Source organism: Eptesicus fuscus, chromosome 16 (assembly GCF_027574615.1).
Source record: "Eptesicus fuscus isolate TK198812 chromosome 16, DD_ASM_mEF_20220401, whole genome shotgun sequence".
Taxonomy (NCBI): Eukaryota; Metazoa; Chordata; class Mammalia; order Chiroptera; family Vespertilionidae; genus Eptesicus; species Eptesicus fuscus.
In genome coordinates, this window is record NC_072488.1 from 55,254,595 (window position 1) to 55,366,991 (window position 112,397).

The window sequence follows — 112,397 nt, forward strand, 5'->3', positions numbered from 1 at the left end:
AATGGCCACGAGGTTGGTACTGTTGTCTCATTTTGCAGATGAGGACTCGGAGGCTGAGAGGGGGGAAGCCACTCGCCTACCATCACATGGTGGATGAGTGGCCGGCAGGATTCAAACCCAGACCTGCCTCCTGCTGAAGCCAGAGCTCCTGGGCACGAGGCCCTGCTGCCCTCTGCAGTCTAGAGGTCTGGGCTTTCTCTTTTTTTCCGACAACCCTATGTGGACAGGGTTGCAAGGAATGAGAGAGGTAGATGTGAAACACTCTCTCTTTTGAGGAAGAAAAACCAATCCCAGTGCCCATAGCCCAACTGGGGTCCGGAAGTCCTTGAGGCTGGGGCAACCGACAGCCTCTGGCCTCTCAGTCTCCTGGCTTCTGCCTATGCCAGTGATGGGCAACCTTTTGAGCTTGGTGTGTCCAACTTCGCAAAAAAACTGAGCATAACTCGGGCAGTATGTCACTTTGAGGAAAAAACTAACTCCAAGACTCTAGTTGCAAATGTTTCACCCTCGGGAGCAGCAAATGTTTCATCCTCGGCATGCGGCCGCGTGTCATCAGAAATGGCTACGCGTGTCAGTGCTGACACGCGTGTCATAGGTTCGCCATCACTGGTGCTTATACAGCTCAGTGGGCCCAACGGACAAGGTCTTGTTAGCCATGTCTACGGGAGTCAGATGGTGGGTTTGCCAACTCCTGGGAGCCCAGTGGGGTCCAAGGAAGGCAGCACAACACCCAGCCCAGCAGGGAGAACATTGCCCTGGAGGGACCCACTTGCTGTTGCTTTCAGCTCAATTCTGCTCCTCCCTGTCCCAAATACTTAGAGCACGTCTTTCAAAAGATAAAAATAAGCCTCCTGTGTCCTGCAGGACCAAGCTGGCTACGATGATGGGTGGGAAGGAGTTTGGGATAGCCTGCCCTGTTCCTTGCGTGCAAAAGCTGCTTGTTACCATCAAGAGCTGCATCTTACCGCACTTGAAATACACTTAACAACTCATCAGCACTCTTGTTTGTTGTTGGTTTAAGTTTCCGGAGCTCTGTCACCCCTGGATTTATACACCCTGTGATTTTGCGAAGGTGGCGCCTGGCTTTGGCTCCTTGCACGAGAGGCTGTGAGCAGCAGCAGGGGCCGAGGAGGCCAGGACCACACCCAGGGCCCGTCCTGGGCACTTTTCCAAGCCCCACCACTTACTGCTTCATGAAGCGAATCCGGGCTCTCCTCCGCTGGCCTATGGGAAGAAACCAACAACATCAGTCAGCAGGGACTGTGGGGGACTGTGGCCGCTGACACCCAGCCCCTAGAGCAAGAGGGGTGATGAGGACAGCTCACACCTCAGACCCTGCCCTGGGGCCAGGCTCGGCTTCAGCTGCATGTGTTTTAACCCCTTTGTGCTCACAGTAAACCTGGGAGTCGGGTAGTACTCTTATCATCTCCATTTGCCTACGAGGAAACTGAGGCACGGAGCAGTAGGTTATTGAGTCACTTGCCCAAAGTCACGCAGCTAGTAAGTGGCAAACCAGAATTCAGATTCAGCTCCTTTGTGCATCCTTAAACACGCCTCTTTGCCCTTCACAGCAGGTCAGAATGAGGGGCTGTACAGACAGGTGGTCTCGAACGAGAGCATGTGTATTTGGGAGACACGCAAGGTGTCCCATTGGGATGAAGGAAGGAAACATGACCAAGACTATTTACAAGTTTACCTTAACCTGTATTACTTTAGAACCACATTTAATAACACATACAATGTATTAAACAAATAACTACAGTTAACTAAAGTTAGTGTTTGTTATTTTTAAAATTTTTTACCAATGAGGTCCTTGATCAAAAAAGTTTGCTTGGCGATGGGGGAAAAAAAGAAAAGGAAAGAAAAGAAAGATTTAAAACAAGTTTGCAACCACTGAACTTCAATGGAGTTCTTAGAACTGGGTACATGGATCCCTTTGTGGGTGGCAAATGTGCGCACAAACGTGCCCAGGACACACTCCTCCAGGGAAATTGTCATCACGTGCTCAAAGGAGTCCGTGACCTATAAAAGAGCCACCACTCTAGCCCGTACGCCTGCAGGCCACCCTCCCATTTTATAGAACCCAGAGAGGGTGGGTGATGTGCTCCAGGTGGCACAGCTGGGCTGGGGCTCTGGGCTCCATGGCAGCTGTGCGGCCTCCCCTGCAGCGGTGGGGGCGGGGAGGGGCATAGGAGATGATTCTATCTCAGAATGGCCGAGAGCAGCAGCCATCTCCGAGTTCCCCTTCAGCCTCACAGACGGGCAGGATTTCTAGCTTCTGGAACATAACCCAAACCCCACTTCAGTCTCTTCCGTGTGCTTCCATCCCCACGGCCCACAGGCGCTCCCGCTCACTAAGCACATACCCAGCTGGGCACGGTGGGCGGCACTTCACCAACAGCAGCCCTGGCAGGGAGGGAGCATTGCCCTTGCATGCCTCTGGGAGGCTCAGAGAGGCCAGGGAATGCACCCAAGGCCACTAAGTCAGGGAGTGGCTGGGCTGGATCCAAACCCAGGGAGTTCTGACTCCAGGGACAGGTGGTCTCTGAGCCCTCCGCTTGGTCAGGCCCAGAATCACCTGTGGAGCTACCTCGGGCTCACATCTGCCTTGCTCCCCTAGAGAAGGAAGGCCCCTCAGGTACACCTCCAACGCACAAAGGGCTGGCCACGACGGCCCAAGAGGGGACAACTTACAGTACAGGTGAATGGCCACACCCAGGGACACCAGCAGAATCACGGCGCCCGTCACCAGCAGGCCGAGGGTCAGGGGGCCACAAGGCGGGCCTGGGAGACACACAAACACAAAGAGGGAAAATTAACTGAAAGCCCGCCGGCCAGAGAATACCACTGTCTGTATATTTTCTTCTGGACTTTTTTCCCTAGGCACTTAAACCACATTGAGATAATTTTATATGTAATTATGTTTTAATTTGCCTTCCGGAAGGGTCGTCACAACCCAATGGGCCACAGCCATCTCCCCAAACGTGACTCCAGGGAAAGCTGGTGCTCCCACTGCAGTGAAAGCCAGTGGGCAGGGAGCCAGCAGCCAGAGCCACCTCAGCGACAGGGCAGGCAGCCCGGCTTCCTCCCTCACCAGGGTCTCCCGAGGTCTGATCTCCCCACACTTCACCTGAGGCAGCGGCTTAGAAATGGACCCCCAGGCCCTCCCAGTGTCTCTCAAAGGATAGCCCTAAGCCTTAGGAAGCCGGTCCCACCATGAGGGCCACGAGGCTTTCATTCATGATACTAGAGGCCCAATGCACGAAATTTGTGCAAGGGGCTCGGCCCCTACCACCACGGCTTCCTCCGGTCTAATTAGCATATTATGCTTTTATTATTATAGATAAGCCTTGAGGCCTGTCTGGGTGCCCTACCAAGCGAAATGCCTTGTGAATAATATCTCATTTACTCCTCCTTTAGCCAGGTAAACATCCCCATTTCACAGGTGAGGAAACGGAGGTTCAGAGAGGTCACCCAGTACAGGCAGTGGTGGGCAGGGATTCCAATCGAGGCCTGGCTGACTTACCGCTAGGTACACTGCTCCAAGGCGTTCTCCCCTCCCCGCAATGCAACCACCACCTACCACCCACACCCTCCACTCCACGTGGCCACCTGTTTGTTCTAAAGAACCTGCTGATGTTGGATTTGCACTTTGCCCAGGATTTACTGAGGATTAATATTAGAACTGATGCAAGACACCTGAAGACCTTTCATCCATCATTTATAAAAGTCTCACTGAATTCGCTATCATTCAGCAGTCCTGACACGAGGATGAACAAAGCATGTTTCTTCTAGAATTTAAGCCCAGCTGAAGGCTCTGATGCCTGGGCTTGTGTCTTTCTGTCACTGTGGTGTGGCGTGTGTTTGTGGGGTACTGGTGGTGCCATGTTGCTTGGGGTTTTCTGATGCTCTTCTTACTGTGACCTAACAGAACAGCTCCCCCTCCCATCCCCCAGATCCTGTTAGGGGCCTCTCCCAGGCTCCTGGGACTTTACATGCATTTAAGGCAAAGCACCCCCAGCCGCACAAGGCCACTGGGGTGGCTGCTGTGGTTTGCTCTCTGGGTTGGAGCAGATGGCATTTTCCGTTTGTCACCATTAACTTTTGGGGAACAGAGATCAGTATTTTTCCAGAAACACATTTGGCTTATGAGTTCAAGAAAAGTGTGTGTGTGTGTGTGTGTGTGTGTGTGTGCAAATTGTATGTACACGTGCATGTGTGCATGTGTGTGCTCCAGCTTTGGTGTCTGGTGCTCACAGGACAGAGTGGCAAGCTTGTTCGCTCATTAACAAACATATCAAGCACATACGGTGTGGTAGGTCCGAAGCTAGGCATCAAAAGTGGGAAAGTTTAACGTTCTGTTCCTTTGGGTGGGGTTTTTATTTGTTAGCTAACACCTTTATTGAGGTATAATTCACATATTATAAAGTTCACCTGTTTCATGTGTATAATTTCTTTTTTTTTTTTTTGTAAATTCACAGAAATGTGCAACCATGACCACAATCTAATTTTAGGACATTTTTGTCCCCCCAAAAGGAAATCCTGTACCTATTGGCAGTCCCTCCCCAGCCTTCCCCCAGTCACCCAGCCTCAGGCACCCACTAGTCTATTTTGTCTCCATGGAATGTCACATTCTGGACTTTTTCATATGAGATCATATGATATATGGTCGTTTGTAACTAGCTACTTCCACTGCATAACCTTTTTAAGATTCATCCATGTTGTTGCATGTATCAGTACTTAATTCTTGATTATGACCAAATACTATTCCATTGTATGGCTAGTCCACATGGCGTAAATCCACATCATGGTGGGCATTTGAGTTGTTTACCCTTCTCGGCTAGTATGAATAGTGCTGCTGGGGAAATTTGTGTGCAAGTTTTGAGTGGACATGCCTTCCATTAAGTTCCGTCCTGTGACGACTGGTGAGTGTGTCCCCACCAGACTGTGAGCTCCTGGAGGACACAGCTTCCCTCCTGACCCAGCGCAGGGCCAGGGAGACAGGCCAAGACTGTGGGCTTGGGAAGGGCTTTTCTCTGTGGAGAGAAGGAAGGAAGGAAGGGAGGGAGGGAGGGAGGGAGGGAGGGAGGGAGGGAAGAAAGGCAGGGAGAGAATGAAGGGAGGGAGGGAGAAGAAGAGAGGAAGGGAGGAAGGGAGGGAGGGAGGAAGGAAGGAAGGAAGGAAGGAAGGAAGGAAGGAAGGAAGGAAGGAAGGAAAGAAAGCGGTGAGTGACAATGCTGCGCTTCTGAGAGTCCAGGGGGATGGGGGAACTCACCCTTTTGAGTCACCGGGCTTGGGGGCCGGCACCTTATCTTCTTAGGGGTGGACTTGGTGGTGGTCTTGGCAGTGGTGGGAAGGACATCAACTACAGAAAGCAAGCAAGACCCAGACCTTAGCCAGGTGAGCAGCAGGCGGATTGAGAGACAAGACCTAACACTGAACCTCTTACCTCCGGTACTGAAGTCCTTGTGACCATTCCCTGGGCTGCTACAGAGCTTGAGGGTCACAGAACAATTAAGCATTTGAATGCTCTTCCAACTCTCAGACCTATCTGTGGGCCTAGGGACAGGGGTCAGCTCGGTGTCCTGGAGAGAGGGGGGCTCTGGAGCTACACAGACCCGAACAGAACCCAGCACCCCTGATCAACCTGTGTAACCCGGGGCAAGTCGATCGCTCTTCTGTGCCTCAGTGTCCCATCTGCTGAAATAAAGGTGGTCTCCACCTCCTGCTTGGGGTTGTTGTGAGATTTAAAGGGGCCGTGTGTCCAGCTGAGTGTGCACTAGACGCGGCTCTGCCCAGCTGGAGCCCTGGCTCCACTTGAGCCGAAGCCGGAGTCCCCGAGCCCTGCTGGTCCCTAAGTGGGGGACCTTGCAGTATCTGCATGCAGGTGGAATTTGTTGGGGGTTCCTTTCCTTCTCACGTGTCTTTAATAATCACATACTCTCAGAGAGGAAGGGAGAGCGAGATAGAAACATCACTGATGAGAGAGAATCATTGATCGCTGCCTCCTATATACCCCATAATGGGGATCTAGCCCACAACCAGGCATGTGCCCTGATCGGGAACTGAACTGTGACCTCCTGGTTCGTAGGTGGACACTCAACCCTTGAGCCACGCCAGCTGGGCCAAAGGGATCTTTAGTCTCAACCTTTCATTTCAAAGGCAGCACCAACGAAATTAAGGGGAGGACCGGCCTCCGGGGCCCTCAGTGGAAAGTGCTGGGCTGGACCCCAAACCTCTCTCCTGTCTCCCTGGTGGGTCACTCCTCTGTTTTTGTTCTAATTCAGTGTCACACGCTCAAGTGTGAGGGTAAAATAGGACAAGTACACGAGCAGAGGGAGCCGCCAAGGCACTGAGGCGCCGAGGAATGGCGTGAGCACCGGGTGCCACCGCATCCAGCCTTCGCCTTTGTGGGATGAGGAAAGACATTTCGCTGAAACGATTTTCTATGAAACGAGAGGAGCGGGAAGGGGGCGACCCATGAACTTAAACTCTGGTCAAGGGGACGGGGTGGCAGCCAACAAATCGGTCACTTTGGGGCTGGCTTCTTGCATATAAAAGTGGGCCCTTCGGACCCTCCCGACCCTGTGCCTCCGCGGGGAGGTGGAGAGGACGTGCCCTGCCTGCTCCACGAACTTACCAGAAGAGCCAGCTAAATAGAATGAACACTTGCCAAGCTCTCCCGCGAGCGAGTGGCAGTGCCCAGCACTGCAGCTTGAGCTCACTGAACCCCACAGCTTTGGAGATGGGCACGATTGTCCCCATCTTACCCCCGGGGAAGCCCAGGCACAGAGAGCTGAAGCCACTCGCCCCAAGTCCGAGAGAGTACACAGCAGAGCCGGGAGCTGAGTCCAAAGGCTCCCTTTCCAGGCCCTCGCTGCGCCACCCTGTGCAAATGTTTGTGCACAAAGAAGTGAAGCTCACCGGGTTGACCCGAGGCCCTGGTCACCAGCCTGCGGGGGACACTAGCTTGGCAGGAACAACCCCATCGGCTCCAGTGGCCCGGGAGCGTGCGAGGGGCTGGCCCCTGCGAGGGTCACCACGCTTTGCTATGCCCTCATCCTCGCGGCCCTGGCATGCCCATTCCCCTTACTTCACACCCAGGAGGCGCAGGGGGCGCTCAGCGGCCGGTGGCGAGCCTGCTGGGGGCGGCCCTGCAGGACTCAGTGCCTTGGGCGGCCCGGCCGGTGCCCTGGGTCTGCTGGGGGTTTGTTAATTTCTTGTCCAGAACAGGTTCCCTTAATTCCTCCTGATCCGCCAGCCCCTGCCCAGTTCAATCTCCCCCTTTCCTCCTCTTTGAAAGGGACAGGCTTTTTGACCCCATGGTGCGTGTAAGGGGCCCGAATCCTTTCTCTACCCACCCCCCATCCCCGCTTCCTCCTTCAAGACACCCTGACTTTCTGGCGGGAGGGTGGGCTCGGCTCTGGCCCTCCTGCCCCGGGAGATGCTATGGTACCTACTTCCAGGGAAGCCCCGCCATCCCTGGGAGCGGGGTGGCGGGTGGTGGCGGAGGGGGGATGTGTGTGTGTGGGGGGGCTTTGGAAACGTCAAAAACAAGAGTGCGTGGGTGGCGGTGGGGAGCTTCTGAAAGCCACTTGTGCTGTTTCACCATCCACCTTTCTCAGCCCCTCACATCGCATGAATGGAAAGATGTGTCTTACAAGGGCAATAACAATAAACCAAACCGAAACCCCCAGCCCCCCAAAGCCGATTTTCAATACAGGAATCAGTTAGCGGCCCCCAAGGCATGCTCAGCTGCTGCCCAGAGACCTCACTGCCTCCCACCTCCTGATCCAAGGCCCGCGGCTGGCGAGATGCCACGGGGCATCGCTCTGTTTTCTGCCTTCCTCACTGTGCTGCCGTCCCCCGCTGTCCCTGCTCAGGCCGTGCTGAGTGGTCGAATCCCTGGGGGCCCCCTTGTTACTCTCAGTGCCCCCCTGTGGAAGAAGGACAGTAGGAGCCTTTCAGGGGCTGGCTCTGGCACGGGCTAACCTGAGGAGGGGCTTCAGTCAGGCATGGGCCTGGGAGAATTTCTGCCCTGATTCCTGGGCACCTCTGGTGGCTTTAATCGTCACTGCGATAGGACAGCCGCCTGCCACATGCACACGGCCAGTCTGACCCGAGATGGGCTCTGCATGTAAAACGCACGTTGAATGCTTAGCAGGGAAGGGGAAGATAAAATATTTCAGTCTTGCCCTAGCTGGTTCGGCTCAGTGGATAGAGAGTCAGCCTGCGAACTGAAGGGTCCCGGGTTCGATTCCGGTCAAGGGCACATGCCCAGGTGGTGGTGATCATGCAGGAGGCAGCCGATCAGTGATTCTCTCTCATCATTGATGTTCCTATCTTTCTCTCTCCCTCTCCCTTCCTCTCTGAAATAAATAAAAATATATTAAAAAATAAATAAAACATTTAAGTCAATTTTATATGGATTACATTTTGAAATGATATTGTTCATAAATCGGGTTAAATAAAACATCATTTAAATTCATTTCATGTGTTTCTTTTTACCTTTTTAAAGCATGGCTATCAGAAATTTTAAAATTTCATCTGTGGCTCACAGTATATTTCTACTGGATGTGCTGACTTAACTCATGAGGACTGCAGCGTCTAAGGACTGGAAGCTGGAGGGGGTCGTTCGTGGAGGCCATAACAACCCCATGACACAGATGAGAAAACTGAGGCCCATCGAGGGGAATGGAGCCACCCGCCCGAAGGCACACAGTGGATTTGCGGCAGAATTTGCAGCTGAGCTTGGGGTCCAGTTTCTTCATTCCCTGCATCTCTGGGTGTGGGTTTGAGCCAGAGGCCCACATGCAGAATGCGAGGGCACCCGCCCCCCCCCCCATCCCCCCTGCCTGTGTGCACACTGGAGGGAGGTTCCGAGGCCATGGTTAGGCCTGGGACTCAGCCCGCTCCAGCCACAGCGGCAGAGGGCCTGGTGTGGCTGAAGGACAGCATCGCTCTGTCCTCATAGGAAGCAGCGATGCTTCTAAGCATCCCATTTTCAATGGGAATCGTAATAGTACCAACCTCCCAGGATGTCTGGCAGCATCAAGCGAGATAATGACATAAACATTCGCATGTGCTTGACCCTGGGTCAGTCTCAGAATATATTTTCTGTTACTGTTAGCTGTAGCGCGATTGCTCAGGGCCATCATCCCTCCCGTAGAGCTGGGCTTGCTGAGTGGGGCGGCCCCCATGCCTGGCACACAGTAGGCACTCAATGCTGTTGACAACACTGAGCCAGGGTCTTACCCACAGTCAGTTGAGTTCCCTTGCCGAAGGTCAGCTCGGGGGTCCCGATGGTCATGCAGAAGTAGACACCGCTGTCTGCAGGCTGCACCCTTCCGAGAGTGAGAACGGACTTGGTTGCCACCTGACTCACATTTAGCCTCTCCTGCTCCACATCCTTGCCATACACAGTTTTCGTAGGATCCGCGACGGCCAGGAACTCATAGTGATTGTCCGTGCTTGGGGGCTGGTGCTGTCTCAGCCAGTAGATGCGCGTGCTTTGGGAGGTTTTGGCTTCACAGGCTAGGCTCACCACTGTGTTGGTCTGAGCCACCTTCTCCCCAGGGGTCTGCTGGAGTGCAGAGCTGCCGTGGAGAGCTGTAAGAAGCAGAGACCATCAGCTCATTTTCCTGGCCTCAGAGTCACCCCGAATCGAGTATCTAAGGAAAAGCCGTGGAAGAACCAGCCCAGTTGCAGAATCTGGAGGCAGTTGTAAATTAACCGGTGGTTCCTGGACTCAGGAGCTCGAACACCCCACCCCCTAGGAGACCATCTGCAAGGCGGGTGTTCACTCTGTCCAGCTTTACAAAGGGGGCAGGGGAGAGCTGCCATTTGCTGACTGCGAGCTTATAAACCTGGCTCTTTGCATAATTATCTCAATCGAGCCTCAAACTTACTTCGGGATTTTTATCTCCATTACACAGATGAGGAAACCATGGCATGAAGTTACTTGTTCAAAACCCTGCTGACAGCTAGTAAGTGACCTGGTATTCAAACTCAAAGATTTGCCCTGGCCAGGCGGCTCATTTGGTTGGAGTGTCGTCCCATGCTACAATAGGTTGCCAGTTCAATTCCCAGTCAAGGCACATACCTAGGTTGCAGGTTTGATCCCCAGTCCGGGTACATACAGGAGGCAACTGAGCAATTGATGTTTTTCTCTCACCTCTCTCTCTCTCTCTCTCTCTCTCTCTCTCTCTCTCTCTCTCTCTCTCTCTCTCTCAATATATCCTCTGGTGAGGATTTAAAAAAACAACAGAAAAACTCCAAGATTCAAGTCACACGTGTGGTCTCTTTCACCTTGCCCTGCTGCAACTCACTGTATTAGACCTTCAACAGGCTCCTAGTAGCAGAAGGAGACCCCGGCAAGCTGGGAGAGGCGCTCAGAATCACAGTGGAGCACAGGGCAGGGCTGGCCAGCCTGAGAGGGCCAGCCACAGCGTCTGGACATGGATGACAACCAGCAGTGGCACTCACTCCTCCATGGGGGGCTAATGACCATCACTCCCCAACCCAGCCATCAATAGCTCCCTGGATCCCCTTCCTGAGTGGAAGGACAGACCCCAGAAGCAGGGCTGGGAGTTCACTGTAATCGCAGACAGGAAGCACTGCAAGCAGGGGATTTTTCACGGAAAACTGGAGCAGAACTCCCAGCCCTGGCTCTGAACCCAGCCTGCACCCCGCACCAGTGGTGGGACCTCAGGCAAGACATGGAGCCTGTCTCTTCTCTTTAAAAAGAGGGCAGCTTGGCCAGCCTGTGTGGCTTGGTGGTTGAGCATTGACCCAGGAACCGAGAGATCATGGTTCAATTCCTGGTCAGGGCACTTGGCCGGCAGCTGGCTCAATCCCCAGTGGGGGACGTGCAGGAGGCAGCCAATTGATGTCTCTCTCTCATCAATGTTTCTGTCTCTCTCTCTAAAAATCAATTAAAACATATTAAAAACAAACAAACAAACAAACAAACAAACAAACAAACAAATAAATAAATAGAGCGCGGCGTAAGGCCATTGATTTGACTGCCTCTGAGAGTTAAAGTGTCCCAGAAAGCTGCCGAAACTGGTTTGGCTCAATGGATAGAGCGTCGGTCTGCGGACTGAAAGGTCCCAGGTTCAATTCCGGTCAAGGGCATGTACATTGGCTGCGGGCACATCCCTGGTAGGGGGTGTGCAGGAGGCAGCTGGTCGATGATTCTCTCTCATCGATGTTTCTAGCTCTCTATCCCTCTCCCTTCCTCTCTGTAAAAAATCAATAAAATATATATTAAAAAAAAAATAAAGTGTCCCAGAAAGCAAACTGTAAAGTACTGTACATGGTAAATCACTGTCCATGTGTCCAGGGGTTGTCACTGGCAGCAAGTGAAGTTTTAGCGAGGAGGGTTAGAGTGGGTCTTTTGCAGTGAAGTCCAGCAAACTGGATCTGACTTAGTGAGCCTTCCATTTCAGCTGTGGGGTGGAGGGAGAGTGGGCAGTGTCCCAGAAGCACTGAGGCACAGGCCTGGGTGAGCAGAAGAGGCCAGAGAATGGGGTGTGTGTGCGTGCGTGCGCGCCCGCCCAAGAGGAGCTGGCTTATGAGGTGGTGGCCCGTATTCACAATCCTACCTATACTTGTTCTCGGGCTCCATGGCCCCAGCCTTTCCTAATGCTGTCGAAATGCACGTAAACTCTTTGACTCCACTCACAGGCCGCTCTGAGCTTCCGCTTGCATCAAGAACGACATGATGGCACCTGGGGCTTGAGCGGAGGCTGGGTCTCTGCTTTTCTCCCCAAATACCCTCCTGCCTTGTCAGCAGAGTAGAGGTCCTGTCCCATTCTGGGTCGCTGACTTTTTGGGGGAGATAAGAATAAAAAATGCCAATATTTACTGAACCGTGCCAAGCACAGTGCAGGAATGACCTCATTTAATCCTTGCCAAATCCTGTTTCCCAGCCGTTGTATACGTGAGGAAACGGAGGCTCAGGAAGCGTAAAGACATGTTCAAGGTCACACAGCCTGTAGGTGGTGGGTTCAGATTCAAACCCTGGTCTGCAACTCCAGAACCTGAGTTTTTTGACACTCACTGAACTGAGAAAACCTGCAGTTCCAGGATCGTGGTCATGTGCTCGTGTGCACATAGTGGGGCCACAACTACACAGACTCAAAGACCTTCCAAGAAAGACCAGAAGTGACTCCTCAGGGGTACAGAGGTCAGAAGGGGTGCCAGGCTGTTCGTGTCCCTTCCCCCTCCTGCGCGCAGACACGCAGACTTCCTGGTTGAGACACACCCTGGTCTCTCTCTGGTGACCACTTGCTTTTCAGCCCCTGGGGCTGACCATCCAGCCATGGCCGAACCCCTAACCTATGTGCCGGACACCTAGCCAGGCCTTGCCACATGTGTGGTCTCATTGGTGCTTTTCTTCCTCTCAGTAACCCGTTCTCAGAGGAACCTGCTGCTTCTAAAACGATGGGCAATAACGCAGTAGCTTAGAATGGCCTGGATTGGCTTCTACTTCAGACGCTGTTGAGCTCACTGGGCCAGAGCCGGGCGGGCAGGCCTTGTCACCCCTGGAGGGATGTCCGGCTTTGGGCTTTGGGGCAAGGCAGCAGATCGACCACAGGTTAGTGGGCAGTTTGCGGGGCGGAGGGGCTTTTTCTAAAAGGTAGTGTGACTGGGCTGAGCCAAAGGGACAGTGGAGACTCCCCGCTCCATCCACATCTGGGTTTCCAACCCTAATACTGCCGGGTGCTGGAGTCACACTGCACACCCAGCCCTGGGACTATAGGGAACAGGGGCCCAGAAAAATACCCGGCCACACCTGCCGGAGAACTGGCAACAGCCTGCCATTGGGCAGGTTGTACTACATAAACTTGCCCGGAAGTAATGAAGATGTGTCTACAGAACCTGGGCCAAGTGTGGGTCACCCAAACCAGGCCTGGGCCTCTGGCACCTCCTGGGACCACATCACCGCCTTGTCCCTGAACAAGGGCATTTCCCCTTCCTCTCTGGACATCCTTACTCTTTCCTTCTTCTTCCTTCCTATCTCCGTCCTTCCTTTCCCCCTCTTCCTCCTTCTCTTCCTCCCCTCTTCCTGTCTCCCCTTCTCCTAGCTCCAGGCTTTTGGGTAGAGGTGGGTCCGCCCTGGGGCTCCCCAGGTCCCTGGGAGAAGAGCTCCCGGAGGACTTTCCTTTCAACCCTCAGGGATGGTGCCGGCCGAGCTGCCCCTGGGTGTCCCACAGCCGGGACTCGGGACTCTGCACCTACCAGGACAGCCTTCCTCAACTCCCTGGCTCAGGCTCTGCTGGGACCAGCGCAGACACCCCTCCCCCGCTCCCAGGCCCCGCGCCCCCCAGTCTCCCCACCTTACCTGCCAGCTGTGCTGCGAGGAGGAGCAGCCAGAGCCAAAGCCACATCTTGGCTCCTAGACACCCGGTCCCCGCGGGGCCCTGCGGAGACTGGCCTGGGGTGGGTGCAAGAGGTGGAGGCGAGCAGCGGGCGGGGCAGGGGAGGGGGGGCGGCTACAGGGAGGAGGCGGGACCTGGTGAGAGTCTGGTGTGAGGATGGCAAGGTCTCCACCCTCATCCTCTCCGCATTTCAAAGGTCTTCACTCCCTTTTCAAAAAGCACACTAGGACCCCCTGCTCTCAGGTAAGGGGGTGATACCACTGTCCCGGGTCGAGCCCTTGCACGTGTGTGGTCACCTCCATGACTCCACGTGACAGTTAAGGCAACTGAGGCTCGGAGAGCTCAGGGTGTTCAAGGTCCTCCAGGAGTGAGCGGTGGAGTGGAACCCCAACTCAGTCCCTTCTTTTCTTTTTGAGGAGCTATTGTGAGCCTCCTGGGTGCCCTCTGCTCAGCGGGACTGGAGTGACCAAGACCCAGGCCCCGCCCTCAAGGGCGCACACTTGTGGGGGACAAAGGCAAGTTCACTAACTGTGCCACACACTGTGAGGCTTGAGGAAGGTAAGCTGGGCTTCCAGAGGGGCCCCAACCCTGCCCTTCAGAGCCGTGATGAGCTGAGATTCTGGGGCTCCCCTATGGTTCCCACAGGTGCAATTACTGTTAAAAATAGCACTAAAGTGGGAGATTAGCAGATGGACAAAGATGCTGACATTGAAGCTGTGTGTGTGTGTGTGTGTGTGTGTGTGTGTGTGTGTGTGTGTGTGGCGTGCTCTCCTGCTCCGTGCATGCCCGGCAGCTGTCTGCCAGTGTGTCATCAGCCCATCAGGGACATTTGTCAGGGAGTCTTCCTGTTCAAATGGGAGTTACACAGAGGAATGGGGTTGGGCGGGGGCGGGGGGGAAAGGTGTTCCAAGGAGGATTACTGGGTGTATGAGGGCCTGCCTGGGTGAGGGAGCCTGGGGAGGACTGTGGGAGGCCACAAGATCAACCAGGACTATTCACGCAGGCCCTGTGGGTCACCCTAACAGCTTGGAGTTTATCTAAGAGGGGATGGTGCCACGGGAGGTCTAAAGCAGGCATATGTGTGACAGGGACACTGTCAGCGTCAGCGTCCAAAGCCAATCCCCTTCCCATCCCATCCTGCCAGCTCCTTGGTCCCCTGCTGGTGACAGGCACTGCTGAGCCAGGCGCGGAGTTCAAGGTCACTAAGGGAGAAGGAGCTTTATGCCCTTAGTGTGGGGCTGACCCTACAGCCCAGCCGAGGCCAGCATCTCCCTGGACATTTGCCTTGGACCCAGGGGCCGAGGCCTGAGCATACACAGGGCAGACTGCCCTGGGAGACCACCTACGAGTGAGCCATTTTCTTTTTAATTGAAATGATATTTACATAACACAAAATTAACCATTTTATTCTATTTCTATTTTTTTGTTGAATTTATTGGGATGACATTGGTAAATACAATTATATAGGCTTCAGATGTACAATTCTGTAATACATCATCTGTATACAGTTAACCATTTTAAAGTGTACAATTCAATGGTATTGAGCACATGCACAATGTCATACAACCACCACATCTATTTCCAAAACATTTCATCTCCACAAGGAAATCCCTGTGCCCATTACACAGTCACCTTGTATTGCCCCTAATCCTCTCCCCAAATCTTGGTCACATAATCATCATTTTGTTTCCATGGATTTATCTATTCTAGACATTTCATATAGGAGGAATCATATAATATGTGGCCTTTTCTGCCTGGTTTATTACTCTTTTTAAATATTTGTCCCACCTAAAAATTTATTTTCACAAATTTATTTGGTTTTTATATGAAATTAGTTTAAAAAATCATCAGCCTTAAGAAAAATGAGTATACTTAGTAAGTTGGTTTATTTATGAAAACAATATAGTCTCTCCCCCTTTGAGTGAAAACATTATTTAAAACATTTTTTAGAGTTCCATTGTCTTACTCAGTATAATATTTTTGAGGTTCATCCATGTTGTAGCATGTATGAGTACTTGGTTCTTTTATATAGCCGAGTAATATTCTGTTGTATGTATATTCAACATTTTGTTTATCCATTCATCTATTGTTTTTACTTTTTGTTTAACAGTTGGAAGAGTCATCCAACTGTTTTTCATAGCAGCTGCATCATTTTACATTTTCATTGACAATGTTTAAGGGTTTCAGTTTCCCCACATCCTCAACAACACTTGTCACACACACACACACACACACACACACACACACACAAATATATATATATATGCATATGTGTGTATATATGTATACATGCATACATGCACATCTATATTCATTTTAGTAGTTATAAAGTGATACCTCATTGTGGTTTTGATTTGCATTTCCCTAACGACTAATGATGTTAAACATCCTTTCATGTACTTGTTGGCTATTTGTATTTCTTCTTTGTATGTCCATTCAAATCCTTTATCCATTTTAAAAATTGGGTTGTCTTTTTATTGTTGAGTTATAAGACCTCTTTCTATATTCTGAATACTAGATCCTTCTCAGATATATGCTTTTCAAATATTTCCTCCTATGCTATTGGTTGTCTTTTCATTTTGTTGATAATGTCATTTAATGCACAATTTTTAAAAATTTTGATGAAGTCCAATTTATCTATTTTCTTTTGTTGTGTATGCTCTTGATGTCATATCTTAGAATCCATTGCAAAATTCAAAGTCATGAAGATTTACCCTGATGTTTTCTTCTAAGAGTTTTATAGTTTTAATTCTCATATTTCGGTTGTTGATCCGTTTGGGGTTCATTTTCATATGTGGTATGAAGTTTCATTCTTTTGCATGTGGATATCAAGTCCCGGCCTCATTTGTTGAAGAGATTATTCTTCCCCCATTGAATTGTCTTGGCACTCTAGTTGAAAATCAATTGATCATACCTGCATGGGCTTATGTCTAGACACTCAATTCTATTCCATTAATCTACATGTCTATTTTAATGCTAGCAGCACACTGTTTTTTATTAGTGTGATAATCAATTTTATGTCAACTTCACTTGGTGTGGCTATGAAATTGTTTCTGGAAGAAAGTAGCATTTGAATCTGTGGACTGAGTAAAGCAGATGGCCCTCTCTAATGTGGGTATTATCCAATCCTCCGAGGGCCTGAACAGAACAAAAAGGCAGCGGCAAGTCGGACTTGCCCTCCCTCTACCTGTGGGCCTGATCTGAGACATCGATCTTCTCTTGCCCTCCACACTCCTGGTACTCACACCTCTGGACTTGTACTGGAATTGACATCATCGGCCTTCTGGCTCTGAGGTCTTCGAAAGACACTACCAGCTTTTCTTGGTATCCAGGTTGCAGATAGCAGTTCATGGGACTTTTCAGTCTCCATAATTGCATGAGCCAACACCTTACAATAAATCTCTTATAAGTGTCTCCTATTAGTTCTGTTTCTCTGTTGAATGCTAATACAAGTAGCTTTGTAGTAAGTTTTAAAATCAGAAAGTGTGAGTTATCCAACTTTGTTCATCTTATTAAAATATTATTTTGTCCTAGCTGGTTTGGCTCAGTGGATAGAGCATTGGCCTAAGGACTGAAGGGTCCCCAGTTTGATCCCCGTGAAGGACATGTACCTCGGTTGCAGGCTCCATCCCAGCCCCAGTTGGGGTGCATGCAAGAGGCAACCAATTCATGTTTCTCTCTCTGTGTCTCTCCCCCTCCCTTCCACTTTCTCTAGAAGTCAATGAAAAAATGTTCTCAGGTGAGGATTACCAAAAGAAATACCGTTTTAACTACCTGGGACCCCTTATATTTTCATATGAATTTGAGAATCAGCTTTTCCATTTCTGCAGAAAAAGTTGTTGGAATTTTTATAGGGATTGCACTGAATTTGTAGATTGCTTTGGGTAGTATTGACATCTTAACAATACTAAGTTTTTAAATCCTTGAACACAGAATGTCTTTCCATTTATTAAAGTCCTCTTTAATTCCTTCAGCACTGTTTTTTGGTGTTCAACTTACAAGTCTCTCACTTTCTTGGTTAAATTTATTCTTTGGCATTTTATTATTTTCGATGCAGTTGTAAATGGAATTGTTTTCTCAATTTCCTTGTTAGCGTGTTCATTGCTAGTGTATGGAAACGAAAGTGATTTTCTGTGTTGATCTTGTACGAAGGTGGTTGGGAAGAGCAGTGGGTCAGGTCTCAAAGGATCTTGCTGGATCAATACCTTACTTGGGTCTTCCAGTACCGGGGTCTTGATTTTCTCATTTGATAAATGGAGATAAGATACCAGCTTTGCTTATCTCAGTGGACTTTCTACAGGGACAAAGGAAGCAGGACTTAATTAAAAATATATTTTTATTGATTTCAGAGAAGAAAGGAGAGGGTTTAGAGAGATAGAAACATCAATGATGACAGAATCATTGGTCGGCTGCCTCCTGCACTGCCCCCTACTGGGGATCAAGCCTGCAACCTAGGCATGTGCCCTTAGCTGGAATTGAACCTGGGACTCTTCAGTCTGCAGGCCGATGCTCTATCCACTGAGCCAAACCGGCGAGGGCAGGACTTATTTTTCAAATGTTTGTTTACTTGAACTCTGAGATGAAGCAAGGCATTCTCAGGGGGAACAGGAAACAGTGGGAGGGGGCATATTTTGTAGATTTATGGGGGCCTATGTTGATTGTCTCCATGTTTGGATAGTGAGGGGGAGCTATTGGCATTTAGTAGACGAGAACTAAGGATGCCAGATGTCCTACAACTGTGGGGTGACACCAAACAACGAACTGCCACAACCTGCAGGACTCTCAGAGTCCTTCCAGACCTGTGTTCAGGTGTGGTACCTCACTCCTCATGACCCAGGTCCATTTTATATATCAGCAAAGCCTCACTTACATCTTTCTTTCCTTCTTGTATCTCATTTGTATTTCATTCTTGACTTTAACTTAGGGCCTAGAACAATAACTGGAACTCAATGTGTTACCTAAACAAATAGGTAAATGTCTATTTTCCTCTTGGGATGTTTATTTATTTATTTTTATTAATTGGCAGAAACTTTGTCTATGAGGGCTATAACAGTCAGGGCCAAATCAGCAGACAAGCCATACCAGTAACTTAAACAGAGAAAAGTAAAGATAAAGAATGTGTAACTAATAAAAGGTGGTTAACTACCCAAAGGGGGTACAAGAAGACTCTAAGGCAGGGATCAGCAAGCTTTTTCTGTAAAGGACCAGGTAGCAAATATGTTAGACTTTGTGTAGTACCAGGCACAACCAAATATATTACGTAAGTAATTATGTAACAACACAGAAAACAAATGTTCACTTTTGTGTTGATAAAATTAAAAATAGAATAATTGAGTATAATCTTTGGAATAGGGTTCTTTATTAAGCAGAATGGGATCCATTTTGTTGGGATAACATTTTGCTTAGTTGGAGTTCACATGCGTAAACGATTCTTAGATGAAGGGCAGAGATATTTGGCCTGCAGGCTGCTTTTTGCCCACCCGTGACCTTTGATAGAGGGTGAACATAAAAGGGACAGAAATTTGGAAGGGGGCTCCCCACATGGCGGATTCAGACCGCTGCAGAGAACGCGGATGCCACAGGTGACACAGCCCACCACTGACAAAGAAACTTGTCAGAAGCTGTGGCAGGCAGCTGGATCTCACACACTCAGAGGCACAGGCTTGCCGCCCCAGAAAACTGGCAACTGTGGGAAAAGCAGTTCCCGCCTCCTGCTCCCAGTTTAAAACGTCCCTCCAGCGCCCTCTACTGGCAGAACAACATCAAGCCAACTGGCAAAGGAGATAAGCCAAGGTCCAATTTCACAAAACTGAGCAAGAAGTGGCTTGCAGCCCTCATGGGTTTGGCTCAGTGGATGGAGCAATGGCCTGCGGACTGAAGGGTCCCAGCGTTGGATTCCAGTCCAGGGCATGTACCTTGGTTTGTGAGCACATTCCCAGTAGGAGATGTGCAGGAGGAAGCTGATTGATGTTTCTAACTCTCTATCCCTCTCCCTTCCTCTCTGTAAAAAAATCAATAAAATATATTTTTTTAAAAAAAGAAGTGGTTTGTAGGTAAGAGACAATAATTTGATAACTGGCACAAGAGATTCTAATATAGAGTGTTGCAAATATTTTCCCAATACGTAGCTTGCCTTTAAAAACATTTCCTTTTCCTATTGAAAAGGTAATAAATAGTCTCATGTAGTAGAACATTTAAAATAAACACTGCCCAGCTGGTGTGGCTCAGCGGTTGAGTGTCGACCCGGGAACCAAGAGGTCATGGTTGGATTCCAGGTCAGGGCACATGCTCAGGTTTCGACCTAGATCCCTAGTAGTGGGTATTTCTCTCTACCCTTTTCCCTTTCTCTGCCCCCCCCCCCCAAAAAAAAATTATATTTAAAAAAAGAAATAAATGTACACCTTTCTTGTTGTTGTTACTCCTCACCCAAGGATATTTTTCCATTGATTTTTTTAGGGAGAGTGGGAGAGAGAGGGAAAGACAGAGAGAGAAACATCCATGTAAGAGAAACATATCGACTGGTTGCCTCCTGCACAAGCCCTGACCAGGGCCCAGCCAGGGAGGAGCCTGCAACCAATGTAGGTGCCCTTGACTGGAATCGAACCCGGGACCCTTTGGTCTGCAGGCCCGCACACTATCCACTAAGCCAAATGGGATGGGGCTAAATGTACACTTTGAAAAGTTAGTCTAGTCCTGGCCGGTGGGTGACTCAGTGGTTAGAACACAGGCCTGTGCACCCCAAGGGTCTTGGGTTCCATTCCCAGTCAAGGGCAAGTACCGGGGTTTCAGGTTCCATACCTGGCCCAGTAGGGGTGTGTGCGGGAGGCCACCAATTGATGTGTCTCTCTCACATGGATGTTTCTCTCTGTCTCTCTCCGCGCCTTCCACTCTCTCTAAAAAAATCAATGGAAAAATATCCTCGGGTGAGGATTAACAGCACAAAATAACAACAGCAAGGAAAACAAACAAGAAAACAACCATCAAAAACCCTCCTTTCCGCTACTAGTTCTACATTTTAGTGTTTACATTTATATCTTTAAACCACCTGGGTTTTGTATTTACACAGAGTATGAGTTGGGAATCTAAATTTGTTTTCTTGGTGGCTTCACTGTCATTTAATCCAGCCTTCCCAACGCATCCCGATCACTTAATATCGGAATAATGTTACTGAGGCCCTCTCAGCAGCAGCTGCCGAGGATGGCTTCGTCCCACAGGTCCCACAGGCCCCTCTCCTGCGAGCTCCCCTGGCCCCGGGGCCGCTTCCCCCTGCGGGACCGGCTTCCCTCGCTGGGGGCGCCCTGCTCTCCGTCGCTCTTCCCAGGTTCTCGCTTTTCTTCGCTCCCTGGCTCCGCCTCCGGCCTTCTCCCCTTCTCTCCGCAGGCCTCTCCCTCTGCACCTCGCTTCTTCTGCCGCCGCTTAGCCGGCTGCTCCTGGCCGAGGTCGCCTCCCTCCTCCTCCCTGGACCTTCTTCCCCGGCCTCGGTCCTGATCGCCGGCCTGATGCACGCGCGGGCGGCCCTCCCGGAGGCGGCGGGCAGCATCTCTGCCTCGTGCTGCGTGGGGGCCAGCGGTGCTGCCTCGCACAGGTGGGCTTGGAAGCCACGGGTTTTTGAAGAAATAGTGATTTTTCTGACCGTGGATTAGAGATTCCAGGCGTGGCGCGGAGCGATGGAAGTTGGACCATCGGGGTAACGGGCTGTCCACTGTCCTCAGCCTGTTGTAGGGACCCGGGAACCCGTGGGAGCTCCTGCAGGGGAGGCTCGGCTCCAGCATTGGGGGTTCGGGCGCAGTGCGGTCCCTCTCTCCGCACGCAGAGCCCTCTGTCACCTTCCCAAAGCGGATCTCTGGCTGTAACCCTCTGGCTCTCTGCTTCCTGATATAGTCTTCCAGTTCATGCTGAAAAGCGTCGTAAGTCGCCGAGTTTTCCATTCTGTGGACTATGGATGAATCTCTGTTGGGGAAGATGAAGGAAACTCTTTCTGTTAAATGTTTTGTTTTGCTATGAATGTATTTGCCATGAAAAGGTCAGGCTCTCAAATCTCTAGTGGAGATTATACTATGTTCATATATGTAAACACCATGTACACATTGATGCTGAAAATGTATATTTTTGACACAGACTGAAAAGAATAAAATAAATGGACTAAGAAAACGAGTCTTAAAACACTGTAAATTTAGGACCTAGATATATATAAGTGTATAAGATTTATCAGTGGTCATCCCTAGGGTTTGGGGATTATGGATAATTTTAGTTTTTCTTAATTATACTTTGTGATTTTTGTTGTTGTTGTTGCCATAAATACTATTACTTGTGTAATAAAAATGAGAGCTCAGCTTCTGTGACTCAGTGGTTGAGCATCAACCCATGAACCAAGAAATCCCTGGTTTGATCCCTGGTCAGGGCACATGCCCAGGTTGCCCGCTCGATCCCCAGTGGGAAGCATGCAGGAGGCAGCGGATTCATGTCTCCCGCTCATCGATGTTTCTATCTCTCTATTCCTTTCCCTTCCTCTCTTTTTAAAAAATCAGTAAAAATATATTTTTAACAAAATAAATAAATAAAAATAAGAAACTCAAGTCATTTTAAGAAAACAAAAATAGAATGTCAAGCAACTAAATTAAACTAAGAATCCCTCATAAATTCTATAAAAACAGAACTGGCTGGTCCCTGTGCTTATGTGCCAAGAAAGAAATAGGGGTCACCGGCATTCTCCCACATACACACACGTTATGTGTGTATGTATACATGCTATATATATCACTGTGTGTGTGTGTGTGTGTGTGTGTGTGTGTGTGTGTGTGTGTGTGTATATATATATATATAATGACAGGTGAAAGAACAGAGGAAGATGCCATTTATTGTGTTAAAATCTGGACTTATTACTTGTTTTACAAATGAGGAAACTGAGTTACAGAGTCTAAATAATACATTTAAGGTTACAACATTGAAGAGCCAAGATTTGAACTCAGGCAGAGGAGGTTCAGAACTTCCTTTAACCACTCTGATAGTGATACCAGCCTTACAGATGTGAGGACTAAAAGAGAGATTACAAATGCAGGGCTTGGAACAGTGCTGGGCACCGAGCAACTGGCCAGTGACTATTGGCTGTTAATATTCTCATCAGGACGCTGGGATGAGGGCCAGAAGCATTTAATGTGTTACTGGTGGTCTATTCTGAGAAATTGTCTCCATTTTCCTTCATTGTTTTTATCAGTCTTCCCATTTAATCAAAACAAATACGTATTTGTGCTAATTTTTTAAAAATTACAACAGCAATTGCAAAATCAGTTTCTTTGATTCCACCCTCTAGAGCAGTGGTTCTCAACCTTTCTAATGCCTCAACCCTTTAATACAGTTCCTCATGTTGTGGTGACCCCCAACCATAAAATTATTTTCGTTGCTACTTCGTAACTGTAATTTTGCTACTGTTATGAATCGTAATGTAAATATCTGTGTTTTCCGATGGTCTTAGGCGACCCTGCTAGCGGTTCTCAACCTGTGGGTCGCTACATAGGGTGCCGGCTGAGAGGTGGGGCTTTGGAGCCAGGGTCTGGCCTGTCTGATCCTAAAATGTTACTTGTCAGGAGGGAAACATCCTTCCCTAAATAGAACCTGAAGTTAGACTGAATTTGCCAGGAGAGTGGCTTAGTTTTTTGTTTTAAATATATTTTTATATTGATTTTAGAGAGGAATGGAGAGGGAGAGATGGAAACATCAATGATGAGAGGGAATCATTGATCTGCTGCCTCTTGTATGCCCTCTACAACACGGGCATGTGCTCTGACGGGGAATTAAACCATGACATCCTGGTTCACAGCTCAACACCTAACCACTGAGCCACACGGTCTGGGCAGTGTAGAGGGTGTTTTGATTCTGGGTTCTGGGGAGGTGAAATGGAATTTTAGAGAGGACTCAGGTCACTTCCTGAATATGGAAGGATGAGGAAGAGTGAAAAAGCAGACAGTGAATGATCTGTTAGTGCTAAATGGTGGCCAGGTGTCCAGAGTGCCGGCCAGAGAGCAAGGTGCCGGAATGCTAAGACAGGGCTCACCCACAGGTACAGGCTGGGGCTGGGTTTCAGCAAGTTTCCTCCTGGTCTGTGCGCCTTTGGGCAGATGTTGACTGGAGCCAGGCGAGTTGCTTACTCATGTGTCAACTTGCACAACTGTCTTATTCTCTCAGGGTCGTCTCAGCTTCCTCCTGTGCGGTGTGCCCTGTGGTGTGGAGTTGCAAGCTGGTGTGATATGTCATGTTCTCTGCCTACCTGCACGTGACACATGTTCAGTGAGCATGTACCCTGAGCCAGGTGCTATGCTTGGTACGGGGCACATATGTGAACTAAATAGAGGCATTCTCTGCTCTGGGGAAGCTTATAGTTTCGTGCAGTGATTTTCAACTTTTCATCCCATGGCACACATAAGCTAATTACTGAAATTTTGTGGCACACCAAAAAAAGGTATAATTTTGACTTATTCACATTGGATGGCCATTGTGTGTTGGCTGTTGCTGTTGCTTTAAAATATGTTTTATTGTTTTTAGAGAGAAGGGGGAGAGAAAGAAACATCCATCAGTTGCCTCTTGCATGCCCCCTACTGGGGATTGAGCCTCGAAACCTGGGCATGTGCCCTGACCCGGAATCAAACCTGCAGCCTCTTGGTGGTGCATGGGACGACACTCACCCAACTGAGCCACACCATCAGGGCTGTTGTCCTTTTTTAAATTTGACAGTCTAAGCGAAAAGTGGTCAGTGCCCCTGACTAAATAATCAGGTATTGCATGTTTTAAAACACAAGTTGAGAATAACAGGCACACAAGTTGAGAATAACAGGTCGAGTGTGATGGCCAAAGTACACCCCACTCAAATATATAAAACCACCATGGCAAGTGCTGGTAAAGAGAGGAGAGGTCCAGGCTGTTGCACAGGGAGGAGGATGGGGGAGGGGGAGGGGCAAAGGGAAGGGATGTTGGGCAGTGTTCCTGTCCACCCCACCCATGCCGGCCCTGCATAAATAGGGCTCAGGTGGGCAGAAAATCTACGTATCATCAAGTCTGGCCATTTTGCCTACTAAACACCCTGGAATTTACTCCCTGTCGTCCATCCTCTCTGCCGCTTCCCCTGTCCAAGCCCCATCTTCTCTCACCTGAGGCACAAGTCAGCCTTCATCCACTTGACCCACCTTTTGAGCCAAGCTCCAGGTAATAGCCAGAGGAATCTTTTTAAAGTCAACCTGATTATGTCTCCTCCAGCCAAACCACTCCAGTTTCTTATTGTTCTAGGATAGTTCTTACTAAGCCCCCAGGCCATCCGCATTTGGCCTCTACCTAAGTCCTCAGTCTCTTAGACCAACCACAACTGCTAACCCCACCCCCCACCCACCCCCACCCCTTTCGTTTTTCTAGCCTATTAAATCCACGCTCCTCCAGCCCTGGAACCTCAGCTCAGGTTGTTCCTGGTGTCTCTACCCACAAGCCCTTCCTCGTCAACTTCTACCCTTCAAGTGTCTTCTAGGTTGTCACTTCCCTGCCTGCTCCCTCAGCCTGTCCCATGCTTTCTCAGCTTTGTTTTCCTAGTTGGGATGCTCTGTGTTAAGAACATGGCCCACTATAGAGTAGGAAGCAAAATTTGCAAAAAAAAAAAAAAAAAAAATCCATCCAGTTGAAATCAAGTTCTCTAGGGCACTTCCTTCTGCTTAGGGCTCTCCTCCCAGAACCAGGGGATTCCAGTCCATCTTTCTCCAAGGGAACTTGTGGGAAGTTTGGGGAGCTTGCTCTTCCTGCAGGCTCCCCATCTCCGTTCAGACCAGACCACTGGAGGTCCCCGCTGTTCCCTTTCTTTTCCCACACCTCCAGGCAATGCCATCAGCAGGTCACGCTGCCTTACTTTCAAATGCATCCATAATTGGGTCACTTCTCTCCACCAAATTGCTCCTGCACTGGCCAGACCGCATCTCTGCCATTGCCTCTTAAAGGTCTCCAGTTCCTGCTCACCGAGTTCAGCAGCTCAATCGTCCTTTTCTTGTGATATAATCCTGGCTAATGTCTGCTCAAAACCTATCAGGCTTCCTCCCTCACTCAGAAGAATGCTCAAATCTGCAAAGCGCCCTCAAGGCCCAGAAACTGTTCTAAGGTCTTTGGTTCTTTTCTGACAATGTTCCTCTTGCTTCTCCCTTCCAGACACACAGGTCTCCCAGCTGGAAGGGAACATCCAGTCACATCCCGGCCTCACAGCCTTTGTACTTCTCCACCCTTGAGCCTGCAAAGCTGTTTACCTATTCATCCCCACTGGAGACTCCTCGCCTCCCTCTGCCTCCTCCCCCAACCCCTGGGACACCCCATGCCGCTTCCCTAAGTTAGTTTTTCTCCTTGGCGGCGCTTACCACCACCTAACAGTGCTTTGAGATGCTAAACTGCTGATTTTGATTCAGTGAGTCTGGAGCAGGGCCTGAGATTCTGCCTTTCTACCAAACTCTAAGATACCAAATTTTAAAATTGAGTCTGTTTTCACCCTGGCTGGGTAGCTCAGTTGACTAGACCATCACCTCAATATGCCACGATTGCCGGTTTGATCTCCATTCAGGGCACATCAAATAATGAATGCAGGAGTTAGTGGAATAACACAATGATGTCTCTCTCTGTCTCTCCCTCCCTTCCTCCTCCTCTCTTCCTAAAAATCAATTTTTTAAAAAATTGGTCTACTTTCTATTTTATCCCAGTAGAATAGAAGTTCCTCACCAAGCAGAGATTCCTCATTCACTGCTATATCCTCAACACATCAAATTTTGCTTAACACCAAGTAGATGCTTAATAAGTACTTGCTGAATGAATAAACAGGCAAAGAAAGGCCCTGACCTCCCCTCTATCTGTGCAGGTCCACTAGGAACCTCAGACCCAAGGAGTCCTACCTTCCGCAGCCATCCTCCCTCCCAAATAGCCCTCCGAATGCCACCAAACCTTAGAGCAAAAGAGAAACATGTCTGGTTGACCTCTTACCTGGAATCACCACTATGCCCTAGTTTATGAAAGACACTTCCACAAACAGATGGAACCCTCACCTCTTCAAGCCCACAAGTCTTTGGGGTTGTGTAAGTGGAAGTTCCGTGGGCCCCCAGAGAGCAGATGTTCACTGGCTAGAACCTCAGAAGGAAGTGAGGTACCCCGTTTCACGTGGAAGCTACACTCTGGGCTCCAGGAGAAGAATCCCAACTTCCTTCCGGCTCAGACTTCTCCACCCTGCCCTGGGAGCAGGGAAACAGGAGGGCACACCCTTTTCTTTGTCTCTGGATTTTGGATTTTAGCATAGTTCCAGGCTTTAGAGAGAAACAAATCCAATGAGTTTTAAAGTGATTTTGGGACAGTTAAGCTCATCACCCTTAAAACCCTTAGGACCGAGGACCCAGTGCACTCTCTCCCTCCAGGGAGTACACTGGAGCCTCCCCCCCCCCTCCCCTTACTATCCCCCTCCCGCTGTGCAGGGCACTTTACCATTAGTCTCCTCACTCCAAGCTCCTAGGGCCCTTCATGTGCCTCCATAACTTGTTTCCTAAGCCCATTTCTTCTAGGAATTACTTCTTCTACCTCTGTGATTTACCAAATAAATGTTCTCTTACAGTTTGGGTCTTGGCTCTGAATTCTTTCCTAGCCAGAACCCAAGATTGAGGTGTCTGAACCCAGGTTTGGTCTGACCCCACCTGTCAAACACCTGGTTCCGTTCCCACCGCCTACAACACATTTAATTATTAGGCCATCCAGAGAACCCCAGAAGGGAAGAAGGGAAAAGTTTTTCCCCCTAGGATTTTGGTGAACCAGCTGGGAAACTTCACTGGCTGGGTACTGCTGCTCTGGGGCTGCTGAGTGGTCCCGGGACCTCTGACAAGCACCTGCAGAAAGAATTCTTACCATGCCAGTCTCCTGGACCCGTCTGCGTGTGCAGTCTGGTGGAAGTGAGAATGGTGAGAGTTCTTTTTCTAAATTTAGATTAGCAGAGAATATTTGTTTTTCTCCTGTTAATGTGTTTTATGTTAATTTGATTATTAGACCAGCTGAAGAACCTAGAAGGGTAGAAGGAAACGTTTTCTTCCCCCACATAGACATCCTACTTCATTTGTCTTCTCACATTTATTTTATTTTAATTTTGTTTCCCCATATTTATTGAAAAGTCTTTCTTCCTCAGTGCTCTGAAGTGCTGCCTTTGTTATTAATCAAATGCCCATCTGTTCACGGTCCTGCTTCTGAGTTCTGTTGTAACTTTGGATCACATCCAATATCCCTCTGTCTTAATTACTAGTACTAGGGTTTAATAATAGGTCTTATTTATTTATTTATTTATTATTATTGATTTTAGAGAGGAAGAGAAGGGGAGAGAGAGACAGAAACATCAATGAGAGAAACCATTGATCAGTTGCCTTCTACACGCCCCTTATTAGGGATGGAGCCTTCAGTCTGCATGCCAACACTCTATCCACTGAGCAAACCGCTAGGGCTAATAATAGGTCTTTATAAAATAGTAAGAAGCTAGGAAAATTCCAGGACAAGTGTAACAGGGAAACTAGCAGTTTGCAGTAACCTAGTAAATCCTATCTTTCCTAAACCAGGGACACTTAAGGGTAGTTGTCCTCCCCAACCAGAGGGTAAATAGCTTAAATCACCCTAATCAAGGAGACAGATAAAAAAATACAATTAAGTGCCATTTGCTAACTACACCCAAAGACAGACAAATTAAGAAAATAAATCTCATTTCGGTACATCAGCATGAAGCTGATGACTATTCTATTGATTCTGCCCTAAACACCCAACCTTTAAAACACCTGAAAACGAAGTCCCAGTGCGCTCTCTCCCTCCAGGGAGCAAGTACTCCTGTGCCATTCCCTTCCACTCCCCTTCCCCCACAGACTTGTCTCCTAAACTCTAAGCCTTAGAGTCTAAGGGAAGCAGGAGAATAGAAACCAGGGGAGCAATGGGCAGTGGCGGCTGGTTCCAGGCTAACTCCCTGGACCTGTCTCCAAGGCCCTCTTTTCTCCGACTTCCCAGTGATCCAGAGCAGCCCAGCCTGGGCTCTCCTGCTGCTTCTGGTATGCCCTTCCTTGTTTCACAGTCCTAAGTATGATCTCACTGTGTTCAACAAATTCCTGCTTGCTTTTCTATACTTTGTCTCTTGATTGAAATCTTTCCCTCAAGAATCAAGGTCTTTGTGTGTCTCCCCAGTAATAGTCTTACTTACTAGATTGCCAGTTTATTATAACTCAGGAGCCTGCGCTGGTTTGGTTCAGTGGATAGAGCAGGCGTCCTCAGACTACAGCCCGCGGGCCACATGCGGGTATTTTTGCCATTTTGTTTTTTTACTTCAAAATAAGATATGTGCAGTGTGCATAGGAATTTGTTCATAGTTTTTTTTAAACTATAGTCCGGCCCTCCAACGGTCTGAGGGACAGTGAACTGGCCCCCTGTTTAAAAAGTATGAGGATCCCTGGGATAGAGTGCCGGCCCGTGGAATGAAGGGTCTTGTGTTCCATTCCAGTCAAGGGCACATACTTTGGTTGCAGGCTCTATCCCTGGCCCCAGTCAGGGTGCTTGTGGAAGGCAACCAATTGATGGAGCATTTATAAGCCAAAGATATACCTTTCTCACTTTGTTAATGACAATATGCAAAACAGTTGCGGGTGTGTGTACAAAAGGCTGTTGGCTTAGTTTGGCAATGCATCGAGTGTTCTGGATTATCAGACCTGGGCAGTAACTCCAAGACAGCTTTGAACTTAAAAAAAATTTTTTTTGTATCGATTTTTTAGAGAGAAGGGAGGAGAGACAAAAACATCCATGAGAAAGAAACATCAACATGGATGGGCTCTCCCCGCCCCCCACCGCACCCCTCCCTTCGCCAGGGATTGAGCCCTAAACCCAGGGATGTGCCCTGATCAGGAATCGAACCAGTGACCTTTCAGTTTTGAACTTTGTAATCTGACAACTTGGTTTTGAATTCCAGTTGTACACCTATAAGTTCTATATGGTAGATTTGTCAGAGAAGATGGCAGCAGTAATTCTCCCTCCTGTATCTACCCCTTGGGCAGTCCCCTCACATATTGTTGGGCTTGGCCTTATGACCTGCTTTGGCCAAAGGGGCAATAGCAAATGTGGTACAAGCTAGATTTGGAAAGTGCCTGTGTTTGTCCTCATGCAGCTTTTGGAACTCAGTCACCTTGTACAAGCCCCGCAGAATAATGAGAGATTTGTGGCATGTTCCCATCACCCAGCTGATGTTGAACTCCTCCTTCCACCCCCACCCCCAGATACTAGGCCCCGTGGACATCCAGCCCCTACTGAGTCAACCCAGAAAACTCACAAAATCGTGAAAAATAAATGTTTGCTGTTTTATTTTTATTTATTTTAAAATATATTTTTATTGATTTCAGATAGGAAGGGAGAGAGATAGAAACATCAAAGATGAGAGAGAATCATTGATTGGCTGTCTCCTGCACACCCCCCTACTGGGGATCGAGACCACAACCAGGCATGTGCCCTTGACCAGAATCGAACCTGGGACACAGGCCTGTGCTCTATCCACTGAGCCAAATGGGCTAGGGCAATGTTTGCTGTTTTAAAGTTGTTAGATGGTTTATGGGGCAGCCCAAGTGTACTTACACACTACATGACTTTAGGTGCATTTCTTAGTCGCTCTGAGTTTGTTTTCTCATCTGTAATATGGAGATATTATTATTATATATATAATGTTACAGTGGTGCCGGCACAGCATAAATACTCAACATAATAAAGACAAGCTCTGCAGGCTGGAATGGTTCTGCCCTCAGGCTGGGCACACTGCTTAGTATTCTGTGAGCAATCTAGATGCTGAGAAAGCATGTGAAAGAACTGGAAGGATGGGGGAGCAGTGGCCAAGGCAGGAAGTTGCCCGTTCCAAGTGATAGCACTAGTCACTTAGGCGGGAGGGAAGGGCAGAGACAGGCTCTTCCCTGCTCCCCCCCCCTCCCCCGCCCCACCATGCTCTCTCCCCTGGAAATGGTTGAGGCAGGGGCAGTCAATCATTGAGCTGGCTCCTCCAGGAGCATCCTAATATATAAAAACCCTGGGTCCGTCACATCTGCAACGAAAGGGAGGCTTGACCGTTTGCCAGGCTGTGCACGCAGCAGGCAAGAGGGCTGAACTGCTGACCTCTGAGAGAGAGAGAGAGAGAGAGAGAGAGAGAGAGAGAGAGAGACTAGGTAATCATAGAGGTGGGGCTGATTACACCCTGCTTCTCTCTCCCTCACCAGCAACCAAGCCACTCTCTCTCTCCCAGAGGTCAGCAGTTCAGCCCGCTCACCAGCAGCCTGGGGCAGCTGCTGATCAGCCCCACCTCTATGATCAGGCCTGCTGATAGGCCCGGAGATGCTGACTGGCATAGAAACTGACCAATCAGAACCAAATCTGGGTGAATTGTGAGGAGCCAATGGCTGTCTAGGAGGTGGAGTTTTTGATGCTGACTGGCATAGAAACTGACCAATCAGAACCTAGTCTGGGTGAACTGTGAAGGCAGAACCTAAGGTGGGGGCTGAGGAGGGGTTTTAGGGCAACAGCTATTTGGTGTAAGGTGTAAGAAAGTGATTTAATTTTTTAAAGACCGGTTTGGCAGTATAGTGCATATAGCTGGCTATCAGTCCAGATATAGGGATTATGTGTTTTTGTCTGCCAAGAGCATCTCCTCCTGCTGAAAAAGGCTTCCCCCCAATTTAAGCAATCCTATCCTATATATTCTATCTATACTACTAAAAGGGTAATATGCTAATTAGACTGGGTTGACCAGCCATCTTCCAGATGTCTGACTTCCTTCCGGATAAAGCCATGGTCGTGGGGGCTGAGGCAGAGGCAGTTAGGGGCAATCAGGCAAGCAGATAAAGAGGTTAGGGGCGATCAGGCAGGCAGCAGGGCAAGATAGGGGCGATCAGGCCAGCAGGGGGGCAAGGTAGGGGTGTCAAGGCTGGCAGGGGGGCAAGGTAGGGGCGATCAGGCCATCAGGCGAGTGGTTAGGAGCCAGTCGTCCAGGATTGTGAGGGATGTCCCAGATTGGAGAGGGTGCAGGCCGGGCTGAGGAAACCCCCTCTGTGCAACAATTTCGTGCACTGGGCCTCTAGTAGGTAAATAAAAGGACAACCCTCACAGGCAGGATGGATACCCAACTGTATCCTGGATTGCCTGGAGATGAGAATTCATAATAACAGCTGATGTTAGGTAGCCCTGGTTTTGGCAAGCACTGAACATTGTTGTTCATTTCATCTCCACAGCCACCATAAAGGAAACTGCATTGCTCTCTCCATCTTACATGGAGGGATGCTGAAGCTCAGAGATTACACTGGCGCCTAGTCCAGTCTCCTTCCAAGTCTGAAGTTTGAACCTGCCCCTTTAAGGAGCAGGGATAGAATCCAAGAGGTGTGGTGTATAGAGGCACCCTGCAGATAGGTGCTGGCTGGATTCCAGAGGGTCTAGGGATTTCCTGGAGGGACCATGGGTGAAGAAACAGGTTTACCACTGGCCTCTAAGGGAAGGAGAGAGTCACCGGCCTCAGAATATATGAGAGAATATTCAGAGAATGGTGGGCACAGACGTGTGTGTATGATTTAGAAGGCTAGGTAAGGTGGTGACCCAGAGAGGAGTAAGGCTGAGTAAGGCAGCAGCTCAGCAAAGGTAGGGAGACTGGTTACATGAAAGAGGATAGAGAGAGAGGGATAAAATGGGTTTAAATATGAATGAGCAAGGTATAGCAGATAAGGAATTTTTATAACTGTAGTGTGGCCTACCCCAAAGACCTTGCCTTTTATATACAAACTGCTGTTATTACTCTTCCAGAAGAAAATCATCACTGAATGGGAACAGATCATTGATACAGAACAACAAATGTAGAAATTAGAACTTTATTATAAACACTTATTATAAATGGATTTTGTATACTCTTTGAAACTTTTGAAACTATATGTAACCTATTACTTTAATGTATTTCATTTTTCATTATTCAATCTATAAAATACAAAGAGCTTCAAAACCCCCCCACAAAATATATATCTAGCAGAGGAAAAAAGTGTAAATTGATTTGAGAAAACTAATGAATATAAAAATACCCCCACCCCAAACTAAAACAAACCCAATTAAGAAATAGATTCTACGAAGCCTATTAATCCTCCAATTCAAAATAAATGACTTCCCAAGGGAAAAATATTTCCATCTTCATAGCAATTTGATGAATAAAAGCAACGCCACTCTAATTAAGGGAAATTACATTATATGTAAGAAAAATGTAATGAAGTTTCTAGAAAATGAAAAGTAATTTCCATGTTGGAGTTATTGTTGGAGTTATCAGGCATACTAAATACTTTAAAGATTTATTTATTTATTTAATTTATTTGAGAGAGAGAGGGAGAGAATGAGAGAAACATCAATTTGTTGTTCCACTTATTTGTGCATTCATTGGTTGCTTCTTGTATGTGCCCTGACCAGGGATTGAACCTGAAAGCTTGGCTTAGTGGGACCACACTCCAACTAACTGAGCTACCCGGCCAAGGCCTAAATACTCTGTTCACTTGGCCTTTGTTAGAAGTGAAAGTACCTGTTTCCATGAGAAAAGTGCTATGAACATGAACATCATAGAGCCAAGCTCCTCAATGATTTTTCAGTTTAACCTCAGGAGAATCAACTCAAGAGCTTCAAAATCCAAGGATAGACTGGTCCCAAAGCATTTCCTCCTCTGTCCTTTCTTTGCCTTGTTCCTTTTTCTCTTTTCTACGCTTACGATCCTCTTTCTTAGAGGCTACATCTCGTCTTTTTCTCTCCCTTTGATTCTTAAGCTTCTCTGTGCTGATCCTGACTGTTTCCACCTCGGTGCTGCTCTTTTGGATGCTCCTGTGTTTGTCTAAATCAGTTTCCTCACCATCTCTTTTCCTCTTATGCTCGGGCTGCTTCTCCTCTGATTTTTCTCTGCCTTCTGGGTGCCGTTTTCTCTTCTGGTGCATCCGTTCATGCCCGGGTTTATGGGCACTGGTACTGTTTTCTGAGAAGTGCTTGTAAACTCTAGATTCTACACAGTATGAGCTATAATTATACTCTTGATGACTAAGGTTCAGGGGTGCTGGTTTTTCTGAGAAACAGTCCCTGGTGAATTGACAGTATCTCATGCTGTCATGAGCTGGTAGCCACTGAGGTAACTGGTTTTCCACTGTTTGTGAAACACTGCATGACCTGGGGTGGGTCTGGATGGTTTCAGTTGGGAGTCTTTGATCAAACCTTCTATACCTGGGTCTGAAATCAACCTCTTCTTTGTCCCTACAGGTTTCCAAATAGTCCCCTCTCATCTGTCTGAAACAAGTCTTTGGTTCTAAGCCTCTGGCTCTCTGCACTTGGATATAATCTTCAAGTTCATCTTGAAAAGAGTCATATGTCTTCTTTGAATGCTTCATTAGGTTGACAACAAGGGATTTTCTGTAAAGAAGATAAAAGAAATTTATTTTTATTAGATTATTTTATTCTGAATATATCTTTGTTCTTGAAGAGAGCTTCAAAACAAAACAATACAAAGCATAGAAGTCCAAATTAAAACCTAACTCAGTATAAAAGTTAAATATCATGACTTTATATGCCAAAAAGGAACATCTGGATAGTCAAATATCTTCTAGGCTACTCACAAGAAACTTGATCTTTCTCAGAAGAGGGATGAGGGGGCAGAAAGGAGCTGACATATAAGATTTTGTTGTAGGGCTAAAAATGTAAGGTATGTAGAGATGTGTGATAGGAACACATGGTGGGTAGCCTGATCTAAATGTTCATATATTTTCTATAGTTCTATTAGTTTCTGTATATTGTTTTCTCCCAAACAAAATTAAATAAACACACATACTCACCTGACTAGAGTACTATAGGACTTAAAAATAAAAGGATGTTTATAAAATGGTTTGGGAATACTAGAAATTGGAAATTCAGCTAGGAGATAAAACTCTCAGATACAGGGCACGAGGGAAAATGAGAGAACAGAGTTCTGTCTCTTCTATGTAGGACTTGGATTTCATTCCGCTACTTCTGATTGGTGGGGAGGCATTCTAGGATGCCTTCTGGTTTGTTCTCTATCAGACTACTGGTGGGAGGGCTAAGGGAGGAAAAGGAGATGAAAGCTGAAAGGGAGTTAAATTGATGTACAGAAAAGTTTCAGAAAAAAGTTAGAGTACATATACTAGTTTTTATTTGCTTCTTTGATTTTTTTGGGGGGACGACGACAGTACTATTCCTGCCTCCCTTTCTTTACACTGCCTAAAATCCTGCCTAAGTACAAATGCAGCAGAGAATGTACTGATTATGAGATGATAACTCCTAGATATTTCTGGTGATACATTTTATCTCCAAAAATTAGCATAACCTGTGCAGCATTGAACAGTCCTCCCTTTAAAAGAAAAATAAGCCTAACATAGCACTCCAGAGTCACTAATGATATCTTATCTGGACATCTGAGATTAAAAAGGAAGTCTACATGAAGCCTAATTTGGTAAGTTAGAAAATTTAGCTACTATTCAACTTAAACAGTATAACAATTCTGAAGAGAATAAAACAATATAACAAATATTTGATTAAATATATACAAAAATCTGAACAGACACTTCAGAAAAGAATATATGCAATGGCCAAAAAACACATGAAAAGATATCATTAGCTGTCAAGTCAATGTCAAATAAAACCATAATGAGGTACCACCATGCACGTATTAGAATGACTGAAATGAAAAAGACTGACAATACCAGTGTTGGTGAGGATGCACAACAATTGGAATTCTCTTACATTGTTGGTGGGGATGTAAAATGGTAAAGCACTTCACAAACAGTTTGGCAGTTTCTGAAGAAATTAAACAGATACCTACCATAGGGGCTGGTTATTCTACTCCTAAATATTTACCCAAAAGAAAAGGAAATATATCTATACAAAGTCCTATATATACATGTATATTCAAAGCAGCTTTATTTGATTTGTAATAGCCTCAGAAAAGAAAACAACCAAATGCTGATCAACAGGTGAATGGATAAATCAAATAAACACTGGTAACTATAATAATAAAAGCATAATATGCTAATTAGACCAGACAGTCGAATGACCTTCTGGACGTCATTCCAGAAGAAGCTGCAGCGGCAGAGCCCGAGGCAGAGGCAGTTAGGGGCAATCAGGCAGGCAGGTGAGCAGTTAGCGGCAATCAGACAGGCAGGCAGAATGGTTAGGGGCGATCAGGCAGGCATGCAGAGTGGTTAGGGGTGATTAGGCAGGCAGGCAGAGGTGGTTAGGGGTGATCAGGCAGGCAGGCAGGCGAGCGGTTAGGAGCCAGCAGTCTCAGATTGTGAGAGGGATCCGGATTGCGAGAGGGTCCAGGCTGGGCTGAGGGACCTCCCTCCCCGTCACCCTCCATGCACGAATTTTGTGCACCGGGCCTCTAGTTTTCATATAATGGAATACTATCAGTGGTGAAAAGAAATAAACTATTGATACACTCAACAACATGGATGACTCTCAAAATAATTATGCTGAGTGAAAGAAGTATAACAAAAGAGTACTTAGATGATACCATTTACATAAAACATTAGAAAAAGCAAATTAAACTATAGTAACAGTGACTTTTTTTTTTAAACAGTGACTGCTTTGAGATTAAGCAGGAAGAGGTGGGAGGAAATGATTATAAAGGGCATTTTTTTTGGTATGGATATGTCTACCACCTTGATTGTGTTGGTAATTTTATGGGCATATACATCTGTCAAAACCCATCAAATTGTATACTTTAAATGTGTACAGCTTATTGTATATCAACTATACTTTAATGAAACTGTATTTAAAAAGCCACTAACAAGATTGAAAAGATGTCGATAATTATTGAAACTGAATTATGGGTGCATGAGTGTTCATACTAGTTTTTTCTACTTTCTGTTTGGAAAATTTTAATAATAAAAAGATTTTATACACAGTACAATATACAGATGATGAGTTATAGAATTGTACACCTGAAACCTATCATTTCATTAACCAATGTCACTCCAATAAATTCAATAAAAAAGAAAAAATAAGAAAAGGAAAAAAAAAGATTTTACTTCACACTCACTAGAATGACTAATCAAAATGACAAATCATCTAAATGACAAATGACATTAAGTTTATGGATGGAAACTTCATTCAATATTGGTGGGGATATAAAATGCTGTAGCTACTCTGGAAAACAGTTTAGGAGTTCCTCAAAATGTTAAAAATACAGTTACCATATAACCCAGCAATTTCACTCTTAAATATATACCCAAGAGAATTGAAAACCTATATCCACACAAAAACTTGTATACAAATGTTCATAGCAGCATTATTCATAACAACTAAAAAGTAGAAACAACTCAATGTCCATTAACTGATGAATGAATAAAATGTGGATATTCATACAATGGAATATTATTTATTAATAAAAATGAATGAAGTACTGACATATGGTACAAAATGTATGAACTTTGAAGACATGCTAAATAAAAGAAAGGAGTCATGGGAGACCACAGATGGTGCAGAGATCAATAAAGAGGTAAATGGAATCTTACCCTTATCAGGCTGAGAACTTGGTGGAGAAATCTGATCATATTCACCCATTAATTGCCTTCAGTTCTCTAGCATAAACTTTCCCCAAACAGTGAGACTGTGCAACAACTGGGGAGATAGAAAACACGATACAAAGATTAGAAAACTAATTTTTGTCCATAACTTCACTCCTAGTTACCTGGAAACAACCAAAATATTGTTTTAAAAATTAAAACATTCGAAGTTTAGAATTATATCATCAACAAAGATCATCTGAAAATTCACAAACTCCATCTTCAATTGCTTATTTTGCTTCCTGTAAATCCGAAAGTAAAGATCACTTTTTGAGCATATATTTTATCCTGGAAAATATTTAGTTTATTTTAGAACAAAGTTGACCCCCAAATTTACACCTCATAATTTTTAATATATTTAGTCTGAACTAAGAGTTTAAAAATAGTTTTGCTTGTTTTCAAATTGAAGGATCAGCTTCAGTAGAAATAATCCTATGATTTAGAAGCCCTATATTTTCAACCTACTATATATTGTGAAATCCTTTGTGATTCAAACTATAGTACTACTCCAGATATGCCTTTTACAAAAGGTACCTGTAAAAAGTTTAATTTTTGTTCAGTTAAGTGGTATTTATGACTAAAATAAAGGAAGGTAAGATAGATCATATTAAAATTTAAGATAGTACTTTTTTTGAAGATGGTATAGCAAAGGTGGAAATTTATTAAAGAACAAGTACAAACTCCCACGTGGGGAAGGGGAAAGAATCTCACAGCACAAACTCCCACATGGGGGTGGGGGAAAGAGTCCCTAAGATAGTACTTTTATTCTTTTTATTTTTGTTGATTTCAGAGAGGAAGGGAGGGAAAGGAAGAGATAGAAACATCAATGATGAGAGGGAATCATTGGTCAGCTGCCTCCTGCATGTGCCGCCCCCCCCCCCCCCCCCCCCCCCGCTGGGAATGGAGCCCACAACACAGGCATGCGCCTCTGACCAGAATCGAACCTGGGACCCTTGAGTCCACAGGCTGACGCTCCATCCACTGAGCCAAACCAGCCAGGGCTGTACTTTTAATTTTCAACTAGATATCCTTTCATGTACCATCTCAAATCTTAATTTCCTGAGTGCTTGGAAAACCATACTATTAGCTTTTTGCTCATTAGAACTTTGGTATAGAAACATTTAGTAAGCCTATGATGATAAATACGATAATTAACTAGAGGCCTAGTGCACAAAATTCATGCATGTGTAGGGTCCCTAGGCCTGGTCTGCGATCAGGGCCAATCGAGGTCTTCCTTCTGGCTGCTGGCTGGGGCCTGCCTTCGTTGTCACCCCCTTGTGGTCAGAGCACGTCATAGAGAGTGACTGAACTCCTGAGGGGACACTTTGCATATTAGCCTTTTATATATATATATAGATATTTTTACTTAGTCCAGAAAAAACTATTCTGAAGGAGAAGTTACTGGGTCACCAGTAGGAATCTGGACTTTATGGAAATTATCTGTAGTTCTAGTTTTGAGAGGCTGGTCTAAGAAATCCAGCCTTGGAATTTTTTTTTATAGAAGACATCTCAAGAAATAGTCTATTTTAAGATAGTCACTAATTAGAGTTATACCACTAATGTCATCTGAGAATCCCATGAAGGAACCACAAACCATCGTTACCCATGGTAGCCAACTGTCCTCTACATTTGGCACAAACATGACCATAAGCAAGGCTCACTAAGCAAGGATTAGACAAGCCACTCACGGCTATATTAACTTCTAGAATATTTGCTAAAAGTGTTTCTCACCACAATAAATAATCTATATAAAAATTACTACCTATATTTACACTTGAGGTCTATACTATCTAGAGTTCCTAACAGTTGAAATTTATTTATGGAAGTTTACTAGTTTATAAATACAATGCAAATCATGGAACACCAAAATATGTCCTATATGGCCATTTAAATAATTGTGTTGGAACCACAGAGAAATGTCTGATGTATTAACTGTGTATAGATGTAGAACTCTACCTACCTACATATCTACCTATTGATCTAAAATCCAATTTTAATATAAAAACTCAACATATAGAACAAAAATTTAAATATATACACATGTATTGACTATATGGAGGAGTTAGAGCTGTACTGTAATCCATTCACTCCCTTCCTTGGGAGGAGGAAGAGGGAAGAAGGCAGGTGATCTCTGGACCTTGGGTAAAGAGTCAAATGATATTTGCTAGGAGGAGGGGAACTTATATCTGAACTGCTCTCTGCAAGTTGTCCCTGGCTACAGATTACCTATAATAAATCCAGGATCCCTGAGGCATAATTTCCTGAAGACTGTCATATAAGCTAAAATGCAGATTCATAATTTTAACATTTCCACTGTGTGAGGTGACTCTCAGACACCTCATCTATTATTCTGGGTCAGAGATGCATGATCAATGTGGGAAAACATGGTCTGAGATGCCATCTTCCATGCATTAGACATTGCTGTTTCATTAAAGCCTCTTGATTGCCTGTACCTTTGAAGTAATTAGTAAACCTTGATACTAGGTAATATTACTGATTAATTTGAGTCTGATTTGATGGTCTCATCTTGTGTACTAGCTCAACACCCATAGGAAAAATCTGAAAAGATATACACTAAACTTAATGGAGTTTGGGAAATAGGGTTAGAAAAAGAGTATGGGAGAACATCAACATTTTGCTATCTGCACATCTGTATTGTTTAAAATTTGTTTTAATCCCACTTAAGGAAATGCTTGATTTTTGTTTTTTAAGAGAGGGGAAGGAAAGGGGAGAGGAGAGAGATTTGTTGCCTCCTGTACCCACCCCAAACAGGGATTGAACCCGCAACCAAGGAATGTGACTTGACTGGGAATTGAACCCACAACCTTTCAGTGTATAGGACAATGCTCCAACCGAGCCACACTGGCCAGGGCTGTTTAAATTTTTGCAAAGAACATATATTACTTTGTAATTAAAAATGCTATAATAAATTTATTTAAAGGTTCTACACGAAATCTTCAAACTAAGCTTACTTTACAATACCAGTGTATAGATTAAAAGATTTGCTTAAAAATATTATGTTCAAGAATTATAAATCAGAAAAATATTATAAAGGATTTAATGACTATTTAAAAATATTTCTCTATAAAATATTTCTCTATAATATATATTCCTCTAAATTATTTTTTAGTTGTTTAAAAGTATATAATGTAAATTACATTAGACTCTTAAGTCAGGCAAGGTAAAAAGTTTAGCTAAAAGGACTTTCAGAACTTCCCTTGAATCAGAATTAATATAATCAACTTGAACATGATGATGTGACATTAAAAATGTTTAATAACACCAGGTAAATATTGTAACAACTAAAACTAGCAAAGATGGAAAGTTTTCTGAAGACTAGTCACTTGGAAGCTCAGGATACCCTAAATTAGAACAACAATTTCCCTCACTATTCAACCCTTAATACCAGATTGCCTAATTCCTGAAAGTGAATGTTCTAAGCTGTGTGGACAGAAAAGAAGAGGTTCTATGGAAAGTAATCTCACAGGGTGATTGACCATGAATTCCTATCAGGGCAGGTCATGGTGGGTAGTCATGCTCCAGGCATACAACTTTTTAGTAAAAGGTTTATTTTTGTTTTAAACAAGCCCTGACCACTGTTTCTGTGCATGAAACGATGCATTGTTTCTAAGTCAGAGATTTTCAACCTGTGTGCCTCAAGAATTTTTTAAACATGCAATACTTGACTATTCAGACAGGGGCACTGACCTCTTTTCCCTCAGAATGTGAAGAAAAAAAAAAAAACAGCCAACACAACAATAGCCTTCGGGTGTGAATACCCTGTATCTCTCTCTTTTTATTTTTTTAAAGGAGAAGCCCCCTTAGAGGACCACTTTATTGATTTCAGAGAGGAAGAGGGATAGAAACATCAATGATGCGACAGAATCACTGACTGGCTGCCTCTTGCACACCCCATATTGGGAATTGAACCGTAACCTCTTGGTTCACAGGTTCATGCTCAACCACTGAGCCACGCCTTGAACCATAAATATATGTCATTTAACAGAGTTGTATCTTATTGGTTATGTTGCATAATACGGCTGCTTCTGATTGGCTAATTTTTGGTACCAGAAATTCTTACATACAAATATAGGCACCTGATTATTTATTTTTGTTAATTCTCACCTGAGGATATTTTCTCCATTGATTTTTCTTTTTTAAAAAAAATATTTTTATTGATTTCAGAGAGGAAGGGAGAGGGAGGGAGAGATAGAAACATCAATGATGACAGGGAATCACTGACTGGCTGACCCTGGCACGTCCCCCACTGGGGATCGAGCCCGCAACCCAGGCATGTGCCCTTGACCGGAATCGAACCCGGGACCTCTCAGTCCACAGGCCGACACTCTATCCACTGAGCCAAACCAGCTAGGGCTCCATTGATTTTTAGAGAGTGGAAGGGAGGTGGAGAGACAGAGAGAGAAATATCAATGTGAGAGAGACTGGGGCTCGGGACTCGAGGCTGCCACTGGGATACATGCCCTTGATTGGAATTGAACCCGTGACACTTCAGTCTGAGGGCCGATGCTCTAACCACTGAGAAACTGGCCAGGACTAGGCACCTGATTTTTTAAAAATCACTTGGTCAGACTCAGTGGTTGAGCGTCGACCTATGAACCAGTCAGGGCACATGCCTGAGTTGGCAGGCTCGATCCCCACTGGGGGACATGCAGGAGGCAGCCGATCAATGATTCTCTCTCATCACTAATGTTTCTCTTTCTTCCTCTCCCTTGCTCTCTGAAATAAAAAAAACCTTATTAGAAGAAAAAGTCACTTGGGAGCAAAAAGGGTTGTAAATCCATCAAAATTATACCTATGTTTTGTTAGATCAGCAAAAAGTATTTTTTTTTTTTTGGTGTCACAGAATTTTAATAATTAGTTTACTGTGTGCCATGAGAAGAAAAAAGGTTGAAAATTGCTGACCTAGGTCAATACATCTTTGCAATAACCACATCTCAAGGAAGCATATCACCTTAACTATCTTGTAATTCAGTCCCTGCTTTGCTCCTCCTGCCCCCGGCATGTAATTTTCCTTAGTTCCTTCCTTATTTCAAATGCATAAAAGAAATTACAAAACTTATTCTCTGTAGCATTTGAGATCTTGCTTCCTGGCATGTGTTACCAGTTTGGCTCAAATAAACTCATAAAAATTCTCTATAGGTTTGAACGTTTTCTTATCGACAGCTGACACTAAAATAAGAAACTTTGAGTCACCTTTTAACTCCTTCACTCACCAAGCTCTTACTTTGTCATTATCTCTTAAATAGTATCATATTCCCAAGCTCAAAATCTCAGCCATATATCTCCCTATCAAGTCCTGATTCATATCAATTCTAGCTTTATAAAGTTTTTATCAAATCTACCTCCTAATTTTTCTTTAAATTTTTTTATTGATTTCTATTAAAATTTTTTTTAGAGAGAGTGGGAGAGGAACATTGATATGAGAGAGACACATCAACTGGTTGCCACCCACATGCAGGGATCTAGCCTGCAATGGAGGCATGTGCACCTGCCCATAATCAAACCCAGGACCATTCAGTCCAAGGGACAATGCTCTAACCAGTGAGCCAAACTTGCTAGGGTTTATTGCTTTTTAGAGAGAAACATCCATTGGAGAGCAAAACATGCATCCACTGCCTCCTGCATGCCCCCTACCGGGAATGAAACCAGAAAACTTTCTGTGCACTGGACGATGCCCAACCAATTGAGCCATTTACCAGCTGGGCTATCTCTTCACTTTTTCAATTCCCATAACATGACTTAGTTCAAGTTCTCCATGCCTTTGGGCTTTATTAAACTTTTTCACTATTAATTTAATTTTGTCTTTAAGGTAGCATGGTGGGTACTGTGGGACACGATAGGGAAAAAGAGGTATTTATTGACTACTGTATACCAAACAAGGTAATAGATTATTCTTTCCATCTTTTACCTCTGCAAAATAACTGGAATTTCCCACATTTTGAAGATTAAGATATCAGGATACAAAGCGATTAAAATAGTTCATCACATGTGTTAAATGACAGAGCTGGATCTTAACCTTTTGCACTCGGATGTCGAGTGTGACTCGACACGGTTAGCATTAGAATAAAGGAATCGAGAAAAAAGCAAGCGAGTGCAAAGGGTTAAACTTTGGTTTATCTCGACTCTATTATACATGGTTGTCCCACTCGTTGAGAATTATAAATTAGGGAAGAAGACACTTCCTAATATCAAGGAATTTACAATTTTGTAAAATTATATGCAAAAAACTACAATGCAGGATAAAAACCTGTTAAGTGCTATAAAACGTAGGAAGAAGGTACAATGTCTTCTTGCTTAGGAGTTTGGGAAAGGATTTGTGGAGAATGGTCTTGAATTGATCCTTAGGAGATAGGCAAAATTTAAAGAAAAAATGAGTAAAGAAAAGGTATTCTGGAGGAAGGCATTAGGAAAGGCATATCCACTTTAGATAAACAAGATATGCAAAAGGCAGAGGACAGTGCTATAAAGGTAGAATGGGCCGATCATAATAGGCCTTATTTGGGCATTTACATTTAATTCTGCAGTCAATAGGGGAAGAAGAGACTCAAAATAGGGATATTGGTAAGGAGGGTACGTCAGGCAAGAGATTATTGGGCTGAACCTGAATTGTGGTAGTGAGAACAGAAAAGGGAAGAATTTAAGAGACATTCTGCAAGTTGAATCAAAGGAATTTTTGATAGCTGGGGAGAGAGCAGGTAGAAGAGTGGGGAAGCACGGACAATTCTAAGGCTTTCATCCCACTGAAGTCAGAGAATAAACGAAGAGGAAGATAAATTACTATTGCTGTTGTAATTATTCCCCAGGAGGGAAGTGGGAAGTGGAGTGGAAAAGCACAGTAGTAAAAAGATGAATGTGATTTTGGAATAAACTCAGATTCTATTAATATCTTTCACATCTGTCCTTCCTTTTCCTCTATGTCTCATTCCTCCATGTGTTCAATTCCTCTATGTGACACTGGGTTTAATTAACTTTCAGGTATTTAATGCACCATGAAATTCCTTACAAAATTACAAATTAACATAGTTGGGCACTTGAACTAATACATATGTGCCAAACTTCTGTGAACATGGTGGGCAACAGGGCCATTTGAGAAAAGATGGCATAGTAGCAAATTCTAGGTGTTAAAAAAAATCTTCCCTCAGAAAATTTTGATGCTACCTTTTTAAATTTTGTATTATTTTGCAAAGTGAATACTATTTACTCATTACAAAGGTTGTAGTATTCTACAGTTTGAAGAACACAGACGGTGATTATTGGTAGTAGTGAAATTATCACTTCCCCTAAACTGGACACTATTTTCATTACCATTGCATTTAGCTTAGTTTGTTGTTTTTTTTTTAGATCTCATATTATAGATTTCTATTGATCTTTGTAATTGCTAAAATCCTAGGACAATCTCCTAACAAAGTTTTTAAAGAAAAATAAGATACTGGCTAAGTAACAAGCAACACTATTTTCTCTTCTTGTCCATGTACTCTTGTCACTTATTTAAGGCTTTTATAAATATCTAAACTGAAAATATACTGAATCTTACTAGTGTTTTTGTTAACCCAGGATATTTTCCCCTTCATTTTTAGAGCACAGAAAGGGAAAAGCGGGGAGGGAGAGAGACACACGCTTTGATTGGTTGCCTCCTGCATCCAACAGGTTGGGGTCCGGGTCCAACCTGTAAACCAGGCACATGCTCTTGACTGGGATGGAACCTGAGACCCTTCTGTGCCCGGGCCCATGTTCTAACCAGCCAGGGCCTATAACATATCCAATACCTACCATTTGCTAAGTATCAGTTAACTGAACAGTTACTGAAATAAATTATATTGTTTTTTAAATCCTAGTGAATAGTCTCAACCCTAAATCAACAGACTTCATTACTCTCTGAATGCCATCTGATGGCCATTTTTTGGGCAAAGTTCAGTTTTATGAACAGCCAGTCTAGCACGCAACCAAGATGTGGAATGATTATCAACACTAAACTATAATCAGCTCACAATTTTAAAACTGTCAAGGACCCCAGAATTTGGTTAGAGTTCCTCAACCTCAACATTACTGACATTTGGGTAGGAGAATCCTTGGTTGTGTCTTTGTGTGTATGGTTACACTGTGCATTTTAGGATGCTTGCAGCATCCCCGGCCTATACCAAACAGAACCTGTAGCCCCTGCTCTCACTATGCTTCCTTGCCCAGTGGTAAAAACAAAACACGTCTCCAGTCATTGCCAAATGTCCTCTGCGGTGGAGTCTGGGGACAGGTTTACCCCTGGTTGAAAACCATCCAATTGGGCTAATCCAATTACCCCTTTCCAGATGACAAAACTCCAAAGAAAAGAAGTTTAGGACTGTGAAAGTTTAAAAGTTTGGTACTTACTCAGGGTCATACAGCTAGTGGAGAAACTAGCACTACAACCTATTACTAGCAAAGACTCCTATTTCACTATTCTCATTATAACATCCAGAAGTAGTATGAAAGGTTATTGCTAGCATTGTGTGAATTGATATAATTAAGTCTTTAGTAATTTTGCATATACTCAGTCATCTCACACACACACACACACACACACACACACACACACAATCAAAACAGAAATTGCAGTCAGGCAAAAAGCTCTTTTTTCAATAAGAAACTATTTCTAAATCTTCCTGTGATCTAGTTATGACAGCCAAATTGAACTATAGTCTTGACACCTATAAACTGCTTAGGCTTGTTGGTGATATGCAGGATGGTATGAAAACAAAGAATCCAGATTTTATTTTTTATCTCACTAGATACTAAATCTAATCTTCCAAATTGTCCTAAGTAAGATACTTAATAGAACACAATCTGGTTATTTCTAATTTTCATTTTTAGTGAATGAAATTTATATAAAGTGCTTACAAAATGTCTTAAAAAATTAGTATTTTAGCCCTGTCCCATGTGGCTGTTGGTAGGAGCATCCTCCCATACACTGAAAGGTCATGGGTTCAATTCCCAGTCAGGGCACATGCCTGGCTTTTAGGTTTGATCCCAGGCCCTGGTAGGTGTGGGAGGCAAGCCATCGCTATTTCTCTCAGATTGATGTGTGTTTTTTTTTCTCTCTCTCTCTCCCCCCATTTCCCTCTCTAAAAATCAATGACAATGTCTTTGGGTGAGGAATAAAAAAAAAAAAAAAGTATATTTTGCTACTTTTTTAGTCCTCCAAAGTGAAACGTGTAAAAGATTATGGAAAAGCACACAAAAATGGAATATGTCATGGAAGAGGGTAAAAACAAAATTATTTCTATGAGGCTATTATATTTACTGTTGTCCCTCTAGAAGAAGGGAATTATTCTAAGGTATTCTGGCTCCCACCATCTTTCACTGTGTAGACAAAAAGCAACATAAGGCAACACAGTAAATACTAAAAGTTAATTATTAAAATGAAGATGGCTAAATGTTTTACTGAGATCTTCTGCAGTAGGATCAAACTCCATCTTTACAGCCTTATCTCAGTTTGGAATAAGCTGTCAGCAGGTATAGACTTGTCAGAATTTAAACATCTCTTAGATGGAAACAAGAAAAAAATTGCCTTTCACTCCTGCCAGTGTGCTCGGTGGTTAGAACGTCTGCCTGCGCTCTGAAGGGTCTCAGGTTCAATTCCTGGGGTCCAGGACTGGTACCTGGGTTGCTTCCTCTCCCTGCCTCCGCTCTGCGCCTCTCTCCACCCTCCCCCCCACATCCAAGGGGTGAGGGAAGCAACCAATGGATGTCTCTCATATCCATGTTTGTTTTTTTTTCTCTTTCTCTACCATTCACTCCCTCTCTTCCACTCTCTCTAAAAAAGCAATGAAAAAAAAAAATTCTCAGGTGAAGATGAAAAAAAAGAAAAAGAAACAGCCTTTCATGTTATAGGAAATGTGTTGATGAGAATTGCCAAAACTTTTGGCAGGGTCACTCCTCCCAAACCCCTGCACCAAGAAACTTGCCCAAATTTTAACCACGGTCTCAGCAGCCTAAGGTGGGATTCCTGGGATGACCTAGTCCCTTTTGAGCTTGTTAGGAAAAGCCCACATTTACTGTTTGTTCCAGCCAACACCTGATGATAGGCTACTGATCTCTTTTAAAACATTTTTATTTTTTAACTTTATTTTTTGTGGTTGACACTAATACAGACGAGTTCAAAGGGCTGCTGATCTCTCTTTAAGAGTACTTACTAAAACGGGCTTTCAATTGTGAATCCTTCCTCTGGCCCTTGTAGATGTGTGTGTGTGTGTATCTCCTACAACTCAGGCTTGTCTTTCTCAAGGACCTGCAAGTCATTCCTCTGAAATGCAATAATCGGGAGACACAGGCCTGAGCCCCCCAGGGACGGAGGGAGGAAAGACTCCTGACTTCCTAACGCCAGCCAGCCAGCAGACACAGCTAACTGCACTCCCACTAACCACCCCTGTCCCTGTCACTGCCCTGCGCCTCCCGGAAGCCACCCCGCTCCCATTCCTGCCTCCTCCCTTTACGACGCCCAGCCGCGTCTGCGCAATCCGAGTGGATCAGCGCTTCCCCCGAGGCCGGGGTTACTGCAGCTTTCAGCGCCCACTAACGTCCGCCCCGGTCTTAGCGGACATTGGTAGGTACGGAGTAAAACTCCGATCCCTAGGCCTGTCTTAAGTCTTAGAAGCTTCTTTTATCAGGGGGTTACCCTAAAAAAGCCGAGGGAAACTCCGGCGTGACCCCGCACACACCTCGCCGCCGCCCCAGCCGGCTGGGCTCCGTGGAAGGAGCCTCCCTCGCGGCCCAAAGGCTCGCAGGTGGGGAGTCCGGTACCGGGCGCGGCCCTGGGCTGCAGGCTCCACCCCCCGGCCGGCCGGTCGGGGCCGCGCAGGAGGCAACGAATCGACACATCGATGTCTCTCTCCCTTCCCCCTTTCTCTAAAAATCACAGGCAGGAATGTCCTCGGGGGCGGAGGAACAAAAACACCTTCCCCCCCTTTTCCTTCTCCCGGGTCCCTACCACTTCGAGCTCCCATGCTGCTTCCTACGCCCCATCCCTAACTCCACTCCTTTCTACTTCCCAGTGCGGTCTGCTCCCCTCCAGGTCTCAGGCCTTGTATCTGAGGATCTGTCCCCTCCACCTTGGGCTTCCTCCTCGATGCGCCTTCCTCCCTGACACTCCGGGTCCACCGGCCTCTCCCTGGCCGCCTCTCTCACGCACACCTCGGCTTCCTCAGCTTGCGAGGCGCCCCTTCCCCTCCACACGCCGCTGGGGGCCCCGGCGCCCTCTCCGGGCGGCGGCGGCGGCGGGCGTGGAGAGCGGAAGGACTCGGGCCGCCGGGTCGGCCATTTTGGCCCCTCGGAGCGCGCCGGGCCTTCTCTGGGCCGCGGAGTCGCGGGGCTGAAGGCGGGGCCGCCCCCGCCGCCGGGGCGGGCACTCACCTTCTTGTGAGGCAGGGGCGGGCGTCTACTACTACTGTCCCCCTCCCCGCCAACGCCGCCGGCCGGGAGATAGGCCGAGGTGGAGGTGGCGGAGAGGCAGGGACAACCGCTGCCGCCACCGCCGCCTCCGCCGCCGAGCAGGCGGGGGAGGAGGAGGAGGCGGAGACCGGGGTTCCGGAGGGGAAGTCGCCGCCACCAGCGGCGGCTGACTGGCCGGCGCCGACGCCATGACGGAGGGGGCGCGCTACTGCGCCTGCGCCGGCGGCCCCGCCCACACAGCCCTCCGCCCCGCCTTCCGGCTGCCCCGCCCCTTCGCCCGCCTTTCTAGGGCTCAGCTCTAATTTCGCCCAACTCCCTTATTCCTTTGCAGACCCTCCGCCTTCCGGTTGCAGAGAAGCTCGCGGGGCCTCCAATAGTTCAGAGTGGATCTAAACCCACCTAAAACAAAAGAAAAGTCTGGAATCTACGGGTTCTACTCCAGAGCATCTGAAAACTAGATCATCTCCTGCTTAATCTTTCTTTCCTTTGCTGGGGCCGTTAGTACATAGAGTAGATATAACAAAACCCTTGGTCCTGATATGCTGTCACCATTGGTCCATAAATGATATCTCTCTCTCTCTCTCTCTCTCTCTCTCTCTCTCTCTCTCTCTCTCTCTTTCTCTCTCTCTCTCTCTCTCACTCCCTCCCTCTTTCCTTCCCTCTCTATCAAATATGTGTATGTAATTATGTATGTACATATACACATGTAAATCTCACCATCTTATTCCCCAACTCCCAAAGAAATCACTATCCTGTTTGTAGTCATCATTTCCTTACAAAGATATGTTTATCACAAATACATGTAGCTTTAAAAAGTTTAGATTATTTTTGAATTTCATAAGATTTATGTCTTTCCCTATGCAGTTCTGGGACTTGTTTCACTCAACATTTTGAGGTTCGTCAAGCTGTGGTATATGTGTTATTTGTTTCATTGCTGTTCAATATCCTACCCATTTCTTGATGGGCATGCCTCCTGGTGCACGGTGCAAGTTACTCTTGGGTATCCTTTCCTGTCACACTGCCATTGTCTAATTTCAGCTTCTCATCATCTTGTGTTACAACCAGGGCAGTAGCTGCCTAACAGACATCCCTCCTCTGACTTCACCAACTCCAATCTACTGCCCATATTGCTGCCAAAGGGTTCCATCTAGAAGTCATTACTGGCTCCCATTGTCTGTTGGGGAAGTCAAAAGTGAGTACTACCAGGCTTCTGTGCACTTCCCTGGTCTCATTTTCTTCCTGTTGCCTCCACTTCCCCACCGTGCTTTCACTTTATGATCCAGCAACCTTTACTGATTCCTGTAAATATCAAGCTATTGCACAAACTCAACTTATTGTATATGCTGCTCTCTCTTCCTGGAATGTCCTGTCCCTACTTTCTAATGAACTTCTCCTTCCCTCAGAAGTAAGTACTATCCTGAATGAAGCATTTCTCATTCCCATGCATTTCTTTAAACTTTTACTACATATGCGCAAGCACCTTTTCCTTGATCTTGTCCTTCACAGTGATTTTGAAATGGAGGGGAGGGAGAACTAGGGCAGATGAGGAAAAAAACCACACCTTATAGGATTTGTGTTGCTATGCAACGTAGCAGGGCCCTGTGTCCCCTTCCCCATTACCAGCCAAAAGACTGATAGCAGTGCTAACACCCCTTGCCTCTTTGACCTTGGACAAAGATGCTAGATGTCTTGGGAAGCAAGGGACACCCTGATACAGTGAAGAATCTTTGCCCATCCTGCACAACCTCAAAGATCCAGGTGCTTATTTCAGGAATCTGTTTTATATTCAATCATAGAGTAGCTTTTGTAAAAATTTAAAATTCACAACATTTCCCAGGAATGCAACTTCTTGTTAACTGAAGGAAGATTATACTTTTACTCATTCAGACCTTGACTAAACGTCATTCACCATTTCAGGAAACCATGTCACATACAACAATGCTCTGTGTGGAATTTGTGTCTCCAGCTTCAACCAGCTAGCAACTATCATAGTGATTCTACTTAGGAGCAAACATCTGACTTTATCATATTTTCTAGTGTAGTTGTACCCAAGCATATGCATAATGAGCACACTGACATATTTAATTTACAATGACTGTATCTTTTATTATAGGATAACTTTCATTATATTTCTCCTTATTAGGTTAGGTCTGTGTCTTAGTTCATTTGGGCGGCAATAACAAAATACCACAGACTGTGTAACTTATAAACAACAGAAATTTATTTCTCACAGTTCTGGAAGCTGGCTGTCCTAGATCAGGGTGCTAAGCAGGGTCTTGGTGAAGGCCCTTTTCTGGGGTGCAGACTTCTCATTGTGTCCTGACATGGTGGAAGAGAGGCAGAAATTATCATCCTTGTTTTACAGCTTCTATCTCAAAGTCCTAGTGGTATACTCAGCATTCAAAAGCAGATCTGACTCAGAAGCTAGTGCTTGAGAAGGACTGCACTCACAGAGATCCAGAGCACGCCTCCCAGAAATAGATGCATCCCAGAAACTAAAAACATTACATGGAAGATAAGCCACAGCCCTACATCTGCAAGGGTCTTCCGTTTCAACCTGAGAGAGAGTTGGTACTTAGTTCACTGGAGATTTTAGAATTGTCTCTCCAGTGTCATCACTCCTGGGTAAAGAAGCACAGGGCACGCTGAGATTTTCCTGGCAGTAAACACATGTTAAGGGAGATTTGATAGAAAGATAGAAATAGGGTTTTTATTTTCAAGGCTTGCCTCTCAGATAGCCTGCACCCAGCACCCAGCACACGTGCATTATCAGGTAATTTCCAGACCTCTATGCCCTGGTGGGGGTGCTGTGGGAACCCCAAGAAATGTTGGAGAAGAGAGATGCCCTCGGAGTCTAACTAGTACTGTTATGTGTAAGCCAAAGGGGTGGCTCGGTGTCTGCCATCCACCTTTAGCTTTCCAAAAGGCTGGGGGACAAGGGCCACCTCACTTGAGAAGGTGTAAGCCTGACTGATGAAGGGTCCCCGAGCAGGAGGCATTCTCCTGGACCCTTTCAGCTGTCTGCTTTGGATTGACAGAGGCATCTGGATGCTAAAAATACCTTACTGAACAAGTGCTCCCTATTCCAACTAAAGCTCAGCACGACAGCCATCAGGCCTGAGATTCCTCTTGCAAAAGAGCTTTCCAAGTTTTCCGACCCAATCCCCCAGCCACAGGACCCCATGGTCATCTTCCGCTCTGTCAGCTTTGCTGGGTGATGAGTGAGACCCTTCCCACATCACTGTCCTCTTGCCTGCCCCCTCCCTGCCTCCAGGAAAAGGGGCAGAGGGGGAGGTGAGGGCCCCGTGGCCAGAGGGGGTGGGGAAGGGGAGGTGGCCTGCCCATTTATAGGCTTGCTCTTTGGGATGCTGAAGGTGCTAAAATAGCAGCAAGGACAAGAGACTTGGCTCAGTGTTAGGTATCTGCCCCGCTGCCTGAAAGCCTGTGAGATGACAATAGGGAAAATGGAGAACGTGGAGGTCTTCACCTCTGAAGGCAAAGGCAGGGGTCTGAAGGCCACTAAGGAGTTCTGGGCTTCGGACGTCATCTTTGCCGAGCGGGCTTATTCTGCAGTGGTTTTCGACAGGTAAGAACTGTGGGGAGCTGCCTTCTTTTCTCCTGTTGGTTTGGCTAGTGCCAAACTCTAACATAGTTTGCTCTCAAAGTCATCGGGAAAGGGATATAAAATCCATGGGATCATTTGGAACCGAATGGCTTTTCTGACAGCTGTTTGCTGACATAACTTTTTCTGCAAAGACTCATTGCCAATGTGATTTGCTCTGGTCCCTAGGAGGGTTGTAAAAGTGAGCAAAGGCTTTGGGGCACTCTCTGACAACACCAGTGAACTGGGCTGAGTGGGTGTGCTGGCTGTGGTGAGGGTGGAGGGAAAGGAGTGGATACGTGGGTGTAGTGTTGTGGAAAACACTTTCTTACAGGAGGCTCCTAATTGGCGAGACTTTAAAAAGGAATTGTAGATACATAAGTAACACTGGAATGCATTTACCTTTGAAAAATTAGAAGCTCACAACAAAGCTGGAATCCCTTTTTACCTTTCCCACCCCTAACCCCAGTTTCCTCTATCTTTCCCCAGAGATAATCCCTGCAATGGTTTTAATGTGTTTCCTTCTAGAATGTTCTTGTATTATACATATTTCTGCATCTATCAAAATGTACAGCTGTAGTTTGTCTATTACTTTTTTTTACAGAAATGGTATCATTCTTAAGATGTCATTCTAGAACTTACTCTTTTCACTAAACATGTTTTTGATACTTATTCTCATGGGAACTATAAGTCTATAGATACGTCTTTTAAATCCACAAAGATCTACCTCTTTTACCCACATGTAGATATCTCCATATGGTATCTGGATTAACTGCTGTAAATATTCCACCTATAAACATGTGAAATTTTATTTATCCATTCCTCTATTGAAAGACATTTGTGGTTTCCCATAAAAATGAACATTTCTGAGATTAAAACTCTTGCCTATGTCCACGTGTGCATGTGTGATGACTCAGGATATATGGCCAGAGGAGGGATTGCTGTGCCCTCAGGTGTGCTGTTTTCAGTTCTAATAGGCTCTGCAAAGTGGCTCTGTTAGATTTACATTCCCACTTCCCCACACCCTGTTCACACCTGACTACACACTTTTAAAAGTCTTGTCCCCTATTGACAACTAGTTGGGCAATACCTCATACTTTTAAAGTTATAGTAAATCTTTATTTTAGCTCTGGCTGATGTAGCTCCGTTGATTGGGTTTCGGCCTGTACACTGAAAGGTTGCTGGTTTGATTCCTTGTCTGGGCACTTGCCTGGATTGTGGGCTTGATCCTCAGTAGGGGGCGTGCAGGAGGCTGCCGATTGATGTTTCACTCTCACATCAATGTTTCTTTCTCTTTCTCCCTCTCCCTTTCTCTCTTTGTAAATATATTTTAAAAATATTTATATAACCCCCCCCCACAAATCCCACCTACACAGTGATTAAACACGACAAACTTCTCTGAACCCAAAGTTGAGGTCACCTGCCTGACTTTTATGTGGTCTGAATCAGGATGGCCTCTGATAATCTAGGCTTTGTGGTTGGCTCACTGGACTGATCATTCTGAGAATGGACATTGCTTTTCAGACATAAGTTGATTACATTTGATTCTGGAGAAATTCTTCTTTCTTTCTGCATACCAAGACTTTCAGGGAAAAGGCAGTGAACATATGGGGCATATGCCTGACCACCATTTGAAGAATATAAGGGGGCTTAGGTGACAGTAATAGCTCTTCAGAGGGAGCTTGTCCTACTTCATTAATTTATGTGTGTGTGTGTGTGTGTGTGTGTGTGTGTGTGTGTGTGTGATGGAGGTGAGTACAGTTAAGGAGTCAATTGTATTCAGAATTAGATATAAAAATCTAGAAAAACAAAAACTCTGAACAATGATGTTGATGCTGTCATTTTGCCTTCTATAAACTGTCTATTATTTCCAAAAGGAAATAATAGACAGTTTCCCTTTCATGAACATTTGGATTTGAGTGAGTTTTCCTTCCAGTATAAAAGTAAAACTTAGGCCCAGGCGGCATGGCTCAGTGGTTGAGCGTCGACCTATGAATCAGGAGGTCATGGTTCAATTCCTGGTCAGAGCACATGCCCGGGTTGCTGGCTCAATCCCCAGTGTGGGGCATGCAGGAGACAGCCGATCAATGATTCTCTCTCATCATTGATGTTTCTCTCCCTCTCTAAAGTAAATAAAAAATATTTAAAAAAATATATCTTCACATTCTTAACATTGTTGTTTATTTCATTCCAGCTTATTTTACTTTTATTTATTTAAAAAATTGATTTTTAGAGAGAATGGAAGGGAGAGGGAGAGAGAGACAGAAACATTGATGACTGGCTGCCTCCTGTATGTCCTCCACTGGAGATTGAGCCTGCAACCCAGGCCTGTGCCCTGACCGGAATCAAATGGGTAACCTCTTGGAGCATGGGACGATGCTCAACCAACTGAGCTACACCTGCTGGGCTTCTTCCAGCATGTTTTAAAAGAGAGGCATTTGCTTTTACTACACAGCTGGAATCTTACTTTACAAAATGTTATGTTTCTTTATTCACTTAATAATTTAATTATATTCTGTATCACTAGACCAGGCGTCCTCAAACTACGGCCCACGGGCCACATTCGGGTGTTTTTTTACTTCAAAATAAGATATGTGCAGTGTGCATAGGAATTTGTTCACAGTTTTTTTAAAACTATAGTCTGGCCCTCCAACGGTCTGAGGGACAGTGAACTGGCCCCTGTTTAAAAAGTTTGAGGACCCCTGCACTAGACACTCTTCACAGACATGTATTTAATGGCTGCATGCTATCCTTCTCTCTCTCTTTTTAAAATATATTTTATTGATTTTTTACAGAGAGGAAGGGAGAGGTATAGAGAGTTAGAAACATCGATGATAGAGAAACATCAATCAGCTGCCTCCTGCACACTCCCTACTGGGTATGTGCCTGCAACCAAGGTACATGCCCTTGACTGGAATCGAACCTGGGAACCTTGAGTCCGCAGGCCGATGCTCTATCCAACTGGACAATTAGGCTGTTTACATGTTTTTGTTACTATAAATAACTAATCACTCATTTGAAGTAATAACTACAAAACCAACTTTGGTGGACATCACAGATAAACTGCTACATAAAATATTATCATTTACAATAGTAATAAGAATTAGAATGATTGTGGTAAATAATCTGTAAAATAATTTTTTAAAATCTAAAAGAGATACTTTAAAAAATGTTTTATTGATTTTTTACAGAGAGGAAGGGAGAGGAATAGAGAGTTAGAAACATCGATGAGAGAGAAACATTGATCAGTTGCCTCCTGCACACCTCCTGCTGGGGATGTGCCCACAACTAAGGTACATGCTCTTGACCGTAATCGAACCTGGGACCTTTCAGTCTGCAGGCTGATGCTCTATCCACTGAGCCAAACCGGTTAGGGCAAGAAATACTTTTTAAAGGTGATTTGCCCAACTTTATCCCTGCAAAGATGCGTGTAGACTCTTTGTTTGGGTATACCTGAGACAGCCTGGAGAGGTGCCAAAGGATAACCGTGTACATGCGGTCCTCCCTCTCTGTGAGACTCTGCTACTGTAGATGAGAAACCTGACTGAGGAGGTAGGACTGAGTCACCCACAAAAATTCTATAAAAGAGGCAGGCTCGAATCCATGTGTTAACCTAAAAATAAAAGGCCAAAAGTGAGCGGCAACATGCATCTATTTGAGATTAAATAAAAAGAAAAGAAAAAAATAATAGCTATTCAGGACACACTGGTTCAAGTGGAAACCCAAATAGTGTTCTGATCAGGAGACAAAAGCAATGGGCATGGATGAGTAATGGAAGGGGAACAATTACACTAATGGAAGGAAGGCATTTCTATTGGTGCAGATAAGCTAACATAGTGACACTAATTCTAAAAAATGTTTGTAATTTTCAGTCCAATAGTCATAATATCTGCTTTCTTGTTATCTTTGCAAACTTTTCTTTGGGATATAATGTTGCTATAGGCCCAATGTGAAAGCTATTTTGCCCTGTTTCAAAAGTTGTTTAAAAAAAACAATTTCTTTTTAAAGATATATTTTCATTGATTTCAGAGAGGAAGGGAGAAGGAGAGAGAGATAGAAGCATCAATGATGAGAGAAGGTCATTGATCGGCTGCCTCCTGCACACCTGCTACTGGGGATTGAACCCTGACCAGAAATGGAATTGTGACTTCCTGGTTCATAGTTTGACACCAAACTACTGAACCACACCAGCTGGGCCCATTTATATTATTTATTACACATGTTATTGCAAGCCAGGATTATTTAGTTCATTTTAAGTCAAATGGAATGAGAAGATAATTCTTTTTTTTTTTTTTTTTTTTTTTTTATTTTTTTTTTATTTTTTTTTAATTTCTTTATTGATTAAGGTGTCACATATTTGTCCTCATCCCCCCATTCCCATCCCACAACTCTCCCCACGCATGCCCCAATCCCCTGTTGAACTTAACCGTTGGATAGGCTTATATGCATGCATACAGGTCCTTTGGTTGAACTCTCCCCCTCCCCCCACCCTCCCCCTACCCTCCCGTATCCTCCCTCTGAGGCCCGATAGTCCGATCGATGCCTACTTGCTTCTGGTTCTGTTCTTGTTCCTCAGTCTATGTTGTTCATCATTTCCTCTAGATGAACGAGATCAAATGTCACTAGATATATACTAATAAGAACTGAATGTGAGACGAGCAATAATATTTATGCTGACAGGCAAATGAATCAATCTGTAGCGAGCTTCCCCCTGGACCAACAGTTCTTTTGAGACCCAATTTCGATGTCCAGTAGTTCCTTATGTGTACATGTCAGCACTGACCCCTCAGCTCTGGATGGTGGACAAATGGTGGTAATGGAGGTCCGACTCCCTCTGGTTTGGTCTCGGCCGATCCCAGGGGCACGGCGTCACCTGGACTAAGGGGCACGTGGCCTCACCCATATCCAAGGGGCGCGTGGTCTCACCCGGGCCTGGGACCCAGCCTCACCCGGATGGATCCAGGGGCGCACGGCCTCACCCGGACCCAGGATCTGGCTTCACCCGTACCCAAGGACACTTGGCCTCTCCCAGACCCAGGGGCACGTGGCCTCACCCGGGCTTAGTTGCACAAGGCCTCACCTGGATCCAGGGACACATGGTCTCTCCCGGACCCAGGGACGCTTGGCCTCTCCCAGACCCAGGGCCACTTGGGCTCACCCGGGCCTAGGTGCACGAGGCCTCATCCGGATCCAGGGACGCATGGTCTCACCCGGACCCAGGGACGCTTGGCCTCTCCCAGACCCAGGGGCACGTGGCCTCACCCGGGCCTAGGTTCACGAGGCCTCACACGGATCCAGGGACACATGGTAACACCCAGACCCAGGAACGTTTGGCCACTCCCAGACCAAGGGCCACTTGGGCTCACCCGGGCCTAGGTGCACGAGGCCTCATCCGGATCCAGGGACACATGGTCTCACCCGGACCCAGGGACGCTTGGCCTCTCCCAGACCCAGGGCCTCTTGGGCTCACCCGGGCCTAGGTGCACGAGGCCTCACCCGGAACCAGGGACACATGGTCTCACCCGGACCCAGGGACGCTTGGCCTCTCCCAGACCCAGGGCCACTTGGGCTCACCCGGGCCTAGGTGCACGAGGCCTCACCCGGATCCAGGGACACATGGTCTCACCCGGACCCAGGGACGCTTGGCCTCTCCCAGACCCAGGGCCACTTGGGCTCACCCGGGCCTAGGTGCACGAGGCCTCACCCGGATCCTGGGACACATGGTCTCACCCGGACCCAGGGATGCTTGGCCTCTCCCAGACCCAGGGCCACTTGGGCTCACCCGGGCCTAGGTGCACGAGGCCTCACCCGGATCCAGGGACACATGGTCTCACCCGGACCCAGGGACGCTTGGCCTCTCCCAGACCCAGGGCCACTTGGGCTCACCCGGGCCTAGGTGCACGAGGCCTCACCCGGATCCAGGGACACATGGTCTCACCCGGACCCAGGGACGCTTGGCCTCTCCCAGACCCAGGGCCACTTGGGCTCACCCGGGCCTAGGTGCACGAGGCCTCACCCGGATCCAGGGACACATGGTCTCACCCGGACCCAGGGACGCTTGGCCTCTCCCAGACCCAGGGCCACTTGGGCACACCCGGGCCTAGGTGCACGAGGCTTCACCCGGATCCAGGGACACATGGTCTCACCCGGACCCAGGGACGCTTGGCCTCTCCCAGACCCAGGGCCACTTGGGCTCACCCGGGTCTAGGTGCACGAGGCCACACCCGGATCCAGGGACACATGGTCTCACCCGGACCCAGGGACGCTTGGCCTCTCCCAGACCCAGGGCCTCTTGGGCTCACCCGGGCCTAGGCGCACGAGGCCTCATCCGGATCCAGGGACGCATGGTCTCACCCGGACCCAGGGACGCTTGGCCTCTCCCAGACCCAGGGCCACTTGGGCTCACCCGGGCCTAGGTGCACGAGGCCTCATCCGGATCCAGGGACACATGGTCTCACCCGGACCCAGGGACGCTTGGCCTCTCCCAGACCCAGGGCCTCTTGGGCTCACCCGGGCCTAGGTGCACGAGGCCTCATCCGGATCCAGGGACGCATGGTCTCACCCGGACCCAGGGACGCTTGGCCTCTCCCAGACCCAGGGCCACTTGGGCTCACCCGGGCCTAGGTGCACGAGGCCTCACCCGGATCCTGGGACACATGGTCTCACCCGGACCCAGGGACGCTTGGCCTCTCCCAGACCCAGGGCCACTTGGGCTCACCCGGGCCTAGGTGCACGAGGCCTCAGCCGGATCCAGGGACACATGGTCTCACCCGGACCCAGGGACGCTTGGCCTCTCCCAGACCCAGGGCCACTTGGGCTCACCCGGGCCTAGGTGCACGAGGCCTCACCCGGATCCAGGGACACATGGTCTCACCCGGACCCAGGGACGCTTGGCCTCTCCCCGACCCAGGGCCACTTGGGCTCACCCGGGCCTAGGTGCACGAGGCCTCATCCGGATCCAGGGACACATGGTCTCACCCGGACCCAGGGACGCTTGGCCTCTCCCAGACCCAGGGCCACTTGGGCTCACCCGGGCCTAGGTGCACTAGGCCTCATCCGGATCCAGGGACGCATGGTCTCACCCGGACCCAGGGACGCTTGGCCTCTCCCAGACCCAGGGCCACTTGGGCTCACCCGGGCCTAGGTGCACGAGGCCTCATCCGGATCCAGGGACACATGGTCTCACCCGTACCCAGGGACGCTTGGCCTCTCCCAGACCCAGTGCCACTTGGGCTCACCCGGGCCTAGGTGCACAAGGCATCACCCGGATCCAGGGACACATGGTCTCACCCGGACCCAGGGATGCTTGGCCTCTCCCAGACCCAGGGCCACTTGGGCTCACCCGGGCCTAGGTGCACGAGGCCTCACCCGGATCCAGGGACACATGGTCTCACCCGGACCCAGGGACGCTTGGCCTCTCCCCGACCCAGGGCCACTTGGGCTCACCCGGGCCTAGGTGCACGAGGCCTCATCCGGATCCAGGGACACATGGTCTCACCCGGACCCAGGGACGCTTGGCCTCTCCCCGACCCAGGGCCACTTGGGCTCACCCGGGCCTAGGTGCACTAGGCCTCATCCGGATCCAGGGACGCATGGTCTCACCCGGACCCAGGGACGCTTGGCCTCTCCCAGACCCAGGGCCACTTGGGCTCACCCGGGCCTAGGTGCACGAGGCCTCATCCGGATCCAGGGACACATGGTCTCACCCGTACCCAGGGACGCTTGGCCTCTCTCCGACCCAGGGCCACTTGGGCTCACCCGGGCCTAGGTGCACAAGGCATCACCCGGATCCAGGGACACATGGTCTCACCCGGACCCAGGGATGCTTGGCCTCTCCCAGACCCAGGGCCACTTGGGCTCACCCGGGCCTAGGTGCACGAGGCCTCATCCGGATCCAGGGACGCATGGTCTCGCCCGGACCCAGGGACGCTTGGCCTCTCCCAGACCCAGGGGCACGTGGCCTCACCCGGGCCTAGGTGCACGAGGCCTCACCCGGATCCAGGGACACATGGTCTCACTCGCACCCAGGGACGCTTGGCCTCTCCCAGACCCAGGGCCACTTGGGCTCACCCGGGCCTAGGTGCACGCAGCCTCACCCGGATCCAGGGACACATGGTCTCGCCTGGACCCAGGGGTGTGTGGGCTCTCCCAGACCCAGGGGCGCTTGGCCTCGCCCGGGCATGGGGTCCAGCGTCATCCGGGTCCAGGGGCACTTGGCCTCACCCGGACCCGGAGTCCGGCCTCACCTGGACCCAGGGGCATGTGGCCTCACCTAGACCCAGGGACGTGAGGCCTCACTTATACCCAGAGGCGTGTGACCACACCCGAGTCCAGAGGCGCGCAACCCCGCCCGCACCCGGGTCTCAGCGGGGCCCCGTCTTCCCGATCCCAATTCCTGCCGGTCAATCCCCCCTCAGCATTTCCCCTGACCATCCTTCCAGAGCTCCAGTATGGCTGCTGCAGAACTCGTCGGGCGGCGGCTCGGCGAAGTTCCGGTGCACCCGGTGCATGGCGGTGGGCCAGTCTGGCGTCGCTGCGTCGGCCCTTGGGTCTGCATAGGTGGCCGGTCGCCGAGCATGCGCACCTGGCCGCTTCCGGGGCGTTGAGATTCTTGACGGACTCAGAGGTCAGCAAGCGCGGAGTCTCCCACCCCATGTCTCATAGGGGCTCGTCTGTCCGTGCTTGGCTGCCAGTGGAGCCGTCCCCTCAGCCGGAGACCGCCGGGGGAACTGCGCCGAGCACGTTCTAGGCCGCTGTTGTATCGCCTGAGCCATAGTTCTTTTGTGTCGCCTGAGCTGTAGTTCTTAAAGTGTGGTCTTTGGGTCACCAGCATCAGCATCATCCCACATACCCCTCTTTTATTCTAGTTGTAGAGCATCTACTCAGCCAGCCCTATGGTGGTCTTGGATGGTGTCTGCTCTGCTCTCTTGTCGTAGTCTCAAAGTTGTTGTGGTAGGCAACAATCAGGCTTCCGCCCTATGCCTCCATCTTGGTCCTCCTTTGTATAGTTAAGTCTTGATTGTTGTTGGTGTCACTGGGGGGGCTCTCTTTGTCTATAAAGGAAGAGTTGCTGTGCAGGCGACACGTTTATGGGCCGGGTCTTGGTGCAGCAAAGCTTTGGCGCTCACTGAATATTCCCGTTGAATGTGTCCCTTATGCACGTGGTTGAAATCTGGTGTCATCTCCCACAGACCACTAGATGCCCTCGTTTCTGGGTCTCCAATGGGGTGTAGATCAGCTACTGCCTTAGGCACTCAGCAAGGATTACAGCAAAAACTGTAGTTTCTTCCTCCTGTCTGAGTGGCCCTGGAGCAGTCCGACTAGAACAGCAGATCATCTGGTCCGCTGCCAGAGGGCAGGCCACCCACATGCATAAGCCGTTGCTTGGGGCGCAGGTGTGCCTGCAAGACTTGCGGGGCAGGTCTTCAAAACATGCGGGGCGGGTCCCAGGGCGGGGCGGGGTCTCAGGGCGCCAACAGGCCATGGTGCGGCGAGCCTCGATGGCTGTGAGTCTGGTCCTTCTGCCTTCCATGTATCTAAGTCCCCTCGTTCCGCACTCCAGCGCAGCAAACACTGATTGCTGGGCGCACCTCTGCAAGAGTCCCGCCTCTCCCCGCAGGCATCTGGGTCTCCCGGGGTTCGCCAGAAGATGGGTTTCAGGGTGATGGAGAGCTAATCTCCCTTAGGTTTGGAACAAAAGCCCCTTTCCCCCGCCACCAGCCAGACCCACGCACCTCCACACCTCATCCCCTCCGATTTCGCTGGGTGCGAGGCAACAGAACAGCCTTTAACCTCCGCCGCCATCTTTTTCAAACTTCTCAATTTGTACTTCTTAATCCCTTCATTTCAGTCAACTCTACTGAAGTCTAGCGCCGCCGGGAGGTGCAGGGAAAGGGCGCCCGGGCCTCCGTCCGGTGCGCGGTGCGCGCGACCCGCGGAACCAGGCGCGCGAGGGCTGCGCGGCTGGGACGGGCGCTGGGCGGCCGCCGAGCTCCAGGCACCGCCATCACCGTGTTCCGGACGTCGCCGCCGCGGCGTCCCCCCAATTTATACTTTTTAATCCCTTGAATTCAGTCAACTCTACTGAAGTCTAGCGCCGCCGGGAGGTGCACGGAGAGGGCGCCCGGGCCTCCGTCCGGTGCGCGGTGCGCGCGTCCCGCGGAACCAGGCGCGCGAGGGCTGCGCGGCTGGGACGGGCGCTGGGCGGCCGCCGAGCTCCAGGCACCGCCATCACCGTGTTCCGGACGTCGCCGCCGCGGCGTCCCCCCAATTTATACTTTTTAATCCCTTGAATTCAGTCAACTCTACTGAAGTCTAGCGCCGCCGGGAGGTGCACGGAGAGGGCGCCCGGGCCTCCGTCCGGTGTGCGGGGCGCGCGGCCCGCGGGACCAGGCGCGCGGGGGCTGCGCGGCGGGGACGGGTGCTGGGAGGCCGCCGGGCTCCGGGCGCCGCCGCTGCGGCGGCGTCCCCAGCGTCCCGGGCCGGGCGGCCTGCGGGGGCGGCGGAGTTGCGAAAGTGAGTGAGTTTCCCAGGGTTTCGCCCGGAATGGGGTTCAGTGCAATCGGAGCCGGTGCTCAGCGCACTCCGGAGCCTTTATCTCCTTCCTGCCAGTGAACTCCGGCCAGGTCATCAGCCGCCCCCTCCTCTCCGGTTCCATCCTCCCCGCAGGCGCGTGTGCTCGTGTCTCCGCCCGTTTCTCCATACCTCAGGCTTTTACGGCTTCCCCGACTGTCCCCGTGGCCTTCTCCTTCCCCCCAGCTGTGGGCATTTCAGTCCGCCAGCTCTCCTGTGGTTCTGGACGATGTCCGTTCTGACCTCTAGTTGTATTTTTGAAATTGTTGTGCCCGGCTGCAGGTTAGGTGTTTAACCTATGCCGCCATCTTGGTTTCTCCGAAGATAATTCTTAAGAATGCAGGGAGTTCAGCAAGATTAGATCCTTATCTTTCCTCTGCTTGGTCTTGGAAGGACTCTTCTAGCCTTCTGAAGTAGAACCTCCATCTTTTCCAAACTGTAAAATCAATTAGTTGGTTAGCCCAGTTGACCAACAGACTAAGATTGGGCACAACTTTTCACAACATAAATAAAATTGAATCATCACTGTCACCATAGTTGTTATTATCTTCAAACAATACCCACAATCAGTAGATACATGGCCAAACTGGAATAGATTCAGAATTGAGCAGGTGAAGGAATTTGAAGCATGTTTTACAGTAACATCAGGGAACTACTCCTAATAGCTATCTACAAATAATGACTGTCACTTGGAAGAAAAAGCGTTCTGAATTTTTTTTTTTAGTTGATGGAAGAGTGAGAACCAGGCATCTTAAGCAGAAGTTAGAGTCATATTTCAGGTGAAAATGGGGTGGGGAGATGAGGTGGTTGGAAAACTAGTCAGACCTCAAGCCATTTAAGAATTAAATAGACTCTGGACACCCTTACCTTTAGACACACCACCTCACAATATGTCAAAATGTAGTTTTTGCTTATAACTTCTGAATTTTTTTTATAACTTTGCTTTTAAAATTGTTATTAATTTCCATTTTGCATTTTTTTGTTTTTGCCTTAATTTTTTGGGGGGAACCATTAAAAAGTATCAGTCCTAAACTTTTCCTTTTAGTGACTTGACATTGAGCCTCTATTTGCCTAATGAGTAGAATGAGCATGTTAGTTCTGTCTGGAGATGGAAAGTGCTATTTCCAAGGTTGTGCATTTCCTCGTGACAACTAGCAGAGATGATGTGTGCACAGAGTCAAACAATAGAGAGAAGTTGGGTCATGTGACTCTTAAGATCTCTTCCAGCCTGGGATACTATAGGTTGCATGATATCTTCTATATGCAAAGAATTCCAGTGCAACAGGAGAGGAGTGCTAGGCTAAAATAGGAATGGAGCTTGTTCTGATTATTATTTTATTTTAGCATCAAATACAAGAGATGGCACAGGAATGGTGCTTGTGAGCCGTTCTAGGAGCCAAAAATATTATTTGATTATTTTTTTTAAAAACAGTCCCAGGTGTCTTGAATGTAGAGGGTATCTAGCTTACAGATTCCTAACCTGTGTCCATGGATCCTTAGCTAGGGAAACACCTATGACTGGAAGATCAAAATTTTATGTGGATATGCATGCATGTCTTTTATTTTTGTGGAGAAAATCCATAGCTTTCATCACTTTCAAAATTACTTTGAACACATAAGAAGGTTGAGAACCATTGAATTTATTCAATCCTCTCTTACAGATGGGGAAACTAAGGCTTATGAGGTGAGGGGCCTTCCCCAGGTCACACAGGGGTGCCACATATGGCAGGACTAAGTCTTCAGGGACTTGTCCAGGCATCATCTCTCACTACTCATTCTCCACAAGTGGACCCAGAATTGCCTACTTAATTTTCTTTTATTCTTGTCAGTCCAATTAACAATATTTAATCTTAATAAAAGAAAGAGTACCCATTTATCAATTTCAGAAGGATCAAAATCTGGTTCTGGAGCCTGAAAATGGTTAGATCCAGAAAAACACACACACAAGAATATACATGCAATTACATAGGTAAAAAACACAAGAATATACATGCGATTACATAGCAAAAATAAAAAAAAGTGTTTATAGTAACAAACCAGTGTATTAGTTTCCTGCTATTGCTATAACAAATGTCCACAAATTTGGAATTTTAGTGGCATAAAAACAATTTTTAGTATCTTATAGTTCTGGAGGTCAGAGATCTAAAATGGGTCCACACGGTTAGGTTTCCTTGAGTTTTCGAGCTTCCACAGGGTGCCTGCTGTGATATTGTGTTGTGGGGTTGTGGGGAGAGACTTGTGGGACTGAGACGTTAATCTGTGGGACCCAATGCTATCTCTAGGTAGATACTCTAAGAACTGAGTTGAATTGTAAGATGCCCAGCTAGTGTTGGAGTATTGTTTGGATGGTGTAGAAACCACTCCCACACACATTGGAATTGGGTGCAGAATCAAATCTGCATTCCTAGGCTCTATTTTCAAAGCCAGCTGGCTTCTCCTCCCTTCTGCCACCTTCTTATAAGGACTCTTGTGATTACATTAGGTCCATCTCAATGATTCATTATCTCCCCAGCTTGAGGCCCCTACTCCTAATCACATTATCAAAGTCCCTTTTGCCAGATAAGGTAGCTTATTCCAAGTTTCCAGTGATTAGGATATTGACATTTTGTGGCAGCTAGCCAGCCTATCGTAGCCAATAATATTAATTTCCTGTTAATCCATTTTATTACAAAAGATATTAAGAAGAAAAAAATAAAGAAGGAGCAAGGACGGTGAATTTTTTTCTAAAGTTCTTTGGGCAAAAATGTTACTAGCTATTGAACGATTCTGTTTAAAGAGTAGAAAGTGGCCAGGAAATTATGTAAATGTGTATGTGTGTAGAGAACAACAAAGATGAGAACATGAAAAAAAGTAGAGTACTTTAAAAAGCAAGTACCATCAGCAGGTTTTTTTGTGAAAATCAGACGAGTTATGAGCTTCTTCAGGGCCTGTGAAGACAGCTGGGCTTTTAGCCAGTGCAGTTCTATGTGGGGCTGTGGGAACACTAGGATTAGCCGTGGCATATGCACAAACACTCGTGTGGCCTTTAATCTGGTAACAGCTGGTGGATGGGTGGTAGGGGAGAAGTGATGCTATAAATGGAAATAATTTAATAAAGGGGTTAGATAAATTCCTGAACAGTTAGTTCAGAAAATGAATGAATAACTGTTAAAGTTTTCAGATTATAACATTAAATGTTTGTGCTTGATGATGAGGATAACCACAGTAGATTAAGAACTATGCCCTTAATTTGGCACTTGTAGCTGTGAAGGTAAGACATGTTGATAATGTCACATGACCTGTTATGAACTGTATTGCTGAATTTTACTAAATAATCCTTAAATGCAGAAGTTTGGGAATAATTTCCTCTAGAACATAGATTAAATGAAATGCCAGTTTGTCCCCATAACATTGTTATCTTCCCTCAGTTGCATCTGAAGATGTGTTCTGAGCATGAGAAGTGGGGTTTGGCTCTGACCGGTGTTTCTAAATGGTTAGAGGATAAGCCTGCACACCAAAGGGCCTTCGGTTCTCAGTCAAGGGCACTACATGGGCTGTGGTTTGCTCCCTGCCCCTGGTTGCGGCACGTGTGGGAGGCAACTAGTAGATGTGTCTCTCTCCCCCTCTCTTTTTCCTTCCGCCCTTCTTCCCTCCCTTCCTCCCTCCTATTCACTTTTTTCTGAAAAAGCAATGAAAAAATATCCTCTGGTGAGGATTAAGAATACATAAATAAATAAGTACATAAATAAATAAGTGGGGTTTGGTTGCAGCTAGAGGGTGGGAAATGCATACAGGTTTGAGTGCATTGTGTGAACCTCATCATGTGACTTGTGGCAGAGAAAAGTTTAAGGATTCCCATTTTAATAAAAGAGATTTTAAAAATAAATAGGCAACTTCTCAGAACTAAAACAAATAACCCTAAATTTATATAGAACCACAAAAGACCTCTAACAATCAAAACAATCTTGAGGAAAAACAAAATTGGGAATATTATGTTCCCTGATTTCAAACTATACTAGAAGGCTATAATAATAAAAACAGTAAGGTATTGGCACACAAACAGACAACATTGATTAGGAAACATATTAGAGAAGTAAACCCTCGCTCCTATGGTCAATTAATTTACAAAATAGAAGCCAAGACTATACAATGAAGAAATGATAGTGTCTTCAATAAGTTGAAAAAACTAGTCAGATACATGCAAAAAATATGAAACTAGACCACTTTCCTACTTCGTATACAAGAATAAACTCAAAATGGATTAAAGACTTAAATGTAAGATGCAAAACCATAAACTCCTAGAGGAAAACTCTTTGACATTGCTCTGAGTAATATATATTTTTGGATATTTCTCCTTGGGCAAGGGTAACAAAAGCAAAAATGAACAAATGGGACTACATCAAACTGAAAAGCTCCTGGCTTGGCTGGTGTGGTTCAATGGTTGAATGTTGACCTATGAACCAAGAGGTCACAGTTGGATTCCTAGTCAGGGCACATGCCCAGGATTCAGGCTCTATCCCCAGTAGAGGGTGTGCAGGAGGCAGATGATTGATGATTCTCTCTCATCATTGATGTTTTCTTCTTTCTCTCCCTCTCCCTTCCTCTCTCTGAAATCAATAAAAACATTTAAAAAGAAAGCCCTGGCCGGTTTTGCTCAGTAGTTAGAATGTCAGCCTGCAGACTGAAGGGTCTTGGGTTCGATTCCAGTCAAGGGCAGGTACCTTGGTTGCAGGGTTGATCCCTGCCCCAGTCAGGGCTCATTCGTGACTCCCTCAATCAATGTTTTCCTCTCTCTCTCCCCCGCAATTCCACTCTCTCTAAAAATCAATGGAGCCTGATCAGCATGGCTCAGTAGTTGAGCGTTAACCCATTAAACAGAAGTTCAGGGTTCAATTCCCAGTCAGGGCACATGCCCAGGTTGGGGGCTCAAACCCCAGCAGGGTGCATGCAGGAGATAGCCAATCAATGATTCTCTCTCATCATTGATGTTTCTGTCTCTCCCTCTCCCTTCCCCTCTGAAATCAATAAAAATACATAGATAAAAAAAAAAACTCAATGGAAAAAATATCCTCAGGTGAGGATCAAGTACAAATAAAAAAATACATAAAAATAAATAAAAAGCTTATGTACAGTGAAGGAAACCATCAGCAAAACAAAAAGACAATCTACTGAATGAAAGAAGATATTTGCCAATGATACAGCTCTTAAGGGGTTAATATTCAAGTTATATAAAGGATTCATACAACTTAATACTAAAAACCCCCAAACAATTCAATTAAAAAATGGGCAAAGGACCTGAATAGACATTTCTCCAAAGAGGACATACAGATGGCCAATAGACATATGAAAAGATGCTCAATTAAAAACACAATGAGCTATTGTCTCACACTTGTAAGAATGGCTAACATCAATAAATCAACAAACAGCAAGTGTTGTCAAGGATGTGGAGAAAAGAGAACCCTAGTGCACTGTTGGTGGGATTGTAAATTGGTGCAGACACCGTGGAAGACAGTATGAGGTTCCTCAGAAAATTAAAAATAGAACTATCACGCCGAAACCGGTTTGTCTCAGTGGGTAGAGCGTCGGCCTGCAGACTCAAGGGTCCCAGGTTCGATTCCGGTCAAGGGCATGTACCCTGGTTGCGGGCACATCCCCAGCTGGGGGGTGTGCAAGAGGCAGCTGATCGATGTTTCTCTCTCATCGATGTTTCTCTCTCATCGATGTTTCTCTCTCATCGATGTTTCTAACTCTCTATCCCTCTCTCTTCCTCTCTGTAAAAAATCAATAAAATATATTTAAAAAAAAAATAGAACTACCACATAACACAGCCGTCCAACTTTTGGGTATTTACTCAAATAAATCCAAAACATTAATTGTAAAAGACATACACACTCCTATATTATTGTAGCGTTATTTACAATAGCCAAGATATGGAAGCAATATAAGTGTCCACTGATGGACAAATAGATTAGGAAGATATTACAATGGGATATTACTCAGTACTAAAAAATAATGAATTTTGCTATTTGTGACAACTTGGATGGACCTGAGGGTATTATGCTAAGTGAAAGAAGTCAACAAAGACAGACAAATACCATATAATTTCATTTACAGTTTGTGGAACTGTAAACAAAAAACAAAACCAACCAAATAAAAAAAAACAGAAACAAACTCATGGATACAGAGAACATTTTGATGGTTGCTAGATGGGAGGGGGGCTTGGGGACAGGTGACAAAGGGGAGGGGATTAAAAACAGTTATGGGGATTTAAGGTACAGAATGGAGAATATAGCCAATAATATTGCAATAACTATGTATGGTGTCAGATGGGTACTAGACTTCTCAGAGTGATCATTTCGTAAGGTATATAAATGTGTAATCACTATGTTGTACAACTGAAACTCATATAAGATTGTGTACCAACTGTAATTGAAAAATTAAAAAAAATTAAGCCCTAATTGGTTTGGCTCAGTGGATAGAGTGTCAGCCTGGGGACTGAAGGGTCCCAGGTTCAATTCCAGTCAAGGGCACATGCCCAGGTTGCACACTTAATTCCCATGCAGGAGGTAGCTGATCAGTGATTCTCTCATCATTGATGTTTCTAGCTCTCCCTCTCCCGCTCTGAAATCAATAAAAACATATTTAAAAAATTAAAAAAAAATAAAAAATAAAAAAAGAAGTGGTACATATATACAATGAACTATTACTTGGTCATAAAAAAAGAATAAAATCTTACTATTTGCTACAACATGGATGGACCTAGAGGGTATTATGCTAAGTGAAATAAGTCAGATAGAGATAGACCATATGGTTTCATACCATATAATTTCACTTGTGTAGTGTCTACAAAAACCAAAATAAATAAACAGAACAGATTAAGAAGTACAAACTGGCAGTTACAAAGTAGTCACGGAGTCAGCATAGGCAATACAGTCAATATTTTGTAATAACTATATATGGTATCAGGTGGGTACTGGTCTTATCAGGGGGATCACTGTGTATATTATATAAATGCCTAACAACTATGCTGTGTACCTGAAGCTATAATATTGAATATCAACTGTAATTATACATTTTTTCTAATTATTTAAAAAGGAAAGCAAACATTTGCTAACCTTTGTCCCATGACATACTTTTTACTGGGTCCATAGTGTTTCTTTAAGTGGCAAAACAAACAAACAATAGGCAATCCCTAGGCTTGATGTAAGGAAGCAGTACCACCAAACTTCTTACATTAAAATATGATAATAGTGCAAACAAGAATTCAGCAATGCTCCTCAAAGGTTTAAAACAAGCCATTTAAAAATGACATTAGGTAGATACCATTGGGAGAAGAAACCAACTCTGGTTGTATTTCTCTCTCCTCTCTGCAAAAGCCTTCCATAGCTCCCGTTTGCCTGCAGAATAAGGATATACTTCTGAGAGTCGCATTCCAGGTTCCCCATAGTCTAGTCATCTTTCTAACATTATTTCCCAATGTGGTGCAACCTATGATCTCTTCAAATAGCTATTTTGTCTCCTTTACATGCCTGTTTTCTACATGGACGCCTTTGACTAATTGCAGGGCTGTCCCTAGGAGAACTTGACATTCTCTGAGTACAAACTTGGCCCAGCTTCAGAGGATCAGAACCATGTCTCCTTCCCTCCTGGATGACTGCCTTCCCAGATCCCTCCCCGCCTCACCTCAGTGGGAGTCAGGTCTTCTTCCATCATCCCTGCAGCACTCCTGGGCTGCATGCCTCACCTTGCTTACATGTGTTTATGGCCCAGCCCAGCCTGGGGACTGCTTGAAGGCACGGGTTGTGCCTTGTCTATCTTTAAGACCCTCCATCACCTAGCTAGATGCACAGTACATAATAGTTACCCAATACCTGCGTGTGAAAGAAAGGAAGAGTGGGTGGAACAAGGAAGGAAGGAGAGAGGTAATTGAAAATATTATAAAATCGGCAAAGGACCTGAATAAACATGTCTCCAAAGAGGACATACAGATGGCCAATAGACATATGAAAAAAATGCTCAAAGTCACTAATCATCAGAGAAATGCAAATTAAAACCACAACGAAGTATCACCTCACATCTGTCAGAATGCCTGTCATCAATAAATCCACAAACAAGTGCTGGAAAGGATGTGGAAAAAAGGGAACATTAGTTCACTGTTAGTGGGAATGCAGACTGGTGCAGCCATTATGGAAAAACAGAAGGAGTTTCCTCAAAAAACTAAAAACGGAACTGCCGTTTGACCCAGCCATACCACTTCTGGTAATATATCCTAAAAACCTGAAACACCAATCAGAAAATATATGCACCCCTATGTTCACAGCAGCACAATTCACCATAGCTAAGATTTGGAAACAGCCCAAGTGCCCATCAGCAGATGAGTGGATAAATAAGCTGTGGTACATTTACACAATGGAATACTATGTAGCTATGAAAAAGAAGGATCTCTTACCCTTTGGGACGCATGGATGGACCTAGAGACTATGATGCTAAGTGAAATGAGCCAATCAGAGAAAGACAAATATCACATGCTCTCACTTATTTGTGGAATCTAATGAACAAAATGAATTGACTAACAAAATAATATCTGAGGCATGGAACTGACTGACGTATCTTGGAGAGGGGGGGAATGAGAAGAGATAAACCCAAGTACTTATATACTTATGTGCCTAGCCCATGGATACAGACAATAGTGTGGCAAGGCCTAGGGGGAGAGGTAGAGGCTGAGTGGAGAGAGGTAAAGGTGGGGAGAACTGGGGACATCTGTAATACTGTCAACGACAACATATATGTATATTTAAATAAAATAAAAAATATTGTAAAGTTCCCTGGGTACTTGAGGGATGGGATGTTCTTTAAGATGTGCCTCCTGCCCCTTGAATTTTGAGGGGAGTCCTCCTGGCCGGCTGGGAGCTTTTTATCTGTCCAGTAATTGGTTATTTCCATACAAGGAGCTGAGCAGCAGCTGCCCTCCCATGCCTCTTGACGGTGACAGATGACATAACCCAGTGCCTGCAGAGCAAAGAGTGAGTGGGGACCGCTGGCTGGGGCAAGCACACTGCAGGCAAACCAGGTGGGCTTGGCGGCTTCCTTTGCCTGTGTGCTGGGAGCAGTGTCAGGCCTCAGAGGCCCCTCTGAGAATAACATCCCTGTGAGGATGTTGATCGAAAGGGTTGTTGTGAGGGTTTAACAGAAGAGAATTGCTTGAAGACATATTTCAAAGTGTGGTGTGAATGGGATTCTTGTGGGGCCTGGGAAACTGAGACTAGGAGAAGAGAGACTTGCTGGCCACCAGCCACGCTGTCTGGATGAAGCACTTTCTCCTGGAATCCACAAGGTTTTAGGGCTTCATGTCTTTTGGATTTTCTCTTATGGGAGCTGTAAAGAAGGGGATAATGTATTTCTGTGGAGGAAGTACCCTTTTCACCCCACAGGGGTCCTCTTCCGGCCTGGAGGTCTTCTTCTCTGTTGGCTGCCAGGGAAACAGTGGGTGCTGGAGGGGGGCAGAAGCTCATACTGACGTGGCTCAGCGTGGCTCTGTGACAGATGGATGGGGAACCCGGCTGGTGGCTACTGAGCACTCATCCTGTGCCAGGCTTTGAGCTAGTTTACTCATTATTTCACTTAACCCTCCAAATCACTTCAAGAGTGATAAGATTTTGGAATTTCTTTTTGAAAAAAAAATGTTTTTATTGATTTTCAGAGAGGAAGGGAGAGGGAGAGAGATAGAAACATCAATGATGAGAGAGAATCATTGACTGGTTGCCTCCAGCATGCCCCCTACTGGGGATCAAGCCTACAACCCGGGCATGTGCCCTGACCAGGAATGGAACCTTGATATCCTGGTTCATAGGTCACTGAGCCACACAGGCCGGGCCTGGAATTTCTTTGTAATTTTCTTCTTGCTTGAATTTTTAAAATAGTATGTTTCATTAAAAAAGTAATAGTCATTAGTCTAAGAGATTATCATGATCTAGCTGTTGCCATTCTCATTTTCACATAAGGAAACCAAAACTCAGAGAGGTTAGAGTACTTGCTTGAGGTCACACAGCCAGTAGATACTAGAATCAGGAATTGAACCCAACCCAGACTGACTCCAGGTCTGACTTTCCATAATACCCATCCTGCCACCCCTGTAAGGAGATGGAGACCAGAAGGACACAAGTTTAAAACTTTCCATTCCTGCCTACCTGATACTTCCCTGGATACCCCACAGGAAGGAGTGTGATTTAGGTTTTCTCTCATCTCTAGATTCTTGCTGCTCAGAGTTGTAGCATCAGGATCACCTGGAGCTTGTTAGAAATGCAGAGTATCAGGCCCCACCCCAGACCCACTGAATTAGAACCACCTGGTTTTAAAAAGATCTCTGATGACATGATGCCCACCAGAGTCTGAGAAGCCCTGCTCGGCATCACACAGACTTCTCTCTTCCTTTTCAGTTAAGCTTTAGTAGCAGTTGAGGCAATGGAGAGAAAGGTCAGCCTCATTCTTAGGTGATCTAAATTAGGAGATTACTCACATGCTTGCTGGGTTTCTCTAACTTTTAAAACTTGACTCTAGGCTCCAGAAAAATCGTGGAATGGAATCTAAAACAGGTGTGTGAGCCTGTAGACAATAGTTTGGTAGTTAACACGTGGAACCCACTATGAGTTCATCATGAGAAAAAGAATCATTTCAAAATCATCACATTTTCTTTTTCTTTTTAAAAAATTATTGCTTTGAAAATCTCAGACATATGCCAAAAGAAATTCTTCACTGACACTGCCCCTAGGGCAATGGAAGCTAAAGAGAAAATTAACCAATGGGACTACATCAAAATAAAAAGCTTTTCACAGCAAAAGAAACCATCAACAAAACAACAAGAAGGCCTACTGCATGGGAGAACATATTTGCAAATGGCATCACTGATAAAGGTTTAATCTCCAACATCTACAGGCAGCTTATACAACGTAATAAAAGGAAGATAAATGATCCAATAAAAAAATGGGCAACAGACCTAAGTTGAATCTTTTCAAAAGAAGACAGAAGGAAGGCCAAGAGACACATGAAAACATGCTCAACATCACTAATTATCCGAGAGATGCAAATCAAAACAGCAATGCGGTACCATCTCACACCTGTCAGAATGGCTATCATCAACAAATCAACAAACGACAAGTGTTGGCGGGGATGCGGAGAAAAAGGAACCCTCGTGCACTGCTGGTGGGAATGCAGACTGGTGCAGCCACTGTGGAGAACAGTATGGAGTTTCCTCAAAAAACTGAAAATGGAACTTCCTGGGAATATATCCGAAGAAACTAGAAACACCAATCAGAAAGGACATATGCACCACTATGTTCATAGCAGCACAATTTACAATAGCTAAGATTTGGAAACAGCGTAGGTGCCCGTCAGCAGATGACTGGATCAGAAAACTGTGGTACATCTACACAATGGAATACTATGCTGCCATAAAAAAGAAGGAATTCTCATCATTTGCAGCAACCTGGATGGAATTGGAGAACATTATGTTAAGTGAAATAAGCCAGTCAATGAAAGAAAAATACCACATGATCTCACTCATTTATGGATAATAAAGAATGTTATAAACTTGAACAAAAAGATAGATATAGAGACAGTAAAGCATCAAACAGACTGTCAAATTACAGGGGGAAAGTTAGGGAGAGGTGGGGGAGATAAGAGATCAATCAAAGGACTTGTATGCATGCATATAAGCATAACCAACGGATGCAAAACTTGGGGGGGGGTGAGGGGATATATGGGAGTGGGGGGGGGGATGGCAATGGTAAGATATGTACACATATAATACCTTAATAAAAAAATAAAAAATAAAATGGAAAAAAAATTATTGCTTTGAGAGAGGGAGAAAGAAGGAGAGATTTGTTTTTCCACTTGTTTATGCATTCATTGGTTGATTCTTGTATGTGCCCTAATTAGGGACTAAACCCACAGCCTTGGTGTATCAGGACGACGCTCTAACCAACTGAGCTACCCAGCCAGGACACATTTTCTTCTTCTGAAAAGTAATGAACAGTTTATTATAGCAGAGTAATTGTAAAGAATCTCATGAGCTAATATGAAAGTGACATATTATTGAACTGATATTGAATTGATTCAAGACCTGATAAGTGGTTATATACATGTTTGTAAAGGTCTACCTACCCAGTCTGGGATGAAGTCTTTCTTTGCTTGTTTTTTTTTAAAAAATATATTTTTATTGATTTCAGAGAGGAAGGGAGAGGGAGAGAGAGATAGAAACCTCAATGATGAGAGGGAATCAATGATCAGCTGCCTCCTGCATGCCCCCACTGGGGATGAGCCCGCAAGCCCAGCTTGTGCTGGGCTGGGTGAAGTTTATATTGTATCACTCCAGGGATCTATCTCCCGCCTTCTCCTGGACAAAGTGGTTCTTAGTGACTTTGAAGGGCATTCCACTGAATTTCTTATGGACATACCTGTAGCTCATGGCAGATAGACTATTCTCTAAGCAGGCCCTGTTAGAAGTGTTTTAAGTCAGTTCACGGGAGCCTGGAGGCAAGTGCCATGGCAGGTGTATTCTCTCGCTTTGTGCCAGGTTAGGAAGATCTGCCCTAATGAGACTCCCAGGCAGTGTCAGCCAGAGAGGGCAGTGCCAGGGGTGCATACCTAGTGCAGGCAATAAGGGGGCGCTCTCTGCACAGGATTGAAAAACAATAACAAAAGTAGTAAAAGTCAATTGTCACCGTGCACTAGCAATTCTAAACAATGTCAGAGATAAAATACTCTTCCTTGAAAAAAGCTATATTGCTCTAAAAAAAAAAAAAGATTGCTGTTGAGTAAACCTCAAATCAGCACATTTTAAAATTACTTATCCTTGAATAAACATTGTATCCTGCCTGGAAGTTAATTCGGAGGATTATCAGTTGGATCGCCAGCCCCTAACACATGCGCACTTGGCTTCACTGTTTGCTGTCAGGTAAGTTTTTAAGGTTCAGAGTTGTTGGAGCTTACTTACACTGGCCACAGTGATGTCTCCAATCCCCAAGACACCACATCTCCCCGCAGTGTAAGTAGCTTAGAAATCAGCAGTAAAAGATAAAGAAGCAGAACTTCTGTTATTCTAGGTGACCACTTGGAGTTTTTATTAGCTTTTAAAAGAATATGTTTTTATTGATTTTAGAGAGGAAAGGAGAGAGAGAACCATCAATCGACTGCCTCCTGCACGCCCCCTGCTGGGGGATCTAGGGGTTGAGCCAGCAACCTGGGCATTATGCCCTGACCAGGAACTGAATAGGTGACATTGCGATGCATGGGATGATGCTCAACTGACTGAGCCACGGAGGCCAGGGCTTATTAGCATTTAAAATGTAAAACAATGCAACAGTGTGAAAACTATGAAGTGTAATATATGTTTGGTAGGTGCAAATTTTAGTTTATACATGAAATGTGTATGTGAATATGCATATGAATAAAAATATGAAACATTAGACTAGACTATTTAAAAAATATAATTATGGGTGTAAAATATTAGAGCAGGCCCAGTGTGGGGTTGTTCTATGCTGGGCGCCCCCATAGCAGATCGGCATTGGGTTCCAAGTGACAAGTTGTAGGTGACAGCCAGCATGATTGTGCTTGCTTCTAGCTCTTCATCTCCAGCCATTTCCTGGCTGCCCTGCTTCGTTTGTATTCCTGGTGGGCAACTGCTCCTCTTTTCCCTTCCTGCCTAAGACACGCTGTCTGATTTGCAGATGACTCGAAGATTAGCATAGTGAGATAATGATGACAGAACAAAATTCACAATGATCTGGACAGTTTGGAAAACTACACTGAACGCAATCAGTTAGGGATGAAGGTGAGGACCCCACTTCAGGTTAAAAAGTTCAGTGTCATGAGAAAATATTGGAGGTGATGGACATGTTCACTATCAAATTGCACATTTGAAATACGTGCAGTTTACGTATGTCAATTATACTTCAATCAAGCTGTTTTAAAAGGCAATGACAAATGGACAAACAGAGGGCAGCTCTGACTTGGCTGCAAAGCCTTTGAGAAAACCTGGGAGGTTCTAGTGACTATAATTGTAATTTGACCTTAAATAAGTGAATTTTTTTGCTAAAGAAGCTAATGGAATCACAATGTCCAGATCCAGGAAATGTGAATAGCACCACACCTGGAAACCATACTCTGTTCTGGGCACCATGATTTCAAGTTTTGTGACCCAGGGTCTTGTCCTTGAGTGGCCGGTGGTAAGATTTGGAGCTTCTTTGGGACCCAAGTTACCTGAGTTCTTCAGCAACCCAGTCTGTGCTCGCGAACCTCACACACCTACCTCCCCAGAGAATGCAATCCTGACTTGAGACAGACGTGAGGCTTTCATAGCTCCCCTCCTCTAGGGGCTTGGAGACCCCACTAAATGGTCAGGGTCTCATGTGAGTCCTTATAGTCTATTCTGCTGGGTACTCAGGACAAATGACCTTCTTGAACAGGGCACCCTGTGTGGCATAGTTAGGATGGGCTGTGGATTCTATGCAACTCACTAAGTATGCCTGTGTGATTCTCCTCTTCCTCTCTCATTAGGAAAGCGTAAAGAATGCAAAGTAGTGAGGAAGACATAGTTATGGGAATAACCTTCAATCTGTTCTAACCTGCAAATAAGTACTAACCATTCAGGCCCTTGAGTACTTAATTGTTATTAACAAATTACTAGCGATAGGGACACAGCAGTGTGTTAAGTTGACCACCCAGAGGCCTCCAGAAAACTCTCTGGACTGTAGGCCCAGGATCTAGCGTAGAGCAGTAGCCCATGTAGTGCCCTTCGCTTGGCTGTGTTCCTGTCTCTCCATCCCTTGGTACTAGGTTGGAACCACTGGGCCTAGCCTTTGGGCTGTCCTCGAGCCTGATGCCTTAGCACTGGCTGCTGGATCTTGCTTGATTGCCCTGCTAAGCTCACTTTCCTTTGGCTGCAGGTACGTGCGGTAGGCACATCGGAAAACACCGGAACAGTGTGAGATTTTCAGAAATGTGTATAAGGAACTGTTGAAGGAGCTGGGAATGTTTAACTTGGAGAAGGGAAATGAAGGGGAAGCATGGCAGTCATCTTCAAATTTAAAAAAAATTATTTTATTGATTTCATAGAGAGGAAAGGAGAGGCAGAGACAGAAACAACAATGATGAGAGGGAATCATTGATGGGCATGCGCCCTACTGGGGTTCGAGCCTGAAACCCAGGCATGTGCCCTGATTGGGAATCAACCTCCTTGTTCATGGGTCGACTGTCAACCACTGAACCACACCGCCTGGATAGTCTTCAAATTATTTAAGGGCTTGTTCCATTAGACAAGGATCCAGAGGGCCAAATTACGTTATAGGAGTCTGTTTTTCTGGAGAGCAAACTCAAGCTTACCATAAGGAGGAGGTCGGCAGTAATTAGGACTGGCCAACAATGAACTGTTCTTGGAAGCAGCAAACTCTTTGTCACTATGGGAATTGAAAGTCATAGTCAGGGACGGACACAAGGGATTTCTGTACTTGTATATTCTGTTGAATGTTCCTCCTGCAGGCTCTAGAATTCCACATTTCTAAAAGCCCTTGTTTTCTTACACTTTAGAGACCCATGCTCAGATTGTTAGCCCCAACCTGAGTTTCCATACCCACTTCCTCCCAGGGAGCGCAACACTTCCCTGTTTGTCACCTAACTTCTTCCCATCACCTCTCTGCTTCCATGGCCAGGATTTCTTTCCCACATTGTGGGAGTATGCGGTTGGGGCCTGTAGATATTGTGCATTATCTATAGGCTCCGCACCCACCAGATTTCACTCATTCTGGGTGTTGGGTTATGTTTTGAAATATATTTCCTTCATGCTAGCCCATGCCCTTGTCTGTCTGAATCATGGCTTTAACATGGGGAGACATGGGACCTCAATGGGAACTCTGGGAAGCCAGAAGCATCTTCCCACATCTCTCCCTCACCCACCAAAAGGGCATGCATTGTTCCTCTACTTCACTTCCACTCTCTCTGAGCCGGGAGACCACATCAGATAACACCAGTGACATCAGTAACCCTCTGATTCTTTTTTAAAAAATATGTTTTTATTAATTTTTATTTTTTTTGGAGAGAGAGAGAGAGAGGAAGGTAGAGGGAGAGAGAGAAACATCAATGATCAGAGAGAATCATTGATTGGCTGCCTCTTGCTCTCACCCTATTAGGGATGGAGTCCATAACCCAGGCATGTGCTCTGACCTGCAATCTAACCGTGACCTCTTGGTTCCTAGGTCAATGCTCATCCACTGAACCACACCAACTGGGCTAACCTGGTCATTCTTAATGCTGCAAAACACAGAACTATGACATATGTCATAATGTATAGACCTCATTTTGTATAAAATATATCATGTTTCTTGTTGCGTCATATTGTGGATAGTTATGATTTTTTATTCTTTGGGAAAAGGGACAGTTCATTTCAACAATGAGAAGGACAGGCCACACAGAATGCCCCTCCCATGCCACGGTGCCAATAACCTGTGCATTTTGGCATCAGGACCATGAGAAATTTCCACTCACTCCCTTTGCCTAGAAGACGTCCCGGTTTCTCAAGTGTCTTCTCCAGTGTGTGCCAGGAACACTTTGTGCCTCCCCTATCACAGCGCTCCTCACACTGTACGGTGATTGCCAGCTCCCTTGTCCCTCTGGCCGCTTGTGGGAGTCCCGGTGCCTGTAGGTCATACACCTATACTTGCTGAGTTAAATGGAAGGGCTTACTAGTATATGCAGAGCTCAGTAGTGTTCCCATTTGGTTCACTTTAAAATATCTGCTAAAAAGATAGTTACAGCTAACGGGCCTTTGGGAGCCCAGCCCCTCTCTTTGAAAAGTGGGAGTTTGAAGCTTAGAAAGACAAGGATGGCCCCCAGTCTTTGAAAGGCTAGTGTGGTCCCTTTTCATGGTGCCCCCGAATTCAGTCACGTTTTCTCCCTCTATTTCCAGCCTCGTCAACTTTGTGTGCCACACCTGCTTCAAGAGGCAGGAGAAGCTCCATCACTGCGGGCAGTGCAAGTTTGCGCGCTACTGTGACCGCACCTGCCAGAAGGACGCGTGGGTAAACCACAAGAAGGAGTGTTTGGCCATCAAGAGATACGGGAAGGTACCCAATGAGAACATCAGGTCAGAGCGGGGCCCTGTGGAAACGTTTGGGATTTCTGGATGTCAGGTGGGGATGGGTGGGGGAGGAGGGGTGGCAGTGACGACATTCCCAGGCCCACGGAAGCCGGGCTAAGTGCAAAGCAGGACAGAGCCCCCAAGAGACTGGATATGGCCACGTCTATGAGATCCCTTTAGGTCTGGGAGCCCGTCTAAGTGGGAGGACGGGTTAATGGCTCCAAAATATAGACCCAGGCTGGAGCTGGCTGCAGACTCATTCTGTATGGCTCCCTAATATTTAATTTAAAAATATTGATCTGCCAATGTTCAAAAATTGGAAATTTCACATTAAAAAAAATTAGTTTATTTTGGCCTGTCTTGAAAAAATATCTGAAGATTTGGCAAAATGAGCTAGAGCTCAATCCATCTACCCCCTTTACAAAATACGGAGTTTTTCAAGGAACCACAGCCTCACTCGTCCTGCTGGTTGTACACACAGCCCTCTGCACCAAAAGGCACTTGCATTTGCAACAGTTAGTGACCTCCCTGAGCAGCCATCGCCAGAAATTTCAGGGCTAATGCCTTGGGAGCCCCAGTTCAAGAAATCCCAAGTCCTGGAGCTCCACCAGGGAGGGCCTGATGCTCTACCAGGGCCAGGGGCTTATGAAGCCGGCAGTGGAGAGCAGGGGAGATGAGGAAGGGAAAGTTGGGGTCATCTTTATCATGCTTGGAGGATATGACGTTAAAGCACAGACTGGAATCATCATGTGCTGGTGATTGTTAAAAAATGTATTTTTATTGGTTTCAGAGAGGAAGGAGAGAAAGAGAGAGACAGAAACATCAATTATGAGAGAGAATCATTGATTGGCTGCCTCCTGCATGCCCCCCCTACCCGGGATTGAGCTTGTAATCCAGGCATGTGCCTTGACTGGGAATTGAACTGTGACCTCCTGGTTCATAGGTCAATGTTTAACCACTGAGCCACACCAGACATGCTGCAAAATGAAATGGCTCAACCAGCTTCCCTATCCCCATTAGTTCCAGGAGTTGAAATCCTACTTCATTTTTTTTTTTTGTAATCTCACATGCAATTGTATGCATGTGTGTATGTATGTATTTATGCATTTATGTATCTATTTGTTAATCCTCACCAGAGGATATTTTTTTACTTTTATTTTTAGAGAGAGTGGAAGGAAGGAAGGGAGGGGGATAAAGAGAGAGAGTGGTAGAGGGGATAAAGAGAGAGAGAGGTAGAGAGAGAGAGAGAGAGAGGAAGAAAGAAAGAAAAATTGACGTGAGAGAGACATATAGATTGGCTGCTTCCTGCACACACTTTGACTAAGGCCAGAGATGGAACCTGCAACCCAGGTATGTGCCCTTGACCAGTAATCGAACCCCACTATTCTTCAATGTATAGGCTGATGATCTATTCACTGAGCAACACTGGCCAGGGCTTTATTTATTTATTTAAAATATATTTTGTTGATTTTTTTACAGAGAGGAAGGGAGAGGATTGAGAGTTAGAAACATCGATGAGAGAGAAACATCGATCAGCTGCCTCTTGCACACTCCCTACTGGGGATGTGCCCACAACCAAGGTACATGCCCTTGACTGGAATCGAACCTGGGACCCTTCAGTCTGCAGGCTGACGCTCTATCCACTGAGCCAAACTGATTAGGGCAGGGCTTTATTTATTTTTAATTTCAACTTTATTGAGGTAGAATTGACATAAAATTGTAAGATATTTGAAGTGTGCATCATGGTGATTTGATATACATGTACATTGTGAAGGAATGTCCCCCATCTACTTAATTAACACAGCCATCACCCTACATGTTTATTTATTTTTTTTTTGTGTGAGAACATTTAAGTTCTCTCTTAGCAAATTTTAATTATACAATACAATGTTATCAATACAGCCATCATGTTTTATATTAGACTAGAGGCGCCGTGCATGAAAATTCGTGCACTTGTGGTGGTGGGGAGGTCCCTCAGCCCAGCCTGCCCCCTCTCACAGTCCGGGAGCCCTCAGGGGATGTCCTACTGACAGCTTAGGCCCACTCCCCACAGTTTGGCCTCTCTCTGAGGGAGGTGACCTGGCTGATCAGGGGAAGGCACCGCCCCCATCCCCCACCGCTGCTGCCACTGCTGGCCGCTGTGGCTTTGTCTGTAAGGATGTTCCGCTGTCCGGTCTAATTAGCATATTATGCTTTTATTATTATAGATTCTTAGAGCATATCCATCTTGTAACTGAATGCTTGTATCCTTTTTTAAAGTGAATTTAATGGGGTGACATTGGTTAATAAAATTATATAAGTTTCAGGTATACAATTCTATAATAAATCATCTGTATATTATAGCATGTGTTTATCACCCCAGTTTGTGCCCTTTTACCAACTTTTCCATATTTTCCTCAACCACCAGTCCCCGGCAAACACTTTTCTATGATCTGATTCTGTAAGTTTGGCTTTTTTTTTTTTTTTAAGACCCCACATATAAGGGAAAGTATGCACTATTTATTTTTCTCTGTCTGACTTGTTTCACTTAACATAATGTCCTCAAGGTCCATCCATGTTGTCCCAAATGGCAAGCTTTCCTTCTTTCTCATGATTAATATAAAAAATCTCACCTCTTCCTTTCCTATTTATCTGTTGATGGCACTTAGGTTGCTTCCATGTCTTGGCTATTGTGAATACTGCTGCAGTGAACATGGGTGCAGGTATCTCGCTGATAACTTACCTGTCTCTAAGACCCTGAGCCAGTGTTCCCTCCTATGACTAGGAGGTCTCTCCCTCCAGCTGCACAGTGCTAGCTGGTAATTTCCTGTGATACTGGGTTGAAGTCTGTCGCCCATTAGTCTTAATCTCTGAGCTTTGTGACATTCTTCCTAACATTTGGAGGTAGCAGACACCCCAGTCCGAGTCTTATTTTCCCCAGTTCTATCCTGCACTCCATGTGGGGACATCTTGGTTCTCAGGTGCTTGGGGTCCCCAACAGGGCATCCCTTGTGGAAATAACCCCATGACCCAAATGAGAGGAAAAAAGGGCCATACTTTGACAAGGGGGCTCCTCTTTAGGGGGTTTCTGTCCTAGGCCACCAGTCCTTCCCTGGTGCCTGGCCGGTGAATGGCAGAGTTGGCAAAGTGTCTCTTGGTTACAGGCTTCATCTTGTGAGTATGGGCTGTTTACTAGTTAACAGGGGGTCCTCTCTGCCCTCAGGATTAAGTACACCCCTCTGTCTCACACTCAAAGCCCTGAGCTCTCCTGAGCCCTCTGCTCCAGCCAGGCCAGATCCCACCCTGCTTCCTGCTTATGCCATGCTCTTGGCTGCATCCAGGCCTTTGCTTATACTGTCTCCCCACCTAGATTGTCTTCTTCACCTTCTCTTTATCCAATCATTAAGAATATAAATAAGTTCACACACAAAGATCTCCTAAATGCCTCTGAAGGTTAGCATGACAGGGAATATATGTTACCCTCATTTTATTGGTCATTAGAGAGGTTCAGGGAGGTCATATGGCTTGCCCAGGGTCACACAGGAAGAAGTGGAAACAGGTCATTAGGCTCCTTCGCCAGTGCTCATCTCAATTAGCCATACTACCAGGCGAGACCCAGGCTGCCATACCTCATGGTGTCCCAAGACCCCATGCAGGTTCTCCTAGACCCACGTGACCTGGGTTCGGCCCACCTCTCCACCTTTATTTGCTTTCTGCTCCTCATTCCCTGTGCTCCAGCCTCCTTTGTCTTCTTGCTGTTTCTCCTTCATGCCAAGCTCATTCCTCCTTCAGAGGCTTTGTACTCATTGCTCTTTCTCCATCGCACACAGAGCTGGCTCCTTCTGTTCAGCTTGAGTGTGCCTCACCCCTGCCACCTTCCTGGGTCCCCTTGTCTTCTCCTCCACCCCCTGCCACTTTCTATCATGTTACCTGATTCTATTTTCCGCATAACATTTAACATTAGTTTAATGATCTTTTAAACTTTTGTCTCCCCCACTATAAGAAACTTCATGATAGAAGAAATTCTGTCTGGTTCAAGACTGTGTCTTGGGCCTGACACTGTGCCTGGCATGCATTAGGCACTCAGTATGTGTTTGTTGAATGAATGGAAGCAGTGGGTCTCCCTAACCCTGCCCTTCTCCGCAGGCTGGCTGCACGTATCATGTGGCGGGTGGAGAGAGAGGGCACCGGGCTCACAGAAGGCTGCCTGGTGTCCGTGGACGACCTGCAGAACCACGTGGAGAACTTTGGGGAGGAGGAGCAGAAGCAGCTGCGGGTGGACGTGGATACATTCTTGCAGTACTGGCTGCCCCAGAGCCAGCAGTTCAGCATGCAGTACATCTCGCACATCTTCGGCGTGGTATGGTTTCTCATGAAGTGGGGGTGGGGGTGAGTGACAGCTGGGATTGTCCACCGAATAAGTTTTCAGATGCTGCCAGGCCAGAGTGGGGAAGAGGAGCCAAGAGAAGAACTGGAGGGAGACAGAGCCCTAGAATGAACAACTGTCATCCTGTCCTCTGTCCTTCTGGTCTCGTTTACTATGAGGTCATTCCTGCCCTATCTGACGTTGGCATCCCAACACAGACTTTCCATTATCTCTGAATGGTAGATTTGGATGTTATTTTACCTCCTTGTTTATCTACATGTCCTGTATTCTCTCCTTTCCATTTTGAAAACAAAGACCCAATTACCATCCATTCTTGCCTATTAGTCACCTTGAAAATAAGGCCCTTCCTTTTCTGAGGTCTGAGGGGAAGGATAATGGGAGTAGTGGGTGTGGAAGCCAGAGAGAAGGGAGTAAGGGCTTCTCTCTTGCAGCCCTGAGAGTCCAGGAGGTGGGGGTGGGAGTCCAGAGGGTCATCAGGCCTTGGGCTGTGGGGATAGATGTCTTCTTTCTGGCAGGCCCAGCACCTTTTGTGGGGTTGGTGAACGGGCTAAAGAGGGAGGTTATTTAATAACAACAGCATGATCAGAACCAACATCTCTAGTCTTTACCATGTGCCAGTGCTTCTGTAATGTCAGAGTTCCCCAGAGAAACAGTATCTATCTATCTATCTATCTATCTATCTATCTATCTATCTATCTATCTATCATCTATCTATCTATCTATCTATCATCTATCTATCAATCATCTATCTATCTATCTATTGACAGAAATGATTCATTTTAATGAATTAGCTCTTGAGATTATAGAGTGTAAATTCAAAATCTGCCAGTACGCCTGCAGGCAGGACACCTCAAAAAAGAGTTGTGGTTTGAGTCCAAAGGCCGACTGCTGGCAGAATTCCTTCCTGCTCAGGGGAAGTCAGTCTTTTTTCTATTAAGTTTGTTAATTGATCACATGAGGTCACCTATGTTGTGCAGGATAATTTGCTTTATTCAAAATCTACTGATTTAAATGCTAACCTATCCAAAAAACACCTTCACAGAAACACAGAATAATGTTTGACCAAATATGTGGGTACTACAGCCCAGCCAAGTTGACATATAAAATTAACCATCGTAGCTTCCCATGTATTATTTTATGCAATTTTTACAACACAAGGTGAAATTCATGCTTAACATTCCTATTTTATAAACAGAAAGCCTAGATACATTCGTGGATACATTCTTGCAGTACTGGCTGCCCCAGAGCCAGCAGTTCAGCATGCAGTACATCTCGCACATCTTCGGCGTGGTATGGTTTCTCATGAAGTGGGGGTGGGGGTGAGTGACAGCTGGGATTGTCCACCGAATAAGAGAGATTCACATGCCTTCCACAGGCCACGCAGTGAGCTGGTGTCCGTGGAAGGGCTAGAAGCAGGCTGCCTGGTGCCAGAGTTGCTCCTCTTAGCACTGAGGCTCCACAGGCTTGGGTGTCATAGACCTTCCTGGGTAACCCCAAGGGGCCTGGGGACTGCAGCCACAGGATGGCATAATTACCAAAGTGTAGAGCTAAAAGGACCGTAGAGATCATCTGGTCCAACTCACTCAACCTGTAGATGGGAAAATGGGGTTCAGAGAAGAAAGAGATTTAACTAAGGTAACATAGCTTGTTAGTACTGACAGGCTTAACTTCATGTATGTATTTGCTGAATGACTGATGAGATTGAATGGAGAAAGTGACAGTCCTCCAATTTTATAGCAAATAGCCATGTCTGTACATATCAATATACACATGTAAATGTATATTTTATTATGTATAGTATCTATTCCTGTTTATTATTTATATATAAAACAGAAATTTCTGTGCAGTTGTCAATGTAGTTTAGGTCATATTTATTCTTATGCATTTTCATACCCTGATAGCAGATATTTGGAATCTGTTTCTATAAAGAACCACTTATTTTTAAGGGAAAGGAAATAAATTGAGTGTCACATAAGTAATAACCAAATTGATTTGTCTTGAAATTTATAAATACTAGTAAATGTTGCACTTACCAGAATTTAAAATTGTGAACAGGGATTATAAAATATCCAGCAGACACAATAAAACAGAAATGTCAATTTTCTCTTATGAACAGCTATAGGAGTTGAGGGTGGGTAGACAAAGAAAGCAGGGGACACACACACACACACACACACACACACACACACACACACACACCCTAAGGCAGGGTAGCGCATGGAGAAAGAAACCAAATAGATACTGGGGAAGACTCATGTGAGACCCAGGTACAGGAAAAGGAGAGACTTTCAGAATCAACATTTCTATCTTTGGCCTTTTTATTTTTATCATTTTTTATTGATTTCAGAGAGGAAAAGAGAGGGACTGCCAGGGTTCTTGTCCCAGCATTATGAAGGGTTCAGCAATCTGGAGAAAGGCTGTGCGTAGATCCAATAAGGAGGAGTCCAAAGATGAAAGGTAGTTTTGAAAGGCATTGGGGGTCAGAGGAGCTTCAGCTAAAGGAGCTAAAGACTCCCTTGTCTCAGGACCCCATGCTTTTTATTAACACAATTTGTCCTAAGGCAAGGTGGAGATAATACACTTCAAAGGGTAGGGTTTCAAAGGGTAGGGTTTACAGAAGCATTGTCAGATTGGGGAATAGCCTACAGCTGTTCAGGTGTTTGGCCAACAGGAGGCAATAACATGTAGATTAAGATGCCCTGAGCTGTCTGGCAGCAAACGATTATCCTATTCAGGTTTGGGGGAGATGCTTTTTAGCCTTTCCAACAGGCAACCACATATGTGGCTCAGCCCTTGTTGAGTCCCCAAGCTTCATCAACCTTTTGATGAAACTCTTGTAACCATGACATGCTAGAACTGGCTTCCAGCAGGGAAAGAGAGAAACATCAGTGATGAGAGAAAACCATTGATAGGTTGCCTCCTACTCACAACCTGGGCATGTGACCTGATCAGGAATCGAACCATGACCTCCTGGTTCATAGGTCAGTGCTCAACAACTAGGCCACACTGGCCAGACATTCTTTGGCCTTTTTATAATACAGCTACCCAAAACTTACAAGGCAGTGCTGCATTTTAGCAAACATGGGAGTCTCCATGATACTAATTTAGAGGGTCATTTAGAATCACACAGAGAACAGAGACTCTTTTGTTTCCAGACCCTAAGCATTGCCAGGATGAGACTGGTTTTCTATTTTTTAAAAAACACCTTTCAGTAGAGAGGATGGTGTTGTGTCCCTAGTCTGTGTGTGTTAGCTGACTCTTTGTCTCTTCCCCTGGGTAGATTAACTGCAATGGTTTCACGCTCAGTGATCAGAGGGGCCTGCAGGCAGTGGGCGTGGGCATCTTCCCCAACCTGGGCCTGGTGAACCATGACTGTTGGCCCAACTGCACTGTCATCTTTAACAACGGCAAGTGAGTATGTCTTTCACTGGGGGTGCTGTGATGGGGGTGGGGAGACCTCATGGTGTTCTCGCCACTTGACTTAAGGCAACGTTTCATGAACTAGCATGGTTTTCAAATGGGAAAAAAATAGAAATTTTATTGTAGAATATTTGTGTTAGGAGAAAGGTAATGGGGAGGCTAGTAGAGAACTCCACATGGGTAATTTCTGAGTCTTTGTATGTTTCTTGAGGTTGCCTAGATATGTCAGATAAACCTCTAACTACTATTTTAAAACTTGATGCCTTGATCCCTAGAGGTCATTACAAAACATCAAATGAGAAGCATATATCAGTCAAGGTCCCAGCAGAAATCCAAAGGCATACTCAGAGCTTACCTGAATGGAATTTAATAAAAGGCCTATTCATAGAAATGCGAGTAGCATTTAAGCAACTAATAAAGAACAGTGAAGTGTCCAGGGTCTCGCTACAGCATGAAACCATTATTACCTCTAGAGTGGAAGGGCAAATGGAAGAAGTACTGTTTTTGTGTTTGCTGAGAGCCACGGGAGAGACCCTTTCCAACAGTGTGGCTGTGCCACTGCTAGAACCACAGTAAGGCAGAGAGGGAGCCAGGAGACTAAATAGCCCAACCACTCTCCTCCCATCTTCTGATCTCCTCCCATTGGCCAAACCCCAACTAGAAGCCAGAGGGCAAAGGAAACTGGTGATGAAGTCCTCAGAGGTCAGTTAGCACCCTCCTCCAAATAAGGCACAGAGGGGACAGAAGGGAATTTGGGGGTGGGACACAAATGGAGAAGAATCAGCAAAGAGGGTGAGCCCCGGTTGTCCCTGGCTCAGCTGGAGGGGGCGGATTTGGGGAATGAGGCCTGAGCAATTTTGCTTTTGCTCTTAGAGACAAGCTCTTACGACGGATACAAGTTGACTGAGTCATCAACAATGAGCAAGTTTCCCCCCAAAACTTCCTGGAAAACAAAGACAATGGTTTCTGGTTCTTAGCCAAGATTCAAGCTTAAGCTCCAATATAGCAGGGACTCTAGTTACCCTTTTCCTTCCTACTTCTGGAAGCAAGGGCCCACATGACACCAGGCTCTTAAGCAATTGAGAAAGTCACTCAAGACAGTGAGGTTTATTTTGGATCCAGATGATAATCTTTTCACAGCATTTGTGTTTCCCTTCCTACGCCTCTGGGGGCCGCTTCATGGAATGCTCCCCAGACGAGCTGTTGTCCAGGGTTAGCCTCGTTGGTAGAGAGGGTCAAATTCACTCACATACGGGGCTGGTCTTTCTTGAACCCCTTTCACTAAGCAATGGTGACCCAGGTTCTTCTTTTCGCTACATGTAACTGCCCCAGGAACCCGGAACTCTTTTTCCAGATCAGCTCCAGTGTCTGCGCGGGCTTCTATGCAGCCGTTAATTTGGAGCAGCCACGTTTTACCAGGGCTTTTTGGTTGCTATACAAGAGAAGGTGACTTTTCAGTCACTGTCTAGCTGCCTGCCATAGTGGAAAGAACACTGGTCATGATGTTAGGAGCCCAATTCACACCCCAATCATTTTATCTACTACCTGTGTGACTTACCCAGCCTCCATACATGGTTCCAACTCTCCATGAGATAGACATAAAAAGAGGCAACACTTATCTGTCCAAGGTTCTTGTTAGTGGGATAATATGCTTTCCATACTTTTTTTTTTAAAGTACTCTACTTTTAAATGCATTGTCTCATGAATCTTATTGCCCGTTTATAGATGAGAACACTGAGGCCTGGGAAGGGAAGTCACTTGTCCAGAGCTGTGTACTTTTGAACTCAGAACCTCTCATTCCAAATCCAGTGACATTTCCACTATACCAGGCACACCTTGTCAAGTGAGCCCAGCCACAGGGGCTGGACTACAGGGGCTGGGCTAGAGGTTGTTGTTATGGCCAAAGCTTTGATTGCATCTGAAATACTGTGCACCTTTGCTAGCCATGCGGGATCTGTCAATGGTAATGATGTCCATTTGGGTGTCTGTTTTGTCTTTCAGTCATGAGGCAGTGAAATCCATGTTTCACACCCAGATGAGGTGGGTCAGTTCTTTCAAACTTCCCTGCTCCTCTGACCCACCTCCCTCACTTGCCTGGTTCCCAAGATGCCCTTTCCCAAGATTCTGTGGCTGCTGTCTGTCTGTTTGTCCTTCTGTACCCCAGAGTCTCATCTTTTTTGAATGCTGTATTCTTTGTTCTTTAAAAAAGAATTTTTTTTTTGTGTTAATCCTCACCCGAGGATATTTTTTCCATTGCTTTTTCAAAGAGAGTGGAAAGGAGGGAGGGGGGGGGGGGAGGAGAGTCAGAGAAGAGAGAGAGAGAGAAACATCAATGTGAGAGAGAAATATAGATTGGTTGCCTCCCACATGCACCCCGACTGGGGCTGGGAATAAAATCTGAGACCCTTTGGTGCTTGGGCCTATGCTCTAACCACTGAGCCATGCTGGCCAGCGCTATTCTTAATGCATTTAATCATTTTCTTCTTTACTCACCCACTACTTGACATGCCTTTGTTTTCTTTTCCTTTTTTTTTAAAAAAGTTTTTATTGATTTTTAGAGAGAGAGGAAGGAAGAGAGAAAGAGAAACATCAATGTGACAGACTGCCTCCTGCACTCCCCCTACTGGGGATTGAGCCTGCAATCTAGGCACCTGCCCGGACCTGGAATCGAACTGTTGACCTTTTTGTGTATGGGATGACGCTCAACCAACTAAGCCACACCGGCCAGGGCTATTTTGTTTTCTTCCTTTCTCCTCTTTCACTCCTCACTTTTTCATTCCTCCAACCTCAAAGCGTTACTGTCTCTTCTGGTCCACATCATCTTGGCAAAAACCCAGGTTTTTCCCTCTAAACCCTGCTTACCATGAAGTGAGGACTGCTGATACTACTGACCTACTAAAGGACTATGTGTTTGTTTATAACCCCCAACCTCTCACCCAGACTGGGTTCTGAAAATCGCACCCATAACTGTGATATTTTGATAAATATTTATTCATAGTATTCTGTTTACTGCTCTGGCCAACTATGAATTCATGGTTTAGGTTAGATTTTACTTTTGACTTTTCTTTTTTTTTAAAATATATTTTATTGACTTTTTACAGAGAGGAAGAGAGAGGGATAGAGAGTCAGAAACATCCATGATAGAGAAACATCGATCAGCTGCCTCCTACACAACCCCTACTGGGGATGTGCCCGCAACCGAGGTACATGCCCTTGACCGGAATCGAACCTGGGACCTTTCAGTCCGCAGGCCGACGCTCTATCCACTGAGCCACACCGGTCTCGGCTTACTTTTGACTTTTCTTAATCACAACCAAAAGGTCCCAGATGGATCTTTTTCTCAAATGGGGCTTAAAAGTACTTGAAATGCTCTTTGGATTTAGAACAAAATGCTGCATGTGAGTTTGGGCTTTGGGAATGCAGGGGCAGAGTGGTTTGTGCACCTGAGACTGTGTTGGCATGCATTGCACGTGACTTTGAATGATTCACATCATCTCCTGAGCATTTTGTTCCACATCCATAGAGCAAAGGTCAAGATGATAGCATCTCTAGGGACCTTCCCAATCTCTAAAAATATACTTAAATTACTTGCCTACTTGTGGCTCAATTGACTGAACTATAAAATTGCAGAGCATTACAGATGGGAGGAGTCTGGGGTCCAGAATGGAGCGGTAGTCACTATTTATTCCCTGATCCCCAATTCCAAGTTAGTAAATGGGGTATACATTTTTTATATTTAAGTGACATTAAATTATTTTGGTTTTGAAAATTTGCTAATAGCATTGAAATAATTTGAGACACTCCGAAACTGGCTTAACCATGATGGAAAGTAAAGCTATTGGAAATCCTAACTTATTGGCCATTGAGTCACTGTTGAATGGGGATATGTTACTATGGTGAACTGCCTCTGTAAAAGGGGTGGGTGGGGTTAGCAGTTTACTTACCCTACCAGGACCAAATGCCAAAGATCCACACTCAACCTTGGCTCTAAAGTTGCTCACATGGACCTTCTTAGGACATTATCAGAGTCCTAAAATTGAGGGCTTTGGTGCACCTCACTTCTCATGCATTGCAGACTCAGGAGGCAGACTGAAAACCATCAGGCCAATACGATGTGTTGAGGTGTGAATGGCACTTGAGTTCTAATCTTGACTCTGTGGCCAAAGTGTGTGGGACCTTTGGGGATGTTACTTCACCTCTCTGGGTATCAGTGCCCTCATTTGTGAATTGAGAAGATTGATTGCCTGCAGTTTGGACATATTAGGATTTCAAGCAGACCTGGGAGTAGAATCACTGGGCCCTCCCCTCCCTCTTGCCTTTCATCCCTTCAGTACCAGCTGCTGCCAAAAATTGGGGTGGGAAGAAGGAACAGGAGGTGAAGGGGAACTTACATTTTGGCAGGTGCCATTTGAGTTGTTTTTATATATAGTATTACATTTATTTGGCATGTCAGTGGACTCCACTTTGAGAGAAGGCATGTCACCTCTGACACTTGGACATGCATGTCACTGCCGTTCAGTAGCTGCCTGCTTGATTGTCACTTTAGGGCACGTGGAAGGGGATGCCTTTGACTGGGACCCTTCTGAGGTGCTGAAATTGTGTCCCGGCCTTTCATACGGTGTCGGACAGCCACTGTTGGAGGCAAAAGAAATGATCATGGACCTCTCTGCCGATACTCTGCCCGGCGTCCGCATCCTGCCACTCACTCTCTGGGGGATGGTTTCTATTGGGTAGTGAGGCCCAGGATCCTGGGGAGACACAGAAGCACAGCTCAGGGCTCACCACTTGTTTTCTGTAGCTTCTGGCCTTGTGCATGGCTGAGAGGCCCACAGGCTGATCTCTGCTTGATTGGCTAACCTGGGTGTCAGTTTTCACCACAGGCTTTTGTTTTCAGCATATTCTGCATTTATTACATGGCAAAGTGGGTTGTGCTGTAGGTCATTGGAGGGTCAGGTCTAGGCTGGAAGGGGATTGAAATGCCATCTGCTCTTGCTAACCACCTTCGACCACAAAGCCCTGTCCCCCAATAAACACACAAGTGAACAATGCATCTGACTAACAGAGCCAGCTTTTGCTGAATAAGTCTCCTCAACCACTGGTTGAGGTAAGAAGGGACTTACAGTCACTCACAGAATAGGCCAAGATTGGCGGTGAATGAATGTGTGTGTTTCTGAGCAAGCAGTCCCCAAACTAAGCAGGAATGACTCTTGAGTCTTCATTTGTTTGAGTTTTCACCTTATTATTATTTCTCCCTTTCTTTGTCAACAACCAATAGCTGAATGTACAGGGATGATTGCGGGCATGGGAGCAATATGTGGCTTTAAGACCAAGACGGGTCCTCTCCCGGGAATCTATTTGAGCAGATTTCAGGGCGATTTATGGAATGAAGCAGATTTGATTGTTATAATGAGTAGAGCAGAATTATTCAGAAAACTGCCCGTTAGGCCACATTTCCTCTAATTTTGGAGGGAACAGGAGTTTCCTCACCTGCTAGTGGAAGTCATTGTCTTTGAGACCCAACTCCTCGAACCCGGAAGAGCACAGATGCCACTCTGAAGCCGTGGACTTGATTTACTCTTTTCCTTTTCCTGCTCCAGAATTGAGCTCCGGGCCCTGGGCAAGATCTCAGAAGGCGAAGAGCTGACCGTGTCCTATATCGACTTCCTTAACGTCAGCGAAGAACGCAAGAAGCAGCTGAAGAAGCAGTACTACTTCGACTGCACGTGTGAGCACTGCCAGAAAGGGCTGAAGGACGACCTCTTTCTGGGGGTGAAAGAAGACCCAAAGGTACACACAGCCCTACTGGGGGTGTTTGTGCCACCTCCACAGGAGCCAGGCATGGGGATCCCACAGCTAATCAATGCACCCTGCTCAGTAGTTCCCAGAGGGCCAGCCTGTAACCCTGGGGAAGGCTGTAGGGGTGGGGGACAGGGCACTGCCCATAGGTCCCCGCTAGTGTCCGGGCACTGCCATGTGCTAGGTGTTTGAGTTTGGGGATATTACGCAGTTTTCTCATCTATAAAATAGGAATGATGGCAACCATGATAAGGGGTTGTTCTGAGCATTAAACACAATTACATATGTAAAGGGTGTGGCATGGAGAGTAGACACTCAGTAAGTTTTAGTCCTCTCCTTGCCCCTTTGCCATTTAGATAACGCTGGGAATTGCACATATTGAGACCAGATGGGCAGAGATTCGTTGTCTGGTTATCACAAAGATTTTCCTAGTCCCATAGAAATGGGTAATGTGGAGATGGGGCACTGTTTAGATTGGTTAATTTGCCAAGTCCTGAGGAGCTGTTGCCTAATGGATGGTGGGACCACTGAGCAGTGGGAAGGCTTGCTAAGGGGCATGTCAGGAGCTCAGTGAAGCTGGGAGAAAGTGGAGCTGCAGGTGTTGGAGCGGCCGATTAAAGCAGTATGCCCTCAATTACTTCTTGCGGTGGGAAAGCTGGAGGCTGCACCGGGGCAGGCGCCACTCCCCCTACTTCATTAGCCCCCATGGGAAGGTACACTGGTGGAGAGTCAGGTGGATCAGCACAGATGTAAGGGTCCTCTCACTGCTGAGGGACCCAGAACAAAAGGCTTGTGGACTCTGAGATGTGGGGCTTGGGGAGAGGGCATGGGGAAAGGGCTAGGAGTGGAAAAGCACTGGGCACTGAGTCAGAGTAGGGAAAAGTGTCTGCAAGTCTCCCCACCCTTCCCCAGTAAGGAGGCCTCAGTGGTAAAGTACCTGAAGAAGACCTCTGCCCGAGGCCTCAGGAAAAGAGACCTAGGAATAATGGCACCCGGGCTAGGAATGCAAATATTCTAAGAGCAGGAGCAGCCAGCAGGGCCTGAGTGCTTGACTGCAACACCCTTCAGAGACTGTGCACCAAGTCAGGTGTGGAGGGATGCTTGCCCTGTGAGGCCTGCCAGAAGTGGTACAATATACAGGATGGAATATTACTCAGCCATGAAAAAGAATGAAATCTTATTTGAGTCAGCAGGGCTAGACCTAGAGGATATTATGCTAAGTGAAATAAGTCAGAGAAAGACAAATACCATATTGTGTCACTTATATGTGGAATCTAATGAACAAGGTAAATAAACAAACAACACTGAAACAGATCCATAAATACAGAGAAGAGACTAATTGTTGCCAGAGGGAAGGGGTTTTGGAGATGGGTGAAAAAAGTGAAAGGATTAAGAACTACAAATTGGTAGTTACAAAATAGTCACAGGGATGTAAAGTACAGCTTAGGAAATATAGTCAATAATATTATAATAGCTATGTATGGTGCCAGGGAGGTACTGGAAATATTGGTGGGAATACTTTGTAAAATATATAAATATAAATGTTCCTCAAAAGGCTATGTCAATCTTTGGGTAGGTTCTGGGGATTTTTACTTTTTTCATATGTTTTAATTTTTTACAGCTTCCACATGCCTATTTTATAGTCAGAATAAGCAATAAAGTTATTTTCATTTTGGAAAAAAAGCTTTATCAGATTTGCCCAAGGAAAAGAAAATCAGAGAAGAGCTTCTAATATGGATGAGCATAGCCAGTAAACTTTTCCTTTGGACATTAAACAAATTTGGCACTTTTTCTTTGAAATTATGGCACCCTCATGGACTTCTTGATTATGGTACCTCCTTGCCTCAAATATTAAAACCTCATAAAAATTTTTTTTTAACAATATCACTAGACTGCTCAGGCAAATGCGGTAAGCCTAATGAATCTAGATTTCACAGAGGCAGCTGACAAAGTCTCTCATAATATGTTTTTGGTGAAAACAAGGAAACATGAACTGGGTGCTAAGACACTGGAAGGGTTTGGATACCCAAAGCCACAAAGGCTATCTTTCATGAACTCCAGTGGCAAACTGGAGTACAAAGTTTTAGTCAAGTCCTCAGCCTTTGCCTTCAGTCCTGGACTGGCTAGTATTTAAATCAATGACTTGGGCAAAGACAAAAAAGCAAGGGGATATCTTTAGTATATATGGTGGACTTGAAGTACGAAGGAAAAGTGGGAAATACTTTGGACGGTAGAATAAGAATACAAAAGGCCAGAGAAAATACAACAGGGGTCAATGTCAGATTCTGCACTGGGTCCAAAGCCAGGCATGAGCACAGGGCAGGAGTGATTGGCTACAGCAAGGCTCATGGACTTGGTCAGTGGAAAGGACAGCATGAGTCAGAAGCATGATGAGGGAGCTGGAAAAGCTATAGGGATCTTGTGCAGCACTTATGGAAGTGAAGCATTCGGAATGAGGAAGGTGCCTGGTCGGTGTGGCTCGTGATTGAGTGTCCACCCATGGACCAGGAGGTCACGGTTTGATTTCTCAGTCAGGGCACATGCTGAGGTTGCAGGCTTGATCCCCTGTAAGGGGTGTATAGGAGGCAGCTGATTGATGATTCTCTCTCATCATTGATGTTTCTCTCTCTCCCTCCCTTCCTCTCTCTGAAATAAATAAAAACATATTAAAAAAAGGAATGTGGAAGGCATTAATTTTGTACTACATTAAATGTAAAAGATGCTACTATGTGAAGATGTAACTCAGTGTCCCTCCTTCTCTCAGCCCTCTCAGGATGTGGTCAAGGAGATGATACAAGTCTCCAAGGATACACTAGAAAAGATCGACAAGGCTCGCTCCGAGGGCTTGTACCACGAGGTAAGGATTCATGTTTATGGTGGAAAAGGGTGGGGAGGAGGGCAGAAAGGTTCTCTAGGAAGGGAGGAGATGGGGTGGGCTGGAGGTGGAGAGGCTACCAAGCAGCTTGTTTTTCTGAAGATGTCCTTTTGTTGAGACCAGGACTCCTCTTGCCCTCAAGCTCTTAGCACTCCTTAGGGGTGTGTTCTCAGTGACTGTTCAACCCGCTGAAACTGGGTCTGGGAAGAATTCAGGCAGCCTGACAAATGTCCCTGGGGGGTTGTGGTATTACAAGTTGGTACTAGAAATGGAGAAATGGAGATGGCAGTAGGTTGCTCGCTATCCCATAATTAAATGCATGTCCTAGCTTCAGTTTCCAGTCTCCAGTAACTGAGCCTTCAGCCCTGGCTCTCAGAGCACCAGGAGTTCTCAGCTGGCTGTATACTATAACCACTGAAAAATCCTACTGCTCAGATCCTGACCCAGGACACTTTAGCAGAATCTCTTGGGGTGGGACCCAGACATCAGGATTTTTAGAGATCAAAAGTGGTTTCAAAGTGCATCCAAAGTTGAGACCCACTGCCAAATACTGACCTGCAGAGCACTTGCATTGAACTCACCCAGACAGCTTTTTAGAAACATAGATTCCTGTGCTCACCCCTTAAGATATAATTTATCTGCAACAGAGCACAGGGACCATAAATCCATATTTTTTTTCAAGCTCTTTAAGCAACTCAGGTATGTATCTGGTCTTCATTTTCATCCTTGACTCACTCATTCATTGCACATTTTTGAGGCCTTTCTGGGGTGATCCACAAAAGACATGCTCCTTGACTCCCAAGATTTCTGTTAGGCAGGGGATACGGTCACATGAACAAAGTGTTATTGAACAACATGGAAAGTGTATGTCAGAGGCATGAGATAGGAGCTGGAGCAATTAGGAGGTCTCTACTTGCTCCATTCCTCTGGCTTCTCTCCTCTTCTTCATTTCTCCTTTTCTCCATTCAAAATTGCCAGGGCATGTGTAGGGCTGGATGCTGCCCCCAGGTTTAAGGGAGTTGCCTTCAGGATGGATTGATTGCCAGACCAATATGTTGCCCCACCCCCACCCAGTTGCATCATGGGCCTCTGGGAGAGTCTCAGAGCAAAGTTAGTTTCCATTCACTTAAAATGGAAAGAAGTGTGTGGCATTTCTCCATGAAAGTGGCAAGGGAAAGAGAACAGTGAGCAATCCAAGTCTAAGGACCATCTGACTTTGTAGAGTGCAACCCAAGCCTATGTCTACATGTGAATCAGTTGGAAACGCCTGACTCCAAGCTGATTGGAGTCAGGTCCATCTTACTTCTCACAGGGCCAATGGGGTGATCTGATGGGTCTTCTAGCTTCCCAGGAGCCTCCCTGTCTGCCTATCCATCCTGTACACTTCAAGCAGGACAACCTGATTGTTCACCCCCACTGTGCATAAAGACCACCAGGGGCTTATACAAACTACAGAGCCCAGGGTCCCTCCCCCATGTATTTGGTTTCAATTGGTCTGAGGGTAAGGCCTAGACATTGATGTTTTTAAAAAGGTCTCTAGGTTAATCTGGAGCACAGGCAGTGTAGAGAATCATAGGAGCAGAGACTCTGGTAAATCATAGGAGCAGAGACTCTGGTAAAATGGGAATATTCATAGTAATTATCTCATGGCACTGTTGTAATATATATATATATCTTTCCTAACTCCCTGCTACCAACTGACTTATATATGGAAACTTCTCGTGTTGCCCTTTCCATCTCTACATCTTACCCAAATAAGACCATTTTTCTATCCAAATCACGAGTTGTGAGCAATCTCCTCAACTTTCAAAGAAGGAGTGTCCAATGTCATTGTGCTGCTCCCATATGTGAATTAAGCATGTGTCATGACGCGTTGGTAATGGACAGGGCCTGCGTCTCTTCTAGGTTGTGAAGTTGTGCCGGGAGTGCCTGGAAAAGCAGGACTCGGTGTTTGCTGACACCAATATCTACATGCTGAGGATGCTGAGCATTGTTTCCGAGGTCCTCTCCTACCTCCAGGCGTTTGAGGAGGCCTCGTACTACGCCAGGAGGATGGTGGATGGCTATGTGTAGGTGACAATCCTGGGTGTCAGATAATCTGGAAATGTGTCTACTCCAGGCAGGACAAATAGAGGGCACCATGCTGCTACCTCTCCCTCCTGTACCACAGCAAGCAGCAGTAATTGAGACTCTACAGTGGAATGCTCTTTTATCATGGTACTTCTATTAATAATGACCAAATACTCAGAGTTGGTACCTAAAATGAAACCTATTTGTCATCCCTGGTCTTTCCCGAATCCTGTAGCACATCTATTATTTGCTGATGGCTTCTGATTTCCTGATGGCCAAGTCCAGCTTGATTCTAAGTGTTTAGAAAGGGTCCCCCCTTACAACCAACACAGAAAATCCTGTGAGCTTTCATTCATTAAAATTGTAAATTATAAAATAGAATGTCCCTGCCTTCCCTCTGCCGATGTCCTCTCTGTTCATGTTGGCATGTGAATTTGTATATCTGGCTAAATGACTACATTGGCACACGAAGGTTCATTTTTTGGGGGAGGATGTTACTCATAAATAAAATATGGGAAAACTATATAACACATTAAAAGGAAGCTCTGTTAAGAAGGTGCCAAGGAGGGAAAAATGCAGTTCTGTCCCAAGAAGGACATTCTAGTTATTTCCCCGCCTTTGGCCTTTCTACTGCTTTCCTGGGAGAGGGCTGGGTGCACCGGAGAGCTCCCAGGTTCCCGTAGTAACATTCAGAGCACAATCCTGATTCCTTTCCCCATGAGGATGTGGCTCAGAGACTCACGTGAGAGTCTCAGCTCTTACAGCTTCCCTGTGTGGGGTTCTGGCAATCTCCCACCTGTCTGTGCCTCAGTCCCCTCTCAGTGGCTGCAGATGCTTCGTGGCACTGGTGGGAAAGAAGAAGGACTTCAATGAGAGCACTTTATAACTTGTCAAATACTCTGCAGATGTAAGGGAGGCTGGGATTATGTGTTATGATTATTTTATTGCCTCTACAGGAAGCTCTACCACCCCAACAATGCCCAACTGGGCATGGCCGTGATGCGGGCGGGGCTGACCAACTGGCATGCTGGTAACATTGAGGTGGGGCACGGTATGATCTGCAAAGCCTATGCCATTCTCCTGGTGACACACGGACCCACCCACCCAATTACCAAGGACTTAGAGGCAAGTAGCACTTAGACTCTGGGCCCGCCTGCCTGCTCTGAGCTCTCTGAGGAGGAGAGCTGACTTCTGAACTCTGCTCTGGGAAAGTCCCTAGATTGCCTGCTGGACCTGAAGGGAGCTCACAAGGCTTTAGCTCACTCCCCTTGTTTACATATGAGGAAACTGAGGCCCAGGGAAGGGGAGTAAGCTGTTCATAGTCAAATAGCTGGTGGATGACAACTGAGACTTGAACCCTGAGATGCTCCAGGCTTGACTGAGAAAACCTAAATAATGGTGTGTGTGTGTGTGTGTGTGTGTGTGTGTGTGTATGTGCGCGTGCATGCACAACCATGTACGTGACAAAATGTGCATTGCAGAATGAGTGGACTGGGGAGCACAGACTCTACTTTTTTTTTTTTTTAAATATTTTTATTGATTTTTTACAGAGAGGAAGGGAGAGGGATAGAGAGCTAGAAACATCGATGAGAGAGAAACATTGATGAGCTGCCTCCTGCACACCCCCTATCGGGGATGTGCCCGCAACCAATGTACATGTCCTTGACCGGAATCGAACCCGGGACCTTTTAGTCCGCAGGCCGACGCTCTATCCATTGAGCCAAACTGGTTTCGGCAAGCACAGACTCTAGAAGCAGCTGCTGGGATTGAGTTCCAGCTTTGCCATTTTCTAGCCATGTGACTGCAAATATTGAATGTGTGGGCCTCAGTCTCCTCGTCGGTAAACTGGAGAAAGAGGAGAGAGTTGTAAGGAGGGTGCAATGACTTGATGTGTGAACAACACTGAGAACCGTGCCTGGCACATGGCATGCTCTCAGTCTCTGCTTTGAAGGGCTGGTTTATTCAAGAGTGACCAAGTTCAAGGAGCTGTCCTCAGACAGTGCAGTGCAGGGAAAGATGAAAGACTTGGTGTCATAAAGTGTATGAGGAGACAGACTTCATACCTAGTGATTTAAGCTTGTCAAAGGCAGTTTTTGCCAGTCTTATTCACTGCTGCATCCTTGGCCCCTCAGTGATGCCTGGGGTTTGTTAAGTATGCTTTTTAAAGAAAATATGTTTTTATTGATTTCAGAAAGAGGAAGGAAAAGGGGGAGGGAGAGAGAGAGAGAGAGAAACATCAATGATGAGAGAGAAATAATTGATCGGCTGCCTCCTGTACACCCCTTACCAGGGTTCAAGCCCACAACCTGGGCATGTGCCCTGACTGGAAATCAAACCATGATCTCCTGGTTCATGGGTGGACGCTCAACCAATGAGCCACACTGGCTGGGCAATAAGTATTTCTTAAAGAACACATGGGGAAGTGAGAACTTCCTGTGTCTGTCACATACTGTAATTTCCCTGGTCTATTGGGAAGTAGGAAGGCATCTTACCCCTTTCATGTACGAGGAAACCGAGGGCTGAAGGGATTCTCCTTGCATAAGGTGGGACCCAAGTGCAGGGGCCAGGGTTCAAATCTAGATCCCCACTGGATGGTTCCTGAGAACAATCCCTCAGCTACTCTTTCAGGGGTCTGACTCCTTAACAAGCTGGCCAGTGGCCAGGACATTAGGCCCCCGATGGATGTGTCCTCTGAGGGAGCACAGTTGAATCTTGGTGACTGGGATTCATTTAACCCATTGCCTGCCTTTTCCAAAAAGGCCCAGGGCCATCCTGTCATGGGGCTTGTCATCACGATTCCTGGTGTGTCTGTGTCCCACAGGCCATGCGGATGCAGACAGAGATGGAGCTGCGCCTGTTCCACCAGAACGAGTTCATGTACCGAAAGATGCGTGAGGCTGCCCTGAACAACCAGCCCATGCAGGTCATGGCTGAGCCCAGCAGCGAGCCGACGCCATCTCTGTTCCATAAGAAGCAATGAGGACCTGCCTGCTGTGTGTGTACGTGTGTGTGGGGGCACTGTGGCTCGGGAACTGGGGAGACATTCTGGAGGGAGTGGGCTTCTGCGGAGACCCTTGTTGGTGAAGTTAGAGTATTGCTCAACCCTGTTGCTATGGGAATGTACTGATCTCTGTTCCTCAGTGTCATGTTGGTTCATTTCAACTCAGTTTAATTCAATTTAATTCATCCTATGGCTCAACTCATCCTGAAAGTATTTGTAGGCCTAGAGATAAAGAAGTTCCAAAAAGTAGCTGGGGAGGCAAAATGTAAACAGACAATTAAAGCGCTGTGTAATAATAATGCAATGTAAGCCGTATGGAGAGAGGGGTGCAGTAGAGGGCCTGTGCGGTGGGTGTGTGTATACGCAGTGTGGACTGTCACGGAGGGGATCACAACATCTGAACTGAGGTTGGCAGGTGCTTGGAGTCTCAGGTGGCTGCTCACCCAACTGTGCAGGTGTCTCTGGGGCTGCTGGTCTCACCCATGGTCTCTGGGGTATTCAGTGTTTGGGTGACGAGGATGGGAGAAGTCTTTTCAGGATGAAGCTGAGGGAGACACTTGGAAACACATATATCTGGGATTCCCTCAATTTCCCCTTCCTACAGTCACACATGTCATGCCTGCACCCACCCCTCCTTCTCACACCAGTAGACAGAAGCCCTGCTCCTTCTCCACCTGTGCTCTGGACTCCTTCCTCCCCTATGTCTTGGGCCCGGCTTCACCTATTCCTCCTTCTCCACCCTGGATCCTTGACATGTTTCTAGCTTCTTCAGTGCGGTCAGTAAACACGCTGGTAATCTACAGTAATAATGTTCACAGCTGAGTATTTTTTAAAGGGTTTGTCTCCCATAGTTATCTCCTTTTCTTCTTTCTTTTTCTTTTAAAAAAATCCTCAGCAGAGGATATTTTTCCATTGATTCTTAGAGAGAGTGGAAGAGGGAAAGACAGAGAGAAATATCGATGTGAGAGAAGTACACCAATTGGTTGCCTCCTGGACAAGCCCCGACCAGGGCCAGGGCTGGAGAGGAGCCTACAACCAGGTATGTGCCCTTGACATGAATCAAACCCAGGACCCTTTGGTCTACAGGCTGACACTCTATCTACTGAAACAAACTGGCGAGGGCTCATCTTCTCTTCTTCACTTTTAATTTCTTCCTGAAACCAATGCAGACTGGCTTCCTGAACTCCACTAGAAGAGATTTTACCAATGTCAGTTTTAGTGGGTCTTTTTTGGTTGTTGCATTACTTGGCATCTTTGCATCAGTTGACACTCCCAGCGCTGATTTCTGGAACACCACTTCCTTGTGCTGATGCTCTGATGTAGTTTCTCAGTCTCCCTCTGTCCCTGCTCCACGTGCCCTGATATGTGGCATTTCCTGTAGTTGGTTTTGTTCATCTGGTCACTCTCACTTTATTTTCATCTCAGTCTGTGCACACTCCCTGCAGGAGCTCGCCAGGCCCTTGGTGTGTTCTCTATCTTGAGTCTGATGGTCTTAAATCCGTATTTCCTAATCTTGCTCTTGAGCTCCAGCCCCACACACCCTCTTGAATGCTCTGCAGGCACATCAAACTCAGCACATCCAGAATAAAATTTTTTCTCTTTCTCTTTCCTATCTCCCCTCCCCAACATCTCCCTCCTCAGCACACCACCTGGGAACACTTGACTTCTGCTTCTGTTGCATCCTAGACTTCAGTCGAACCCACTCACTCCCCGGTCCCTGAGTGACCCATGTTCTCCATGCCTCTCTGAGTTTTCTACCTAAAATAGCTAAAACCTGCCAACTCCTATTCATCTTTCAGCATCTGGTTTGGAAATCACCCCATCTGTGAAGCCTTCCCTGAATGCCTTCAGTTCAGCTGGCTGCCTGAGTCTCTGGTATTACCCTTGAATCTCCCATCATAAATCTCTCCTCATGGCAGTATAATTCTCTGCCTCCTCTATCAGATTGTGAGCTCCTTGAGGGCAGGAGCTGTGTCCCTTTATTCATCTTTCTATTCCCAGAACCTAGCACAGGTCCTGAAACATAGTAGGTGCTCAGTTAATGTGTGTTGAATGAATGAATGAATAAGTGAATGAATTTACTTCTCAGAGCAGAAGAGATAGGAACTGTGCATTTTGAGTTTTTATGTTACAGCCGTCAACAAAGGCCATTAAATCCACTGTTTCCAAACAAATATGTGTGGCTTTTTTCTTTCTGATGATCTATTTAGGGCAGCACTGTCTATAGAACTTCCTGTGATGATGGAAATGTATTATATCTGTGTTGCCCAATACAGTAGTCCCTAGTGGCATGAGACTATCCAACATTTGAAATGTGTCCAGTATGAGTGAGGAATTGAATTTTTAATTTTATTTAATAGCCAATGTGGGTAGTGACTACAGTATTAGTGCAGTTTTAGAGAATAATTTAGTGTAGTTTTTAAGATTAGGACACTGAAACAGATTAAGTTTATATTACAAGCTCTTACCTTGGACTGGTAATTTCACCTATGCTTCAGTTTCGTCATTTCTACCCACCACACAGAGTTGCTATGAGAATTAAATACTTTATTTTTAAAAATATTTTTTATTGATTTCAGAGAGCAAGGGAGATAGATAGATAGATAGATAGATAGATACATCAATGATGAGAGAGAATCATTGATTGATTGCCTCCTGCATGCTCCCTGCTGGGGATCAAGCCTGCAACCCAGGCATATGCCCTGACTGGGAATTGAACCATGACCTCCTGGTTCATAGGTTGAAGCTCAATTTCTGAGCCACACTGGCTGGGCGAGAATTAAATGTTTTAAATGTGAAGTTCTTAGAACAGTGTCTGGCCCATCATAAGCGCTCCATGAGCATTTCAACCTTGCTACTGTTGGGGTATTCCTTCTCCTAATCAGAGAGTGAAGGTAAAGTGTAGAGATAAACAGTGTATGCTGGAACCAGCTTTTACCAGCCTGTGAGAGCTGATAGTACACACCTCTTCCCAACTCTACATTCATCAATATCACATTGATACCTTGACATTGGCCATGGTGGGAATATTTATACCATGGTAATTGGCTTAACATTGGAAGAACACATTAATTGGTAGTGCTTCAGTCTGTAAAAATGGGGTTTGCTACATGGAAGTAGCAGAATGGATAGTTAGAGACCATTAAAGAAGTCTTTACTTAAATTGGAGTGAAATCTGCATTCTGAAACCTCTACCCCCGGGTCATAACAAACCAGTGTAAAACCTCTGATTCATACTCTTCAGACTAAGCCACCAATGCATTAACAGACACAACTATTAAAGCCCAGATACAGCCACTATTGGGGGAATTGCTCAGGGTTTACTTCTCTATTGGGTGTAGGAGGGAATCCATGTAGTTGGGGCACAGAAAAGAGTGTAGCACCATGTCTGAGGGCAGTCAGAGGTGCACGCTTCTGGATCACGGTGTGCACACTTGTGAATGATGAACACCCAGTGCATGAAGGTAAACAGCACTTCTTGAAGCCCCTGGTTCCCTCCTGACACAGCATTACATACAAATCACCGGATCTCAGGTTGTCCAGGAGCGCTCATCAAGCTCAGAAAAGCACCGTGTGCAGCATGACCACAGCCAACACCTGGGCTCACTAACTCTGGCATGAACTTAGTCCTCCCTGTCAGCCTAGACCTCTCCACCTCACAGGGCTTGATCTCAGAACATTCTGGTCCAGGCACAGTTTCTCAGAGGTCTTCAGGAGTTGTATTTGTTGCCTTTTGTTATAACAAATTACCATGAACTTAGTGACTTAAAACAATGCAGATTTATTAGTTATTGTTCCAGATCAGAAGTCCAAATGGGTCTGAAATCTAGGTGTCAGCAGAGCTGTGTTCCTTGTGAAGGCTGTAGGGGAGGAATTTATTTATTTTTTTTTTTTTGTTTGTTTGTTGATTCTCACCCAAGGATATTTTTTCCATTGCTTTTCAGAGCGAGAGAGAGAGAGAGCGAGAGAGAGAGAGAGAGAGAGAGAGAGAGAGAGAGAGAGAGAGAGAGAAAGAGAGAGAGAGAGAGGAAAGGAGGGAAGAAAGAAAAGAGAGAGAGAGAGATAGAAACATTGATGTGAGAGATACATTGATTGGTTGCCTCCTACACATGCCCTAACTGGGGGCAGGGTGCAAACCACAATCCTGGTACTTGCCCTCGACCAAGAATTGAACCTGAAACCCTTCCGTGCACAGGCCGATGCTCTAACCACTAAGCAACACAGGCCAGAGCAGGAATCTGTTTCTTACTTTTTTTCAGTTTCTAAAAGCTTCTTCTAGAATGCCCCCATTCCTTGGCTTGTGGCCCTCCAGTCAGCAATTGCATCCCTCCTTCTCTGCCCTCCTGCCTTCCTCTTTCACTTATAAGAACACTTGTGACTAGATTGGGGCCACTGGGATCACCCAGGATAACTTCTTCCTCTCAAGGTCATTCCTAATCACATCTGCAAACACCCTGTTGCCATGTAAGGGAGCACATTCGCAGGTCCAGGCGTTCACACATGGACAGCTTTGGAGGCCATCATTCTGCCACCCAGCAGGCTTGCTCTCAAGCCCTCAGACCAGTCATGCAGGCACAGCTGCAAGCCTCTGAGCAGAGGACTTGGGACTGGAGTCCTGATTCCCAGGCCCCAGGAGAACGACTTTTCCTTCCTATCCGTCACACTGACAGCCATGACCAATTGGCCTTTTTCTCTTCCTTATTCCCCAAGTCAGGGATTCTAAGTTCTCACTTAGCACATGACAGCCAGTCTTTGTGCTTTCCCCTGCACACCAGTCAGTCCTGAATCCTCCTGTAGACTCTGCACCTTCCTGGGTACGGCAAAGAGCTGGGGCAGTGCAGGGAACTGCAATTTGAAGCAGCAGCTAGAATTCCAGCTACATGTTTGTGACCTTAACTGGCATTTGCATTTGGCCGTGTAAGACAGTCCTTTGCATTTTATTCACCATCTGTCTTGTTAGAGTGTATGTTTCTTGAATGGAAGACTATTGCCTTCCTTGTGGTTTTAGGTGTTCAGGCGACTCATACTCAACTTGTTTATACCTGAACTCACTCATCACTTCCCTCTATACCTTTACTCACCGTCTACTTAGCTCCCCAAGATCTGGGATATTATCTTAGATGCTTCCCTCTCCTTCACCCCCTGTAATGAGCTTCTGTAGCTTGTCTTTTCAGCTCAACTTCTCCCCACTTCTGATAACGCTACCAACCCTTCCTCTAGAGCAGTGGTTCTCAACCTTTCTAATACCACGACCCCTTAATACAGTTCCTCGTGTTGTGGTGACCCCCAACCATAAAATTATTTTCGTTGCTACTTCATAACTGTAATTTTGCTACTGTTATGAATCGTAATGTAAATATCTGTGTTTTCTGATGGTCTTAGGCGACCCTGCTAGCAGTTTTCAACCTGTGGGTCGTGACCCACAGGTTGAGAACCATTGCTCTAGAGCAAGCATGTTAAACTCCAAGGCTAACATGGGCCAAATAAACAAGGTTTAAGTTTATGTGAGCTGCAAAAAATGAAAAGCTTCAATTTTCATAGAAACGTAGGTTTATTTCCATAGAGACATGCTGACTACAAAGGGCTGAAATAAGTGAATCATTGTTAACATAAAATAATAGAACATTTTAACAAAAATTAATATTTTTTGAACATTAACTTACCAGACACTGAATAACTGCACAAATTAATAAGCGTAACACAAATAAACCTATTTTTCTTGTTCTCTGAAAGCGAAATATTTCCTGTTGTGCACACCAAACAATTCAGTACAAAACTAATGATGTGGCAATTGGCTGCTAAAATATTTGCTGCTAGTATTAGTGGAGAGAAATGGTGCACCTATGTGTAAAGGAAATGAATGCAACACGATTATAGTAATCAGTCATTAGTGAACGTTGTAGTTCGTTATTAATAATTATGTATAACAGGGTATTGTAAAAATTAAGTTACAAAATTTTTATTAAAACGTTTCTTACATACCGTTATATTGGCTGGGCTGCAAAAATATTCGTTGTGGGCTGCATGTGGCCTGCGGGCCATGAGTTTGACATGCTTGCTCTAGAGCCATTCCTCTGCACCATGAGGTTCTTAGGAGACTCCTCGGGATGGCTTGGCTCAGGACCCAGCCTGAACCTATCACAGCACAGCATTTCCTGACATACAGTGATGGCCCAAGAGTCAGTGGTGTGCTGGTAAATGTTTATAATATTTGTGATTTCCATATTGTAAATACTCTCACCTTGGCCAATGTCAAGCTACCATGCTGTATGTTGAGTTGGGAGCCAGTGCTATCTAGCTCCAATGCACCATTGCATGTGACTCAGGCCAGGCAATCAAACCCTTGCCAGCAAGGATTCAACTCCTGTTGTTGGCTCTGATGGCTCCAGCTCTCACTGAGCTCCTGTAATGCTGATCCCCATGTTACCCCTCAGGCCTATGGATGGTAATGAATTTCTGTGGTGGCTAGTCCTTGGGCGTCTCACCTATTTTGTCGGCTCCCCTTACTTTACACCTTTATGGATGGAGCTTGCATTCAATTTTTATCAAGAGAACTATTTTGGCCAAAAAAGAGAAGAACCCTTTTTGTTTTTGAGTGTGCCTTACTTCCTGCAGGTACAACCCCGACATACATCTTTCTAACACACTTCTCACATCTAATTACTAGAGCCCATTGATTCCAATTCCTAAATGCTCTGTTCTCAAAGCAGAACCTTTCTGCTTTGCTCTGTTCTCCTAGGCACTGTCTTGGTTCAGACTTTCAACATCTCTTGTCTGGACCATTGCTGCCTTTTCTTTAAAAGAAAAAAAAAAAGATATGTTTTTATTGATTTCAGAGAGAGGAAGGAGGAGGGAGAAAGAGATAGAAATATCAGTGATGAGAGAGAATTATCCATTGGCTGCCTCCTGCATGCCCCCTACTAGGGATCGAGCCCGGATAGGTGCCCTGATCAGGAATCAAACCATGACCTCCTGGTTCATGGGTTGATGCTCAACCACTGAGTCACACCAGCTAGGCTTCCACCATCTCTTAATGGTCTCTCTGTGTTCAGCCTTGGCCTTTCCCATTATTCTCAACAGCACAGCCAGAATAATTTTTCTACAATGCCCTTAGTATCATGCTATTCTTGTAGCTGAAAACCCTTTGATGACACCCCATGGTCTCCAGGTTCAAGTCTAACCTCCTTGCCAGAGTAAAAGGATTATTCATGGCAGAGACTCTGTCCTTCTCTGCTTCATCTCTTGCCAAGCCTTCATTTTACCACCCCTCCTTGCCAAAGAAATCTCCTTGGACGCTTTGTGAGTCAGGTGTAATGCCACCTCCTCTGAGACGTTTTCCTGGGTAGGCAGGCTCTGGAGCTTGCTCACACCAGCGTCATGGCATGGATCATACTGTCACCATATGGATTATGAATTGGCCTCCCTGCTAGACTGCAAGTCTCCCAGGGAACACTATGTCCTCAGAGCTGAGTGCTGCCCAGCCCTGACTTGGCTTAATGAGGCTAGGTTGTAAAGCAGATAAATAAATTCCATGTCTCCATGTTTTTCTGGTAAGAAGTACTAGAAAATCATTGGGTGGTCACTCTATGCCTCGAGTATGTATAGAAAAGTGCTCTGAAGATTAAGTATGGACTGAGAGCTCCCTCCCCACAAAAAAGAAAAAAAATCACTTTCTTTACTCTAATGGCAATCAGTTAAAAAGAAGAAGAAGAAGAAGAAGAAGAAGAAGAAGAAGAAGAAGAAGAAGAAGAAGAAGAAGAAGAAGAAGAAGAAGAAAAGCCCGGCCAGCGTGGCTCAGTGGTTGAACATTGACCTACGAACCAGGAGGTCATGGTTCGATTCTCGGTCAGGACACATGCCAGGGTTGTGGGCCCCATCCCTAGTGTGGGGTGTGCAGGAGGCAGCCGATCAATGATTCTCTCTCACCATTGATGTTTCTATCTCTCTCTCCCTCGCCCTTTCTCTCTGAAATCAATAAAAATATATTAAAAAAGAAGAAGAAACCCCACAGAAATGTCTACTTTTGTGTGGCTATATACAACCAAACTGGCTCTTCTCAAATCAATTGGCTTTGAGAAGGAGCGCCCTCTGTTGGTGCTATGTACACAGAACAGCCTGAGAGAAAAGGCAGAAGGGTCAGGAGAGAAAAGGGGGTCAAGGTAACAATAGCTGATACAACCAACAGCTGTTTATTCAATTTTCTTAAAGCAGGCTTCGGGCACCTGTACAAAATCTAAGTTCAGTATTTAAAATTTATTCTCCTTTTCAGGCGAAAACATATAAACAATCCCTTTCTAAACCTGGCATTGTTCCCAATTAGGAGGAGACTGGGGGTTTGTTCAGCTGCCTAGAGGCCTGGCTGAGGTACCTTGTTTCTACCACTTCACTCCTCCTGTGTCTTGAGAGTCCCAGGACTTCAGCTTCACCATTTACCAGCTGGTCGTCCCAGGCAAACTGCTTTTCCTCTCTGTGCCCCTTCATCTACTCACCGATGTTTCTCTGGGCACAACAGAGCTTCCGCTCATGGTCTGAATGTCAAACCCACTGCCATTCCCTGAGGAGTCCAAGTGGAAATAATAACATGTTTCACTTGGATGGTGTTTGCATTGTTTCATAAGCTCCTTATAAAAGACACGAGAGAAATATTGTATTGTCCATTTTACAGATGAGAAAACTGAGATAGAAAATCATAGATTAGTTGAACTATATCTTGAAGCCCAATATTTTTACTTTACATCATCTGCTTTATTTTTTAAAAAAATGCTCATTAAAAAAACATAGTTCCACAAAATTATTTTCTTGCAAAAGATTCAAACAATATAAATAATGCAGAAAGCTCTCTTGACCTCCCACACAATTCCTGTTCCCACTGTAGAATAATGGCTATTACTAGTATATAATCATCCATTCTCTCTCTCTCTCTCTCTCTCTCTCTCTCTCTCTCTCTCTCCCTCTCTCTCTCTCTCTCTCTCACACACACACACACAAATAGATAATTTTGTTTCACATTTTAACAAAATTTACATGAATAATATTATACTGTTGATATTGTTCTAAAACTTGCCTTTTTAAATAAAAAAGATTAAGCTTTGTCTTAGAGGTAGTTCCATAACAGCCCATATAGCTCTGCCTTGTCCAATTCATCTACCAGAGGTTATTTCAGAGTATGGCTGTTCCACAGTGGATTTAACCTTTTCTTACTGTTGGGCATTTGTTTTCCATTTTTGGTGTTGCTCTTTTATATGCTTCTTTGTGCACATGTTTAAGCATTTCTCTGGGAGATACACAACAGTGGCATTACTAGGTGCTAGGGAAGTCACGCTGAGAAAAAGTAATGAATACAGTTAAATGGTACTCCATATGGGCTGTACAAATTTCCTAGCTCCACCACCTTGCAAACACTGGATACTACTAATCATTTTACTTTTTGCTAGTTTGATTTGTAAAGTGATAGCTCATCTTACATTGCCCCTTCCTGATTACTGTGACACTAAGTGTATCTCATATTGTGAATTCCTCATGAATGTCCTCAGCCCACTTTGCCATTGACTTGTTGGTCTTCTTATTAATTTGGGGAGGCTTTTATATTCCATCTATTAACCTCTGTTACGTAAGCCACAAATATTTTCTCCCACACGGCTGCTTTTGTTTGAAATTGTGCTTACAGTGTCTTTTTTCATATAAAATTAAAAATGTTTGAGGTAAAATGAATTAATGAATTAATGAATAATCAGTAAAATGAATTAATCTTTTTCTTCATGGTTTTTGCATGGTGTTTAAGAAGGTCTTCTACAATTCAAGTTACTTACCTATCATCATGTCAATTTCTAATATTTCACATTTATTCATTTTGCTCTTCAGTTCATCTGGAATTTATTTTTGTGAGCCGTGTATTGTAGTATGCTGTTGGTTCTTTGGATTTTTTTTTTTTTGTGTGTGTGTGTCTCCCAGCCCTGAGTCCTTACTGAAGCTCCGAAGCTCTTTTCCTTAAGTCTGCTTTAGCTCCTGAAATAATGCTTTCCCCTTTCCTCAAGACCCTGATCCACGTGGGAGAAGGAAGGCACATGTATGGAGAACACTATAGGGGAAGGCAGGAAGAACTTCATTCCACAAGAATGGTGCAGATAAAATGCCAACTGGGCAGTGCAGGACGCTTTTCTGCAGGAGGTGGCACTTAAATCACAAGGGGACTGAGAGGGTGTTTGGCTTGGCTGGTGTGCATATTCCAGGAAAGGGAGCAAAGCTAGGTAAGAGGGGGCAGCTATGATCGAGGGAGGGTCGGCAAGCTACCTACTGTCCATGGCTCGGATGTGGCTGCCACCTGCTTCTGTACAACGTATGAGCTAAGAATGGTTTTCACATGTTTAAACGATTAAAAAAACACAAAAGAAGATGATTACTTTATAACATAAAAACAATATGAAATTCACATTTCAGTGTCCATAAGTAAAGTCTTCTTGAAACATAGTTACGCCCATTTGTGTACTGTCTGTGGCTGCTTCCGTGCTGCACCAGCATAACTGAGGGTGGTGACGGAGACTGTTCACCTTCTAGGTCTTTACAGAAAGAGTTGACCGACCCCTGATACAGAGACTTGAATGAATGCAGGTTTAGGAGTTTGAACTTTATGTGCTGGGCAATGAACCAGGAAGTATAGGATAAGCTTTGTTTATGAGGAAGATGACTATAAGCAGGGTGGAGGTTTGCAGGAGAGAGAGAGAGAGAGAGAGAGAGAGAGAGAGAGAGAGGAAGGGAGATGCCTTAGGTTGACTGTGAAATAATCTAAGTAATAAGTAACTGGGCTTCAAATCTAGAAGTTGAAAAAAGGAGGGGGAAATGTGGCAGATTCATTCCTTTATTAAGGTATTGTGATTTATAATAAGAAATACGTATTTGGTCTTCATCCTCAGTCCCTGAAACAGGGCTCCTGAAACCCTCCTACTTCTCAAGTCATAAGAACACGAGGAGCCTCTTTTGTTCCCATGAGGGAACTTGGGGTGGGCTCCCGGGTGGGTTCTGGTCCCAGAAAGAGGAAGCAGTAAGAAAGACCAAGGTTGTCATTTTCAGCTCCACCTCCCACTTCTTCAGAGAGGGAAAGGGGCTAGAAATGGAGTTAATACTGGATCATGCCTACATGA

At 45.8% G+C, this 112,397-nt stretch overlaps 3 protein-coding genes across 4 annotated transcripts; 1 reads left to right on the plus strand and 2 right to left on the minus strand.

Moving 5' to 3' along the window:
* Positions 1-1,183: 1,183 nt before the first annotated feature.
* Positions 1,184-13,394, minus strand: CD8B (CD8 subunit beta). The gene is made up of 5 exons (XM_008155924.3): positions 13,349-13,394; positions 9,256-9,609; positions 5,276-5,365; positions 2,695-2,784; positions 1,184-1,224 (listed from the first exon to the last, which is right to left on the minus strand). The coding sequence occupies exons 1-5, from the start codon at positions 13,392-13,394 to the stop codon at positions 1,184-1,186; spliced, it is 621 nt and encodes a 206-aa protein (XP_008154146.3).
* Positions 13,395-32,265: 18,871 nt separating this feature from the next.
* KRCC1 (lysine rich coiled-coil 1) lies at positions 32,266-48,625 on the minus strand. 2 transcript variants are annotated; one of them, XM_054728039.1, is made up of 4 exons: positions 48,413-48,625; positions 47,197-47,306; positions 36,959-37,064; positions 32,266-33,839 (listed from the first exon to the last, which is right to left on the minus strand). In XM_054728039.1, the coding sequence occupies exon 4, from the start codon at positions 33,815-33,817 to the stop codon at positions 33,068-33,070; it is 750 nt and encodes a 249-aa protein (XP_054584014.1). In that variant the 5' UTR covers positions 33,818-33,839; positions 36,959-37,064; positions 47,197-47,306; positions 48,413-48,625; the 3' UTR covers positions 32,266-33,067. The 2 variants fall into 2 exon arrangements, with proteins under 2 accessions (XP_054584014.1, XP_054584013.1); XM_054728038.1 differs by lacking the exon at positions 47,197-47,306.
* Positions 48,626-51,900: 3,275 nt separating this feature from the next.
* On the plus strand, positions 51,901-103,423 carry SMYD1 (SET and MYND domain containing 1). The gene is made up of 11 exons (XM_054728040.1): positions 51,901-52,037; positions 79,561-79,737; positions 83,857-84,070; positions 87,378-87,508; positions 89,519-89,557; positions 93,115-93,304; positions 96,078-96,170; positions 98,094-98,257; positions 99,215-99,383; positions 101,080-101,257; positions 102,346-103,423. Exons 1-10 carry the CDS (start codon positions 51,901-51,903, stop codon positions 101,236-101,238), a joined length of 1,473 nt encoding a protein of 490 aa, XP_054584015.1. The 3' UTR covers positions 101,239-101,257; positions 102,346-103,423.
* Positions 103,424-112,397: the final 8,974 nt, after the last annotated feature.

Excerpts from the sequence above, each read along its gene's own strand:
- CD8B (XM_008155924.3), bottom strand. The coding sequence starts at position 13,394 with ATGTGGCTTTGGCTCTGGCTGCTCCTCCTCGCAGCACAGCTGGCAG. Across the intron at positions 9,610-13,348 it reads CCTCGCAGCACAGCTGGCAG|CTCTCCACGGCAGCTCTGCA; the intron begins GTAAGGTGGGGA and ends TGCTTCTTACAG. Across the intron at positions 1,225-2,694 it reads TGTGGCCATTCACCTGTACT|GCCAGCGGAGGAGAGCCCGG; the intron begins GTAAGTTGTCCC and ends TTCTTCCCATAG.
- KRCC1 (XM_054728038.1), bottom strand. The coding sequence starts at position 33,817 with ATGAAGCATTCAAAGAAGACATATGACTCTTTTCAAGATGAACTTGAA.
- SMYD1 (XM_054728040.1), top strand. The coding sequence starts at position 51,901 with ATGACAATAGGGAAAATGGAGAACGTGGAGGTCTTCACCTCTGAAGGC. Across the intron at positions 52,038-79,560 it reads TCTGCAGTGGTTTTCGACAG|CCTCGTCAACTTTGTGTGCC; the intron begins GTAAGAACTGTG and ends CTCTATTTCCAG. Across the intron at positions 99,384-101,079 it reads CAATTACCAAGGACTTAGAG|GCCATGCGGATGCAGACAGA; the intron begins GCAAGTAGCACT and ends TGTGTCCCACAG.